The following is a 144179-nucleotide window of genomic DNA, read 5'->3' as shown; positions in this document are numbered from 1 at the left end:
ATATGGAAAAGAGAAGTATAGGCTCACATCTTCCTGTCATCTTTATGTCATCTTTATCATCAGCATCATAAAAGTCTATGCTTATAAAATCCTTATATGTTAGGTATTATTATTATTGTAACTGACCCAGTCACTGAGCTTGCTAGTACAGAGTTGGCATTTTTTTAAAGATTTTATTTATTTATTTGACAGACAGAGATCACAAGTAGGCAGAGAGGCAGGCAGAGAGAGAGGAAGGGAAGCAGGCTCCCTGCTGAGCAGAGAGCCCAACGAGGGACTTGATCCCAGGATCCTGGGATCATGACCTGAGCCGAAGGCAGAGGCTTTAACCCACTGAGCCACCCAGGCGCCCCTAGTTGGCATTTTTTTTTTAAGATTTTATTTATTTCTTTGAGAGAGAGAGAGTACAGAAAGAGAGACAACATAAGCAGGGGAATAAGGGCAGAGAGAGAGGGAGAAGCAGATTCCCCTCTAAGCAGAGAACTCTACTTGGGACTTGATCCTAGGACCCTGGGATCATGGCCTGAGCTGAAGGCAGATGCTTAACCAAGTGAGTCACCCAGCCATCCCCAGATATGGAATTTAATCAAGTCCATCATGTTCCAAATCCCATGTAAGTGCTGATAATTAAAAGATACAACATACTTTAAGATGCAAGAAAATGTATTATGCAAGAAAATATTAAGATGCAAAGGGAAAATATATTCTTTATATAAGATACTGAGAAAATAACAAAGCCAACCATTCTGTGGGAATGTAACTGGTTTTTCCAATTCGTGTGTACTAAAGGTGGATAATTGGAAGAAATTTCTGTCATTTATTTATAAATTAATAAAATCCATTCCTATTAAGAGTTAATAATATTCAAATGGCCTTTTCCAGTGGTCCTTGTATTCAAAATATTTACAATCACTATCTGGAGCTCCTAACTGTTGGTGGTAGACCCGTTGGGTTACCACTTCCCTCCCCTAGTCCAATCCCTGGATATGCTATATAGGTAAAAAAAAAAAAAAAAAAAAAAGCATGAAGATCTGAAAAACCAAAGACCCTGAGGTATCCCTGGAGAGACAGAAGGTTGATGTGACACAGTGTGGGAAGGAAGATGCAGTCTGGAGCAGACGGGGACTGGAAGCCTCAAGATGGGGATTGCACAATGATAGAAAACAAACTAAACAATCGAAACTATAACAAATAGAAAAATTATAAAATGAGAATAAACATACTATAAAAGATTTAAGGAAGAATAAGATTAGCCTGAAGTAGCAGGAAACAGTTATAAAAACAAAACATAACTGGAATTACAGGCAGGAAAATAGCTACCTGTAGGTAAAGGAAGAAATAGGGTGAAATGATCATAAATAGAAGGTGGACCTAAATATACTTTGTTGTACCTATTTGGTTTTGACACCATGTACACATTCATACCAAAAAAAAACACCCAAATAATAATAAATCAATCTGAATATTCTAAGTGAATATTACACAAATGTGTCTAAACATAGGTCCAGTTCATGACATAATCACAATGAGAAGAGCCCTTCCTAATGACACACAAGCAAATAAATTTCATTATTCATCCTAGGAGAAATATATATAAAGACAAAAGATACTCAAAACAAACAATTTTCGGTAGTCCTACTTTATGTGGTAATATTGATAATCTATAACTGTTGCAGTAATGTTGAAAATAAAGCAAATAAATTTTGTTAATATAAAGACCCTGGAATTAGAAGCACAGGAAAAGGAGGAAATCAATGTAAATGGATGAGCTTAAGTAGAAACCCTACAGTCTTTGAGCTGGCAATATAAATATGAATTCATAATGTATTTATTCTAAAAATATATGTATTTCCTAGGTATAATAAACCTGGTAACAACAAGCTCCTTCATTGCCCATCTTTAAATAAAAATGATCTTTAAATGCCATTTTTCACTTAAAGAAACTACAAGTAACATTCTACTGTATAGACACACCATATTATGTTTATCCATTCATTGGCTGATGGACACTGAATATTGTTTCCACATGTTGGCTATTATAAATAATACCTTTATTATTTAATTATTATATTTAATGATTTAATTATTACTTAAATTATATTTATAATATATTATTATTGATTAAAATTATTGTTATATATGATTATATAATAAGTATATTATAAGTACACATTATATATTATTATATATATATATAATGTTATATATTATTATTATAAATGCTGCTGAAGTTCAGGGTTTTGTGTGAATATGTTTCTATTTTGCTTGGATATATGTCATAGAGTTGAATTTCTGGGTCAATGGTAACTATGTTTAACTTTTTGAGGAACTCCCATGTTTCTCCAGAATGGCAGCACCATTTTACAGGGCCATCAGTGTATAGGGGTTTCAATTTCTCCACTTCCTGACAAATACTTGATATTCTTTCTTTTTTTATTATAACAATCCTAGTAGGTTTGAAGGGATATCTCACTATGGTTTTGATTTCTAATTCCCTGATGGTTAATGATACGCAGCATCTCGTCATGTATTTATTGGTTATTTGTATATCTTCTTCAGAAAAATTTCTAAACAAATGTTTTGCCTATTTTTTAATTGTGTCATTGGTCTTTTTTTAATTGAGTTCTAAGTGTTCTTTGTATGTTTTAGAGACAAGTCTTTTGTCAGGTAGAGTATTTGCAAACTTCCTCCTATTCTAGTTGCCTTTTCACTTTCTTGGGTGTCCTTTGATACACATAAAATTATAATTTTAGTAAAGTTCAACTTACCTATTTTTCTTTTATTGCCTGTATTTTTGGTGTCATATTTAGAAGCCATTGCCAAATCTAAAGTCCTAAAGATTTACACCTATATTTTTCTTCTAAGAATTTTACAACTTCAGTTCTCACATATCAGTCTGTAATCCAGTTTTAGTCAATTTTTCTATTTAGAATGAAGTAGGAGCCCAACTTCATTCTTTTGCTTGTAGATAGACGTTTGTCCCAGGACCATTTATTGAAAAGACTATTCTTTCTCTTTTGAATTGTTTAGGTACTGTTGTTGAAAATCAAATGACCTTAAACAAAAAGTTTATTTTTGGAGTCTAAATTCTACTCCACTGATCTGAAATGTCTACCACACTGTGTTAATTATTGTTGTTTTGTAGTACGTTTTGAAATCAGTAATGTTAATAAGCCCACAAATTTGTTCCTATCTTTCAAGATCATTTTGCCTCTTGGACCCTTGAGTTTCAAAATGAATTTTAAGATCAGTTTGTCAGTTTCTACAAAAAAATAAAGTTGAGATTCTGATTAAAATTGCATTGAATCTGTAGATCAGTTTAGGGAATGTTTTCATCATAAGTATTAATCTTCTAAACAAGAGATGCATTTCCATTTACTTTAGATGTTCTTTGATTTCTTTAGCAACATTTTATCACTTTCAGAGTATAACATTTTTTTCTTTTAAATTTATTCATAAATATTTCATCTTTTCTATATATTATGCTAGGATCACCACAAGTATAGTTATCATCTGTCACCATCCAATGCTATTACAATAGCATTTACTATATTCCCTATGCTATAAATACCTATTTTCCTCAAACTATTCCAAAAGAAAGGAAGAGGAAGGAGAGCTTCCAAATACATACTATAAGACCAGCATTACCCTGACAATAAAACCAAAGACATCACAAAAAAAGAAAGTTATAAGCCAAAATCCCTGAGGAGCACAGATGCAGAAATTCTCAAAAAAATATTAGCAAGCTACATTCAATGATACACTAACAGGATTATTCACCTAGATCAGGTGGGATTTATGCCAAGGTGCAAAGATGATACAATATTCACAAACCAATCAATGTGATACACCACATCAATAAAACAAAGGATAAAAATCATATGATCATCTCAACACATGCAGAAAAGGCATTTAACAAAATTCAATATCTGTTCATGATAAAAACTCTCAATCAAGTGTATTGAAAGGAGACACAATAAAGCCCATATATGAAAAACCCACAGCTCCATCATGCTCAACGGTGAAAAACTGAACGCATTTCCGTTAAGATCAAGAACAAGACAAAGATGGCTGCTCTCATAACTTCTATTCAACATAGTACTGGAAGCCCTAGCCACAGCAATCAGACAAGAAAAAGAAATAAGAGGTATCCATACTGATAATAAAGAAGCTAAACTATCACCATTTGCAGATGATACTATACATAAAAAACACTAAAGATTCCTCCAAAACACTATTAGAAGCAATAATTTAATTCAGTAAAGCTTCATGATCAAAATTAATACCTAGAAATTGATAGTGTTTCTATAAACCAATAATGAAGAGGCACAAAGAGAAATTAAGAAAACAATTCCATTTACAATTGCACCAAATAAGATAAAATACCTAGCAATAAACTTAGCCAAAGAAGTAAAAAACCTGTACTCTGAAAATTATATGCTATTTTAAGTAAAACTGTGTTCTTAATTTCATTTTTGGATCATATTTGCCAGGGTATAGAAATACAGGTGACTTTTGGGGAGGGCATGTGATTTGGTGAGTGCTGTGAAGTGTGTAAACCTGGTGATTCACAGACCTGTACCCCTGGGGATAAAAATATATGTTTATAAAAAATAAAAAATTAAAAAAAAAATTTTAAAAAAAAAAAAGAAATACAGGTGACTTTTGTATATTGATCTTGAATCTTATAACCTTGCTGGACTCATTATTACTGCTAAAAGTTTTAATGGATTCCTTATATGCAAGATCATGTCATCTTTGAATAGAAATAATTTTACTTCTTCCTTTCCAATTCAAGTGCCTGTCATTTCATTTTATTGTCTAAAATTTCTCTGCTAAAATCTCTAGTACAATATTACATAGAAGTGGCAAGGGCATACATTTTTGTCTTGTTTCTTATCGTAGGGGGAAAGTATTCAGGCTTTAACAATTCTGTATGATGTTAGCTGTGAGTTTTTCATAGATAGCCTTTATCAGGTTAAAGAAGTTCCCTTATATTCCTAGTTTGTTAAATATTCTTATGAAATTATATTGAGAAATGTTTTTTCTGTATCTTTTAAAATTATCATGTAGTTTTTTTAATTCTTTATCTACTGATATGATATATTATATTCAGATGCTAAACCAACTTTGCTTTCCTGGAGTAAATCTCACTTAGTCTTGGTATATAGTTTTTCTGTATTGCCAGTTTCTTTTGCTGGCATTTTGTTGAACATTTTTTTTATCTATCTTCAAAAGAGAGATTGATCTGTAGTTTTCTTTTCTTTTTTTTTTTTTTTGGCTGTTTTGATCATTTTCTTATCAGAATAACTTGTTTTCTTAATATTAAAATCTTAGAGGTCTTCCCAGTAAGGTAAGGGAAACACCATGTGTCTAAAAATACCATTACTATTTTAATATAATATTGGAGAGCCTAGCCAACTTTTTATTGTAACAAAAGGGTGAAAGAGTTTTATGAATTAAAAGAGAAAAAAATAAGCTTTCATGGTTGCAGATGTTATCATCATTTACATAGGTTCTGAATATAGAAGCTGTTAAAACTAATATTAATGCTTAATAATATTGCAGGGTACAAGTCCAACTAAAAACTGAATACAATTCCTTTATACCCGTAATGGCTAACTGGAAAATCTTGTGCAATCTGAAATAGCATCCAAAATAGCAACACAAAACTTAAATAATAATTACCCAATAATCTTTTAAATCAGTTGCAACTGTCCTGAATACATGAAATCAGACTACATTTTGTTTTAAAAAGTATAAAGAAGATTTGAAAAACTAGACATACATATACATGAGGACAATGATTTAACACTTAATAGGTCAATCATCACAGATTAATCCACATATTCAATGCAAACAATATTGCATATCAATATCATACTTGGATCTTTTAAAGAACTTGACAAATATATTCTCAAATTTCTGTGGAAGGATAAACACCACTGAATAACTAAGTCAACTTAGAAAAAGAGAAAAACTTAGTAAAAGAAAAATATAGAGATGAAACATTTTACCAAATATCAAGGCATGCAACACATCCTATAATAATAAAAAATATATATATGATGCTTACTCAAGAACAAACAAAACAATGGTACAAAATAAAGTTTAGAAACTGAATCTTAATTTTTACTTCTACGTTTAGATCTTTAACCAAACTGGAACACTATACTTAGGGTGCCAACTATTTTAGCTTTATTTTTCTGCATTTGTTGAGAAGGTTTTCCCTACACCATCCATCAAAAGATCTGCCCTTCTCCTACTGGCAACTGTATCATATATCAGACTTTTATATACACATGGGATATTAACATATAATCAACTTGTAAATTTAGGAAAAGATGGAAACATTTGTAAGGTAATGAGAGTTTTCTGGAACCTGATATTGTTTTCTTCAAGGACTCTATCTCTTTATTAAAACTTTATTAGGGGGGCCTGGATGGCTCAGTCATTAAGTGTCTGCCTTTGTCTCAGGGCATGATCTCAGGGTCCTGGGATGGAGCCCCTTGTGCTCCCTTCCCAGCAGGAGGTCGTCTTCTCCCTCTACCCCTACCCCCCCACACACACTCATGTACACTCTCTCCCTCAAATAAATAAATTTTAAAAAAAAAAAAAAACTTTATTGAAATGTTCAAGTATGTAAAACATGTGCAGTGAAACAGAATAGACATTTTTCCAAAAAGGACATACAGATGGCCAACAGGTATATAAAAGGTAGTCAACATCAGATACATGCAAATTAAAACCACAATGAGCTATCTCCTCACACTTTTTAGAATGGTTATCATCAAGAAGACAAGAGAAAACAAGTGTTGGTAGGAATGTAGAGAAGAGAGAATACTTGTTGGCCTTGGGGGGAAACACAAGTTAGGACAGCCACAATGGAAACCAGTATGGAGATTCCTCAAAAAAGTAAAATTATAACTACTATATCATCCAGCAATTCCACTTCTGTGTATATATTCAAAAATACAAAAACAAGATATCAAAGACATATCTACACCATCATATTCTTATAATAGACAAGATTTAGAAGCAACCTAAGTATCAGTAGATGAATGGATAGAAATATACAGATATATCACATCTTCTATACACACGCACACATACACACAATGAAATATCATTCAGGCATGAGAAAGAAGGAAATCTTGCCATTTAATACAACCTGGATAGACCGTGGAGGCATTATGCTAAATGAAATAAGTGAGGCAGGGAAAAACAAACACTGCATGGTATCACTTAACATGTGAAACCTTAAAAAAAAAAAAAAAAAAAAAAGGTCAAACTCTTAAAAACAGTGATTTCCAGGGACTGGGTATTGAAGTAAATAGAGGTTAGTAAAGGGTACAAACTTTCAGCTCTAAGATGAATAAGATCTGAGGATCTAATATAAGACATGGTGACTATAATTTAAAACACTGTATTATATAATTGACATTTTCTAGGAGAATAGAACTTAAATATTCTCATCAAAAATAATAAATAAATAAATAAATAATTGATAGATAGATGATAGATGATAGTGAGGTGAATGGATATGTTAACTAAATGCTAGGAATCCTTTCATAATGTATACACATATCAAGTCACCATATATACACTTCAAATATCTTACAGTTTTATTGGTCAGTGATACCTCAATAAGGCCCGAAAAGAAAATATATATGTTCAAGCATGGATACCATTAGTATGACACAAAAAAATGAGGGTAAATGAGGTAGAATAATACCAGGAACTCCAAAAATAATGCATTAGAAGGTGGAGGAGGGATAGTAAAGTATCCCCCAAACTAAGAAGGCACTTGGAAATCAGAAAATGAAATAGAAATAGGCCACTCCATACAGCTCACACTATATGTGTTCTATTCAGTGTACCTAACTGGGACAACGGATAGAGGGCAATCCATAGTAGCTGCATAGTGATTCTCCACAAAGTCCAGACCAGACCTTAGTCTACAGATTTTATAGAGAGAGAGGACATGTAGAAGGGCACTATAGTGAGATCAAGGGGTTCACATGCACCTCCAAGGTCTTGCATGTACCTAAGAGACAGTGAACCTTTAATTAGAGCTTGTGGCACCACCTATGCATCAGGAAGGGGAAAGACTACATTATCTCTAACAGATTCTTGGGAGGCCAAAACAAGCCCCTTTGTCCCAGCCTTGAAGGGCATTACTAAAGTATGTATATTAATCTCCAAGGGCCCTGAACATATAGTCCCAAGGAGGTTGTCGAGCAAACCTGAACAAGATGGAGGGCCAAAGATGGAGCCAGTATTGTCAGCACTCTTACAATCACCAAGAGTATTCCCAATCCGTTTATTTAAAGTTCTTATTAAGGAAAACAATTTAGGGTGTGATGTTTTTTAAAAGATCTTGAACTCGATAAAAATGAAAGAAACATCTCGTGCTGATATATATAACCTCTAACATCTACCACAAGAGAAGAAAATCTGTTCTTGCGCTCAGTAGCATTTATTGAGTATATTTGATGAAGAGATACAAAGTGGCCTTCCTGCTTGAGAGGCCACTGTAGAAACAATTATGACTCAGAAAGAAAGGTAAGTAGCAGCAGCACAGAGGTCTTTGAAAACACCAAAAGAAAGTACCCGATGTGGCCAGGCATTGAATGTTAAACTGCAGAGGAATAGTTAGTCCTAAAAAGTTGAAGAAGTATATTCCAGGCAGAGAAAACAGTAAATTCAAAGGTATGGAAATGAGAGACAAAATATAATATTTAGAAAAGAGAAAACTACTAGGTATGGCTTAGAGGGAATATGAATGTTCTACTCCTGTAGGACACAAGTAACCATTTTCCATTTACAAGTCAGCATGGCTGGAAACACTGTTTCACTGCATATAATGCAATTGTTCAGCTTGATATATTTGTCTGAGATCTTCAATTTCCAAGGAAATAAATACTAAAGTGGGACTTGGGGCTGATGGAAAACACACTCATTACACCTACCTTCAGGTCTATACTTTAATGCCTTGCTAAATCGTTCCTTGGAACAGTTTGAGAATCAGGGATTAAATAAAAATGCCCTAATTTGAGTTGATTCAGCTCTAAAATGTCAGAGTATCAGCAGCAAGATAGTTAAAAAAAAAAAAAAAAGTGGGGGGAAGAATATACAAATGACCGGGGTGAATATAAAATAAATAAATGATATGCATGAGGACTAGATTTCAGAAGGGATACAAAATAGTGTCCAAACCATGCAGTGAATCCAAGTTCAATATCTGCAGAGGTTTTATGATCCAGGATATCCAATATGGTAGGTGGGAAGCAGAGGAAATTTTCAAGAAATGACAATATTCAGAGTTAAGCAAGTGATAATAGGATACCAGGATAACCCAGAAATCATGGAAAAGAAAGAGACATTGACAAAGGATAACTATGCAGTGTCACAGCCCTAACTTAGAGTAGAGAGGACCCATCAGGAGAAGTAAAGGGAAAAATAACAAAATCAAAGTAGAAACCTAGCCACATAAATTTGGGGACTATAATAAGGATTACAAAAGTCTGCCTATCAGAGACCGAAGGGGCTCAGGATTAACTTTACGTACTCTCAACACCAGGCACATAACAGTATGATGCTTTCTATTGTACTGACGGCCATTAGTGCTGTAGGGAACACTAAGTCTGCAGGCCCAAAACAAAGGCTAAGAAAGGCAGAGGTATATAACAAGGTAAAACCATACCAACTGTACTTCAGTGAAATTTTTCACTATCCCAACATTTACTCCACCTGAACAAACACATAGAGTAAATTTGAGATATATGTTAGTTCAAGTCATATGTTTCTAAATATATGTGACATAAAGTTGACCAATAGCCAGATGATAGATTGAACCTTCACTGTTGGTCTAGATATTTTGGTGCTATGGTAAAAATAACCACTGAATATATGCTGCACAATTGTGACTCTCTTATACACACTGTGTTACATGCAAATAATTTGCTAAGTGCCTCCCTCAAAGATGAAAAGCAGGCCACTTAAAAAGAAATAAAATTCATTTACCATCTACTCATGGAAATTTATTTTAATTATTTTATAGTGTCTTTGTGCTATAACATTACTCTTTTTATATTAATTCTGAGTGAAATCAGAGTGAACAACAGGATTGTTTTAAAAAATAAATGTATAACCTATCAAAGGTCATTCTCATCTAATTGACCTTGACTTTCTAGGAAAGTGTCTTACTTGTTTAAAAATTCTGATTTGAGCCCCATTTCCAACTCTATGGCAAGATCATAAAATTTGGAAATTACAATACCACCCATCAAAAATCCTCCTTTTGAATACTGTTCTGCAGGCTTTTGCTTATTGAGTTAGAAAAAGGAGGCCTAGGATTACCTTCACTTGTACAGAAAGGGGTTCTAAGGCCTTCGAATGGTACTAAGTTAGTTGTTAGTTCACTGAATCATAAGCAAACCTGTATCTCCTTATCTTTGCAATAGACTCATTAATATTGTAGGAATAGGGATCAGGGAAAACATTTTGGGAATGAGATAGGAAGAAAGACTACTCTCTACCTGCTTTTAAAAGGGGGTTTGGATAAGAAGATAAATAAAGATTTAGAAAACTATTAATACTCCAGCTTCACAGGAAATGAAAAACATGAATTGTCTGTTTCCTGTCATCTCCTCATCCACCCATCTTATAACAGCTTTATTGCAACTAGACATGGGGTGATAAATGCAAAATGTCAGACAAAAAGGAACATGTAAAGATAAAAGACTAAACGTGGGGGCATGGAGGGGAACCACACAACAAAGAAGTGACTGCATGTTGCTCTTGTTTTCATTTTGTTTCCAAAAGCTGCCCGGGTGCTAGTTAAAAGCCAGAACTCCATAAAGACAGAACCAACCCACAAAAGAACCCTGATGTGTCTGGGGGAAAAAAAAATTATAATACAGGAAAAAATGGATAAAGCTACCACCAAAGGTTCTCTCTCTCTTTAAAGTAAAGCTCTAAACTCACACTGAAAGCTTTTATTTAAGGATCTCAAAGCACTTTATCAGCAAGTAATGATCCTACCATTTCCTCCTAACAGTTGAAAATTTGGAAACCTTGAGACTCAAGTTCAGCAGGAGCCTTCAAATCCTGTAATGCAGAAATACAGAATTTAAGTTACTTACTTGAGTGCCACAACCATCAATAAGAAACCCATTGTTGCTTTGCTTCCCTCTGCTTTAAACTATTCTTTTCTTCCCAAAAATTGCTCATTGCAATATGCCAGAGATTTGAAGCAGGGGTGGGGGGGTGGAGGGGTCTCACCTCCTAGAGTCTTTTCTCTGCCAAAGCATTAACAGTACACACCAAATACGTATCATCTACGTATACTAAAATGTATAGAATACATTTTAGCTAAACCAAATTGCCTGGAGGAGAATTTCTTACTGTCCAAAAAAAAAAAAAAAAAAAGCTAAAAACCATCAGCAATTTGTTTATAGAAATTCTGCTCCTTCCAAATTTTCAATTGATCCATGAAACAAATATTCAAATAGATTTTCTTATCCAATTTTACTCCTCCTAATTACACCAGAATTATCTTAACATTTAAAAAAAAACCCACTATTCCATTATTTTCCCAGGTGGTACCACATATTCTCTTATAAAGAATTTTTTTTTGGGAAAAATTCACCAATTTTTAATAGGAATAGAGAGTCTTCCACAAGAGACTGAGTATAATTAGTTGAAGTAAAAGTTCAACAGTAAGGGGATACATCGCTGCACAATAGAAAGAGAAGTCTCTAGAGCTTCTGGAGAATATCTAGGACTGAAAGAGTAAGAAAAGAAAGGGGAGAGGGAAGAAAGGGAAAGAAACCAGGCCAGTGACAACAGTCTGTGGATTAGGAATTGTGAGCCATTCCTAAAAATCTCACTTCTCAAAATAACCACCAGAGTTGATTTGATTGTCCACTTTAGGAAGACTATTAAGGTCATTGTCACTGATCCCTTCCTCTGCACCAAACCCACTACATAAAGAATCATAATAAAGATGGAGCATGGTTGGGGCAGTGGGGAGGGGAGAGTGGAATTAAAACTGAAAGTGAGTTGAGGTTTTTGTTTTTTATTGATGGAAAAAATAAATGCGGCTATGGGTCTTGATTATACTGGTATTAGTAGACAAATAAAAGAGAATGCACTCTTTTCAACCAAGGATCCAGGAAATAAATGAAATCTGAACAAAGAAAATTCTTTCTCCAGTCAAAAGTGGGAAAGAAATAAAGCATGGTAAGTATGAATGCAGAATAAAGTATTAGAAGTAAGTCCTTACTTAATTATGAAAATAGATTTAGGGCGCCTGGGTGGCTCAGTGGGTTAAGCCGCTGCCTTAGGCTCAGGTCATGATCTCGGGGTCCTGGGATCGAGTCCCGCATTGGGCTCTCTGCTCAGCAGGGAGCCTGCTTCCCTCTATCTCCCTCTCTGCCTGCCTCTCTGTCTGCTTGTGATCTCTCTCTGTCAAATGGATAAATAAAATCTTTAAAAAAAAAATTAAAAAAAATAAAATAGATTTAAATTCACCCTTTGTAAAACACAAGCTCTCAAAATAATTTTTTCCAAGTAAATCCAACAATATGTTGTCTTAGAATGCTAAACAACAAGGAAATGGGTACAAAATGATAGAAAACAAAAGGATTAAAATATACATTAAGTAATATATACCAGCCGAAATATAATTTAAAGTTAAAAATCCATATACACTATGGAGTATTATGCCTCCATCAGAAAGGATGAACTTTTGTAGCAACATGGACGGGACTGGAAGAGATTATGCTGAGTGAAATAAGTCAAGCAGAGAGAGTCAATGATCATATGGTTTCACTTATTCGTGGAGCATAACAAATATCATGGAGGACAAGGGGTGTTAGAGAGGAGAAGGGAGTTGGGATAAATTGGAAGGGGAGGTGAATCATGAGAGACTATGGACTCTGAAAACCAATCTGAGTGGATTGAAGTGTCGGGGGTGTGGGAGGTTGGGGAACCAGGTGGTGGGTATTATAGAGGGCACGGATTGCATGGAGCACTGGGTGTGGTGAAAAAATAATGAATACTGTTTTTCTGAAAATAAATAAATTGAAAAAATTTTTAAAAATCCATAAAAGATAAAGATGAGCACTTCACACTGGAAAAATAAACAACTTGCTAATAACATATAAAATCATTAATATAGACCCTTAAAAATAGATTCTCAAAACACAAAAAGCAAAAATTGAAATACCAGGAAATAAAAATAATCTTTATTCTTAGTAGAGATTCAAACACTGTCATCTAAAAACTAATAGATCAAGCAAAGAAAAAAAGCATAGAATTAAATTATATTTTTATGATTTTTTAATTGAACTATAGTTGACACATAGTTTACACTAGCTTCAGGTGTTAGAATTATATTTTTAACTTTGACCTACCTGAATATATCAAAAAGTGTAGATTCAGTAAACTTAGAATGTACATTTTTTTACATGCACAGAATATACTAAAATATCCATCATGAATCAGGTTAAAAAGACAATGTGATAAGGTAAGCATTACCTAATACCAAAACCAAAGACATTACCCAAAAACTACAGAGCAGTATCTCTCATGAACAGAGATGCAGAAATCCTTAACAAAATATTAGCAAAATGAATCCAACATGTATAAAAAGATTTACACATCATGATCAAATAGGACTTATCCCAGGTATACGTGGCTGGTTCAACATTCAAAATTTAATTATTATACTCCATCACATCAATATGCTAAAAAAGAAATTTGATCATATCAATAGATGCAAAAAGAGCATTTGACAAAATCCAATACCCACTCATGACAAAAATTCTCCATAAACTAGTAATACAGGGGACATCCTCAACTTGCTAAAGAATATCTACAAAATACTTTGGCTAACATCATACCTAGTGGTGAAAAAAATCAGAGCTCACTAGATCAGGAATAAGGCAAAAATGTCTACTCTCACTACCTCTCACTACTCTTTTTCAACACCATACTGGAAGTTCTAACTAATGTAATAAAACAATAAAAGGAAATTAAAGATATACAAATTGGCAAGGAAGAAATAAAACTGTCTTTGCAGAGGATGTGATCATATACATGTAAAAGATAAAGGAATCACAAGAAAACCATTGAAACTAATCAGTGATTTAGCAAGAATTAAGGAAACAAGTTATACACAAACACAAAAAAAAATCATTTCCCATTTACCAGCAATGTCAAATGAAATTTGAAATTGAAAACACAGTACCAAAGTAAGAGGCAAGATGGCAGAGGAGTTGCAGAATGAAATGAAACCAGATCCCAGGAGTTAAGCTAGATAGGTATCAAGCCATTCCAAACACCTACAAACTCAACAGGAGATAGAAGAGATGAAAAGCAGCAATTATAGGAACAAAAAACCTTTCTGAAAGGTAGGATGTGTGAGAATTATTGTAGACAATTTCCTTACTAAGGCAAAAGGAACAAGCATCAAAATCCAGGAGACACAGAGAAACCCCCTCAAAATCAGTAAGGTCCACACCCTGTCATTTAATAGTAAAATTATAAGTCTTAGCGACAAAGAGAAAATCCTGAAAGCAGCCCAGGACAAGTCTATAACATACAATGATAAAAATATTAGATTAGAAGCAGACTTATCCACAGAGACCTGGCAGGCCAGAAAGAACTAGCATGATATATTCAGAGCACTAACTGAGAAAAACAGGCAGCCAAGAATAATATTTCCAGCTAGGCCATCATTGAAAATAGAAGGAGAGATAAAAAGCTTCCAGAATAAACAAACACTAAAAGATTTATAAACACCAAACCAGCTCTACAGGAAATACTGAAAGGGGTCCTCTAAGCAAAGAGAGAGCCTAAAAGTAGTAGACCAGAAAGGAACAGAGACAATATACAGTAACAGTCACCTTACAGGCAATACAATGGCACTAAATTCATATCTCTCAATAGTTACCCTGAATGTAAATGGGCTAAATGTCCCAATCAAAAGATACAGGGTATCAGAATTGATTAAAAAAAAAAAAAACCATCATTATGCTGTCTACAAGAAACTCATTTTAGACCCAAAGACACCTCCAGATTTAAAGTGAGGGAATGGAAAACAACTCACCATACTAATGGACATCAAAAGAAAGCTGAGGTTGCAATCCTTATATCAGATGAATAAGATTTTAAGCCAAAGACTATAATAAGAGATGAGGAAGGACACTATATCATACTTAAACAGTCTGTCCAACAAGAAGATCTAATAATTTTAAATATCTATGCCCCTAACATGGGAGCAGCCAACTACATAAACCAATTAATAACAAAATCAAAGAAACACACAGACAGTAATACAATCATAGTAGGGGCCTTTAACACTCCCCTCACTGAAACGGACAGATCATCCAAGCAAAAGATCAACTAGGAAATAAAGCCCTTAAATGACACACGGGACAGATGGACATCACAGATATATTTATAATATTCCATCCCAAAGCAACAGAATACACATTCTTCTCTAGTGTACATGGAACATTCTCCAGAATAGATCATGTCCTGGGTCACAAATCAGGTCTCAACCAATAAAAACAGACTGGGATCATTCCCTGCATATTTTCAGACCACAATGCTCTGAAGCTAGAACTCAATCACAAGAGGACATTTGGAAAGAATCCAAATACATAGAGACTATAAGGCATCCTTCTAAAGAATGAATGGGTCAACCAGGAAATTAAAGAAGAATTGAAAAAATTCATGGAAAGAAATGAAAATAAAAACACAACTGTTCAAAATCTTTCTGACACAGCAAAGGCAGTTCTGAGAGGAAAATATATAGCAATACAAGCATTTCTCAAGAAACAAGAAAGGTCTCAAGAACACAACCTAACCCTACACTTAAAGGAGCTGGAGAAAGAACAGCAAAGAAAGCCTAAACCCAGCAGAAGAAGAGAAATCATAAAGATCAGAGCAGAAATCAATGAAATAGAAACAACAACAAAAAAAAAAAAAACAAAAAACACCAGTAGAACAGATCAATAAAACTAGGACTTGGTTCTTTAAGAGAATTAATAAGATGGATAAACTCCTGGTCAGACTTATCAAAAAGGAAAGAGAAAGGACCCAAATAAATAAAATCATGAATGAAAGAGGAGAGATCACAACCAACACCAAAGAAATAAAAAAATTATATGAACATATTATGAGCAATTAAATGCCAGCAAATTTGACAATCTGGAAGAAATGGATGCATTCGTAGAGACATATAAACTACCACAGCTGTACCAGGAAGAAATAGAAAACCTGAACAGAACCATAACCAGTAAGGAGATTGAAGCAGCCATCAAAAATCTCCCAACAAACAAGAGCCCAGGACCAGATGGCTTCCCAGGGGAATTCTATCAAACATTTAAAGAAGAATTAATACCTATTCTCCTGCAACTGTTCCAAAACATAGAAATGGAAGGAAAACGTGCAAACTCATTTTACAAGGCCAAACTCATTTTACAAATACCCTGATCTCAAAACTAAAGACCCCATCAAAGAAGAGAATTACAGACCAATATCCTTGATGAACACAGATGCAAAAATTCTCACCAAAACACTAGCCCGTAGGATCCAACAGTACATTAAAAGGATTATTCACCACAGCCAAGTGGAATTTATTCCTGGGCTGCAAGGTTGGCTCAGAACCTGCAAATCAATCAATGTGATACAATACATTAGTAAAAGAAAGAACAAGAACCATATGATACTCCTAATAGATGCTGAAAAAGCATTCGACAGAGTACAGCAACCCTTCCTGATCAATACTCTTCAAAGTGTCGGGATAGAGGGTACATACCTCAATATCATCAAAGCCATCTATAAAAAACCCACTAGAAATATCATTCCCAGTGGAGAAAAACTGAGATCTTTTCTGCTAAGGTCAGGAACATGGCAGGGCTGTCCATTATCACCACTGCTATTCAACATAGTACTAGAAATCCTAGCCTCAGCCATCAGACAACAAAAGGAAATTAAAGGCATCCAAATCGGCAAAGAAGAAGTCAAACTATCACTCTTTGCAGATGATATGATACTATATGTGGAAAACCCAAAGGACTCCACTCCAAATCTGCTAGAACTTGTACAGGAATTCGGTAAAGTGTCAGGATATGAAATCAATGCAGAGAAATTAGTTGCGTTTCTTTGCACCAAAACAAGACAGAGGAAAGAGAAATTAACGAGTCAATCCTGTTTATAATTGCACCCAAAACCATAAGATACCTAGAATAGATCTAACCGGAGAGGCAAAGAATCTGTACTCAGAAAATTATAAAGTACCTGATAAATTGAGGAAGACACAAAGAAATGGAAAAAAAATTTCCATGTTCATGGATTGGAAGAATAAATACTGTGAAAATGTCTATGCTACCTAAAGCAATCTACACACTTAATACAGTCCTTATCAAAATACCATCAATTTTCTTTAAAGAATTGGAACAAATAACTAGGAAAGAACCTAGATGTCCATCAACAAACAAATGGATAAAGAAGATGTGGAGGGTGTGTGTGTGTGTGTGTGTGCGCGCGTGCGCGCGCATGTGCGTGCATGTAAAGGAATACTATGCAGCCATCAAAAACACTGAAATCTTGCCATTTGCAATGGATGGAACTAGAGGGTATTGTACTAAGCAAAATAAGTCAGTCAGATAAAGACAATTATCATATGATCTCTCTGACATGAGGAATTTGAGAGGCAGGGCAGGGAATTATGGGGAATAAGGAGGGAAAAAATGAAACAAGATGGGATCAGGAGGGAGACAAACCATAAGGATTCTTAATCTCATGAAACAAACTGATGGTTGCTGGGGAGTGAGGGAGTAGGGATAGGTGGCTGGGTTATGGACACTGGGAAGGGTATGGGCTATGGTGAGTGCTGTGAAATGTGTCAGCCCGATGATTCACAGACCTGTACCCCTGGGGAAAATAATACCTTATATGTTAATAATAAATAAACAAACAAATGAAAGACACTGTAAAAAAAAAAAATGAAAAGAAAATCCAGGGACAAGCAGAAAATATTTACAAAAGACACATACAAAGAACTCATAAAACTCAAAAAGCAAACAAATAACCCAATTAAAAATGAGCCAAAGACCTTAATAGACATCTCACTAAAGAAGATAAACAGATGATGATGAGTATATGAAAAGACCCTCCATATCATATGTCATCATAGAAACCTAAATTAAAAACAAGATACCACTGGGGCACCTGGGTGGCTCAGTGGGTTAAAGCCTCTGCCTTCGGCTCAGGTCATGATCTCAGGGTTCTGGGATCAAGCCCCGCATCGGGCTCTCTGTGAGGCAGGGAGCCTGCTTCCTCCTCTCTCTCTGCCTGCCTCTCTGCCTACTTGTGATCTCTCTGTCTCTGTCAAGTAAATAAATAAAATTAAAAAACAAAGAAAAAAAAAAAAAAAAAAACAAGATACCACTACACACCCATTAGAATGGCCAAAATCTGGAATACTGACAACACCAAATGTTGGTGAGACTATGGGATGACAAAAATTCTCATTCATTGCTGGTGGATATACAAAATGATATGGTTTTTTGGAAGACAGGCTGTTTCTAACAAAACTGAATATCCTTTTACTGTGATATGGCAATTTTGCTTCTTATATTCATGCAAAAAAGTTGAAAATTTATGTCTACACAAAAACATGCTCATGCATGCCTGTAGCAACTTATTAATAATTGCTAACACTTAGAAGCAACCAAGATGTCCTTCAGTAGGTGAACAGATAAGTTAATTGTGGTACATCCAAAAAATGGAATATTACTTGGCACTAAAGGGAAAAGAGCTACCATTTGGGGGAACACATGGTGGAATCAATAAAACACTATGTGAACAGGATACATACTATATGATTCTAATTTCTAGAAAAGGCAAAACTATGGACAGAGTAAAAACATTATTATTTGCCAAGAGTGAAGTGTGGAAGGGAAGAACAGGCAAGCCATAGAGAATTTTCAGGGTAGTGAAAACATTCTTTATTATACCACAGTGATGGATACATGCTATTGCAAATTATCCACACCCACAGAAGGTACAACACTGAAAGTATACCCTAATATAAACTATGGACCTTAGGTGATAATGATGTATCAACGCAGGTACATTAACTCTAACAAACATTCCACAGTAGTGACTCCTGGAACCCCAATTCTACAAACGCCAAGGTCCAAGGCTGCTGAAACCTAGATGTGCAGTTCCATTCTCAAATCATTAAATAAGGTGTGCCCAGCCAGCAGAGAACCCAAATGAGAGCTTACCTGAAAATACCAAGGGCTATCAACTTCCCCCACCTTCCAAGATTAGTCACCAGCCATTTTCCTCTTTCTTCTCTTCCTGCAGACCTGAGTATGGTCTCCTCCAAGTTCCCCTTGTTCTATATCCACACAAACCACAGACAATGGAAGGAGGTTGGGCTGGAGCCCTGGTCCTGGTGAGTGGAGTATGAAGTTTCCCAGGAAAGCAAACAGAATGCAGTTGGGAGCCTACAAGGTGCGCTTTGTGGCTCTGGTTGTGTGAGGGAGAGTAAATCCGATTCCAGATAGAGGGACAGGAAGAGGATAAACTAGGATGAGCTGAACAACGGATCCAGCTGAGCCAACGGCAGAAGTAGACCCCAGTCACTGCTGCTGAGACAACTCTTCCCAGAGGAAGCCCAGTCTCCCGAGATCTCAGATCTATGGGAACTGGCAAGGGAGTCCTGGATAAGAAACACTTGAGTGCCACAAGTGGCCTCCCCTCAAAAACTTAGGGTTGAGGAGTCTGGCATATGCCACCAATCAAGCAATCCCCTATCCTCACAGACGCCTCCCTCAATGCCCTAGTGAGAGTCACAACGCAGTGCTGTCTCGCTCCAGGGTCCCAACCAAATATAGGAGACCAAATTCTAGCCCCAAAGGCAGTGCAGGGGCAGGACCTTATGAAGTCTCAGTGCTGGAGTGAGCTGTGTACACTTACAGCACAGTCTCTCACCTTCAGAGACCAAAGACACGGGAGAAATAACTCATGTCTCTGGCAAGGAAACTTGGGGCCCCAGTCCCATGTCTGTGAGGGTCCGAGGCCACAGAAACCTGAATGCACAGTTCAATATGAAATCAGGGATGTCAGGCCAGCAGATGACCTGAATGAGAGCTCACTTGCTAATACCCGAGCTGTCACAGCTTCAACCAACTTCTGCCCTCAGTCTCCAAAGATCCTCCTCTTTCTTCCTGAGAATTGTGCCCTCCAAATAGCATTTGTCCCTATGCCCAAACCATAGACTGTGTCACCCTCACTTGCTAATGCCTCCAAGAGCTGCCACAGTATAAAACAATTAGAAATCAAAGGGACAGCATGAGAGGAAGGAAGGATGGAGAGAGGAGGAAGGGAGAGGAAGAAAAGAGCCACATAACTGAAAACTCATTATCCCACGTCCCAGAATCAATGGGCCCAAGAGTAAATAGCTCACATGATAAAATACTTAACAGTTGAAACATCATGAAAGCACTGCACGCCACAATTTTGAAAGCAAAGTTATATATATAAATTCAAGTTTACAGATGTAAAAAAAAAATGTCTAAAGTTAGTTGAGCATTCAACTCAAAAATTAGAAACTGTGCGATGGCATATTTTTTGCAGGAACACGTTTTAAAGCTATGTGAGAAGCCAATAATGAAGAGCAAAAATCAATGAAACAGAAAAAGAAGAGGAAGGATTAACAAAACTAAAGTTATTTTTAAAAGACAATTCATATAGGCAATTCTTTAGTAAGATTCATGAAAACACTGATAAATAAGATTCAGAATGAAAGGGGGAAACCCACTACTTATAAAGCAGAGATTTTTTTTTTTTAATTATGAGTTGAAGATTGGCCAGAAAATATTTCCTAAGAAAAAGGACTGGACTATCTCAAAAACCATTAAAAGTGATCGGATGATGGATGAAAACATCTTTCTAAAAGTCACCACCCAGATAGTTTTTCCAGGCAGATTTTACTAACCATCCATATTAACGTGTAATAACCTACAGCTCCTACAATTTTTTCTAGAATACAGAAATAAGGCAAAGCGGCCTATAATTTTTATAAGACCAATATAACAGATATGACAAAATTAGATAGACATTAAAAAATTAACATTCTAGATCATCTGCATTTGTGAACATATTCACAAAAATTCTATGTAAGGATTACCAAAAAGAATCCAACAATATTTTGTAGAAACACACCATAAGATCTGTTGTTTTTACAAATTACACTGATTTTACAAATTGAAAGATGCTTCAAAATTAGATAATTTATTAAATTAACTACATTAAGTGATTAAAGGGGAATATGTAATTTCAAATCATGTAAAAATAAAAAAATTCAATAAAATATAACTTTTACTTATCTTTAAAAAACCTTAGCAAAGCAGACAGAGACATAATCTTATTTAACTGTGTAACAGGTGACAAGCAAAAACATACTGCAAACATCATGCCTACTTCATAGAGGTCCTGGCCAATACAATTAGACAAGATAAAAAGACAAATATTTTTAAAAAGAGTAAAAATATCATTTGAAAATGATATGATCATGAATATAGAGAAAAAGGAGAGTCAAAAGACAAACTTTTATAATTAATGACTATGTAACAATGAGATACATGAACATTTCAAAAAACAAAAGTAATTTTTCTATACCAATAATTATTTAAAGAGTAATATGCCAGTCATAATAACAATAAAACTTTAAGAGGAGGATTTAAGGACACCTGGTTGGCTCAGTCATTAAGCATCTGCCTTCAGCTCAGGTCATGGGATCAAGTCCTGAGAATGAGTCCTACATCAGGCTCCTGCTCAGAAGGGAGCCTGCCTCTCCTTCTCCCCTCTCCCCTGTTTGTGTGCATTCTCTCCCTCTTTCTCTCTCAAATAAATAAATAACATGTTTTTTAAAAGAGTAGGATTTAACCTGACAAAAGCTTTACAAAACCATTCTGAAAAACAGGTAAACAGCATTAAATGGCATTTAATAGACATCCAAATATACCACAATAGGTGGAGAAATATCTCAGACACATGAATGAATGAATGAATGAATGAACGAGTGAAGAGGTAGGTAGAAAACTTTATTCATTCAGCTATTATTTTTAGAGTTCTTGCTATATCAGACTCTCATCCAGGTTGGAGCAGTAAAAAAGAACACAAAGAAATTTGTATCCATTTAGAGTATCTATAAGTATATAACTACATGAAGCCTATAATGAAATAAATATATTTCTGCCAAATTAGCTTGCACATTCAGTGGCAAAAGCAGTCAGAATATTTAAAGGGTTGCTGGGGGCAGGGGTTTGGGAGAGGGGGTGGGGTTATGGACATCGGGGAGGGTATGTGCTTTGGTGAGTGCTGTGAAGTGTGTAAACCTGGCGACTCACAGACCTGTACCCCTGGGGCTAAAAATACGTTATATGTTTATAAAAATTAAAAAATAAATAAATAATTATTTTTAAAAAATATTTAAAGAGTTTAAAAGAATTTACCACAGGACAATATTGTTGCAGTTTGTATTCTCTATGAATGGTGACATCTGGAAGTTGTGCAATGTGGCAGTCATAATTCGCAAATTTTAAAATTAATAAAAAATAAAATTCTAAAATAACTGTAATTTCAAAAAACAAAACAAATAGCAGAGCTTAAATCAACAAGTTATTAAGATTTTCATAAGGCCATAGTAATCAAGGCAGTGTTATAATTGAAAAGAAAGCCAGATCTAGAAACATATCCATGGATGTGCAGAGCTCCATGTGTATATCCACTTCATACTAATGTGACTAACAAATATAATAATTCATACAGCATGAAATGCTAGAAAAGGCTGTGGATTATGAATTATTGGAATCCTTTTAGGGTACAATTTGGTAGACTAGTGAAACCAAGAATATACATACCTTGTGCCATACTCCACTCTTGGCTGTAAGCCACCAGAGAAATTTTATACATGAATACAGAAAGAGGTATAAACACACTCTTTATTGTTTATAATAGCAAAATATTAGAAGCATCTCTTTTTAAGTTTTTACTTAAATTCCAGTTCATAATATACAGTGTAAAATTAGTTTTAATTGTACAGGGCTGTGATTCACACTTCCCTCCAACACCCAGTGCTCACCACAGGAGCACTCCTTAGTCCATCACCTTTTCAACCCATCTCCCCTGACTTGCCTTTGGTAGCCATCAGTTTGTTCTCTGTCATTCAGAGTCTGTTTCTTAGTTTGCCTCTCCTTCCTTTTTTCCCTTTGCTTGTCTCTTTTGTTTCTTAAATGGAAGCATCTTTAAATATTGAAATTAAAAGATAAAGTGTTATATTAGGTATGACTGCTAAAATTATATCTATATCAACATAGATCTTAGAAACTAAAGTTTTGTGAAAGGCATCAGAAGTAAAATAAGAAATACAGCAAAACGCCACTGTATAAATGTTTTAAATACAAAATATATATATTAAATGTATTACGAACATAAAATATAATACATATTACTATACCTTTTTTGATATATATTTAAATAAAAATAAGGACATAAAAGATAGATATACATAGAAAGTAGATGTGAGTGGAGAATTTCATTGGAAAAGAGTGTTTTAATTTAAAGAAGAAATACAAATAAAGTCTATTAATTTCATGAATGCTTGCTTCAGTGATATTTTGGCACTGAAAATCAATTAAAAAGCTAGATTTCAGGGGCACCTGGGTGGTTCAGTGGGTTAAGCCACTGCCTTTGGCTCAGGTCATGATCTCAGGGTCCTGGGATCGAGTCCCGCATCGGACTCTCTGCTCAGCAGAGAGCCTGCTTCCCTTCCTCTCTCTCAGCCTGCCTCTCTGCCTACTTGTGATCTCTCTCTGTCAAATAAATAAATAAAATCTTTAAAGAAAAAAAAAAGCTAGATTTCACCTTGGAGTGATATACCACAGAACAAAAACAATATAAGGGGGGGAATTAAAGAATTCTGGCCTACCTAAATTTTCCATTACCCTCCTACACAAAGAATAAACAGAAATATTGACAGAGGCTCTGGAGTTCTACAGACCATCAAGTGAAGATTTTAAGTGGCCATTCTCATCTAGATAACACAAAGCTGGGACGCCTGGGTGGCTCAGTTGGTTAAGCAGCTGCCTTCAGCTCGGGTCATGATCCCAGCGTCCTGGGATCGAGTCCCGCATCGGGCTCCTTGCTCGGCAGGGAGCCTGCTTCTCCCTCTGCCTCTGCCTGCCATTCTGTCTGCCTGTGCTTGCTCTCGCCCTCTCTCTCTCTGATAAATAAATAAAATCTTAAAAAAAAAAAAATAGATAACACAAAGCTGACTCCCAAGTGTCATCTCACATTTATAACAATCAACCTTTTATTGAGGGCAGGGTCTGTGTGTTAATTTAGTTCATCTCATCATCATGTTTCTTATGCATAAGATACTGTGTTAGAAGTTGATAGAAAAGACAGAAAAGATGTCTTTTTAATTGAATCTGTAATTTGTAGAATGTTCAGAATCACCTCACATGCTAGGTATCCACCACACTCAGAGAAGTTAAATGATTTGCCCAATATCCTACAGCTAATAAAGGGAATGAAAATGAGAAGCTGAAATACCCAAAGCTCTGGGCAATTCAGATAAATATTAAGGATAGGATAGGAAGAATCAATTCACAGTCTACTAAAACAACAACAAGAACAAAATACATGGTAGTTATGGAAGTGGATATATCGAATGATGTGAAAACTGGAAAAATATGCTATAGACCACTCTAGAATTTACCAAAAAAGACTAAAAATATGGCGTAACATAGCTACCCTGGGGGACCTTTTTTTTTTTTTTTCCTATCTCTAATGTAAATGGTTTGACTTCACTGGGATGCCCAGCTCATACTCAGCCTGTCGTCAGGCTGAATATGATATATCACAGAACATTCTACAAATTACAGATTCAATTAAAAAGACATCTTTTCTATCTTTTCTGAGAACTTTTTCTGCACAAGGCCTGGATCAGTGGCATCTTTTCTAAGTCAGAGAATGCCACAATTCTTGTATCATGATCACAGCTGTGAGGTCACTGTGGTGACTTCACTGGGGCAATAATAATTACATTATCAGCGCCAGCAATAATTACTCAATTAATCATCTAATTGTTAAGTGAGCCAAACTTGGGATAGACAGTAAGATGTAACATTATCTCTCAACGTTCCACCAGGAGTGTGGAAACTATGGATTTATCGGTGAGGAAGTGAGCATCATTGGAGAATGAATAGTAGTTACAGCTTTCAGCATGGGCAGACTCTGGGGCAGTATTTTCATCCTTTGGACGGAAAAGAGAAAATTTTATTCTCATTTCCAGCTCTGCCTAGGGCCACAAGCAGAAATGTGAAGATTATTGTTCTCCAAAAAGAGACATGAATATAACCACAGGCCAACAACATCATTAGCCACCCATTCGATACTCCAGTAATGATTGATGGGGAAAGGGAAGCTTTAGTCTTCTGGGATGGTCCAGAGTGGCTCAGGACAGTAAGAGTGTTAGGGCAACCAGCCATAAATCACCAGTGTTACCACACTCTCCATAGCCATGGTCTCAAGGGATTGCACAGTGAGTCTGCCTTGCATATTTCACATTGGCATTTTTTATTCAAAATCTCTGCAAAATAGAATACATAGGAACTACTCTGCAAAGATTCAAAATCTCTGCAAAATAGAAATACATAGCAACTGAATTAGAGTACCAGGTACTTTTCTTAACTGAAGTAACTTTTTTTAAATGTCCAAAAAAAGAAACAAATAACAAATCTTATATACCATCAGAGGTGAAAAGTATAATCTGTGAACAGTAAACACATTTTTTTTTCTCACTAAGATGCTACAAAAAAGTGATACGAAAATTGATCGCCTCATGGATGGTAATTTTGGGGTTGTTCTGAAAAATAAGAAAAATATGATGGCTTGGTGGAGCCCCTTAAGTTGGCAATTAACTAAATGGGGGAGGGACCATGTAAGAAAGAAAGACATCTAGTTCAAGAAGGAGGAAAGAATAAATGTGCTCACTTCTTTTCCTTCCAAAAATCCCATTGAAATGACAGAAAACACAAAATTAATTCATATGGTCTTTCAAAAATAATTACCCAGGCAAGAAACTGTGAGTACTTTCTGGAAGAGAGAGAGCATCTGGCATCAACTAGATGGAGAAATAGAAGCCCAGAAAAACTGTAGGCCAAAGACAGAAAAGATCTAAAAAACCTAAGGACCATTCTTTCCAACAAAATTCTGGATTACCTTCTCACAGAGTCAGCAAGTACAGAAGCTGGTAACAAATTGCGGATAATTAATAATAGTACCAGTGGAAATTTTGATCTAGTAATCCCACTTCTAATGTGTGGGGGAGATGTGAACTGCAGTTTGGCCCTGAACAAATACAAAAGAAAAGGTCTATAAAGAAAGAAAGTTCATGGAGCAATTATATCTCAGTATGAATGGATGTTAACACACAAAAACATATATACTCACACACCTGTAAAAGAGAGTTTGTCGTTCTCTGTTTTATCAAATGGAACAATATTGTGCAAAATTTTCTCAAGCACTGAAATAAAAAGTAGTTTTATTTTAGGACATATAGGACCCATAAGATGTCTGTCCAGCACCAAACTCAGAAAATGTGGAAGAATTTCTAGTGAAAACAAGATTTGGCTGTGATTAGTTCACATGAAATGAAGAACTATTACTCTAACCATTAACTAACTGAGCCACCCAGGCGCCCCCATTACTTCTATTTAACAAGACTCACTGGTTGATTTTTAAGAGAACTATTTTAACTGTAGCATGCAATTCAATTAAGAAAAAATTAAAACTACAAGTTTAACCAAATAAAAAAACCTTGAGATTACTAAATGTGAACATTATACAATTTTAAGCAAGTTAGAAGGATCAAGATTATAATTTTGAGCTAAATAAAAAACTCTAGGTCCCCATGAGGGCATAACTGTGAATGGGTCAGTCTTTCATTGCAATGGTTGAATATACAGCTGAAATTATATGGCTAAATCCATGATGTATCATTTAGTCTTCAACTAGGTCCAAGTGTAGGCTAAGTGATAAAGACATTTAATTATGTCACACAAGGTGTCTTCAAGTAGGCACTTCAAGGGTAAATGCAGAAGCTCAATGACTTTAAATGACAACATTTTATACAACTTTAAGTGACAACTTTTTATGACACTATTACAAAAAAGTAGCAGAGGCGATAATCAAATCAATAACTACAACACACAGCCAAGGTCTACATCAACTTGGATGTATATCATAACTTACTCTTCTGACTCCTGTTTAGCCATTTATGAGGTTCTGTTAATGATTAAATTTTACATGCCAATTTCTGGAATTTTAAAATCTGAACAAATTTAATCTTATGTATTAAAAAAGAAAAAGCAGTGGATATAGTACCTCTATATCTTAGTTCAAAATACCATTTTCAGATATTCAAGGATCCAGAACGTTTACCATCCATATCCTCTTTCTAAAAAAGTTTATCACTGGACAAACTCCAGTAAAATAAAAACTCAATCCAAAAAACAAACATGGGATCCAAGATACAGTGAAATCACCTCATGTATCAGTCAGTTTCAGCTTCCATAACAAAATACTACAGACTGGGTGGTTTAAACAACAGAATTTTATTTTCTCACAGTTCTGGAGGCTGGAAACCTGAGATCAGAGTGCCAGTATGGTCAGTTTCTGGTGAGAACTCTTTTCCTAACTTGCAGATGGCCACATCTCCCTGTGTGTTCCCATAACTTCTCTGAATGTGAAGAGAATGAGCTTTCTATTGTTGCTTCTTGTAATGACACTAATACTATCTGATTAGAGCCCCACCCTTAAGACCTCATTTAGCCCTAATTACCTCCTAAGGTTCTATATCAAATACAGTCCTGTTGGGAATTAGTGTTTCTTTTTTTTTTTTTTTTACTTTTTTTTTTAAGATTTTTATTTATTTATTTGACAGAGATCACAAGTAGGCAGAGAGAGAGAGAGAGAGAGAGAGAGGAGGAAGCAGCCTCCCTGCTGAGCAGAGAGCCCAATGTGGGATTCGATCCCAGGACTCTGAGATCATGACCTGAGCTGAAGGCAGAGGCTTTAACCCACTGAGCCAACCAGGCGCCCTGGGAATTAGTGTTTCACATATGAATGTGGAGGGGGACAAAATTCATCCCTTAGCACCTAACATATGTGATTTTTTAAAAAAATCTCTGTATGAACACTGTGTCAATGCAAAAAATGGTTCAGATCAGAGCAGAAGTCTGGAACATTGAGAAACCACCTTCAAAATCAGACTTGATACTACGCACAAATTTTTTAGTAAAAAATGTATAAATTAAAACCTGCTCTTAATGAGAAAGTATTCTCCTTCTTCATCAAGAAAAGAAGTTTTTAATTATAAACAAATAAACATTATGATCCAAAGTAAGATGTGCTATGATTTTGAGCAGCTGAGAAGACTATTAGAAATAATACTTTCTGAAATAATGAAGCCAAAACACCTAGTCATGTACTCAGAAAGACTAACAGAACTAAACGAGTCCTCTGAATTTATAGTTCCTTGTGTTTCCTAAAAGCTATTTGTCATTTTACCATACATTCTGCTTACAGATCACTCTTTTCTCTTAAAGAGTGATCCTAAAAGCAGTGGCTTAATTTTAAAAACTTGTATTTAAATTAATGAAAGGTGAACTGATTTTTATTAATAACAGAGTACATTGAGTTTTATTATCTGGAAACTTCAGTCCATGCTAAGGAATGTGTAGTTTCAAGTTACAATAATCACCACCACCACAATAATAATTAATTATCTAAAATCTTTTAATTTTTTGTTCTTAATCTTTTATTTTAACTTTGGTGAAACTTCTGGCAACTGAAAATACATATTTTTTCAAGTACTTAAAGTTTAATAGTATCTTTTTTCTTCTGTCAAATTTAAGTAAAGTTAAACTTAATGTTTTTGTTTTAAAATGTCAGCTATCATTCTTTACATAGAATATGAATGATTTCAACTTTGTACTTTTTTCTTTTCTTTATTAATGAAGAAGAGTTGGAAGAAAGCCAGGCAGAGAAAAGGGGCCCCACCCTTAAAGGAAACTACACTTAAAGGGATTTTACACCACTCTGGAAGGAGCCCTCTACTCTCTCCCACTTGATAGGTGACAAAAACCTGGTTGGGTAATAGTTTCTAGGAGGGATAATCAGATTAAAACAGCCTGCCAACAAGCCCATAAAAATCCCTAGGCTTAGAAATTCCCTCGGTAACCCTCTTGGGTCTCCTCCTTCTTGGGGAACTTTGTATTATCACTCAATAACTTTACTATCCCTCCACAAACTTTGCTTTGCTGCCCACCACTCAACGTCTGGTCTACCTCTTCATTCTTCAAAGCAGAGTGACCAAGAACTGTAGACACAGATGGAAAAATCCTGTAACATTATTTTCCAAAATTCCCACTATAAACATATTACTCTTTAAATCAGAATGTCTGAGACATGCAGTTTTTACTTCATGTGTCAAAAAATACTTCTTAAAAATGAAGTATCTGAGGGGGGCTATGATGTGGTCATCGGTCTAAATTATCTCTGGAGTCAAGAAAAACAGAATTAAAAGAAACAAGAAAGGGAGCTTGCTAGACTAAATGTTTTTCACTAGTCTAGTAGACTAGAATGTAGACAAAATGTGTGAATGTTGGTCATTTTGGCAAATAAAACATATCTGCCTTAGATGCTTTCATACTTTGGAAGATATCTGGACCATTTCCTCATCAAGTTTATCTTTTTTGTTGTTGTTTTCTTTGATATTTCCTAAAAAACAATTTGGATTATTTATAGCAAAAGTATAAGTAAAGAGAATGACCAAAGTCAGTCCCTGAGGTTTATCCTAATAAAATAATAATAATAACAGTCGCAATTGACGTTTGCTGAGCACTAACTAGGTGATGGGGACTATTCTAAGCACTTAAAATTCTTTAGCTAATTTAATTCTCCCAGGTCGGTCCTAAGGTCAATAAGACTACCTTCACTTTACAGATGAGAGAACTGAGATGTAAAAATTTGTCACTTGCCCCAGGTCACTCAGATCAAGTGGGAGTTCAACACTTTTCCAGACAGTCTGACTCCTGAAGCCAGCTCTAAACGACTACATTAAACTGTCACTTTTAGGACAAAGAACACTGATCAATACTTGTTCCAAGATGAATGGAGAACCACCTGAGAGTAAAAAGGAGGCTCAGTTTTCAATTTCCAACTTGGTTTATAAAAAAGGCACAAAGTTTTTCTGTGTGAATAAACTTGCTACAAGGAAAATGAAATTGGTTAACATTGGAAAAGCATTTTACAGTTTACAAAGAAGTATTACATGTTTAGAACTCACTTAATGGGACTCAAAATTGGGAAGCATCAGGAGGATCGTTATTTTATAGCTGAGGAATAGGAGCATCCAAAAGCAGAGACGACTCTACTGATTATAACAGATTCAGAACAAAAGCATGCTTTGTAACCTGGATCTTGTGCTCCCTCCATCATTATTTCCAAGATGAATGCCAGTTTTTAAAAAATGAAACAAGTCAAAGTCCATTTTTGTTTGAGAAATGGCAGGAAGAAGCATGGAATTCTTCTTACTCATTATTGTGACATGTTTTCCCCTTCATCCTTGCTCTCCATTCCAGTCCCTACCACCCACAGCCCCACCCTTCAGACACCCGTTCTACTGTGTTCAATATTAGTCCTTAAACTAGCATGTTTCCTTACAAAATAATGTATGGAAAACACTCCCATATTTCTCTTCTACTACTCACAACACTTCTGACCACCAAATCTGTGGGGGTTCGCCCCACCCCATCTAACTCTGACACCAGATGAGTGCCCTACGATTCAGTTAAGTTCTGACGCTTTATCTACCTGGACTTGACATCAGATCCCACAAGGATCCTACAAGGCCACTTCCACTTCAGATGCCAGTCACAAGTCACAGGTTGTCACCTGTACTTCTGACCAACTGGCAATAAATTGGAGTTCGCAACACCTCCTCTTCCGATAATTTGCTAGGATGTCTCACAGAACTCATTTATGTTTGCTAGTTTGTTAAGTAATAAAGGATGTCATTAAGATACAGATGAACAACCAGATGAAGTGATACATCCTGCAAGAGCCAGTAGGTTTCTGAGCAGAAGAGCTTCTTCTGTTCCTGTGGAGTTGGGGTACACTGCCCTCCCAGCATGTAGGGTTCACCAATCCAGAAGCTCTCCAAACCCCATAGTTCAGGGATGTTTTCAAATTAATTTATTTATTTTGGAGAGAGAGAGCACTAGCAGGTGGGACAGAGGGAAAGGGAGAGTGAGACTCTCAAGCAGACTTCATACCGAGCAAGGAGCTAGATGCAGGGCTCAATCTCATAACCCTGAGATCATGACCTGAGCTGAAACCAAGAGTCAGATGCTTACCTGACTGAGACACCCATGCACTGCCTGCCTCCCACCATAGTTCAGGAGTTTTTATGGAGGCTTCATCACATAGGCCTAGGCATGACTAATTCTTAACTCAATATCCGGCCCTTCTTTTCCCTTTTCCCTTTCGAGGATGAGGGGTGGGGCTCCTCATAGAAGTTCCAAGCTTCTAATCATGACTTGGTCTTCCTGATGATCAGCCCCAACCCTGAAGCTATCCAGGAGTCCACCAAGTGTAGCTTCACAGAAAAAAAGACATCCCCAATATCTATGAAATTCCAAGAGATTTAGAAACTTTGCCTTAGGAACCAGGGCAAAAACCAAATATTAGAACAAAAGATGCTCCCAGCATTTTTATCACTTAGCAAACTACAAAGGTTTTACAAACTCTGGCCAGGAGTCAAAAACAAAGATCAAATATATATTTCTTATTATAAATCATGATATCATGAATGGGTTTGTATGTCATACATTGATTTTCTTAATTTTTATTTACATTCCAATTAGTTAATATACAGTGTAATATTAGTTTCAGGTGTACAGTTTAGTCATCGAACACACATAAAATACCCAGTGCTTATCACAAGTCATGTATTAATTTATAAAAATGTACTATGCTGTGACTCTTATTTGCTTCCTTATCTTTGCTTTGTCCGTATCGTATCTGAGATTTGTATTCACATCTAGTTCATTGTTTTCGACTATGTGATTTTTCCTTACTGTGCAGCCAACACAATTTGCTTATTTACTCTCCTAGTAATAGATACCTACTCTGCCTTTATCGCCTCACTACCACAAACAATAGCCAAATAAAAACCCCTAAAGATGTTTTTTTAAGTGACCTCTGAAAAAAAATTTCAGGGGGGTGCGGGCAGTGCCTGGGTGGCTCAGTGGGTTAAGCATCCAACTCATGACTTCAGCTCAAGTCATAATCTCAAAGTTGTGGGATCAAGCCCCACATCAGGCTCTATGCTGAGCAAGGAGCCTGCTTAAGATTCTCTCTCTTCCTCTTCCTCTGCTCCTTCCTCTGCCTTTCTGTGTTCACTCACACTCTCTCTCTCTCAAAAAAAAAAAAAAAAAAAAAAAAAAGAGGAAGAAGAAAAGAAAACCTTTCTGGCATTTATCCATTGAGGATAAAGGGATCATAAGGCATATATATTCTTTTTTTATTAGTATTAATAATTTATTAAGATTTATTTACTTTTTTTAAATGTTATTTAAATTCAATTTAGTTAATATAATGTGTTATTAGTTTAGAGGTAAAATTGAGGGATTCATCAGTTGCCTATAATATCCACCACTCATTTTATCATGCCCTCCAAATCTCATCACCCAATTATCCCATCCCCCCCATGTATCTCCCCTCCAGCAACCCTCAGTTTGTTTCCTAGCATTAAGAGTCTCTTCAGATTTGCCTCTCTCTCTGTTTTCGTCTTATTTTATTTTTCCTTCCCTTTGTCTATGCCCATCTATTTTGTTTCTTAAATTCCACATATCAATGAAATCAAATAGTATTTGTCTTTCTCTGACTGACCTATATTTTACATATCATAATACTTTCTAATTTCAGCCATTTTTATCCTTTGGATAAAAACCTAGTAGTGAAATTGCTGGGTTATAAGGTAACTCTATTTTTAACTTTCTGAGGAACCTCCATACTATTTTCCAGAGTGGTTGCACCAGCTTACATTCCCACCAACAGCTTGCATTCCCACCAAGAGAGAGTTCCCCTTTCTCTGCATCCTCACAAACATGTCATTTTCTGACTTGTTAATTTTAGCCATTCTGACTGGAATGAGGTGGTATTTCATTGTGGTTTTGATTTGTATTTCCCTAAGGTTGCATGGTATTGAGCATTTTTCAAGGGTCTATTGGCCATTGGATGTCTTCTTTGGAGAAATGTCTGTTCATGTATTCTATCCATTTCTTGACTAGATTTTTTTTTTTTTTTTGGATGTTGAGTTTGATAATTTTTTATAGATTTTTGGATACTAGCCCTTTATCTGATAAGACATTTGCAAATATCTTCTCCCATTCTGTCAGTTGTCTTTTGGTCTTATCAACTGTTTCCTTTCCTGTGCAAAAGATTTTTATCTTTATGAAGTCCCACTAGTTCATTTTTGTTTTGTTTCTCTTGCCTTTGGAGATGTGTCTGGCAAGAAGTCACTGCAGCTGAGGTTGAAGAGGTTGCTGCCTGTGTTCTCTACTAGGATTTTGATGGATCCCTCTCTAACACTGAGGTGTTTCATCCATTTTGAGTTTATTTTCATGCATGGCGTAAGAAAGTAGTCCAATTTCATTCCTCTGATGTGGTTGTCCAATTTTCCTCACACATTTTATTGAAGAGACTGTCTTTTTTTCCATTGAATATTCTTTCCTGCTTTGTCGAAGATTAGTTGACCATACAGTTAAGGGTCCATTTCTGGGTTCTCTGCTCTGTTCCATTGATCTATGTGACTGTTTTTGTGCCAGTACCATACTGTCTTGATGATGACAGCTTTGTAATATACTGTGAAGTCCAGAATTCTGATGTCACAGCTTTGGTTTTCTTTTTCAATATTCCTTTGGTTATTGCGGGTCTTTTTCTGGTTCCATATAAATTTTACAATTATTTTTTCCAGCTCTGTGGTATTTTGGTAGGGATTGCATTGAATGTGTAGATTGCTTTGGGTAGCATAGACATTTAACAATATTTTTTCTTCTAATCCATGAGCATGGAATGTTTTTCCATTTCTTTGTCTTCCTCAATTTTTTTCATAAGTGTTCTAGAGTTTTCAGAGTACAGTTCCTTTACCTTTTTGGTGAGGCTTATTCCTAGATATCTTATGGTTTGGGGTGCAGTTGTAAATGGGATCGATTCCTTGATCTTTCTTCTGCTTCATTGTTAGTATATAGAAATCCAACTGACTTCTGTGCATTGAATTTATATCCTGCAACTTAATGCATACATTTTCTTAATCTCACCAAGGACTGGAACTCTGCTTCCAGGAAAAAAGAAATGAACCACTTACATTCTCAAACACAGCATAAAAATAATAGACTTCCATGTCCTCTCCAACCTTGGTAGAATGCTTCTTTCTGATTGCAAATAAACTGATATATGTAAAATTGTGTCTCAGTGTGTTAATTTCCATTTGTTGGATTACTACTTTATATACTCATTAGCAAATCAGGCTTTCCCTTATCTATATTGCCATCTCCTACCTTTTGCCTATTTTTCCATTTAATTCCCTGCCTTTTTCTCATTGCTTTTTAAAGAATTCATTTCACATTCTAGAAACTGAGCCCTTCCTGATCTTACAAAATTCAGATGTTGTCTCCTGAGGAGTCATTCATCACTTTACTTAGTCAATGGCATCCTTTATTGAGCAAAAATCTTTCATTGCAATGTAACTAAAGCTGACCATTTCCTATCTTAGAATTTATGTTTTGAGAGTCTCATTTAAAGGTCTTTCTCCTTCCCTAAATTACGATATATTCACTATGTTTTCTCCTATGAGTGAAATTTATGCTTTCATAATAGTATTTAACCCATCTAATCTATTGTTGAATTAGTAAAATGGGGATCAGCTTTATTTTTTTTCCATATGGGAAGTCAGAGTTATCTAATACCACATACAAATTGTCCCTTCTCCTTGCTTTGTGATAATTTTTTATTTTTCATCATGTTCCCAAAATATAAACAGGTTTCACAGCAGAGGGGAGAGGTAGCAGCTCATGCTGGTAGAAGGTTTTTGCCAAGACACTAGCCATGGTTATTGAATCATAGGTAAAGGAAATTAATTATCCAATGTTCTGCTCTCATTGTTTGAGACCCAACCTTCATTTAAATCAAGAACTAAATTTTATCCTGTGGTGTTCATTTCATAGCTACCTGCTCCGCTTCTCAAATTCACTCATCTTTTCAAATCTCCTAATGTCTTCTTTGTAACTTTAGAAAACACTGGTCTGCCAGGCCTCTACTTCAGGCCCTCCTAAAATCCTATGGATTTCTTGGCCAGAGCTTACCACTAATGTGCAAAATATTGGTCTTCCACAGCTAAATTGTTGAGAGTCTTTTTTTTTAAGAAGAGCTGAATGAAGTGACAGTCAAAAACATTACACAGCATGCATAATAATAATAAGTGGGTAATCAAATCTCATGCTTCAAGAAATAAAGTAATTACTGCAGGATTTAGGAACCAGAGCCTACCTCTTCCATAAATAGCACTGTGCAAATCACTGGCAGCTTTGTGTATAAATGTGTGTGTGTCTGTGTTTAAATATGAGTGTTAATGTGTGTTTATGTGAAGAAGACAGACAAGTCATGAGTGAGACTTTCCCCCTTCTTCCTCCTAAACTTCTGGTATTAGCCAGTAGAAGAAATCAGAGTCTAGAACATGTAAGGTTATATTTCACATGACTGTAATAAATCTCAGATTTTCACTGTTCATCCCTGCTGCATTGCTCACTAGAGAATAATCTCTCCTGAGACAGTGCCCAGGTATGAAATACCAACCAGCATTCACAAAGGAGATTGCTTCTAGAATTCCTTTTGCAAAACAGTTATTTCTCCCTCTTGTGGTTTGGGTACCTTTGACAGGTTGGGAGCAAAGCTAACTTTTTCAACTGTATCACCCCTGCATAAAATATTGTAAAAAGCAAACAAAAGCCCCTTTGCCACTATTTTTCCCATAATGCAAACCTACTTCATTTAAGGCTAAATCAGCTATACACAAGAACCACTTCAATGACAAAAGCCCTTTCTGGTAGTCCCTATTCTGAATTATAATCCTAACACTGTCAACCTCTTTCGCCACCATAACTTGGCTAGGAATAACCCATCCAAAAACAGATAAGAAAAGCTTTGACCTCATTTTTAAAAATTTAATGAAAATCAAATTTATCTAATAAAAGGTTATAGAACAGCTTAAAACAAATTAGTTTGCTTTGGGATTATAAGAACTCAGTCTCCATTGATATAAATGTTTCCCACTAGTTTATAAACTCCTTGAAGGAAGGAATATGCTTTTTTCACCTCCACATATTCAGTGCCTGACATGTTACAGAAAAATAATAAACTTTTATTCAATCTGGCTATTAATATTGGTAAGAAGCTCTGATTGGCAGTTGGCTATTTTATTAATGATAAAAATATGGGACTACAAGTTAACCACTATTTTATAAAGACAGTCTATCTGAGAAATAGAGACCACATAAGGGGAGGTTTTTCTTTTTTTTTTTAATTGGAAATCATGCAATTATACTAATAACCGCACCACCCCAACTTTGGATTTCTCCAATGTGAGAGTGAATGTTGAATAGCACCAGAACATCAAATGGATTTAAGAATAAGACTATCATAAACATGGCTTAGAATATAGTCCAATATATAGGTGGGCTTATATTCTTGGTAATTCATCTCTAATATAGTTATAAGGATGTGGGTAGAAATTGTGAGGTTACAATACAATAAAAATATAATATGCAATCCTGTGCAGAACTAATTGCACCCAGAAATACTTCACCAAGAATTAATTCTCTTTTCTACCATCACCAATTATGCTGCTAGACTTTTTAATTGCTATCAAAAAGCCAGAAATACTCAGGGAAATGTGAATGCACATGGCAACCCAGGTGAGATAGAAATTACAGAGAATATGCTAGGATCGATTTCATAAATAATTCAGGAAGGAGGGGCACCTGGGTGGCTCAGTCGTTAAGCGTCTGCCTTCAGCTCAGGTCATGATCCCAGGGTCCTGGGATCGAGCCCCACATTGGGCTCTCTGCTTAGTGGGAAACCTGCTTCTCCTTCTCCTACTCCCCCTGCTTGTGTTTCCTCTCTCGCTGTGTCTCTCTGTGTCAAACAATAAATTAAAAAAAAAAAAAAAAACTTAAAAAAAGGAAGAAAGAATTCAGGAAGGAATGTGGCATAATATATAGAAAAATCACTCTATTTCATGGAAGACAATCTCATAGATACGAATCCAGGCTAATTTAATTAGCTAGCATTCTCAGATGATAACAGGTGATAGATAGATGATAGATAGATAGATAGATAGATAGACAGACAAATATAGACAGATAATCATGTTCTTAAAGATATTATATTCTTGAATATTTTTCCTCATTCCTGTTCTAAAGTTCCAGTTCAGTCAAGATTAGGAGAATAGTATCCATGTGGGAAAAAACAATATTAATTTACCAGTCTATTTCCAGGCACTAAAAAATGTCAAAAGCAGTAACCAAATGGCGAGAACATGATTATTTTGGAAGATTTCTTCACAAATTCTCCAAAAAAGGAACACAATAATTGACATATTATGAAGCAGGTCTACAAACATTTGTTAAAATATAAGATCAGGGCCTGGTTGGGTGACTCAGATGGTGGGGCGTCTCAGATGGCTTGGGTCGTGGTCCCAGGGTCCTGGGATCAAGCCCTACATGGGGCCCCTGCTCAGCAGAGTCTGCTTCTCCCTCTCCCTCTGCTGCTCCCCCTGATTGTGCTCGCTCACCCTCTCTGTCAAATAAATAAATAAATTTTTTTAAAAATAAGCTCAAAGTTGGTGAAAGCTCTTACGTGTTATCCGTGTGTCCTCCCTTTACCTGGGCTTCTAAAACTTACAGCTTGTTTGCCAAATAGAAAACAAAGTCAGGCGGGGGTATACGTAAGAGGATGGGGACCCCTGTCCCCAAACCATCACTACTTTCTACCTTTTCCTACCTTCTCTCAGCAAATTCCATCTTGAAAGAGTTTCCTCCAGGCTCAGACTTTCTGATACTTAGACTTCATCAGGTACATGATGGCATTTACTCTCCTTCAAGTTTTTCTTACCAGTATTTTTAGGGGAAAAGAGTCATCTTTGAGATGACTATTTTAAGACAAAGACCATTCAGTCCACATCTTGTTCTCTTTATTCTAGGAACTCAGAACTGAATCTGTGGCCAAGAAAGGAAAGAGAACCTGCCCTGAAGGCCTAACTGAAGACAGGGCTATACAAACAGATTCTTATGTTGGTGAATTAGTGAAGCATCCACAACCATTGAGTGGGCGGATCCACTTAAGTTTTCAAACTCGTGCCCTACAAGGGGACAGAGACTGTATTTTCCTCATAAGCGGAACCAGAACACTCCTGACTCAGGAATTTTGTACAGTTTCCTGATGGGATAGGCAGGATAGCCAACATTATTTGGACGCTCAAGACATTGCAGTGATTTGTGAAACTGCAGGGAGAAATTGGGACAGTTTTTGAAATTCTGGGATATATGATCTTTATAACTACGGAAAATTGCAAAGTTAGAGTCTATGGCAGGGAGAAGCAAAAGGAAAAAGGAAATTCAAGAGTCAGACAAACTGACTGGGAAAATGATATTATTTTAATTCAAAAGTTTTGGAATATCGGTATTTAGATACAGAAAGTCTTCTAAGGTACTGAAAACGTGTTACCTTGGGAAACCTGCAATTAACCAAATCAATTACTGAAATATCTCATGTGCCACGAATGGGCAGAGGGATTTTTATCGAGGCACACGAACATAATTTTATGAACGAAGCATTTGTCTAACTAATCCACTAAAGCAAGGCTGTGTCACCTAGAGAAGAAAAAAAAAATTGGCTAATGACAGAAAATGTAAACTAGCTAAGACAAGGCTTAAAACGGAGTTTGCTTGTTCTCAAACCAAATACACCTTTTCTCCCTGCCCTTTCACCCTTGCAAAAAAATGAACAAATAGAAAAAATAGATTCTTTAAGAAGGCACCCTAGCAGGCTTGCTTGTGTGTGTGCGGCCAGAGAGCTACTGGTCGTCAATGTCATTTCAGTCATGCCACCAATACGTGCTTCCTCTACCTCGCACTGATTGGAAGGGTTTTCTAATTTCAGTCACCACTTAGTCTGCTCATTCAGTCTTCCTCCTTCCATACGCGAATTCTTCCTTATTACAAGGTCACTTTCACCTTACATTTCTGCCTTCTCTTTGGATGTGAAATATCCAGGTGTTCTGGATTATTAAAACATACATACTGCTTACCCTGCTTGGGAAAGATTAGATTCATTTTTCATGGAGTTTTACATCTCATAATAAGCTACTTGTGTGATGATCCATTTTCGTTTTTAATTAGGATGTCCTCTGAATTCCCTTTTTGCTTCTGCAGACAAAAAAAAAAAAAAAAAATTAATCAAGAAATATCTGTGAGCTCAGAAACAATTCAAATGCAATTCTTGTAGGGAAGTTATCAAATCAAAAGCATCTGGAATTAGCTGTTTGGTGTTATCATAATCAAAGCCAAACTTTCACTCTAAATGTAAAACATGTCTAGATAAGCCTTATTACATAGTTAAAATAGTGTTTTTAAAAAAGAAAATGGATCTCTGAATCTGGTTATCGGTATCCAGTATCAACATAACAGTGTGTCTATTATCAATGAGTGATTATGATAAGTGCTGTCTTGGAAGGGAGCAAATCCTGAAAAGTAATTGGATTTGCTAAATCCAGACTTGCTTTGGCTTTGGTTCTTGCACCTGCAACAAAAGAGGACAGCTGTTCTGGACACCCACCAAGTAAATACTATTAAGCTCATTAACACAAACCTTTTGGCTATGATCAAGCGAAGTATCAGTTTAATCCATAATATGTCTTCTGTCAAGGGACTCACTCGGGCTTGCCCTGCTACTCTGAGAGGTTGCAGGGTGGGACCTGGCAAGCCAACAAAATCTTTTCAGTCTTCATCAGCTATGGGTTTTATTTATGAACGAAGGGAAATAACATGATAATGATAATGATAATAATACCTCGGATGGATAAACACCTCAATCCTAAGGAGCTCAGAAGGCTCTGCTGATATTCATCTAATTAATCCTCACCACATGCTTGTAAATCGGCATGCAGCATTATCCCTGGTTTGCAAATAAGGAAAACAGGGTAAAAATGACTAGCCTGGCCTCACTAAGTGAACTACATTAGAGAAAATAATATAACTGGGACTTCTTATCACTCAATGCAATCCTGTGATTAAAACAGTGATTGTTAAAATTTTTAGATTTCTGGTAATAACTATATTTGTAACTGTGAAATATTACTACTCGGTAATTGCATGAGATTGCTCAGGGAGCATTAATCAGTTAGAATCAACTAATAGACAAGATAATGGGGACTGTGGATGTATTATAGCCTCCGATGATCTATAAATCCCTCTTTAACCACATAGGTTGCCCATTGTTTCTCCATGAAATTCCAACTGAATTCAAAGGGGAAAAAAAATGCAGCAATAAGCTAAGAAGGCTTTTGAGGATTATTCTAAAAGATTTGAGAGACAACAAATAAACCAATACAAGTAACCCCCGTGCTTTTCAAAAGTTCACATTATGCCCTTCACTTTTATGGAAGACCTAATATTAGTACATTTTCTCTGACTGAAAGATATCCAAAGAGGATTTTCACTTTTAGGAAAAAAGGTAGAAAGCAAGATAGCATTATTTGTTTTGGAGAAACCCTTTACAGAGGCAGAGCACACTCCCCGAGCTCCTTCCCTGGGAACTACACTGAGGATCTCAACATCCAGCTACCACTACTTTGAACTGTGTCTCTAAGCATCTGGTCTTTCTCTTGTTTTATTCTGTGCATCCACTAGCAAGATGTGTCGTAAGGTATCAGAAAAGCCTAAAAGAAGTTTTTATTTTGGGGAGAGGGGTCTGAGAAGGCTCAAAAGAATTGCCATGTAAATTAATGTTAATTCTTTCCTCCCTTTATGCCACATTGACTTATAAAATTCTTCAAATAAATTCTATGTTCAGATAGCAGGGGAAACCTGTATATTCTATGATCTGTTTTATGTTTATTGTTTAAGCCTCAGAAATTTACCACTTTATGTAAAGTAAAATAATGATTTTGTCCTCATTACCAAAACATCATCATAAATAATCTGGCATGTGCTGAGTCTGAGATTTTTTCAAATCTCAACTTAAAAAAAAAGTGACCATATATACTGAGCTCTGAAAATCAGATACGAAGAGATTCAGATCCTCTATTCTAGGAACCAACCTTTCCTCTTCTTTATAGGGTTAACCAAGATTCAGTAACAGCCCCTGGAGCTCATCGTCTGGATGGTCAACATGATACTGACAGCCCATTAAACAACTGAAATTTGACCAACTGCAAACTATACGAAACCTATGCATAACTTTCTGAAGCTATTTTTCCTCTTTTTGTAGCAATGAGGAGATTTCAGTTTTTACCCTCTTGCAGCCAGCATCTCTAACAATACCATAAATAAGCAGAAAGAGCAGAATTGGGTTGAACTTCAGAAAGAGGATTTTCTTCACAGTCCAGAAGCCATATGGTCTACAACTTAACTTTATTAGAGGCCTCTGTTCCTGAAAGATATAGTGAATAAAATACAGTATGAACAGAAAGTAGACATATTTTTGTAACAGAAGATGTCATGTCTACCAAAGGTCTAGTGGCTGTTAGGGGAGTATTTTTTAGTTTTGGTACTCAGAACTCTGGGAGTCCAAACTATCTGCTCCAGGTGTCTTTTAATCACAGAATAAGACTCTAAAAAATACAATTATTAGTTAAATGTTGGTCCTTTTTCAATTCTAATACTATGAAAATTTGTATCACTTTTCATATGCAAGGCATTACATTCGGCACTTACACAATTATGCGATTGTCTCCCCAAACAGGCAACTCCTTTTTAAAAACTACCTTTACTTCAGGGAATCTGGGGATGCTACCTGAGTTTCATTTATGAGCCCTAACGACTATAAATGGGAGACAATTGATACGCAATCTCATAAAGTCATAACTAAGTTCCAGAAAAGGGGTTCAAATAATAGCTTAATTCCTGTCTCCTTTATTCCTTTTAAAATAGAACTTTTGTTCAATAAGTCTGGGGTTAGCTTGACTATAGGGAACAAATTGGGGGTTGCCAGAGGGGAGGGGGGGTAAATGGGTGATGGGCATTAAGGAGGGCACTTGATGGAGTGAGCACAGGGTGTTATATGCAACTGATGAATCACTAAAGTCTACCCCTGAGACTAATAATACACTATATGTTAACGAATTTGAATTTAAATAAAACCTAAAAAATAAGTAAGTGTGGCATTAGGAGAACAAAGATAATGACATTTATCCCCAGATCCAGCTCCATGGCCATTAGAATACCACTGAAGCTCCTTGCTGCCTCCTGTCCCTCGTAAGTATCCAGAAAATGTAACTGCTTCCTACATAGGACCTCCAGGGGAGGCTGGCAAATTGGAAAAACAAAAAACAAAAAAAAAGGTCACTACAATAAAAGAAAAGAGCTACAAATGAAGGAAGGAAAAAGAAGACCAGAGAAAGCAGTGAGCAATGTTGATGTTTTGCTTCATTTTAAACCACCATTAATGGACAACCCTTTCAGAAACTGTCTTTGAAAAACCCAAGGCAAAAATGTTTGAATGGCAGGAAATGGAAGTTCTATATTTAAATTCAACACACAATGTTCAAAGTTTTGTGTACATGCTTATATTATTAATACACAAGCAATACAAGCAAATTCAAATGTAAACTTTGAAACATTTTACATTCTACTAATGAAATACTTGAAAAACATATGGATTTCACAATCACATTGAACTTAAAAAGATAAACGTGGCATTTAATTAGAACTATGATGATCTGCTTTTATATAATTATGAAACTACTATATAGAACTACTATAAATATTGCCATTATAATTCACACAGAAATATTAACAACTGAACAAATTCTTCATTTAAAATCAAATTTATGCTCTAAAATCATTGTTATGTCTTGATCTATTTTGGGGAGATTCATAGCTGACATTATAGGATTTGATGTGGCATTTAAAATTTCTACAAACTAACTAATTGTGCAGCCCTAGAGCATAGTCAACCCTCCATAGCATGTCTAACGTAAAACCCTAAGGTAAAAAAGGCTTCAGTTTTAATAGATACCGAAGTGCTAATAATGGTCCCAACAGAAATATTAGAACTAATATAAGATTTTTTAATGTGACCTTGATAATAGATTATCAGTCTATGCATTTTTTAAACATCATCCAAACAATATGCCAACAAAATACCACAGACTACATAATTTAAACAACAGAAATTCATTTTCTCATAATTTGGAGGCGAGATACCCAATTAGAGTACAAACATGGTCATTTTCTGGTGAGAACCCTCTTCCTAACTTCTGGAAGTCCACCTTCTTACTGTGTCCTAATACAGTAAGGAGAGAGAGAGAGAGAGAGAGAGAGCAAGCTCTCTGGTATTTCTTCCTATAAGGGCACTAATCCTATCATATGGGTCTACCTTCATGACTTCGTCTAAACCTACTTACCTTCCAAAAGTCCCATCTCTATATACCACCACACTGAGGATTAGAGCTGTAGCATCTGAATTTGAAGGGGACACAATTCAGTCCATAGTTGAGACTTAAATGATAGCAATGAGTGAAACTCAGGTGGAGCAAAAATATTGCAGGTAGAAGGCACTGTAAGTGCTTATGCTATAAAGCAAGAACCAACTTAGAGTGTTTGAGGAATGAGAAGGCCAGTATGGCCAAAACAGAAAGAAGCAGTGAGAGAGGGGTAGAAATGCGATTGGAAAGACAGATAGGAGCCAGATCATATAAGACATTATTAGAGCAATAAGGAATTTAGAGAATATTCTGAATATAATGTTAAGACATAGAAGGGCTTTGAGAGACACTTACCTGATCTAATTTATGTTTAAAAGAAAAATTACTCTGTCTGCTCTGTGGAGACTGCACTGAAGGGACTAAAACAAAAACATCCTGGATTGGAGGCTCTTGGAGAAAGTCTAAATGGGAATTAATGGTTTTAGTGTAAAGAGTGGTGGAAATGTGAAAAGATGGCTGGCAGTCAGCATGAAGCTTGAAGGTAGAGCCAACAGGACTTGCTGATTACATATCTGAAGTAAAATGGAAAAAAAAAAAAAGGCAGGGAGATGAAAGTCTTCTAAGTTTTGACTTCAGCAACAATGTGGACGGTGGTAACATTTACCAAGATTCAAGCAAACATTAGATATAGAGAAAGCCAAAGGAAAAGCTGAAGATGGACATGTACTTTGGAACTCTTGAGCAGAGACACAGTATTTAAAGCTACAGAACTGAATGAGATGACCTAGGAGAGAGTCTAGGAAAAGCCCTATATCTGAATTCTGGTACCGCACGTTTAGGGACTGGTGACAGGGGAAGAAATCACCAAGGAAGCTGGAAAAAGACTGGCAGAACTGTAAAAAGAAAATTTGGAGAGTGTGGTTCCATGCCTTCCATAGAAGAACTGTCTTTGGCCATGTTATATTATGCAGAGGGCTTAAGTAGTAGAGGACAGAGAATAGGTCACTGGACTTGACAAGATGGAGGTCAATAGTTATGTCTGGTTTTAGTGGACTTTTAGTGAAGACAAAAGACTAACTGGGATGGGGTAGAGAGATGACTAGAAATTGGGAAGTGAAGGAAGCAAGTATAGACAATTCCATCAGGACTTTTGCTTGAAAAGAGATCAGAGACATGTAGCAGCCACTGAAGAACACTGGGTCAAGGAAGGATTTCCTTAATGGAGATAACAGCCAGTGTATGTACTGATGAGAATTACTCAGGAAAGGAGAAATTGATTAAGGCAGGAAAGGAAAAGGAAGGATAACTACCGAAGCAGAGGCCTTAAATAGACAAGGGTGATGAAATCCTGTAACTAAGGCCCATCCAATAAGAAAGAGAATTCATTGACTTTGATATGAGGAAACTCAAGGTGTGGGTTCATAACCAGGTATATTTTGGAAATTTGTTGGAGAAAATATCGGGTAGTTCTGAGTAAAGAAAGAGGGGATTGGAGGTTTGAAGAGAGAACAAGTATGAGGTAATTATCACAGTGAATAAGAAAGTAAATTTTTATTTTATGATACAATAAAAGTGAGTTTCTCTTGGAACCAATTCTCATCTGCAACATTGTTTGCATGGATAATTATTTCAAATAATGTCATTTATAATAAAGCCTAAAATTTCCAGGAAATATAACCCTAGTATTACTCAAGTAAGTGGAGTATTCCCTTATCACAAAACTAATAATACTATGCTAATGAAACTTTGCTAACAGAGGCCAAGTTGCTCATTACATCCTATTAAGAAAGACATTTTTATATCTAATACTCTCTCTTTTTGTTGAGGAACTAAAACTAAAACCCTTTTGGGCGCCTGGGTGGCTCAGTGGGTTAAGCCGCTGCCTTCGGCTCAGGTCATGATCTCAGGGTCCTGGGATCGAGTCCCGCATCGGGCTCTCTGCTCGGCAGGGAGCCTGCTTCCCTCCCTCTCTCTCTCTGCCTGCCTCTCCATCTACTTGTGATTTCTCTCTGTCAAATAAATAAATAAAATCTTTAAAAAAAAAAAATAAAATAAAAATAAAAATAAAAAATAAAACTAAAACCCTTTTAAGCCATGGTAACTTTTTATTTTGAATGATGATATTTCTGATTTTTCAAGCAAGAGGCAATTCCATAGAAAATAAGGTTCGTAATGAAAGATCTCAAAAAGTTGAAAACAACTTTTCACTGTATCCTAATATGATCACATGAAAGATCTTGTATGGAAAGTGACAGATGCCACCTTTATCTGAGGACAAGCATTTAAAGATCAGCACAGGGCATCAACTACAAGTTTGAGGATGACCAGGCCACCACCTCTGCTGTACCCAGTAAGAATCACTAACCTGGTGCTTTTCCTTTCCCTACAAACAGAAAACACTGGGGATTATCAGAGTAGCACTCCTCTGAGTATCTAGAGAATGTGACTCTAATAGTACTAGTGATGGTAACAGTAGCAGTAACAGTAATTGTAGTAGCAGGTAGCAAAACCATTTACCCAATAATAAATACTTTCTATGTGCCAAACATTGTATTAGGGACCTTGTCTGGATTATAGAAATACAATCACTTCCAAGCGTCCCACTAATAAAGAGCAAGATCTAGATTTGGATACCCATCAACCTCCAAAATATTCTTTGGACTACGTAAATAATGGTCTAGAGAAAATGTTACAATTTCACATATTTAAGAAAGTCACAGAAATAATAGTAAGTGTGACAGACTGCACTTAATTTGTAATTTATGTATTATATGAGTAATGGAAGCTCTGATAAATCAAAGGGGGTGGTTATTACTCAATTCCGCTCAGTTATCATTTGAAGATGTGAACCCAATGTGGTCAAACATACCAATTTTTCAAGAAAAAAAAATTCATAGTATTATGGAATTTGTCTAATATCTGTAGTGTTGGATTAATTTTTTAATGAATACATAATGCCTGTGAGTCAAACAAAACATGTCTGGAACAAGACTCTTCTGAATCAAAAGACTTTGTTCTTCTAACTGTGAGTCTATTCTTGATTAGCTTGATAGAATTATAAGCCTAAAGCAAGAACCTTGCAAATCTACTTGTATGCACACCAATGGAATAAAAGAGGGAGAGGGGACAGGCAGGAAGCATCTGTGTTAAACCTGAAGTAAAAGCAAAATCACCAATTAGACCTCAGCAGGTGGCCAACATTATAGTCAACCAGCATCAGCATCGACAAACTTAGCTGAAAAACAGACAGTATCAGTTCAGCCCTAATGCGACTGGGGCCTAGTGAACCCTGGAACAGTAATTTTGGGAGTTGAAAGACTTTTAATATCTATCATTAAAGGATATTGCTCATGAGAAGGGAAAAAGTTTCAAGAGTAGATCAGATCACATGAGGATTTGGCAACTTTGAATATGGCCCCAGAAATTAGTAGTAAGAACTGACAGCTGGGTTGTTGCCTTTTGAGTTAAAACAATCAGGCGGAGAAGAACCTGGAGCAGCTGCCATTTGGAAACTTCATTAAGCGACCCTAACATAGGCAGAAAGCCTGGGCTTTGAAAATATCAGCTGATTAGAGCTAACTTAGAGGGTTAGGAACAAATGTGTGTAAAACTTCTTGAGCGGAGCTTGAACAGGTTAGCACTCGGCCAGAATTCAGTAAGTGGTGTAAGACAGGGCACACACAAAAAAGAAAGGAGACCACCCTGAGAAAGAAGAGAGATAAAATTATTTCTTCTGACTCACAGCTCAAGACCTGAAATGATAAAGTCCTAATTATAATCATTAAAAAAGTCTAAGCATTATTATAAGGGAAAGCAACAAATTAGCTGATTAAAATATTAACAGAAGTTAATACAAATTGCCTGTTAACTACCCTCAACTACAAAATGTTGGGCATTTCCAGAAAAAAAAAAAAAAGAAGAAGAAGAAGACAAGAGAGGAGATGCATTTTAAGTGGGCAAGATGGTCAAGAGGCAAGTTTTTCCCTCCAAGAGTAGAAGATCTTAACCATTCTAGTTACACTGTGACAACATTAGAATTTGGGCTCAGTAAAGGGATAGAGAGAGGTTGTAAAAATGAAAGAAAACTCATGGCCAATTTTTCATGGCTAATATTGTGCAAGGATAGTCCAACTAATGGCTTTCAATAGCCATAGTTGGTAGATCAAAGAGTATAGGAATTACCCAGAAATATTTCATTGTTTTTAAGACTCTACGTCTAACAGACATACTGACACAAAATGGAGATAGCCCTAGACTAAATATTAGGATACCTGGTTCTTGTCCTTAGTGACCACTCTCTGGTCATGTCCTCAGGCAACAGGCTTTTCTTTTCTTTTTTTTTCTTAAAAACGGAGTATTCTCAGTATTTTTTCTTAAAAACGGAGATAATTATACCTGCTAACCTTTCTCATTCAGTTATTAATGAGGATTTTGTTAAATAATCAATTCAATAATTCAGAAGACATAAAATCCTATACCACCAGTACAAATTCTGTTATATTCCTTTACAATCAATTTTCCTTGATACGATCACTCACACTTCATACATTCAAGGATTGCTCACAGTCTAGAGAAAAAGTATCTTGAACAAACCTATTCACATTTTCAGCTCCAACTATTCACTTCTGAATTCTTCCTGCCAGCAAATAAAGTGTTTTGACTAGTGCTTTTGCTTACCCCGACTTCAGAGAAAAAAAAAAATCCTTTAAGAGTCAACTCAGGTTTGTCTGCCTTTTCAGATCAAGCCAGCCCATAATGATGTCCTTTCACGTGAACTCCAACATCCTTTACTTTTTGATATCAACTTAGTCATTAATGGTATTCAGGGTTTTTACCATTGTTTTAATGCTGTTGCGCACTTTCTTCTCATATGAAACTAAAATCTTGCCCTGCTTGTGTATGATCTCCCCAACTCTACCCATAAACGGAGGCTAGCAGGAACTATGGCTTTGGCATATTAGCATTTGCCTCATCACTGGGTGGTAAAAGACTCTGTTAAACAACTGAATCGATTTTCCGGCTGCTGCTGTGATCACTACACCGCTGTAAATCTGCCCCGCACTGCAAGGCTCCCAGCTTTACAGTCACAACCCACAGCAGCTCAGCTTGGCCTTCTGAGTGGAAAAAAAATCGGTCACAGTAATATTGTGACTTACTCCAGGACTCACTTCACTCTTCATGGCCCTACCTGTGTTATGGCCACAGTTCATAAGGTAGGGTTATCTGTGATCACTGAGCTTGCTTGCACTACTAACGCCCCTACTTCCACCCTCCAGGGAGGAGCTCTCAAGGCGGAAAGTCTGCCCTGAGCAACAAATACTGCCATGAAATTCAACTTTTCTTGCCATCTCTCCCAATATCTGGTTGACACAGATGGTTGTCAAGAAGGAATCATTTAGGGCTCCTGGGTGGCTCAGTTGTTGCGTGTCTGCCTTCTGCTTGGGTCATGACCCCAGAGTCCTGGGATCAAGCCCTGCATCGGGCTCCTTGCTCGGCAGGAGGCCTGCTTCTCCCTCTCCCACTCTCCCTGTTTGTGTTCCCTCTCTCATTGTGTGTGTCTCTGTCAAATAAATACATAAAATCTTTAAAAAAAAAAAAAAAAAGGAATCACTTATTGTCTTCTCTTTTCTGCTCCATGAGTAGGAAAAGTAGAGCAGAGACAAGTGTGAAGCTAAGATATTTAATGAGATTAGGCAGGTAAAGGCTACTAAAGTCCACAGACTCTGGGCACTTACTTCCTAGCCCTGAGATTTCCAATACCATTACCCACCAGCCACATGGAGCTATTAAGCACTGGAAACTTTAATGGCTAGTGCAACCAAAAACAACTTTCAATTTTAATTCACTTAAATGTATAAACTGAAGCAGAGTAAAACAGTTTTTCAGAAAGCATGACTATTATTTTGCCAGGACTGCTTTTCACTCTGTTGAAAATTTAGCATTCAAATTGAGATGTGCAACACATATGGGACCTTAAAGATGGTAATGGGGGGGGGGGGGGCAAAACATAAGATAGCACTTTAATAAGTCCCTTATCAATTCCATGTTAACATCATATTTGGACATAGTGGAATACATAAAATATATAACTAAAATTAATTTCATCTTTTTCTTTTTCACTTTTTCAATGTGGTTACTGGAAAATTTAAAATGTGTGCCTTGCATTCCATTTCTATTGGACACAGCTGTTCTAGCCCGTCACCTAGTATTTTATAAACATTATTTCATTTCATGTTCACCACAGATTCTTGAGGTATCATCCCTATTTTATAGATGAGGAAACTGAGGTATAGCAAGAGTGAATGGCTTGTCCAATACCTAGTAAGTGATAGAGCTGAGATCCATACTCAGATCAGACTCCCACCACAGCCCGCACTGAACTGATTGGGATACTTACCTTCCTTGAATTACAAAAATATTGATTAAATATGGTCATAAATTTATTTTTTGAATACAGTCTCAATCATCTAGCCAACTATAAGTATTGAAAAAACTCGAAGAAGAGAAGCAAAATCCAGTCTCATTTGTTTCCAAAACAGAATCCAAACTGGGCCAGCCACGTAGTATAATAGCAAAATGGTGAGAAATGGCTGTTAGGGTCACAGAGGAACCAAAACTCAAATGAGGCTTAGGTTTAAATATTCCCGGGGTGCCTGGGTGACTCAGTCGGTTAAAAATCTGCCTTTGGCTCAGGTCATGATCCCAGGGTTGTGGGATCGAGCCCTGTCAGGCTCCTTACTCCATGGGGAGCCTGCTTCTCCCTCTCCCTCTGCCTGCCGCTCCCCCTGCTTGTGTACTCTCTCTCTCTCTTTCCCCCTCTCTGGCAAACAAACAAACAAATAAATAACTATTTCCCAAAGTACTATGTCACGAACAAGTACCAAAACAATGACTACAAATTACTCATTTCTCACAGTCTCTTCATTTCATTCCTGAAGGAATTCTTCCAAGTAATTCAAAGTCTTGGCCAATTGGCCTTCATCAAAATAACAGGCAGAATACAGGGATACTTTTTGAAGGTGAAGAATTGCTCCACAGGAGGCTAATTATTTGAAGCTTGAATTTACACTCACTGCACATTAATTTCTGCACCTTATCAGATTCTCAAATTGCCTTTAGAAAATAATAGTGACAGTGACATCCAACCAGATTCCCTGATGCTGCTTTAGAGACCCATTAACATCACGAAGTGGAATATGATTCTGTCACCCATTTTGTGAATCTAAATATTTTCTACAACTATTAAAAGGTAAGAGTAAGACTAACAGATGAGATTGGCTGTATAAGTCATCATGTTATTAGAGGTGCTGATTCTCTAGGTTTATTTCCTGAGTAAATAATATGCTTTATTAGTATAATAGTATCTGACACTCTATACCTGGGCTCTATGAATTATTGGTCAGACTAATAAACTCAAAGAAACCCCATCTGAACTTTTTTCCCCAACTACACACACACACACACACACACACGTTCATTTTCTGTATATCTTTGCATGTATGTGTGTGTTTGCTTGTATAGGTTGCACTTTGCGTTAGGACAAAAATACCTTTAGGGAATGAATGAGATGGACTGTTTGAAATCAGGTTAGATGTCACTTTAGAGAGTGACAGCAGGTGAGACCAGAACTTTCTTGTCTGTGCAAGCTCTATCCAGATTGTAAAACAGAAGAAGCTGCTCTCTTTCGAGTAGATAGAAATGAGCTCTCCTCTTGAAATCGGAAGTATACCTACCCAGATGCCTGGTCTGTGTCCCTTCACCAAACCGGCCCTGCAGCTGATGAGCGGTCAGTTAAAGTGTAAGTCAAACATATAGGAAAGGTGCATTCTCTCACAAGAGTTATTTGCATTTTTATAAGAAACTCTTCAAGTATGAAAAGATTTATGCCACCCAGGAATAAATAGGTTACAGGGTAAGTTTCACAGGCAGGTATTGCGGAGAAAATAAAAAGCAGTCCACGTGCTCCGATGTTGCCATTTTGCCCGCACTAGACCAGTCTCGGTCTTACAAGTACTTCTTTGCTGGAAATTCACATCTAAGTTCGACCCTTCAACCAGCTTTCCCTCCTGTTTTCCTTCTTTCATTCCTTCAATAAATATTTATGGAGAATGCCAAATATTTAGTACCTACACCAGGCCCATGTAAATACGGATCTTTTAGATCTGTAAGATGGGCTTAGATGGGGTATGTAAGCATAAGGAATAGTCAGTCGGCAAACGTTAAGCCCTTCAGAAATAATGGCAGAGACAGAAAACCGGATGCCCGCACAAGTCCTGTCGGAGAAGGGACATAACAGTAGAATCTTTCAGCTCTCTTTGAAGCCGCTGCTGCTTGTTTTGCTCCTATAGCTTTCTCCAGCTGCTGTCACATCTGTCTGAGCTCACAGCAAGCTTGGCTGGTATCTGCTATGTCAACTCCTGCTGGAACCTGGCACCTCTACTCTTCTATCAGCCCAGATCATCATCATTACCACCCAGGCTGACCTCGGTCCCAGCCAGCGGCTCTCATGTAGACTCCCTGTGAGAGGCACACCTCGCGCGGCAGACAGTCACAAACTACTCCCCGCGGCTCTGGGAAGAGCTGCTAAGCGCAGTCATATTTTATCAAAGCCTTTGATCCCGGGTTTGATCTTTGCCGAGATCTGTGACACAAACAGATCTCTACTCACATAGCAACTGGTGCTTACTAACTCAGTTCCCCCTTTTTATTTTGAGCACCCTACCGCCTATATATGAATGTTGTCTAACAGGATCCAGGGTTAAAGGAAGTAAGGTAAAAATAGGCGCTCTGTAATAAAGAACATTTTTTTCATTCACAGTATTGGCTCATTTCAGAGCCCCACGCTTGTGCAAGGCTTTTTATTTGTTCTTGCCTGGAGGGCATCAGAAGGTCGTTTTCTGTCTGTTTCTTTTTTGGCTAGAAATAGGTGAGTTCTAGAAGAGCCATGAGGTTAAAATCTTTCTAACTGCTCTGCACATTAATTCTATTATGTAAATACGTAACATGTTAAACATGGATCATGAGTAACTGAATTACACTTCAGCAAGAAATGGCAAAAAATAGTCCTGTTTTTCTTGTAATTTCAACAGCTCTTTTAAAAAAAAAAAAAAGAAAGAAAAAGTCGTGATTTGGGGCTCAGTGGGTTAAAGCTTCTGCCTTGGGCTCAGGTCATGATCTCAGGGTCCTGGGATCGAGCCCCGCATTGGGCTCTCTGCTCAGCAGGGAGCCTGCTTCCTCCTCTCTCTCTCTGCCTGCCTCTCTGCCTACTTGTGATCTCTCTCTGTCAAATAAATAAATAAAATCTTTTAAAAAATAAATAAATGAGACATGATTAAAGGAAAATTTGAACTAATTGTAGACAAAAGAATTCTGAAAACCCAGGAAAAGTGAAAGAAGTCAGGCATATTGAACGGGATGACAAAAAGGAAATCATTTAGAGCTTCAACACCTGACAGGGCAAGGACTGTGAACTGGATTCTTTAGGGAACAGGAAGCCCCTGTGGGATTTAAGAGTAAGAATGGAAATGCCAGACCCTCAGAAAGAATCATTGGAACAGTGGCAGCGGTCAGAAACAGTACAGATGCACTGCTTACAAGTGAAGCGGTTCTGGGAAGAAAGTCATTCAGGTAAAGGCTAGGGCAGCAGTGGAGGGAGAGAGAAAAAAGCTACAAATAAAAAGTGAAGCGGCGAGATTTGGCAATCGATGCAACAAGGAAAGGGCAAAGACGTATAAAGCTATCGCTGAGGTTGGGGGTTTGGATGTCAGAAAGACTAAAACTCGAAGCTGCTGCCGCCTGTGAAATACTATTAAGGAGCTAATGACAGTGGGAAAGACAAGAACAAGGAAAAAAAAAAATAATAACATCTTATCCTCGCTCCTTCCCGACATCACCAGATTGACCATCCCCAGGACTTCAGAGGCACATCAAAAACAGACCAGAAAGCATTCTGAATTCAAGAAATGTAGTTTCAGATACATGAGAAAAATGCCACCCCACCATGATGAGAACAAAAACAAGCACATTGCCCAATGAGCCGGGGCAGGAGATCGTAAGTTAAAGATTTAGCCACCGATGGACTCAGCGTATCCATTTTTTTATTTTGCAGTAAAATATGAGCCATAAAGAAGAATTAGGAAGAGGAGGAACATGGCGTTAAAGACAGCTCTGGTCTAAAAATTCGGTAACTTGGGATTTAATGTCCACCTGTGAATCCCCTTGACAACACCTCCCCTGGTTTTTTTCCTGCCTCTGTGTCTGTTCCTACTCAGTCTTTATTCCTGGCTGTTCTCTCTGCCCCAAATCCGAATTTTGGAGGGGCCCAGAACCTAGCTTGCAGTTCTCTTTTCTATCTGTTCTCCTTCCCTGAGAGACTCTACCTTGTTCCAGGGCTTCCAATACCCTCAGTACATAGACGATTCCCAAATTTCTCTCTATAGTCCTGACCTCCTCATTCAGCTCCAGACATATAAGCTAACATCACGACAGCCCACTGAAAATCCCTATGGAGATATCCCACAGGCATCGTTTTCAATTTCTTTCCCAATCCATGTGTTCCTTCCCCAGTGTACCCATCTCAGCATACCAGCATCCCCAGCAGCCCAGATAACCAAGCAAAAAACTGAGAGACAACCTCATTCTTCTCTTTGCCTCACGTTGATATTCAAAATAAATCACAACCATGCTCTTCTTTCAAACCCACATCTTCCACTCTTATCACCACCATTCACTTGACCATAGACTTGAGCAACACAGGGGCGAGAGGCACCAGCCCCCACCCCCACAGCTGAAAATTCACGTATAACTCTCAACTCCACCCCAAAATGTAACTCCTAATAGCCTACTACTGACTGGAAGCCTTACTGAGAACATAAACAGTTGACCGACACATATTTAGTTTGTTATTGTACTCTTACAGTAAACTAAGCTAGAGTAAAGAACACGTTAAGAAAATCATAAGAAAAAATACATTTGCAGTATTGTAGTGTATTTATTTAAAAAAAAAATCTGTCCATCAGTAGACTCATGGGGTTCAAACCCCTGTTGTTCAAAGGTCAACTGTGATAACCTACTAGGTGATCCTCCCTCTGCCAGAATGGTATTTCAGAAATATATGTCAGCTCTTACTCTCATGCCTTGTGTATGGGTACACAGACTTGCTCTGTGTAACAGGCAATAAATATAAATAAATATAAATATATTCCCACAGCGAAAAACAAACCAGTCACCAAAACCTGAAAAGCCTCAGTGATCTGGCTCTTCCCACCACTCCTACTTCACCTGGTTACTCACTACCCTCCAGAGACACAGGCTTTATCTCTGTTTCTCCTGCTTGGCGAACCTCAGTCTTTACACTGGCGGTTCCTCTGTTTAAACAGTGTTCTCTCTTACATATCTTGGTAAGCCTGGCTTCTCCTTTTCATTCAGATCTCAATTTGTCACCACCTCAAGTAGAATTCCTTGAACACCAACTCTCAAGGGGCCCACAGTCACTCTGTCAAATTCTACTGTTTCCTCATCTTCTTGGCTCTCACGACTCTCTGAAATCTTGCTCTTTTTTTCCCTCTCTTAACTCTTAAACGTGCACCCGTGAGAAGACGGTTCTTTTTGTGTTTCATGTGTTCACCAGTCCATCCCCAGCTCCTAAAAAAGTGCTGAGAACATAGTAGATACCCAATAAATATTTGTTACTTAATCAGTCTGGGCCTGTTTCTTCATTGGTAATATAAAAGGGCTTTATTGGATGACCTTCGAATTTCTTTCCAGCTCCATCATTTATTTTAAATTCAAAGGAGGATGTAATAGGAAAAGTTTAATAGATAGACTCTGAGATTAATACAATGTAGATATTTAATAGGTGTTTGCTAAACAAATAAAATTATTCCCAAGCTGTTCCTTTATATGTATGCAAAGATAAAATTGCCAGAGACTCTGACATACTGCTTCTCTGTGTGCAAAGGGACGGTTTGATTTGCTTCCCATTAATCTAATCTCTTCTAATTCTCCTGAGTAAATGCCACCATGGGCAAAACCTCACAAACACCAGACGATGGGCGCTGACCCCCAGCTGGTACGCAACAGCGCTGCTACGTTCCTATTCTGATTGGTCCATATCCATGCCATATGGCTATGGAATATATTGACTCTTCTCCAGTCCAAGGCCTTATGTAAGCATGTAAATGCCCAGCACTTTCAAACAAGGGTCTTGGTTAAGGACTCCCAGTTAATATTGTAGGCAACAATGAACTCTAAGTCAATTTGCTATTCTAAACCAAGGACCAGAAAGAGTGCATGCAGAATGTTGGTCATATTTGTTTACAGCATACTCAACAGTAGAATCAATAAAGAGCCTTCCCAAAAGTTTTTGTGTGATTCCTCATAGATTGTTTTGGAGTTTGTGTGTTTTGTTTTATTTTGTTTTGCATTTTTCTGAATTGAATTTTGATGAGTCTTTTTTTTCTCCTAGAAATACTTTTCCCAGTTATTACACATTCAGTGCTGTAACGTGTATTTGTCAGAGCCGCAGTGGAGAAGCACTTGAGAAAGTGATTTAAAGATGTTATTGCTGCCATTTGTTTATGAGTTTCCTGAGGAAAGCCTGTGCGTCATATGTATTTCTGCCATATCAAGAATTACTTTGTCTTTAAAAAGTTCAAATGCTGTAGCTGTATAATGGACCACTTTTTGTGATCTGTTCTCAGTCTCCTTGAAAGATATTGGAAATAAATAAAATCTAATTAGAACAAAAAAAAAAACAGCAATACTTAGGCTCAGCTTTTTCAGTACAGCAATGAATCAGCTTTATAATTATTTTAAAGTGTCAGAACAATTTGTCTTCATTTTATTACAATAACTTCACAATTAGTGCTCATTGGCCACTCTTCACCTCTTTAAAATTTCATCATAAGTAAAAACTCTGTTTCATAATGAAATTTCTACTTAAATATCTGGATTTATTAAAGTTAAATAGAAAATGGATATTTAAAATAATAGAAGCTGTTCAATTTTTTTTTAAGGAAGCTTAACATTTTTAAGTTTTCAATATTCTCTTTCTTTTCAACCCTGAAAAATACTGAAAATATTTTCAAAATCACTTATAATTCATAAGGTTGTTTTTTTTTTAATGTTATTTCCTGATGAACACAAATGACACAATAAAGACTAAACCATAATACAATAACAGGTTGTGAGTTTTTTGGAAAAAGAACTTGTGGTCTGTATTCCCCAGAGTACAGGGTAACTTACAAAGGATAGGCACTCAATTTAAATGAAAGTATGAAATTCACAATACTCTTTATTTTTGCGTGGGCAAGCAAAAATCAATGAGACTGTTTTGATTAGCTTTTTCCAGCCATGACCATTCAAGAGACATTGGCCAGACAAATCTACTTCCCTAATGGGTATTCATATTCAAGTCGCTGGAAATGTTTCTGTTTCTAGGCAGCAACAACTTCAGAAACATCAGAAACAAATCATGGTGAGACCAAAAACTCAGAGGCAGATGAGATTCATTGATTCACAGTTCGATCTTAAAAAAAAAAAAAAAAAAAAAACCTTTCCTTAGTTTAGAAAAGTAACCTATCAGGGGCACCTGGGTAGCTCAGACAGTTAAGCAACCACCTTCGCACAGGTCATGATGTCCAGGTCCTGGGATCAAGCCCCGTATTCAACTTCAGCAGGAAGTCTGCTTCTCTCTCTCTCTCTCTTTCTCTCTCTCTTTCTCTCAAATAAATAAAAACCTAAAAAAAAAATTAAAAAGTAACTTATCAGGAACCCCCTGAATTGGCCAGTTTCCCCAGGATCTTCTATAGTTTAAGTTAGCATCAAACTAGACTTCTCAGACCTCTTCAGACAAATATTGACTCCCTGCCCAATAATGGCTCCTCTGTCATGAAACATCAGCAAAAGCTATACAAAGTACTTGTTTTCAGCTTCAAATTAAAAAACAAAAACAAAAACAAAAAAACACATGTCTCTGATGATAATGAAGTGTTGTTTGTTTTGGTTTGGTTTTTTACTAGTTTTGCTATTGCTTCCTCATATAAAGTCTGTTTCGAGCAAATGAAAAAGTACTTTGTCACCCTTGAACCATTTTTATTAAGCTCACCAATCAAATAGGCATCTCTAAAGCACATAAAAAGAAATCTTTGGTCTCATGTTTTATTATTTTTTGTCTCATATTTTAATGTTATTACGGTGATAACGATAGGAGATATTAATTGTTCCCAACAAGAACGCTCTGGAATACTCTTTGTTCAATTTCAAGCACCTCATTACTAGATATTTGCAGACTTCTATAAATAGAAGTCAGAAGGGCTGAAGGCTAACGTGATTTATGCACATGAAAAGGTCAAAAGAACATCAGGGAAAGCATACAATTAATCCTCATTAATCTGGCCACAGATTATTCAAAATCAGGGCTTTGTGGAAATCAGGTAAAACCTGGATTTTTACATAGTCCAGGCATGAATGATTATACATTAAATGATGATCAAGGGTTACTGAGTATGGTTAAGATGGATAATTTTTAAAAGGCGAGATAGTCTATTCTGGATAATTTGGGGACAGAATAATAAATTAGTTGTGTCTTGGAACATTTATTCCTCAATTTTGCACACACAAAAACAAAACAAACAAACAAACAAATAAACCCAAGAACCTATATTGTAATCACTTTACTCAGGGATGATCTGATGTCTGAAAAATCGATTAATGCTAAGCACATTCAAAATTGGCCAATGCAAAAAACATAACACTAAGGTTTACGCTTACAATTAAGAAGATTTTCAAAATAATTGAAATAGATCATACACACACACATAATAACAGGTTAATATCCAAAATACATAAAGAATTCACACAACTCAATAGCAAAACAAACAAACAAACAAACCACAAATAATATAAAAAAAGGCAAAGGACCTGAATAGACATTTCTCCAAAGACATGCAAATAGTCAATAGGACTATGAAAAGGTGCTCAAAGTCACTAATCATCAGAGAAATGCAAATCAAAACCACAATGAAATATCATCTCACATCTGTTAAGAAAACTTTAAAAAACAAAGGTTAGCAAATGTTACAAGGATATGGAGAAAAGGAACCCTTTGTATACTATTGGTGGGAATGTAAATCAATGGAGCTACTACAAAAAAACGGTATGGAAGTTCCTTAAAAACTTAAAAATTGAATTACCAGTATATATCCTGAATTGAAATCAAAATCTCAAATAAATATATGCACTTCCATGTTCACTGAAGCATTATTCACAATAGTGAAAATGTAGAAACAACCTAAATGTCCGTGAACAGACACATGAAGAAAGAAAGTGCTATATACATAAAATGAAACACCATTCGGTCTCAAAAAAAGAAGGAAATCCTACCACTGGCAACAACAGGCATGGACATTGTGCAACAGTGAAGTAAGCCAGACACAGAAGACAAATACTGCATGAATTTACTTACATGTAGAATCTAAAATAGTCAAACACATAGAAGTAGAAAGTAGAACGTTGGCTGCCAGTGTCTGAGAGGAAGGGGAAGTAGGGAGATGTTGATCCAAGTGGATAAATTTCCAGATAAGCAAAATAAATAAGTTTTGGAGTTCTACTGGACAACATAGAGCATATTACTAATAATATTGTATTACAAAATTTAAAATTTGCTAAGAGGGTAGATAGATCTTATGTTCAGTCCTCTTACCACCAATGAAAACAAAAAAACCAAGGGGTATGAGAGGAAACACTGGACTTGACAGATAAGTTTATGACCTTGATAGTGACGAGAGTTTCATAGGTGTAGACTTATCTCCAAACATATCAAGTTGTGTACACTCAATATCTACAAACTTTTGTATGTCAATCCTATTTTAATAGAGTACTTAAAAATAAAATAAGAAGAAGAAATTGGAGTCATAATCAGATGACTCCTTGGTGAAAATATGATTAGAATAAAGGCAAGGCTGTGTTTCCTTTAAGTAGGATAATTTGACCCAAATTGTAGAGAAAGGTTACAATTAGTTCCATCCATTAGGCATTGATTCTGGTTAACATTAGTAAGGGCATTTTCTTGCCTTGGCCCTAGATATTAAGATGCATAGTTTACTTACAGATCATATCATCACATATTCAAATCACACAACTAGCAATGGTATGTTTTTTGTGTGTGTTTTTTCTTTGTTTTTTTGTTTTGTTTTGTTTTGTTTTTTATTTATTTGACAGAGAGAAATCACAAGTAGATGGAGAGGCAGGCAGAGAGAGAGAGAGAGGGGGAAGCAGGCTCCCTGCCGAGCAGAGAGCCCTACGCGGGACTTGATCCCAGGACCCTGAAATCATAACCCGAGCCAAAGACAGCAGCTTAACCCACTGAGCCACCCAGGCGCCCCACCAGCAATGGTATGTTTTAAGCAATAAAGTTCTCCATCTTTAAGCATGATCAATGATTTCAGTGGCATAATATATGGTTTCCTACCACACAGCTATAAATAGGTTTAAATAAGACTTTAAAGTAGTGATTACTTAAGTTTTAAGAAGGAAGAATAAAAATGGATATATTTTGGTTTTCATGATGCAATATCTTTGTACCCTGATACTGAGTAATTAAATAATTTACTCTTTCGATTCTACTACATGCTAAGTACTGTGCTAGGCACTGGGGATTTTATGGTAAACCTGCAGGGACTTTGCCTTCATAGAGCATTCTGCACTTCATAGTGGAATAACATAGACTGCATTTTTAAAAACAGTATCTCTATGAGTTTTCTCCAATTAGTGAATTTCTCGGACTATCTGGTATAGCTCATGTGGTTAGTTACACATGCAAGTCTCATAAAGTCAGTGAGAACTCCCAAGGAAATGGAAATTGTATAATGTGATTCAGTATGTGGGTGCTTAAAGAACATGTAAATTAATTGTCTACTTGATTATTTTCCTGCTATATGGGAGAATAATTGCCCACTGATTACATATTGCCAATAGCAGAAAGTTATTTGAAATGGACATTTGTTGTTTTTCACCATGCCTTTGAGCCCAAATATTGATGAGACTACTGCTATGAAATTATAATAAAAGTCAATAGGAAAATAAAAATTTATATTTAATTTCTACTTCACAAATCTCTCAAATATATACCTAATACAAAAACACATTGCAAAAGTTGTCTTAATGGTTAAAAAAAGAAAAAAGAAAGAAAGGGTAGCAAAAAACTAATTTAAAAAGGAAAAAACCAAAATAATGGAAGAATCAAGAAAAGGCTAACTCGGTTATAAGTCACTAGGACAAGAAGACCTGATCTCAATTCACTTTCACCAACATTTGCTGGGCTCCCCCAGGTGCACGGCAGTGTGCTAGTTTGGAAGAAAATACCAAGATAAGTAAGAAATAGCTGTGCTCCCCACAGTTGCACAATTTTGTGGGGATTTATTTTCTTCTCGTTCTAATTTCTCTAACTCAGGATGCATAAAGGGTATGATTCTAAATGAATATCCGGCCCTCCCCGCATATTACTGGATTGTCTGAGAGTTAATGAGAGGTTTAAGAGGAGAAATTAAAACACTCACAAGAGCCCTCCATTGGTCAGACCCCCTTGCACAGTGATTGAGCTTTTCTGTTGCATTTTCATGGCAATATCTCTCTGGGTTGTTTGTGAGTTTGTCTCATCAGTAAGAAGAATCTCATTGTGCCACCCACCAAGCACGCACTTGCTAATCACTGTTAATTGCCTACAATTGAGATCAGCAGACTATTCACTGAGTACAGTGATGGGCACTTAACTTATCGGCACAGAGGTTTCCTGTGTGCCCATTTCCACTAATGGATCGTTTGTCCTCAGAATTGGAAGTCTCAGCATCAATCACATAAACCAGACTCAGTAGGCAGAAGTGCTCACCTTCCTCTTCACCTCCAGGAGGAGGGCAAGACAGAGAGGTGCTTACATCTGGCCAGAAGGTACACAGCTTTTGTGGAGAGCCAAATCCATTTGCTCCACTGGTAGAGCTCAAAATAAGGAACTCCTAGAGAGGCAAAATATTCTGAAACAGAGATGATGATGATGATAAGAGGCAGAAAATTTCGCTGTCATCTCTGTTTTCAGACTCCCTGCCAACACGCCACAGCACTACACGAAAAGTTAAAGAATGCCTCCAGAGATTACTGAAGTGGCGATCTTCTTCCTAACTTCCTCAAAAGCTGCTTCCTTCTAAGGGGCTACCATCACTGTCCATACGGAGACAAAGTCACAGTGATCGGAGACTAACCTCTGACAGCATATGGATCTGATGCACAAGGAATTAGGAAACAATGCTTTCCATCACCAATCATTGGGCCTATATGTCTTCCTCCACAGGTCAGAAGGGATACAATTAAACCTATGTTTGATGTGATTTACATTTCCTTATAATTGTAGCATATATGTCTCAATACTGAGGATTAATGCTCCTTAAAGAGGGGCATTTCCCTGGAGTTTGTTAGATCTCCAGCATACAGTAAGCAGGATAACCTTATCCCTTACATTCCCAAGCCATTCTTCCTTCACCTCCCAAGAGCACTATTTATTGTTAAAGCTTCTCGTTTTAGGTTATTAAGAAAAAATTGCTCTGACCCTTGTTAAAATGGAAAGGAAGATTTTATTCAACACTATTGTGATAGATCTCAAGATTCTTACAGTTGAGGAGAGACATCAGGCTTAATTCTGAATACACCAAAACAGCTGAAGATTTACGACCAATGGGGGTGTCAGTCGATAGAAAATGACTAAGGGGAGACATGGAGAGTAGGTAGACTCTTACTAAACTGACCTAATGGGATAATTGATGAAGGCAGGCCAGGGTAACCAGGGATCAAGGGAGGGCAGGTTCTCACTAAACTGACTTAATGGGATTCATCCTAAAAGTGGATTCAGCAGACCGAAGGGAGGGCCCAAGGATGAGGTCTAGTCTAAGGAAGGAAGGAAAGAAGGAATGCTCACAGGAACCTGCCAAATGTTGGGTCAAGGAGAAAACCTTCATCAAGTGGAGGCAGTGACCCTAATAATAGGCTACCCTCTGTTTAGAGGTTACAAGGGTTAAAAACAGATTTCTTAAAATAAGTATTTTATTGGAGCTTCCAAAATCAACCAGCCAGCTAGGAAAAAAAGAAGCCCCGCTCAAATCGACTTGAGTTTCGGTTTACAAAAGATAATTTAGATTTGTAGGTTATGTATTTTTAATAATGCTTCTCCCTTCCATCCCCAACTCAACCTGCTTTGACCTCCACAGGTATTTCCCTCGACTTTCAAGTCTTCCAACCATCCCCTGTGCCTCCTTGTCCCTTCCTTGATTTTCACCATCTTTGTTTCACCTCCTAAACTCTTCCATCTGCACCTACCTTACCTCAAGCATTTAGGTTTGATTTTCTATCAGCTTATAGAAATTCCTGGATTCAGTCTAGTTATTATATTGTGGGTCTAATTATCATTGTCCCTTCCGAATTTTATCCCTTGTCCTTAGGTAAGTGAATAAGGAGATTTTCTAAACCTTCCATCTATCTATTTTCATCGAGATAAAGTGCACCGGTATCATCGTTAGGATGTGAGTCTTCCGTTTCCTTGATTGGAAACAGCTGTGAGCTTTGAAACCATGGGTACTCTCGCATGGTCATGGAGACTGTGGAAAAGAACAAGAAATCCTTTATAAAATGAGGGTGTAGGATCTAGGATCTACAAAATTCTTGTAGAGAGCAGGCCTTATGAGAGTTTTTGCATTGTTCTCTCTGGCCTCGGATTCATAAAATACCAATTTGTGTCAGGTAATTTTAATAATCAATTAATGCCTTTTTTAATGTCTTCATTGCTTTCATCTCCACAGCCACAATATCCCATCTGATTCTTTTCCACACTCTAAGCACCTGAACTTGAGTATGAAACGTACCGAAATGGTATTGTAGTATACATCTATTATAATATTAACCACTGACATTCTCGTCCTGGAAATTATCCACTCAAACTCTTTGTGAACTTTTATCTTGTGTTGCCTGACACTTTCTTCTTGATTTGCAGGTTCTTTATACTTTAAGCTATTTAATCCTTTTTCATTCACATACTTTAAAATATATTCTTCAATTGTTTCTTAATGTTTATATTCAATACCTATTGTTAAACAGAAGAAATCTTTAATGTTACTGTAATCAAACCTATTACTCTTCCTCTATTTGTGATTAATCCATTTGTTTCTTATTTAAAAAAATAATCTCTCCCACCAAAAAATAAATAAAGAATAATAATTTAGAATTTAAAAATCTCTCCTAGACTCAAGGTCATAATGATATCCTGAATTTTGTTCTATTGGTTATATAACATTTCCTTTTACATATAGGTTTTTAGTCAACTTTGACATTAAGGATGCAAGGACGCAAGGATGAAGTCTATTTCCCAATAGCATTTGTTAAATAATCATTTTTCTATTAGTTATGAACCCACCTCTACTGTATATGTAAATATACATATATAAGCATTTGATATATACGTGTATACACATACACACACACACAAACACATACACGATCTATCTATCTGGTAAAATAATACCTTATTCTTTGGTCAGGTAAGTCCTCTCTTTACTTTTGTGGGTATGAAGGGTATTGCCTATTGACTGGTATTTAGCTCTCCATGAATTTTAGTATTACTTTGTTCAATTCTCAAAAATATCACATTGGAATTTCTAATAGAGTTTCAATATGCTTATAGATTAGGTAGGGAAGAATTAACATCTTTACAATGTTAAGCTTTCTCATTCACATTTCTCATTCTATTGTCTTCAAATAGCAGAAATAGGAGACAATACCCCATATGCACCCCCAAAAATCTTTAGATAATGACAAAATGATCTAGTTAGCTTTTATGTAAATGCTAGATACTTGAATAAAGGCTTATTTGGAGGAAATTAGGATTTATTCCAATTAGTTTTTCATTTATAAGGCAAAACGTACTGAGCTGCTCAGGCCTAGTCAAAGTGGTTTGTCGTGACTTGTTTCCAATACACTGGGCGACAAGGAAGCTGCACCATAAAGTTCTTACTTCATCAATCAATATAACTATTGGAGATGATTTCTGGATTGCCTTTTAACTCTAAATGTGACAATTTTGTAGTCTGTAAAGTTTTCTAATTTTGTAAAATTTCTAAATGTCAGAAGTTTTGCTATAATTTACACAGTCTTCCTTATTGCATAAAAGTTATTTCTATTATTTTTCTTTCAAATTTCTTAAAAGTGCTTTGATTCTTTATGGGTTATTTTATTTTTTTTAAGATTTTATTTGATTTGATTTGACAGAGAGAGAGAGATCACAAGTAGGCAGAGAGGCAGGCAGAGAGAGAGAGGGAAGCAGGTTCCCCACCAAGCAGAGAGCCTGATGGGGGGCTCAATCCCAGGATGCTGAGATCATGACCTGAGCCAAAGGCAGCGGCTTAACCCACTGAGCCACTCTGGCACCCCAACTTTATGGGTTATATTAACAATTTTGTTCCCTTTAAGCACATTATTTCTGTGCCTAATGGTACAGAGAAGTCAATTGAAAAGAACAGTAGTATTAGTTGATTAATTGTAGAACCCAGAAATCAGCAGTTTTATTTTACTTAAACATATTTTTCTAGTCATTGTTTTCTAGGGACATACTTTACAGGGAAAAGAAGTTAGTCTTTAAGATACCTTCTTCATCTATAGGCTTCTGAATTTTTTCCTTCCTCTTAGACAATCTGAGTAGTTGATATTTTTCTTCTTAATCTAAACCTCTTTGTTTAGATGCCTGTATCATTATTGTCTTCCACTGGGGAGAAGTTGAGTCAACATGTGACAGCACAATGTTTACCACAAAACTGATGGGGGGAAACGGATAAAACAGTTAATGGTGTGTGTATTTCAGAATTATGGCAAGAGAAGACAAAGTGTGACACACTTATTTAATGATGCTTTGTACTCCAACCAACGCTCCAGCCAACTCTGATTGCCCTACAAATTTACCTGTGGAACTTCTTCAAACTATAGAAATAATTTTGTAGAAATATATGGAGTAATTCCGATTTTACAATAGGGCTGGAGTAGAACACAGATGTGTAATCCCTTTAAAACTCCACAGATGATAGCGACATGAAACTGTAATCATGGTTTGTGAAGAGAACTTATGTGCCTAATTATATATCTAATTCTCAAACTACTAACACCCTATCAAGTTGTCCAAGATGTTACTGAATTCCCTCGGTGACAGTGAACACACTTTCCAAAGCAAACCTACCCAACTTTAGAGAGCAAGAAATTCCTCCAAAAAATAACAACTTTGAGAAATTGGTTTCATGTCTTTTTAATGAAGCTATTTAAAACAAATCTGATTCACTTCACCCAAGATGGCCTTTCAAAGGTTTCAAGTAGATTCATTTCTGAAACACCCTTTTCCAGGCTCAACACCTTCATCTTCTCAACTTTTTCCTATACGGTAACATTCCCAATCCATTTCACCAGCTCTGTTCTTGCTACCTGAACACATTATGGTTTGTTTGTATCTGCTTTTTTTTTTTTAATTAACATATAATGTATTATTTGTTTCAGGGGTACAGGCCTGTGATTCCTCAGTCTTACACAACACCCAAGCACCCTTAGAACAGATGAAATCCTTCCTAAGAAAGCTCAGAATCTGGAAGATCAAAACTAGTTTTCTCTAAATCTAGATGTTATGCTTCAATGAATGTATTTTAGTATTTATTTGTGCTGCTCTTTGTGGCATCCATATCACACAAACAGCTCATGTTTAACCTAAGTAACCTAAAATTCCTAAATGGACAAACCACTTTCCATATATTCATACTTGCTGCCAACTTTTGGCCCTAAGAAAAGGATATTCCATTTATTACTAAAAATAGCTACCATATTAGGGTAGATCTACTGTTACTACATCACCATTTTGGGGATTTTGTTTCTGTCATCATTTTTAGTCACTGTTCCTCTCTGCTTCTGGGCCAGCTCTGTATTCACTCACATCACTCATCAAAGTACTCAAGAGGAGCAAAACTCAGATGGAGCTCTGGGCACTGACCACACGGATTGTCCTCCAGACAGTGACATGGGTTAATTGGTTGAACAGCGCTGATTATTTCTTTTGAGTATATTTCTTCTAATAGCAGTTAATCTCTTGAGTTGTACAAGGTTCCAGTCCACATTTCTAAACTATTTCCAAATCAGCATAGTAAGAACTTTCCAAACATTCTGGGCCAAATATTCTAAGCTTACCATATTATCCTGATAACTTTTTCCATGAAAAAAATAAATGAGGGCCTAACTTGGGCCCACTAATCTTTTGACGGTTTTTAGTAAATGCCATTTTCCACTCACAGTGCACCAAATTATCCCTTTAATAATCTCTCTCAGAGTCTTACCCAAATTTGATGATAAAAACCTACCCCTGTCAACATCAGGCATGTATACATAGGCTCTCCCCCTGATTCTTAGTTTCTTCTCATCATATTTTATTGTAATTTTCCATGTATCTGTGACTGAAGGCAAGCGTTGTATCCAAGGGACAGTGCCTGATACACGAAGTACTTGTTGAATGAGAAAGTGAAAACAAAACAAAACAAAACAAAACCCCTCACTCATTTATAGCAATTAAAATTGAAGGCATTCACAAGATTTTAGATAACTAGTGTGGTGGAAAGACTAGTCTAACATAGTACCCATGATTTCTACCTTCTGGTATTTATACCTTAAGGTAAGTGGAATCTGTGATTATGTCTAACCAAGTGAATAAATCAAAGGCAATAGGGTATATTTGTTTACAAGCATACAACTATATTACATAATATTGTAATGCCCATCTTGTGAGGAGACTCCCCCCTTCCTTAACAGTTCTAAGGAACTAAGAAATCATGCAGGGTAGACCTACATGCCAAGAAACTGAGGGTAGCTCCTTATCAACAGTCAACAAGAAACTGAGGCCCCCAAGCCAATAACCACTAAATATTGAACATTGCCAATACCGTGTGAGCTTGGAAGCAAATCCTTCCCCAATCAAACCTCAAATGAAATCTCACCAGTTGACCCCTTGACTTAAGTTTTAGAAGGGACTCAGATAAGCTGTGTTTTGACTTTTAAGTCACAGAAACTATATATCCAAATCATCCAGGAAGCTTTGTAATTACATACATGTAGCAACCTCAACCCTCAGAGTACTTTGAAAAAAGCCCCCAGGGGATTCTGATGTTTACCACTTGGGGAAAACTCCTGACCTAAACTAACAGCCAGTTTTATTATAAAAATTAAAAATGAAACTATGTACGAGTAGTACATTTCTCACTATCGCAGTGCTAATGACTACCAGTCAGGACACTTTTCCCCTTTCACACTAATACCTTTATACATACCCTGTGTACTGACTACTCTGTTCACAAATACATGAAGGGTCTCACACCTTTAAATTAAAATAAATAAATAAATAAAGTGGGGGAATACTTTGTTACACCTTCTCTGTATTTCTATTCTGCTCACTCTTTTCAAAGTTCTAGCCCTGTAACTGCCTTTTTACCACTCACTCCCATGTTCTATGACTTTTGATCTTAGTAAATCCATTCACTATAATACCTATAACCTCTTAGGATCCACAAGATAGCATACTCACCTTGTTCTTTTTCTTCTATTATGGTGGCACAGCCCTAAGTGATAATAAAGAAAGGATGGATGCAAAGATAAAGAACAAAGATTACTGCCCTAATTGGGAGGGAGACAAACCATAAGTGACTCTTAATCTCACAAAACAAACTGAGGGTTGCTGAGGGGAGGGGGGTTGGGAGAGGGGAGTGGGGTTATGGACATTGGGGAGGGTATGTGCTATGGTGAGTGCTGCAAAGTGTATAAACCTGGCGATTCACAGACCTGTACCCCTGGGGATAAAAATATATGTTTATAAAAAATAAAAAATTTAAAAAATAAAAATAATAAAAAAATACATTATATGTTTATAAAAAAATTTTTACATTTAAAAAAAAAAAAAAAAGATTACTGCCTTAGACCTCCCTTGGTTTTGGATGGTTTATGCAACAGAATACCACTGAAGGGGGCAGGAACTACCATCAACCCCAGGGTCCCAACTTAATAGTTGACTTTACTACCCAGTCCCCTTTTCTCCTAGTAAATAGAGAAAACTCTGTTTTACATTCTCAGACTCACCAAAGAGGAAGTGGGCCAGAAGCTATTTCTTAAGAAACTATAAATACTATAGAAATAAAACTTTGGAAAGCTTGAGCTAAGGACAAAGATTTGGAAAGTCTCTTTCCCAACAAGCCAAGCTTCTTATTTTCCTATCTTGAAGCATCTCTGTGGTCTGAGGCCTGTAGCAAGGAGAGGGAAGAATAGTTCGGTCATACCTGGCAGCCTACAGAACCCACGTAAAGACAGTATTCCTGCTGATACAACATCTTTCTTTGGCTAAAAAGGTAGTCTCTTATTTAAGTGGTAAGAAGTTGTTGATTTTGGTTTGGTAATATTATATTAATTAGAAGGGAGGGAGTCAATCAAATCTAAGACGGTAACCAGACCCTCTTAGAGCCAGGCAGGAACCAAGAGCCTAATGAATAAGGTGATCTGAACGAATATAAAGGGCAGAAAAGATTCTCGTTCTAGTACTGTCAAAGCAGAGTATTCAAGGTATGCTTTATTCTTAACCAGCTGTGCATTCAGTCTTTGCTTTTCCCTGAAGACTGCAAGTGGTGTTGAAGTATGCCTATCAGTATTCCACTAACGGACACATGTCTCCATATTTTTGCTATTTTGTTCACATTTATCATAAGAATCTTGGTCTCCTAGCCCCATCTGCGACCTCTTGGTCTTGATTCCAGAACCACCGTTCTTATCAGAGATTATAGATTTTGAGTGCATCTAGGTCAGCCCTGCTTATCATATAATATCCTTGCCTCTGGCATGCACCTGCCTTTTTTGTAAAACAATCTTTTCTTTACCTTCCTTAGGTCTCTTTTACATGGCCCCATGTAACATGCTTTGCGTGTTAACTCCAACTTACCAACGCAACTCATACCCTTCAGTGAACACTCTATAAAGGCCTCTTTCTTATCCTGAAGCAAGAGGCTCAGAAGTTACACTGACAAAAGTTTCTGGTCCGTCGGTGTCTGTGGCTGCAGTGATGCATTCTTCACCGAACCTATCTGATATCTGTTCTTTCAGCTATTCTGAAAGAGAGAAGCTATTCTATCAACAAACAGGGCAGTCTGTGTCCTCCTGGCTATCCCCAGACTGAACTATATTTCCACTAATTAAATTGTGCACCTTCATTTGCAGAACCAGAGCTTGAACTTGAGAGGGTTCCTTCTAAACTTATAATCACTCTTTCCCTATAAATCCACTCAAAGCTGACCTCAAAACTATAATTTCCCTCTTGGGTCTCTGAATTCTTTCTTCCCTGAATTCATTTTGGTTTCTCTCTTTGTCCCAAGGTTTATATGTACTACAAAGTTTTGATGGGACCCAAGTTTGTCTCTAAAAGGATCCCTCCAGGAATGCCTGTGTGGCTTAGTGGGTTAAGCATCTGCCTATGGCTCAGGTCAGGATCCCAGGGTTCTGGAATCGAGTCCCACATAGGGGCTCCTTTCTTGGTTGGGAGCTTGCTTCTCTCTCTGTCTGCCACTCCCTCTGCTTGTACGTTCACACGTGCTCTCTCTCTCTCCCTGACAAATAAGTAAGATCTTAAAAATAAATTTAAAATTTTTAAAATTAAGTAAAAGGATCCCTCCAATATAACATCAACTTTCTCAAGATATTTCTGATTTTTCTTTCATATGATCGCTTGGAAAGATTTCCAACTCCCCTCTGTCTTTCCATTTTTGCTGGGAAAAGAGAACTGCTTTCTACCACTGGTAGCTTAAAAAATAATAATTTCTTTTTTAAACTGCCATGTATAACAATTTACAACATACTTTTAGAACAGCGTAACAGAGTAAATATATTTTCTTTCAGATTAAATAATTAAAATAATCTTCTTCCAATAAATGAAAAGTAAGTAATATACAATTTCCATTTCAAATTAGGTCATTTAACAAGTCAAAGCCTGCTGATCCAAGACCATGGGTACCGTAAAGAATAAACTACCTACTGATGAAGCCAGCACAATAGTGGTGAGCACTGCCCACTGACCCAGCATCTGCTGAAAAAAACACAGGAGAATGTGAGAGAACAGAAGAGTTTGCATCCCCTGATTCCCCTTCTCTGCCCTTCAGGGGATCCCAGGAGTCACATCATTGATAGCATTTCCATCAAGTTGAGATTCTCCTGTTCGTGAATGTGGCGTACAGGGGGAAAGTTAGAGAGCTGCACCTAATAGCAAAACAAATCCAATTACGTTCCAGTGATTTTAATGCCTTTCCAAGATTGAAGTGGCTCACTAAACCTCAGACTGTAAAGATCCAGGAAGCATGTTTATTTATTTATACCATGCCTCCCTCCAAATAGGATTTGAGGCAGCTCAGTGAGCATGTTAATAATGCTTATTCTCAAGGCCCCATTTACCGTGTTGTGCTGAAGTAGATACCATTACCTCTGTTTGCTCTTAGAAAATCTGACTTTTGGGAGGGGTTTTTTTGTAGAACTTTCTGAAATTCAGAAGAGACCTTGAGGACTGATTTCCTCTACTCTTGCCGGATGGTGAGCATGGGAATGAAAGCACCCAAACACTGGGGATAGCCCCTCAGGAGGCAGGGCAAAGATGAACATACGGGGTTTGAGGATCCCCAGCTAAGTACTGATACAAAGAGGTCAGTGCCCACAGGAGGCCCCCCCCTGAAAATGGAACGTTGAGAATTTCTGAATGTGTTCCTGACACCAGAGAATGATGCTTGCTATGGTTATTAAAAATATTTTTCTTGGGGTGCCTGGGTGGCTCAGTGGGTTAAAGCTCTGCCTTTAGCTCAGGTCATATGATCCCAGGGTCCTGGGATCGAGCCCCACGTTGGGCTCTCTGCTCCGCAGGGAGCCTCTTCCTTCCTTCTCTCTCTCTGCCTGCCTCTCTGCCTACTTGTGATCTCTCTCTCTCTGTGTCAAATAAATACAATCTTTAAAAAAAAAAATTCTTCTTAATCCAGTGATGAGGGCCCTGTATGGTTTGGAAGGCTCTACTGTTTAGAAATGAATTATTTCTCATGTTCCTGAATAGGAAAACCAGTCAAGAGAGAAAAGGCATTGACTGAGAGCTCAGTGGGTATCTGGTACTGTGCTTGGCATCTTTCACATGAAGTTCCAATTGATCCCCGTAAAATAATCTGCTGACTGGAGCCACTGCTACTCTTCTGTGGTGGAGTTGCAGAGAGGGGGAGCTACTTTGTCAGAGCGGCAGCCCATAAGTGATGATGCTAGACATCAGGCTTCCATCTATTTGCCACCTGTAGGTGTCTTACCTTTGTGTTAAACTGATCGATAGGCAATACAGCAGTAGGCGCAAGACTTATATTGGCTCGCAAGAATGACACAAAATGATCAAAACAACTCATTCCATCAATATCGACTGAGGGCCTACTACGTGCCAGGTACAATGAGTCAATGTAGAATAAATTCAACCCTGGAATTGCAATTGAAATGTAAATCAGCTTTAATCTATGAAAATGAAATTCGGCCAGCAAGGAGGCCATAAATGAGCCTATTATAATACATCGCAGAAGAGGAAGAGCGGCCAGGAAAAAGAAGGTGAAGGCATGATGAGACAATGTAATTTTTAAATTGGCTTCTGTTCTCCTGAAATACTTTTAAGGTTTTACTACAAAATTACACAGTCATCAGGAATATGCCATTTTTAAAAGACTTCCTCACTTGGGTCAGTGCATAAATAATAATACATGTTTAAAAATGCATGACTATTCATTAAACCATCGACCACTTCCAGCCTATTGAGTACATAAGTATTTTAAAAATTACTTTAATACATATTTACCCAATAGACCAGAAAAGTTCCTTTGGAACATCATGTGCATTTTAAAAGCTGCCTGCATAAGGAGTTATCAGATCTAAACCAGAGTCTGCTGCCAGCTACATAATATGCATTTTAAAGAACAACCTAATTATGTGCTTACCCAAGAGAACAAAGTTAATACTGAGGGTCAATAATTATTACCTTCCTTTACTACCTTTTATTCTTTTCTGTCAAATAAAATAGAGAAAAAGAAGTTTATATCTATCTCTTGTCCATTTAATCTTGACAACTGTCTCAATGTCTCTCTCACCTCCACCTTCAAAAAAAACAGAGAGAGAGAAGAGAACAGAAGGAAAGAAGGGAGAAGAAAAGGTTTTGTTTGGGGGGTTTTTTGGGTTTTTGTTGTTTTTTTGTTTTTTATTTTTGTTTTTTGGTTTTTTTTAAGAAAACGATGTGTAATTAAAAGTAAGTGCCTGGTTGATAGCAAATACAGAAAATCAAAAATCCATCTTTTTTTTTTAAAGATTTAATTTATTTATTTGACAGAAGAGATCTCAAGTAGGCAGAGAGGCAGACAGAGAGAGAGGAGGAAGCAGGCTCCCCGCTGAGCAGAGAGCCCGATGAGGGGCTCGATCCCAGGACCCTGGGATCATGACCTGAGCCGAAGACAGAGGCTTAACCCACTGAGCCACCCAGGTGCCCCAAAAATCCATCTTTTAATGTGTATTATTTTCCCCATTTCTGTAATAATAGGTTAAACTATTAACCAAAATTTTCTAGACTCCCCTGCTGTCTTTTACAGAAACACAATTGCTTTTCCTCTGCCTCTTTGGTAAGACACAGTGATATAGATTTCTCTCTCACCTTGCACAAAAATATAAAGGTCTTCTGTTATTCAGTTATGGAATCTAAAATTTCTCAGTAGAAAATCTATTCCTGTTCACAAAAAATATAGAATTAAAAGGCATATTTTTGACAAATCTACTAATTCCCTAGTTTCTCTGCTCACTATTCCTTATTGTACTACACTGTTATTAGTGACATCACCCCACCAGTGAGAGGTGCTGATGGACGAGATAGCAACCTTCACACCCTCTTTCGAGAAATGACTTTCCCCCTGAATTTCTAGGAATGCATAATCGTCCACTTAGCTTTAAAGAACACACCCAGTAGGGAAACACTACTTAGTACTTAGGTATTGGATGTCAACTGATTGTAGAACAGTGGGTCATATGTCTGTAAGTACAGATGGTTTCTATATATTACTAGTCCTAAGAGTTATTCTCTACCACTGTGGTATTTTATTTTTAAAAATCTGTTTTGAACAGAGGTTTACTTCCCCTCTACTTTACTTCCCCTACTACTCCTTCATTGCTAAATCAATTACATTCTATCTACTAAAATTAATTTGTAGAAATTTTTCACAAATTCTCTTTGAGTCTTAAGAATTGTCTACCTTCTAGATGTACTTATTTCAATCTAGAGAGATGAATTCAGGTTTACTAAAGAAGGATAAAAAGACTAAAGTCAAAGTTATTTTTTAAAATTTGTCCCAATAATTCATTATTTATTTTTCCTTCTTTTCATTTTTTAATCATTAATTCATACCTGAAGAATACCTCAGAGATTTAAAAGCTGGTGAGAGTTACCTAAATATGCTTGGTAATTTTATAGAGGAGGGGAGAACTCATAGAAGCAGCTAAATGGACTATAAACTCAAGTAAATATATTTACTACTTAAAGAAACAATTCTAATACCAAAAATATATATCTAAACTCCCAGACAACTGTATTAATGAACTGAGTGATTCAACTTCATAGAACTATGTTTCTTACTCTTCCATTGACAAGAATAACAAATATAATTGGAAACATTTTGTAAATATAAAGTCCTTACTGAATTGTGGGTATGGATATAGACGTATAGCAAAAAAACTAAATAAAATTCGGAATCATAAAGCTACACCATCAATGTTCTGATATAACCACCTCTTGTTACTTAGATTGGTTTTTTCAGACACATCACTCTCTATGAGCAGTAAACTCTACTCAAGGGTCAGGTACATTTTCTCATTTTATAACAGCTGTAAAATACAGACTGAAAATTAGAAAAAAATAGAAGGAGACTTTAAAGCCTCTAGGCTGTTTGATGTGTGTATTATTTGTATAAGCCTCTGAGAAATACAGCAATACTTGTTTGTTTGAGAGCATGCTCTCCTTTTATTCTAATAATTTTTTAGGTAAATTTTGCATTTTTACCAAATTAATTTTGGCCATAATTGGATTCACTTTGACAAAACAAAACAAACCTGAGTCCAATGGAGTGAATTTTCTCTGTCACCTTCTGGGTTGAATCGTGGTATTGGGGAAATCAGTTTTAACTCACTTTACACAATCTTTTTCCATGTTCTTTCTCCTGCAGTTTTCTTCCCAAAGTTGCGCTTTCTGCAGCACTTTCTCCCTCAGGCAGGAGAGTTGAAGGAGATATGGTTTCACTCTTTGCAGAGCTAGAAAAGCATGACTGAAAAAAGCAACTAGACTTATTTTAAAAGGTGAGGCTCCACCAAACTAGTGAGCTAGTGAGTGAGTAGATAAGTGAGAAGGACAGGAAAGAGAAAGAACATGGATGCTCAAGAGAGTCTTTAAGAGTTTCCCTTTTTATTTCAACTTGGATTGCCAGATTTAGAAAATAAAAATATAAGACTACCAATTAAGTTTGAATTTCAGATAAATAATGGAGATTTTTGTGTATGTCCCATGCAGTATTCAGATATACTTTATACACACACACATGAAAATTGTTTTTTGTTTACCTAAAATTCAAATTTAAGTGGGTTATCTGTATTTTATCTGGCAATCCTATCTCCAAGGCTCTCCTAAGCATAATATTCAACTGATTTTCATTTTCATTTACAAAAATCTGTATTTCATTTAGATTTCATTTACAAAAAGTGTATCTTGGGGGTGAGCTCAAGCTAAATACTCCCTTTAATTTGGCTCAAATTTAGCAACTTTTTTTCCTTCAACTGGAAAATAATTTTAAACAATAAAGACAATCTAAAGATGCAAAATTAATATCAGATGCAGAAACATAATCACAATGAATGCCATCGGTGGGGGGGTAATATTCAAAACATTCTTTTAGGTATCCAAGTTTTATCTCCTTTTCTAGTATATTGGCCCAAAAGAAAGGTCTTTGGGCCTTTCTTTTTCCTTCTTTTCTTGTGGGTGACTTTTACCTTTTCCAGAATCCTGTTCTGATTTACTTACAGTGTTTTTTAGTATATCCCTCTGTATAGATTTTTTAGTGGTTGCTCTGTGCATTTTATTATATAAGCATAACATCATTACTTACAGGGGCCAACATTTTACCAGTGCCAGCTTACCTCCCATTAAGCCCCTTTACTCTCCCCCATTTCCAATAAAATTGGCTTAAATAGTGCTTCTACATATTTGCAGAATCATATGAGAGGCATGACTTTTGCTTCAATTGTCAAACAAAATTTAGAACACTCGAGAAAGAAAGCTGAGTACATTTACCCATATTTTTTCTCTTTTCATTATTCTTTCTTCCTTCCTAATGTTCCAAGATTGCATTTTCTTATAATTTCCTTTCCTTCCAACTTTCCTTAGCCATTCTTTCAGGGTAGGTAAGGGTAGAACAAAAGATTCTTTTTGTTTCCCTTTATCTGAGAATCTTTTCATTCCCCCTACATTCCTGAGGATACTGTCAATGAACATAGAATCCTGGGTTAACAGTACTTTGCTTGCAGCATTTGAAATACGTGTGTACTACTTCCTTCTGGCCTCCATGATTTCTTAAGAGAAATCTACTGTCATTTAAATTCTTTTTCCCTTATAGGTTTGATAACATCATTTCTCTCTCACCATCTTCAAGATATTTTCTATGTCTTTAGCTTTCAGGACTTTATGATGTATCTTGCCTATATTTCTTTGGATTTATCCTGTCTGAGATTTGCTCACCTTCTTAAATCTGTAAGTTTATTGCCAAATATGAAAAATTTTTAGCCATTATTTCTTCAAATAACTTTTAAGCCCCATACTCATTATCTTCTCCCTTTAGGACTCCAAGGACACAAACGTTAAATCTTTAGAGTTATAGCTCTCCACATCCCTGAGGTTCTGTGCATTTTTTTTCTGAACTTTCTGATGCTCAGAATGGATCATTCTATTGTTCTGTCTTCAAATTTACTGATTCTCATTACCAGCTCACAGGAGTGAAAGACCCAGCCCCCTTCAGCCTCATCTAAGACCACTCTGGAGGAAACCAAGGGTACCCATTACAATCCAGCAAGAACAGAAGTCTAGGCTCTCCACTTGTCTTTTGCTCAGTAGCCAAGTGGGACCACATATTTTTTAAGTGGTGTTTGCTAAAGTAGAGAAATTATTATCTAAAAGTCTTCTATCTTGCTAGGATGACTTTTTTTTGTACTTTGGCAAGAAATCACGGGCTTTGTGGGGAATTTTTTTGTCTGCTTTCATTGACATTTCTGGGTTGTGGGCTTCCCCAACTCCAAGTTTAGAGTCTATGAGGTGAAAAGAAAACCTAGAAGAGTCACCATTCTATTGTTCCTTAGATCATGAGATCCTAGCCAGTCAGCCCTCTCTACACCATTCATAGTTTCCTTATTAGAGAGTGAGACAGAGAGAGACAAAGAGAGAGAAATTATTATATCCAGGATTCTTAACTGCATTTAGTAGGAACAATAGAGAAAAGTGCACCCAGTTCCATCTAGTACCCAAACCAAGAGCTGGCAAAACATTATTAAAGGGTGTTTACTTCTTAGTTCTTCCCTTTCTGTAGTCTAGATGGCAACTTTTCCAAACTTCAGCATTCTCATTAAGCCCTTAAGGATACCCAAGAGCTCATTATTTTCTCAGAGTAAATTTTGTCTATTTCAGTAAGAAAATTAAGAGAATGAGACATGAACCCATTCAGTTTCTCATCCTCCACCTACAAATTATCTATATTTACACCTATTCTTATGCACTTCTTTCGGTTTCAGAAGCATCTCTCTTTCTATGTGTCATTTGGGTCTTATCTTAATCCACCACTTTTTTTTTTTTAAAGGTTTTATTTATTTGACAGATAGAGATCACAAGTATGCAGAGAGAGAGGGGGAGGGGGAAGGAGGCTCCCTGCTGAGCAGAGCGCCCCAATGTGGGGCTCGATCCCAGGACCCTGGGATCATGACCTGAGCCGAAGGCAGAGGCTTTAACCCACTGAACCACCCAGGCACCCCAATCCACCACTTTTGATGTTATATCAGATGTTCCTCCCTTCCCTAAACTCTCAAACTTTGACTTTCATCAACTTCTAGCCTCCTTCTACTCCTTCTCATCTCACATTCAGACCTGCATCTCCACTAGCTGCATCTTCATTAATCACCATCTTTTCACAGCCAAGAGTAGGCAACAGTGTTGACTTCCTTTCTTCTTCCTATCACTCCTCATTAAGCACTGAACCAGGGAAATGGAAGAGAGCCTACACACCCTTCATATGCTGAAACAACACTCCTAAATTTCACCATGATGTTCCAACATAAGCACCAAATTACTATATTTTAATTTTCAGAAACAAGACAAAACTTCAAAAAGGCATGAAATTTACTATATGAAATTATGATATTTATGTATATTCTATATAACATCATATATCATGTATTCTATATAACACCTCTTCATCACCATCTAATGGAAAAATCTACAATTATTACATCCAACTTTTCTGAGCTTCATCTTACAAATTCCTTTTTCATACATGTCTATCCTTCAACTCATTTCCACCTCACCACCCCATTGAAGATACTCTCAGTTAAGACCATCAATCTCTTCTTGTTCTTATATGAAAGGAAGCTTCCAGCCCTTATTTTATTGTCTCTGATATGATTGAACACTGTATTTCCCAATTCATGAAATCCCCTTCTCCAGTGGTATATTATAACGACACCTCTTCCTCTTCATCCTCCTATCTATTCAACACTTCTTTATAGTCCTGAATGCCCACTCCTTAAATATGTGTGCTCCTTCATACTCTATATATTTTCCTGGACAAGCCCTAAATACTGTGGTTTCAGTTACCACTTACATGCTGATGACTTCCAAATGTTTATCTCAAATCCAAAGCTCGCTCTTAAGTTCCTTCTTGATATGTCCACCCAGGTATCTCCCAAAATCAAACAAATTCAAAAGTGAATTCATCCTCTTTAAACCTAAATCTACTTTTCCTCCTTTACTTAATCTTTCAGAAATGACATTTATTTAGTCACAAAACTCAGGAACACCTAACAGAGTGCCATAACAGATGAAGGACCTCTTGCTTGTAATGATGTTTGTGTTATTATGCTTTGTAGGCTAATTTTTATTCCTCATGTGATATAGTAAGTTTATCATTGATTTCCTAAACATAGCATCCAATAAAGGTTTGGTGAATTAATAGTGAAAAATTCAATTTATCTAGAAAAACACTGATGACCAGGTGTTATCAGTTGGGATTACATAGATCATGCCTCTGCAGGGATTTACATCTGTGTCCACTGGTACATCTCACCATTCAAAACTGCATTACACATAATAGGTGCTCAATAAATATTTGTTGAATGAAAGAACAAAAGTGTGTTTTGATAGAGATTGTACTTTCCACATTTTTCATAAGTCTATGACTATAGGAATGTCCTAATCACCGTGTGCTTTAGTTATCTATTTCTAGATAATACATTAACCCAAAAATGTAGTGGCTCAAAACAACATTTATTACCTCACAGATCCTATGATTCAAGAATCTGGGTGACAGCTGAGTTGTCTGGCTCTGAGTTTTTCCATGAGGCTGTAGTCATCTCAGGCTCAACTGAGAAGAGCCTTCCTCCTCACTCTCTCACATGGTTGTTAGCAAGATTTGTTTCTTTCATCTTGTTTGACTGAGACCTTTTTTTTTTTTTAAAGACTTTATTTATTTGACAGAGAGAGAAGCAGCAGAGGAAGAGGGAGAAGCAGGCTCTCTACTGAGTACGGAGCCCAACGCAGGGCTCAATCCCAGGACCCTGGGATCATGACCTGAGCTGAAGGCAAACGCTTAACCAATTGAGCCACTCAGGTGTCCCAAGACCTAACTTTTAAGTGAGCTCCTGGCCAAAGACCTTCATCATTGTTATTTTGCCCATGGTCAACATGGCAATTTGCTTCATCGAACCAAGTAAGAGCACAAGAAAGTGCCAGCAGGATTAAAGTCACAACCTGTTGTAATCTAATCACATGTATGGCAGGCATCACTTTTGCAACATTCTTTTCATTAGAAGCAAGTCATGAGGGACCAAGCGCATACTCAAAGGGAGGGGTTTCATAAAGGTATGACCCCTAGGGAGATAGAGTGGGAGAGTGTTCATTGAGAGCGATGTCACAAACTGCCTACCACATCATACAGAAATACTTTTCTAGGAAATAGGAAATCACTGTGAACAGAAACACCAGGGCTTATGGCCACAACTCGAACTACACTTATATAACTATCTCAGCCACATGAAGAAACAAACACCCCTTTCTACCATTAGTAAATAAACATAATTTTTCCCTAGAGACAAAGAAGAAAACTTCCTACTCTCTTCTCAACACTTAAGAATGTCTTCAATAATAAGATTAGTTTAAGTTACAAGTATATTTTTAAACCTTGCAGTCCACATCCACACTTTACCCTTCCTTCTCTGCACAGATCAACCACCTATTCAAAATGGCAATGTGGGACGCCTGGGTGGCTCAGTTGGTTAAGTAGCTGCCTTCGGCTCAGGTCATGAACCGGCGTCCTAGGATCGAGTCCCACATCACATCGGGCTCCTTTCTCCGCAGGGAGCCTGCTTCTCCCTCTGACTCCGCCTTCCACTCTGTCTGCCTGTGCTTGCTCTCACTCGCTCGCTCTCTGACAAATAAATAAATAAATAAATCTTTTTTTTAAATAAATAAATAAATAATAAAAATGGCAACGAGATGCTAGACTCTCTTATCAATTGGTCAATCTGACTTGAGCTGGACTCAAAGTTGAGGACCAAAGGAAGAAACAAAGCAGTATCTGTCTGGCAGATACTGACTAACTGATAGGTAAATTCCCATCAATAGGTTCAAATTCCACATAACCTCAAATCTATTCATTTCTGTGTTGGTTCATATCCACAGGAGACGAAGAAGGATTTAGAAATGATTAGATGAATGGTGGTTCCTTGTAGGAGTCAGTTCTATTATTTGTCTGGTGGAAGTTGAACAACACATTAAGTTTCAAAGTTAACAGAATTATCTGTGGGAATTTAGAGTGTTTGGGGGAATTCTTTTGGACATGGGTGATTAAAACTGCCTGGTTAAAAATTTCAAAGGCTTCCTTGAATAGCTTCTAAAGCAAAAGCAGTTTTTCTATATATTTAGATAGTAGCACCTACTGCTGTCTATTCATTTTCCATTTATACTCTAAAATCAAAACCTTGTGAGAAATTGAGAACAAAGATGTTGAGTTTTTATTGGAAGACAATGAATTTGAGATGACTGATAGTGAGTTAATTGCCTCTGAGCATTTCTGGAATTGCTGCTTGTGCATTTTCTTACTGCTGACAGGATCCTTAATACTGACAGTGGGAACTGTTTCAAGTAAGATCAGGCAATTTAGTTTTGCATCCTTTTTTCTAGACCTGTATGTGTGGCAGTAATTGTCTTTTGCACAGTTGTTGGGGTAACATTTATATATTAATGGCCCTGGATTTGGGGACACACAGAGGTGGGAGAAATTCAGAACTAAAGAGCAGCTCACTGCTTTTTATGTCCAAAACACCTTGAAGTAAATGAGGAAAGAGAAGTACATGGCTCAGACTCCAACAGAGGGAAGGAGGGTGAGCACATTAAGATTCAAAGGCTATAACTTGACAACAACCTAGTATGGCAGCCTTCTAATGTGAAGAACTCTGATGTGTGATTGTAATCCTACCTCTACCTCCATTCCTGCTGTGTGATCTTGGGGCTAGGCTTTGTAATCTACAAAATAAAAGTACTGAAGTGCTTGATCTGTAAGAACCATTCAAGCTGTAAATTTCTCTACTGTGACCTGATGGAGGAAACTCAATCAATTTCTGGCCTACAACCTCCCTATCAGTTTATATTTCTTTCCTCTTGGCACATTTCCTCCAGCATTCTCTCCAGCCTCCAGATCTTACCCTGGGTGAATATTTTTACTCTTCAGCAGTCAAACTCTCTGGTAATTAATGCTGCATAGTTGACTAGTAATAAAGATGTTCGTTGATAATGGCTGAATGAATGACCCACAAGTAATAGCATTTTAAACATAAATGGACTCTCAAAGACTAACACATCATGAACCAAAAGACTGAAATTATAATGATGAACTAAGAGGAAGTAGAGTTAATGTTTTGAGCTTAAGCAATCATCTACCTTGATTACTCATAAAGCCGTCCTGGCTGATTCATCTAGAGTGAGTAGTTCAAGGTAGAAGAGTTGAAAGAATACCATATCAGCACAGACTTTGAAAGCAAATAGACTTGGAGTTAAGTCCCTGCTCTATAATTTCTATTTTTTTTACTTTGAGCAATTTATTCCTCTGTCTGATCTTAAGTTTTCTCCTGTAAAATAGTATTAGGAGTGTCCATGTCCCTGAATTATTTTAAAGAATAAAAATGATAATATATCTGGGACACAGTACCCATGTAACAACTCCTAACTATCATTATTACTACTGCTTCTCTGGGAACCTAATGATAACCCTTATTTTAAAAATCAAATGATGTTATTTTTACTCTCAAGTGGAGATTACAAAAAGCTTTCCTGTTTTATAAAATGAATATACAATATAATATCTCTGTCTATAAAACTATGACGCTGGCTCAGCATAAGAAAGCAGTTTGATCATTTTATAGTCACTTGTAAATAATTAATTGAATACTGCTTTACCTCATGAAATCAAGCCTTTTTTTTTTCAATGGATAACCTGAAGTCCCTCATCAATGATGGATATTTTCCCAAAATTTTCAAAATCCTTTGTCGTGCTTAGATAATGTTTAAATGATGGAAATCAACCGAACTGAAATGGAAAAGGACTGACCCCATGCTATGGATCAAATAGGTACAAATGAGAAACTAATCCAAAACAGAAGCTCCCTGGATCTGCATACTTCATTAGCCCTTGGGCTGACTACTCAATAATATTATCGTAGCATTACTTCACTGCTTAAATCCCTTTATGTTTTATTCAGGTCTAAAGCTTTTGCCTTTAAAACCAACTATTGAAGAATTACGGCACAAGAGGCTGAGAGACAGATTCCTCCACCAACAGGGCCTAAGAGGAAGACTCACACAGACAGGCCTGCGCGTTCAAAGGAAGATCATACTCTGGCCTACCACAGCTTTTTACCTGAAGGGTCCAGAAGGATTCCCCCAAGTGCTAACAGTAAGCCTAACACCCTTGGTCCTTCACACCCTCACTGCCTAGCATCAGGTGAAAACACCAAAACTTCACATCTACAGGTAAGACTGTCAGATTTTTGTCCTGCCTCAACACTGATGCTCCAATCTAGCCTTGGGTCCATTGGGATTAATTTCAAAATGCCTTTTTATTAATATTGATGTCTTCATCACAGGAAACCAAGTTCTCTGCTCACTTGTTTTCCCTGTACTTTCTTCTTATTTTCCCTGAGGAAAAGGAAATAATCAGATGAGTTTCACTCAAGCTTTACTACTCTACCTACCTCTCTCTCTCTTCCTTGTCTCTCATCACTATGAGCTAACTGCCCATGTCCCTAGCTAAGCTTAATTCTTCTATTTTGCAAATAACATCATCAGATCTTGCCTGCTTGAGAATATTGGTCTGTCTGGTTTCTTCTCTCTCTTGCATTACGGAGGTTTCTGGTGCTTCTCTTCTATCACCACACGGGCATGGCATTATTTCTTCCATGAAAACAAAAACTGCTAGATTTCACCTCCCCTGCCAACTACAGACCACGTTTTCTCCTTTCCATTACAGTAAACACAAATACAGAAGTCCCTGTGCCTACTTGTGTTCTGTCTCTCCCTATTTTTATTCTAATAAAGTTTTTGACTCCACAACTCCATGGAAATTCCTCTTACTCTTATTCATGTTGTCTGCATGATTTTATCATTACTAAATCCAAGAGTCAATTTTCAATCCTCATCATATTTGAGCAATCAGCAGCATTTAACATATTTGATCATTTGTCATGGCTTCCAAAACTCCACAGTTCCCTGACTTCCCCTCACTCACCAGGTACTTCTTTCAGTCTCTGTGCGAGTTTCTCCTCATCTCACCAACTTCTTAATAATGGAGTAACCCAGCACTTGATCCCTGAACCTTGCCTATTTTTTTCTCTACACCCACTCCTTGGTAATTCCATCCAAGCTCTTGAATACTGCTTTGACGCTGATGACTCCAAATTTAATCTCCGGCCAACAGCCCCTCACCTCTCCACTTCAAACGGCTACTCAGTGCTTCTGCATGCATGTCTAATAAGCATTTCCAGCATAAAGTACCACAACTGAATTCCCTAACTGGTCCATCTCCCCAGAACTCCTATGACAAGCTTTCTTTTTTTTTTTTTAAGATTTTATTTATTTATTTGACAGAGGGAGATCACAAGTAGACAGACAGGCAGGCAGAGAGAGAGAGAGAGGGAAGCAGGCCCTCTGCCGAGCAGAGAGCCCGATGCAGGACTCGATTCCAGGACCCCGAGATCATGACCTGAGCCAAAGGCAGCGGCTTAACCTACTGAGCCACCCAGGCGCCCAATGACAAGCTTTCTTAATGAAAAGCAGTTCCTTTCTTCCAGTTGCTCAGGCCAAAAACCTTGGAGTCACTCTTGACTCTTCTTTCTCATACACACACCACTTACATTTTATCTCATCCAACACCAAATCCTACCAACTCTGATTCAAAATATATCCAGAGTACTACCTCTTTTCACTACTTCTGCTGCTATTAATCTGGCCCAAACCACCATTCCATTTTGCCTACATTCCAGTAAGGGCATTCTAACCGGACTCCCTGCTTCTTTCTATAAATTCTCAAGACTGTGGCCACAGAGATTCCAGGAAAACGTGTATACATTGAACAGATAATTTCACTTTTCTGTTCAAAAGTCTCTGATATTGCACTCAAATTAAGAACCCATGTTTCTACAATGGTATCCATGGCTTTACTGGATCTTCTCCCTGCTCATTCTCATCTCCTGCAGTCTCTCACTCCTGGGAACCTTGCTCTCCCTCCGATTGGCCCGTGTGCTTTCTCACCAGACTGTTTGCACTTGCCAATGTCATATCCTGGAATGCTCTTCCCCCAGATGGCCATATGACTCCGTCCCTCACCTCCTTACGTGTAGTCTTTGTTCAGGTCTTCTCTTCTCAGAGAGATTTCCCCTGAGCACCATATTTTAAAATTTAAAAAATTTTTTTTAAAAACTTCCCCTGTTTGGTTTTACTCTTTTGCACCTTCCCCATACAACATACTACGATTTTACTTATATTCCTTATTAACTGTCCATCTCGATTAGGATGGAAGCTTCTTAAGAACAAGAATTTGTAGTTTCATTTTATTCTCTGTTATCTGAGGTGCAAAGCAATGGTTAAAAATGAAAACTTTTTACATGTTCAGGAAGTAGATAACACAGTCTACTATAGTGTTGTGTACAATGCTTGTTATGTCTCAAGCACTGTATTAAGGGCTTTATGTATGTCTGCCTATTCATATAATTAATTCATTTCATCTCTATAATGAATCTACAAGTAGATAATACTTTTTTCTATATTTTAGAGATGAAGAAATTATGGCCCAAAGAGGTTAAGAAACCCTCTCAAGTTTTTACCATAAGTTTGTGGAAAATCAGAATTTGAACCTGAAATTTATACTTAACTTCTCTAGGTTCTGTTTCCTTTATTAAAATCAGGAAAATAAAATATTCCTTGTGAGAATTATAGATAATATATACAGAATATAAAGACAATAGCACAGTGTCTAACTCTGGCAAGTCAGTACATGGAAGCAATAATTATGCTGCCACTGTTCATACAGAGTAAATTTTAGTACAAGGAATCTGAAAATATCTTTCTAAATGAAAAAGTGCTATGTTATTCAATCTCCCAATTTGTGTTTTGATTGGCAGCACCATACTTAAGATAATCCTTCCAAATCACACAAATGAAAATTGGTCTTTTCTATCTATGGAAAAAATAAATTGGGGTTTCATTTTTGTTTTTGTTTTCTTAGCTTACCAGCTGTAATAGGTAAGCCTCTATCAACGTACACACAGTCTAACAATGCAAGCATATTTGTTTTTCAAGTCAAAGGGGGAAGACTTTATAAGCCACTCACTAGTCATTTTATTTGTCGAAGACTCTAATCTGCTCTTTATTTAAGCTTACAGAGCTCCAGTATGAAGAAATCTTTAAACCCCAGGCCAACTGATTAGCACGAGCTCTGTTCTAGTACCACAGAGGAGCCACAAATAAGGCTTCATACAGGGGCTCTGAAAGGAAGTGGGTAGATTGATGTCCCCACTTGTGTTTCAGTGCCCCCAAAATACCTTCACAGAATGTGCAACAGTATGGGGGCTCTACTGAATTTGTATTCTGGAAAACAAACTAAAAGGTCAACATGAATGTATATTTATAATGGAATTGGTGTCCATTAATCAATGAGGGGAAACGTTTCTTCTTTTGTAGCAACTTCTCAAACTTTTTCTGGGGAAAGCCTGCAGTTAGCCTTAGAAAGCTCTTACAAATTACACGTCAATATTTTCTAAGATACTTGGGACAAAGGGTTGTTAAACTAATAGACTATTGACTTTAAAATTTCAATACCAAGACTAAGATGTAATATTAAAGCAGTATGTGTTTTATGTTCTTTAAAGGGAGAAAATATACTAAGGTAGAATTGGAGTAAAAAAATTCAAAAAGCAGAATACTTATTTTGAAACTATAATATAGCATAAATTCCTTAGATTAGCAAATATTCTTTAGTTGGAAACTATGGGCAAAGTATGTCAATTTCACAGGCAACAATAACTGTCAACCATCCCTTATCAAGATAGAGATCATACCTTCATACAAATCTTGTGGTAAGAATGGGTAAAGCAGGGGTGCTTGGGTGGCTCAGTCAGTCACCTCCCTTTGGCTCAGGTCATGGTCCCAAGGTCCTGGGATGGAGCCCCACATTGGGCTCCCAGCTTAGCAGGGGGCCTTCTTCTCCCTCTCCCTTGGTCACTCCCCCCTGTACTCTCTTGCTCTCTCTGTCAAATCAAATAAAGACTTAAAAACAAAAATGGGTAAAGTGGTATTCTACTCCTAACTCCCAATTTTATAGACTTACATTGACTAGTCATTGTATCCCAGGTTAATTAGTTCTGAAAGTGTTTGTTTGCATGACTCAGAGAGATATCTAGAAAAAATAATTAATAATGAATGTATCACTTTGGTAATATAAAATGAGAGTTTCTCACTATACCTCCCTTTGGTTTATCAGATCAAGTTGTCTGATAAGACCATTTTTCCCAAATCCATATTGTTCATATCGGGTGACTCCTGTTGCAGAACATAGCACCAGCACCAGACAGCATGCTGGGAATGCCGGACCACCGGTTTTCCACCTCTGTTCCCTCTGTCAACGTTTGCTGCGATCATTACATCATCTCTGTTTTTCAGCCAATGCACTCTCACCATCCTTTACAATATCACCTTTGGACATTACCCTGCCTACTTGTAGTTTTAATTTTCTGAGTCTTATCAACATAGGAGAGAATCCCTTGTGATCATTAGTCACATAATCCAAGCCACACTCCCACTTCTAGAAACATCTGGTCACCTTCGTGATTTATGGCTTCTTGTAAAGCTTAATCAGGAAGTCAGCACTTCCTCACCGAACCTCAGCCCCCTGCTCAATTATTTATTCCTTCTTAGGCTGTTCTTAGCACCCACTACTTTACACATGATGCTCAATAAATATCAATCAGATTAAATTAAGATTTATCCTTTTCTTTATTATTGTTCCAGTAACTTTGTATTGTAAGAGAACTGAGTTGTAAAGGCGTTTAGTTTCAGACATGAGCAGCTTGGAAACTAGTTGACAGAGTAATGGAGCAGCAAATTTGGGTTAGTGGAGAAAAACTAGAGTAGGGGAATAGGAAGTAAGCATTAAAAGGTGATAGGAAAAATACCCAGAGAAGACAAAGCTGATTCTGAGGTAAGTCTGAGAGAAGCTTTATGACTCATGCGAGTGTAATAATAATAAATTTTAAAATTTAGCTTGCAAATATTATGTGTAAATGTGAACTATGGTGATGAAGGTTGAGGAGCAGGGTGACATGATACTGTGAAGAGACTATGGGTAACAGAGAACTTGGAAAGGGGACTGTTATGAGGTTATAGTTGCAGTGAACATGTGTTATCCAGGCACAGTAATCTTCTGTTATGAGGGAGACATATGTTTAAAAGTTTCTTCCCAATAAGAGGTTTTTGTTTATTAATAAAGTATGATTGTTTTGTTATTCCAAATAAGGAGTTAACTTTCATAGCATGGGAGCTAATATAATTATTTGATAACATATCAATAGATGTTGACTGCCTTTACCCTATAAGGTCTATCAACTTACTTTTAGGGGAAATGGAAGAACTAGTCTTCCCATCTCTTAGATTGATAAATAATACCAAAAAAAAATGTGCAAACAAAATTTAAATGAAAGATAGTTGATTTGTTTAAATTATTATAATAATTTATTAGCTGCGTACTTTGGGAAGATTCAAGGCACCTCTCTGGGGCTCCAATTTTGTCATCTGTAAAATGAGGATAAATCCCTATGCCACAGGGTTCCTTTGGAAATTAAATGGTTTGACTCATGTAAGGTAACAGCTACATAAGTTGAACTTTTTACGACAATAACAACGATGGTGACAATATCATATTTTGAGTATCAGAGGGGAGACATCAGCATCAAGGCAACAGGAATCATTCCTGTTTGAGGCACAACTTATCCAACATTTATAACTGAAAAAAGAAAAGTGCCTCTACACAGCATACCAGGATACTGCCAAGATCCATTCAACTGTGTACCAAAAGTGGACGGACTGGACTGCAGAGAAACATGAGAGCGAGGAAGGTGGTGCCAGAAGTGGCGATGGCAAAGGAGGCTGCAGCCCAGCTGGCAGCAAGTAAGCATGACCTTTCTGGCAAGGAAGGCAGTGAGTGGGGAATCTGCTCTGCAGCTGGAGAGACCAGTTGTAATCTCTAAGAAGATGCTAACGAGATGCGGGGAGGGGGGAAAAAGGAAAATAGGCAAAGAAAACTGAAAGGAAAAAAAAAGTCTCCCCCTTCTGGAGGCAAGGGCTGCCCCTAGATCTCTGGGACCTCCCCCACTTCAGGATACCCATAGCAATGAGCCACCTAGACCGTAAATACTAAGTACATGGCTCCTTTCGCACCTTCCTTTCAACTGTGCCACCACCATTTGCCCCTTTGTGGTGTGTGTGTATGTGTGTGCACTCACGTGTGAGTGTGCTTGTGTGTGTGTTAATGCTGCCTTCCAACCTTAGCAGTCACACCTGCAAAGAAACCAAAGACTTGTGCTATATCGCCACCTTCTGGAGAAAAAAAGTAAGGCTTTTAATTACCAACCCAGTAAACAGATTCTGAATCGAAGTAAAGAAAAATCTTGCCTAAATGATAAAGGTGTTTGTTACTTCAAATTCAGCAGCAGAAGCACTTTTCATCAACCTCATTCAAAATGACAGAATATGGTATCACAAAAATAAAATGATAATTTTCCCGTAACTGAATCCAAAGACGTGGAATACGACAATCTAACTGATAAAGAATTGAAAATAGCTGTTATGAAGAGATTTTGGGAGCACAGGGAAACTCAGAAAAGCAATACAATGCTCACAGGCATAAAATTAATGAACAGGAAGAGTATTTTACCAAACAGATTTAAATTCTGAAAAAGAACCAAACAAATATTGGAGTGGAGAACTCACTAAATGAGATGAAGAATGCACTAGATGCATTGGAAATAGAGAAGATAACATGGAAGAGAGGATTAGTGAGCTTGAAGGTAGAAATATAGAAATAATCCAGGTGGGAGAGGAGAATCAAAATTTTTAGGAAGTGAAGAAATCCTACAAGATCTGACTTCATTTAGAAAGCCAACACAAGAATAATGGGTATTCCAGAAGAAGCAACAAGGGAGAAGGGAAGAGTTACTTTAAAAAGAATAGGTAAGAACTTTTCAAACCTGGGCAAAGAACTAGATGACAAGTCCACAAAACTAATAGAATATCTTATTACCCCAACACATTAAGACATATTATATTAAAAGTGTCAGATGTCAACAATAAAGAAAAAAATTTAAAGGCAGCCAGGGGATTTAAAAAAACAAACAAACAAAGAAAAGAAAGTAACCTACAAAGGAACCACTATTAAACGTCTTAATAGCAATTTCTCACTAGAAACTCGACAGGAGAGAGTAGAATGACATACTCAAAAGATTTAAAGATTAAAAACTGCCAGTCAAGAATACTTTTTTGAGGGGCACCTGGGTGGCTCAGTCTTTAAGCGTCTGCTTTCAGCTCAGGTCAGGATCCCAGGGTCCTGGGGTCAAGCCCTGTGTCTAGCTCCCTGCTCAGCAGGAAGCCTGCTTCTCCCCCTCCCACTCCCCTTGCTCGTGTTCCCTCTCTCACTGTCTCTCTCTCTGTGTCAAATAAATAAATAAAATCTTTTAAAAAGAGAACACTCTATTGAGCATAATTAATATTCAAATATGAAGGGTGAATAAAGGCTTTCTCAGACAGAAGCCGAGGGACTTCACCACCAACAGAACTGCCTTATAAGAAATGTTGAAAGGAGGGGTGCCTGGGTGGCTCAGTGGGTTAAAGCCTCTGCCTTCGGCTCAGGTCATGATCTCAGGGTCCTTGGATCGAGCCCCGCATCGGGCTCTCTGCTCGGCGGGGATCCTGCTTCCTCCTCTCTCTCTCTGTCTACTTGAGATCTCTGCCTATCAAATAAATAAATAAAATCTTAAAAAAAAAAAAAAAAGAATCTGTTCCTTGATTTGTCTCTGTCTGTCTCTATCTCTTAAAAAAAAAAAAAAAAGAAAGAAAGAAATGTTGAAAGGAGTTCTTCATGCTGAAAGAAATAAAAATAAAAGTACACAAAATGCTGATTAATGTGATAAATAGTCAAAATTAGAATACTGTAAATGTTTTAGAATAGTATATTAAACTCTTACCTACAGCATAAAGTCTAAAGGAAAAGAGCATTAAAAATAACTATACTACAATTCGCTAACACAATCACAGCATAAAGAGAATTTGTAAAATCAAAAATATAAAAGTGGAACATATATATATATATATGTATGTATACACAAAAAGGTGGAAGTAAAAGGATGAAAACTTAATAGGCAAATGAAGACAACTTACTATTAGCAGAAAAATAACCGCTTTATCTAGGAGATGTTTTATGTAAACCCCATGGTAACCACAAATCAAAAATCTAGAGCAGACACACAAAACATAAAAAGATAGGGGAGGCTGAACAAATCGCCACTGACAACCATCAACTTAAAAAGGTAGACAGAAACAGAAGAAAAAGGAAACAAGGGAGAGATGAAATAACCAGAAAGCAAAGATAAAATGGCCATATTAAAACATTACATATCTATACCCACCCTGAATGTAAATGGATTTTATTCACCAACCAAAAGGCAGAGTGGCTAGATGGATTAAAAAAAAAACAACAAATAAAAAAATATCTAACTAGATGCTGCTGCCAAAAGGATGCTCATTTCAGCTCCAAAGACACACAAAGTTCAAGATGAAAGGATGGAAACTGGTATTCCCAGTATTCCAAGCAAACAAAAATGAAAAGTAGGTGGACTTAGCCACACTTATACCAGAGAAAACAGACTTCAAGGCAGAAAGGGTAATAAGACACAAAGAAGGGCATTATATAAGGATAAGGGGTCACTACATCAAAAAGATAACGGCAATCCTAAATATATGCACTCCCAACGCTCAAGCATCAAAATATATTAAGCAATTAATAAAAGATCTTGGCAGAGAAGTAGACAATAATACAATAATTGTAAGGAACTTCAATACCCCACTAATAGCAATGGATAGATTGTCCAGACAGAAAATCAAAAAGAAAACAAGGGAACTGAACCACACTTTGGAACAAATGGACTTAATAGACATATGGAGGACATTCGATCAGCAGAATATATCAGAATACATATTCTCCTCAATTGCACATGGAACATTCTCCAGAATATATCATATGATCGGGGGGAAAAAAAACTTAGCAAATTTAAGAAGACTGAAACCATATCAACTATCTTCTCTGACCACAATGTCATGAAACTAGAAATTAACAAGAGGAAAGTGAGAAGATCTATAAAAACTAAAACTAAAACACCCTTCTAAGCAACTACTGGGTCAAAGGTAAATAGAAAGGAAAGTAGAAAATTTTCTCAAAACAAAAATGGAAACACAACATATCAGGTATTGTGGCATACAGCAAAAGCAATCCGTGGAGGAAAGTTTTTAAAAATAAATACATAGGGGTGTTAGAGAGGAGAAGGGAGTTGGGGTAAATTAGAAGGGGAGGTGAATCATGAGAGACTATGGACTCTGAAAAACAATCTGAGGGGTTTGAAGTGGCAGGGGTGTGGGAGGTTGGGGTACCAGGTAGTGGGTATTATAGACGGCACGGATTGCATGGAGCACTGGGTATGGTGAAAAAAATAATGAATACTGTTATGCTGAAAATAAATAAATTGAATTTTTTTTTTAAATCAAAAAAAAAAAAAAAAAATGCAAGGGGCGCCTGGGTGGCTCAATGGGTTAAAGCCTCTGCCTTCAGCTCAGATCATGATCCCAGGGTCCTGGGATCGAGCCCCGCATCAGGCTCTCTGCTCAGCAAGGACCGTGCTTCCTTCTCTATCTGCCTGCCTCTCTGCCTACTTGTGATCTCTGTCTCTGTCAAAACAAATAAATAAATAATATCTTTTTAAAAAATTAAATAGAGGAGGAGGAGTCAAGATGGCGGAGAAGTAGCAGGCTGAGACTACTTCAGCTGGCCGGAGATCAGCTAGATAGCTTATCTAAAGATTGCACACACCTGAAAATCCATCGGCAGATAGAAGAGAAGAAGAACAGCAATTCTGGAAACAGAAAAACAACCACTTTCTGAAAGGTAGGACCGGCGGAGAAGTGAATCCAAAGCGACGGGAAGATAGACCCCGGGGGGAGGGGCCGGCTCCCGGCAAGCGGCGGAGCAACCGCGCACAAAATCAGGACTTTTAAAAGTCTGTTCCGCTGAGGGACATCGCTCCAGAGGCTAAACTGGGGCGAAGCCCACGCGGGGTCAGCGTGGCCTCAGGTCCCGCAGGGTCACAGAAGGATCGGGGGTGTCTGAGTGTCGCAGAGCTTGCGGGTATTGGAACGGGAAAGCCGGCTACAGAGACAGAGCCGACAGTGAGCTCGCAGCTCGGGGTGACCTTGAACCGGTCGCAGGCTCGGTGAGCTCGGAGCGCGGCCAGAGGTCAGGCAGACGGGAGTAACTGGCGCTGTTCTCTGAGGGCGCACTGAGGAGTGGGGCCCCAGGCTCTCGGCTCCTCCGGGCCGGAGACCAGGAGGCCGCCATTTGTATTCCCGTCCTCCGGAACTCTACGGAAAGCGCTCAGGGAACAAAAGCTCCTGAAAGCGAACCCGAGCGGATTACTCACCCCGGCCCCGGGTAAGGGCGGTGTAATTCCGCCTGGGGCAAAGACACTTGAGAATCACTACAACAGGCCCCTCCCCCAGAAGATCAACAAGAAATCCAACCGAGACCAAGTTCACCTACCAAGGAGTGCGGTTTCAATACCAAGGAGAGCAGCAGAATTCCAGAGGAGGAGAAAGCAAAGCACGGAACTCATGGCTTTTTCCCTGTGATTTTTTTTAGTCTTGCAGTTAATTTAATTTTTTTCTTTTTCATTTTTTGGTTTTTTTTCTCGCCTTCTGGTTAAATTTTTTTTTAACTTTTACCTTTTTCTTTTTTAACGTTTTTTAACTAGTTTATCTAATATATATATTTTTTCTTTCTTGTATTTTTCTTATTTGTTTTCATTCTTTTTAATTCTTTTTTTTTCTTTTTTCTTTTTTTTTTCTTTCTTCCTTTTTGAACCTCTTTTTATCCCCTTTCTCCCCCCTCACGATTTGGGATCTCTTCTAATGTGGTTAAAGCATATTTTCCTGGGGTTGTTGCCACCCTTTTAGTATTTTACTTGCTCCTTCATATACTCTTATCTGGACAAAATGACAAGACGGAAAAATTCAACGCAAAAAAAAGAACAAGAGGCAGTACCGAAGGCTAGGGACCTAATCAATACAGACATTGGTAATATGTCAGATCTAGAGTTCAGAATGACAATTCTCAAGGTTCTAGCCGGGCTCGAAAAAGACATGGAAGATATAGAGAAACCCTCTCGAGAGATATAAAAGCCCTTTCTGGAGAAATAAAAGAACTAAAATCTAACCAAGTTGAAATCAAAAAAGCTATTAATGAGGTGCAATCAAAAATGGAGGCTCTCACTGCTAGGATAAATGAGGCAGAAGAAAGAATTAGTGATATAGAAGACCAAATGACAGAGAATAAAGAAGCTGAGCAAAAGAGGGACAAACAGTTACTGGACCACGAGGGGGAGAATTCGAGAGATAAGTGACACCATAAGACGACACAACATTAGAATAATTGGGATTCCAGAAGAAGAAGAAAGAGAGGGAGCAGAAGGTATACTGGAGAGAATTACTGGAGAGAATTTTCCCAATATGGCAAAGGGAACGAGCATCAAAATCCAGGAGGTGCAGAGAACGCCCCTCAAAATCAATAAGAATAGGTCCACACCCCATCACCTAATAGTAAAATTTACAAGTCTTAGTGACAAAGAGAAAATCCTGAAAGCAGCCCGGGAAAAGAAGTCTGTAACATACAATGGTAAAAATATTAGATTGGCAGCTGACTTATCCACAGAGACCTGGCAGGCCAGAAAGAGCTGGCATGATATATTAAGAGCACTAAATGAGAAAAACATGCATCCAAGAATACTATATTCAGCTAGGCTATCATTGAAAATAGAAGGAGAGATTAAAAGCTTCCAGGACAAACAAAAACTGAAAGAATTTGCAAACATCAAACCAGCTCTACAGGAAATACTGAAAGGGGTCCTCTAAGCAAAGAGAGAGCCTACAAGTGGTAGATCAGAAAGGAACAGAGGCAATATACAGTAACAGTCACCTTACAGGCAATACAATGGCACTAAATTCATATCTCTCAATAGTTACCCTGAATGTGAATGGGCTAAATGCCCCTGTCAAAAGACACAGGGTATCAGAATGGATAAAAAAACAAAACCCATCTATATGTTGCCTCCAAGAAACTCATTTTAAGCCCGAAGACACCTCCAGATTTAAAGTGAGGGGGTGGAAAAGAATTTACCATGCTAATGGACATCAGAAGAAAGCAGGAGTGGCAATCCTTATATCAGATCAATTAGATTTTAAGCCAAAGACTATAATAAGAGATGAGGAAGGACACTATATCATACTCAAAGGGTCTGTCCAACAAGAAGATTTAACAATTTTGAATATCTATGCCCCCAACGTGGGAGCAGCCAACTATATAAACCAATTAATAACAAAATCAAAGAAACACATCAACAATAATACAATAATAGTAGGGGACTTTAACACTCCCCTCCCAGAAATGGACAGATCATTCGAGCAAAAGATCAGCAAGGAAATAAAGGCCTTAAACGACACACTGGACCAGATGGACATCACAGATATATTCAGAACATTTCATCCCAAAGCAACAGAATACACATTCTTCTCTAGTGCACATGGAACATTCTCCAGAATAGATCACATCCTCGGTCCTAAATCAGGACTCAACCGGTATCAAAAGATTGGGATCATTCCCTGCATATTTTCAGACCACAATGCTCTAAAGCTAGAACTCAACCACAAAAGGAAGTTTGGAAAGAACCCAAATACATGGAGACTAAACAGCATCCTTCTAAAGAATGAATGGGTCAACCGGGAAATTAAAGAAGAATTGAAAAAAATCATGGAAACAAATGATAATGAAAATACAACGGTTCAAAATCTGTGGGACACAACAAAGGCAGTCCTGAGAGGAAAATATATAGCGGTACAAGCCTTCCTCAAGAAACAAGAAAGGTCTCAGGTACACAACCTAACCCTACACCTAAAGGAGCTGGAGAAAGAACAAGAAAGAAACCCTAAGCCCAGCAGGAAAAGAGAAATCATAAAGATCAGAGCAGAAATCAATGAAATAGAAACCAAAAAAACAATACAACAAATCAACGAAACTAGGAGCTGGTTCTTTGAAAGAATTAATAAAATTGATAAACCCCTGGCCAGACTTATCAAAAAGAAAAGAGAAAGGACCCAAATAAATAAAATCATGAATGAAAGAGGAGAGATCACAACTAACACCAAAGAAATACAAACTATTATAAGAACATACTATAAGCAACTCTACGGCAATAAATTTGACAATCTGGAAGAAATGGATGCACTCCTAGAAACATATAAACTAACACAACTGAACCAGGAAGAAATAGAAAGCCTGAACAGACCCATAACCAGTAAGGAGATTGAAACAGTCATTAAAAATCTCCAAACAAACAAAAGCCCAGGGCCAGACGGCTTCCCGGGGGAATTCTACCAATCATTTAAAGAAGAACTAATTCCTATTCTCCTGAAACTGTTCCAAAAAATAGAAATGGAAGGAAAACTTCCAAACTCATTTTATGAGGCCAGCATCACCTTGATCCCAAAACCAGACAAGGATCCCATCAAAAAAGAGAGCTATAGACCAATATCCTTGATGAACACAGATGCAAAAATACTCAACAAAATACTAGCCAATAGGATTCAACAGAACATTAAAAGGATTATTCACCACGACCAAGTGGGATTTATTTCAGGGCTGCAAGGTTGGTTCAACATCCGCAAATCAGTCAATGTAATACAACACATCAATAAAAGAAAGAACAAGAACCATATGATACTCTCAATAGATGCTGAAAAAGCATTTGACAAAGTACAGCATCCCTTCCTGATCAAAACTCTTCAAAGTGTAGGGATAGAGGGCACATACCTCAATATCATCAAAGCCATCTATGAAAAACCCACTGCAAATATCATTCTCAATGGAGAAAAACTGAAAGCTTTTCCACTAAGGTCAGGAACATGGCAGGGATGTCCATTATCACCACTGCTATTCAACATAGTACTAGAGGTCCTAGCCTCGGCAATCAGACAAAAAAAGAAAATTAAAGGCTTCCAAATCAGCAAAGAAGAAGTCAAATTATCACTCTTCGCAGATGATATGATACTATATGTGGAAAACCCAAAAGACTCCACTCCAAAACTGCTAGAACTTATACAGGAATTCAGTAAAGTGTCAGGATATAAAATCAATGCACAGAAATCAGTTGCATTTCTCTACACCAACAGCAAGACAGAAGAAAGAGAAATTAAGGAGTCCATCCTTAATTTACAATTGCATTTACAATTGCACCCCAAACCATAAGATACCTAGGAATAAACCTAACCAAAGAGGCACAGAATCTATACTCAGAAAACTATAAAGTATTCATGAAAGAAATTGAGCAAGACACAAGAAATGGAAAAATGTTCCATGCTCCTGGATTGGAAGAATAAATATTGTGAAAATGTCTATGCTACCTAAAGCAATCTACACATTTAATGCAATTCCTATCAAAGTACCATCCATCTTTTTCAAAGAAATGGAACAAATAATTCTAAAATTTATATGGAACCAGAAAAGACCTCGAATAGCCAAAGGGATATTGAAAAAGAAAGCCAACGTTGGTGGCATCACAATTCCGGACTTCAAGCTCTATTACAAAGCTGTCATCATCAAGACAGCATGGTACTGGCACAAAAACAGACACATAGATCAATGGAACAGAATAGAGAGCCCAGAAATAGACCCTCAACTCTACAGTCAACTAATCTTCGACAAAGCAGGAAAGAATGTCCAATGGAAAAAAGATAGCCTCTTCAATAAATGGTGCTGGGAAAATTGGACAGCCACATGCAGAAAAATGAAATTGGGCCATTTCCTTACACCACACACAAAAATAGACTCAAAATGGATGAAGGACCTCAATGTGTGAAAGGAATCCATCAAAATCCTTGAGGAGAACACAGGCAGCAACCTCTTCGACCTCAGCCGCAGCAACATCTTCCTAGGAACAACGCCAAAGGCAAGGGAAGCAAGGGCAAAAATGAACTATTGGGATTTCATCAAGATCAAAAGCTTTTGCACAGCAAAGAAAACAGTTAACAAAATCAAAAGACAACTGACAGAATGGGAGAAGATATTTGCAAACGACATATCAGATAAAGGACTAGTGTCCAGAATCTATAAAGAACAACTTAGCAAACTCAACACCCAAAGAACAAATAATCCAATCAAGAAATGGGCAGAGGACATGAACAGACATTTCTGCAAAGAAGACATCCAGATGGCCAACAGACACATGAAAAAGTGCTCCATATCACTCAGCATCAGGGAAATACAAATCAAAACCACAATGAGATATCACCTCACACAAGCCAGAATGGCTAAAATCAACAAGTCAGGAAATGACAGATGCTGGCAAGGATGCGGAGAAAGGGGAACCCTCCTACACTGTTGGTGGGAATGCAAGCTGGTGCAGCCACTCTGGAAAACAGCATGGAGGTTCCTCAAAATGTTGAAAATAGAACTGCACTATGACCCAGCAATTGCACTACTGGGAATTTACCCTAAAGATACAAACGTAGTGATCCAAAGGGGCACGTGCACCCGAATGTTTATAGCAGCAATGTCCACAATAGCCAAACTATGGAAAGAACCTAGATGTCCATCCACAGATGAATGGATCAAGAAGATGTGGTATATATACACAATGGAATACTATGCGGCCATCAAAAGAAATGAAATCTTGCCATTTGCGACAACATGGATGGAACTAGAGCGTATCATGCTTAGCGAAATAAGTCAAGCAGAGAAAGACAACTATCATATGATCTCCCTGATATGAGGAAGTGGAGATGCAACATGGGGGGTTAAGGGAGTAGGAGAGGAATAAATGAAACAAGATGGGATTGGGAGGGAGACAAACCATAAGTGACTCTTAATCTCACAAAACAAACTGAGGGTTGCTGGGGGGAGGGGAGTTGGGAGAAGGGGAGTGGGGTTATGGACATTGGGGAGGGTATGTGCTATGGTGAGTGCTGTGAAGTGTGTAAACCTGGTGATTCACAGACCTGTACCCCTGGGGATAAAAATATATTATATGTTTATAAAAAATAAAAAATTTTAAAAATTTAAAAATTATACACCTTCACCTAGTGGGATTTATCCCTGGGATGCAAGTCTAATTCAACATATGCAAATCAATGTATATAATACATCACATCAATAAAATGAAAAATAAAAATCATACAATCGGGCACCTGGGTGGCTCAGTTGGTTAAGCAACTGCCTTCAGCTCAGCCTGTGATCCCAGAGTCCTGGGATTGAGTCCCGCCATTAGGCTCCCTGCTCCATGGAGAGTCTGCTTCTCCCTCTGTCCTTCTCCTCTCTCATGCTCTCTCTGACTGTCTCTCTCTCAAATAAATAAATAAAATCTTTTTAAAAAATCATACAATCATCTGAATATATGCAGAAAAAGCATTTGACAAAATAAAACAGTCTTTCATGATAAAAAACCTTTAATGGATTGGGTATAGAAGAAGATATCTCAACTTCATAAGGCCATAGGTGATAAACACACTGTTAACATTATACTCAAGGGAGAAAAATTTAAAAGGGTTTCCTCTAAGATTAGGAACAAGACAAGGATGTCCATCCACCCTCGCTACTCCTGTTCAATACAGTACTGGGAGTCCATGCTGGAAATTAGGCAAGATGAAGAAATGAGAGGCATCCTAAACAGAAAGGAAGAAGTAAAATTGTCGTCATTTGGTTATGATACAATCCTATATATTGTGGGAACTCACAGTGCCTGGACAGATAAAATCTGACTTGTACATTCCTCCCTAGATGAGACTAACTGAAGAGCAAAGAAGGAGTGCCTGGAACGCTGGGCCTCCGTTGAAGTTTCTTGGCTGAAAGTGGCCAGATTCTTACTGAGGCTCAAGACTCTCATCTAAGGAGTAAATGCCTAAATTTGAAGAAAAACAGACATCTATAGTGGTCAGGTACTTCACAAACTCCTTGCCTCCTTGCCTTGCATACACATCTCAAGGACTACTTGCCCTTATCACAGACTACACCATATATTATTGTTCTGATCTTTCAGGTTGCATTTTCCTTCTTGTTCTGTGCTTGTGCTTGGTCTATTAATAAGACCCCAATAAAAGTGGAGACAAAGCTTGGCTTGAAGCCTTTCTCCATTGAAGCATCTGGTCCCCAGGCCTCTCCTTTCTCCTACTAAGGTGTTTGGACTAATCTTTCATTTGCCACATCAGGGTTTCCTGGCCAAACCTGACAATATATAGAAAATCCTGTGTATTTATAATTTACAAATAAAATATAAAGAAAGAATCACCAAAGAAACTGTTGACTCAATCAACGATTTCAGTAAAATGGCAGAATATAAAATCAACATATAGAAATGAATTGCATTCTTTTATGCTAATGATATAGGATCTGGAGTGGGGGGGATTCCATTACAATAGTATCAAAAACAATAGAATATTTAGGAATAAATTTAACCAAGAAAATGAAAGATCTGTACAATGAAAACTACAAAACTTTGCAAAAAAAAAAAAAAAAATTGAAGAAGACACGAATGGAAAAACATCCTGTGCTCATGGGTCAGAAAAATAGATATTGTTAAAATGTCCAGACTACCTAAAGCCACCCACAGCTTCAATGCAATCCCATCAAACAATACTACAAAGCCACAGTGATAAAAAAAAAAAAAAAAAAAAAAACCAGTATGGTAGAAACACAAAAATAAACACATCACTCAATGAAACAAAATAGAGAGGCTAGAATTAAACCCCAGCTTAAATGGTCTGTTAATATTGGATACCCAATGGAGAAAATATAGTCTCTTCAACAAATGGTACTGGGAAAAGTGGAGAAACACACAGAGAAAATGATACTGGATCCCTATCTCATACCAATCACAAAAATTAATTCAAAATGGATCAAAGACTTAAACATAACCCCTAATACCAAAAGGCTCCTAAAAGAAAGCCCAGGGGGAAAGCTCTTCAATATTGGTCTTGTTAATAATTTTTTGGGCATGACACCAAACCATAAACCACAAAAGAAAAAATCAACAATTGTGACTACATCAAATTCAAAGCTTCTCCACAGCAAAAGAAAAAAGTAACTAAATGAAAAGAGAACTTAAAGAAAAGCAGAAAAATTTTGTGAACTATATATCAGATAAGGGATTAACATCCAAAATATATTGAGAACTCAGACAACTTAGTAACAAAAAAAGATCTAATTTTAAAATGGACAGAAGAACTAAATAAACGTTCTCCAAAGAGGAATCAAAATGGGCAACTGACACATGAAAAGATACTCAGCATCACTAGTCATCATGGAAACGCAAATTAAAACCACACCTATTAGAATAGCTATCATCAAGAGATAACAGGTGCTAGTGAGGCTACAGTGAAAAGGGACCCCTTGTACACTGTTGGTGAAAATGTAAATTTGTCCAACCATTACAGAAAACAATATAGAGAAAATTTTCTCAAAAAATGAAAAACAGATCTACCATACAATCCAACAATTCTACTTCTGAGATACTCAAAGAAAATGAAAACAAGAATTCAATGAGATCTATGCATTCCCATATCTATCTCATTACTATTTATAAAAATCAAGGTACATTGACTTTGTATCCTGCCATGTTGCTGAATTGCTGTATGAGTTCTAGTAGTTTGGGGGTGGAGTCTTTTGGGTTTCCCATATAAAGAATCATGTCATCTGCGAAGAGAGAGTTTGACTTCTTCATTGCCAATTTGGATACCTTTTTTTTCTCTTTGTTGTCTGATTGCTGTTGCCAGGACTTCTAATACTATGTTGAACAAGAGTGATGAAAATGGGCATCCTTGTCGTGTTCCTGATCTCAATGGGAAGGACGTAAGCTTTTTCCCATTGAGGATGATATTTGCTGTGGGTCTTCCACAGATAGATTTTATGAAGTTCAGGAATGTTCCCTCTATCCCTATACTTTGAAGTGTTTTAATCAGGAACAAATGCTGGATTTTGTCAAATGCTTTTTCTGCATCAATTGAGAGGACCATGTGGTTCTTCTCTCTTCTCTTATTAATTTGTTCTATCACATGATTGATTTGCAAATGTTGAACCATCCTTGTAGCCCAGGGATGAATCTCACTGATCATGGAGGATAATCTTTTTGATGTGCTGTTGGATCCTGTTTGCTAGGATCTTGTTGAGAATCTTAGCATCCATATTCCTCAGTGATATTGGTCTGAAATTCTCCTTTCTGGTAGGGTCTTTGCCTGGTTTGGGGATCAGGGTAATGCTGGCTTCACAGAAAGAGTCTGGAGGTTTTCCTTCTGCTTCAATTTTTTGAAGCAGCTTCAGGAGAATAGGTGTTATTTCTTCTTTGAAAGTTTGGTAGATTTCCCCAGGAAATCCATCAGGTCCTGGCTCTTGTTTTTTGGGAAGTCAATGTACAGAAATCAGTGGCTTTCTTATACCCTAACAATGAAAATACAGAAAGGGAAATTAGAGAATCAATTCCATTTACTATAGCAGCAAGAACCATAGATACCTTGGAATAAACCTAACCAAAGAGGTAAAGGAACTGTACTCGAGGAACTATAGAACACTCATGAAAGAAATTGAAGAAGACTTAAAAAGATGGAAGACCATTCCATGCTCTTGGATTGGAAGAACAAACATTGTTAAAATGTCTATACTGCCTAGAGCGATCTATACTTTTAATGCCATTCCAATCAAAATTCTACCAGTACTTTTCAAAGAGCTATAGCAAATAATCCTAAAATTTGTATGGAATCAGAAGAGACCCTGAATTGCTAAGGAAATGTTGAAAAACAAAAATAAAATTGGGGGCATCATGTTACCTGATTTCAAGCTTTACTACAAAGCTGTGATCACCAAGACAGCATGATACTGGCATAAAAACAGATACATAGACCATTGGAACAGAGTAGAGAGCCCAGATATGGACTCTCAACTCTATAGGCAAATAATCTTCAACAAAACAGGAAAAAATATACAGTGGAAAAAAAACAGTCTCTTCAATAAATGGTGCTGGGAAAACTGGACAGCTATATGTAGAAGAATGAAACTCGACCATTCTCTTACACCGTACACAAAGATAAACTCAAAATGGATAAAAGACCTCAACATGAGACAGGAATCCATCAGAATCCTAGAGGAGAACATAGGCAGTAACCTCTTCGATATCAGCCACAGCAACTTCTTTCAAGATATGTCTCCAAAGGCAAAGGAAACAAAAATGAAAATGAACTTTTGGGACTCATCAAGATCAAAAGCTTCTGCACAGCAAAGGAAAGAGTTAACAAAACAAAGAGGCAACCCACAGAATGGGAGAAGATATTTGCAAATGACAGTACAGACAAAAGGTTGATATCCAGGATCTATAAAGAACTCCTCAAACCCAACACACACAAAACAGACAATCATATAAAAAAAAATGGGCAGAAGATATGAACAGACACTTCTCCACTGAAGACATACAAATGGCTATCAGACACATGAAAAAATGTTCATCATCACTAGCCATCAGGGAGATTCAAATTAAAACCACATTGAGATACCACCTTACACCAGTTAGAATGGCCAAAATTAGCAAAACGGGACACAACATGTGTTGGAGAGGATGTGGAGAAAGGGGGAACCCTCTTACACTGTTAGTGGGAATGCATGTTGGTGCAGCTACTTTGGAAAACAGTGTGGAGATTCCTCAAGAAATTAAAAGTAGAATTTCCCTATGACCCTGCAATTGCACTACTGGGTAAATACCCAGTAGTAAATACTCCCAAAATACAGATGTAGTGAAAAGAAGGGCCATCTGTACCCCAGTGTTTATAGCAGCAATAGCCACGGTCGCCAAACTGTGGAAAGAACCAAGATGTCCTTCAGCGGAAGAATGGATAAGGAAGATGTGGTCTATATACACTATGGAGTATTATGCCACCATCAGAAAGGATGAATACCCAACTTTTGTAGCAACATGGACGGGAATGGAAGAGATTATGCTGAGTGAAATAAGTCAAGCAGAGAGAGTCAATTATCATATGGTTTCACTTATTTGTGGAGCATAACAAATAGCATGGAGGAGAAGGGGAGATGGAAAGGAGAAGGGAGTTGAGGGAAATTGGAAGGGGAGGTGAACCATGAGAGACTATGGATGCTGAAAAACAATCTGAGGGTTTTGAAGGGGAGGTGGGTGGGAGGTTGGGGGAACCAGGTGGTGGGTATTAGAGAGGGCACAGATTGCATGGAGCACTGGGTGTGGTGCAAAAACAATGAATACTGTTACACTGAAAAGAAATAAAAAATTTAAAAAAAAAATCAAGATATGGAAACACCCCAAAACCCCATAACAGATTTTTTTCCTAAGATTTTATTTATTTATTTGACAGAGAGAGACCAAGCAAGCAGAGAGGCAGGCAAAGAGAGAGAGAGAAGGAAGCAGGCTCCCTGCCAAGCAGAGAGCCCGATGTGGGACTCGATCCCAGGACCCTGAGATCATGACCTGAGCCGAAGGAAGAGGCTTAACCCACTGAGCCACCCAGGCACCACAACAGATTATTTTTTTAAAAGATGTGGTACATACACCCTATGAAATACTATTCAGCCATGAAAAAGGAGAATATCTCCCCATATGTGACCACATGGATGGTCCTTGAGCACATTTTGCTAAGTGATATAAGTCAAAGACAAGAACTGCATGATATCACTCATATTTAGGATCTTCAAAAGCTAAGCCCTGTAAAAAAAACTAAGAGGAAAATGGTGGTTACCAGGGATTAAGGGGATGTGAGGGAGAATAAAATTGATGATGTTTAAGGGTGTAAATTCTAAGTGAGTAGTAAATAAAACATAGAGATCTAATGCATAATATTATGAATATAGACAATAACATTGGACTATAATTATGTAATGTGATAAATATTGCTACATCAGCAATCATATTTCAATGTATAAGTTTATCAAAGTAACACATTGTGCGCCTTCATTGTTTTTTAAGATTTTATTTATTTATTTGACAGAGAGGTTGAGAGAGAGAATAAGCAAGGGGAGCTGCAGAGAGAGGGAGAAGCCAGGTCCTCACTAAGCAGGAAGACTGATGCAAGATTCAAACCCTGGGATCATGACCTGAGCCAACCAAAGGCAGATACTTAACCAACTGAGTCATCCAAGCACCCCTACAATGTACACCTTAAACTGACACAATATTACATGTCAAATTTACTCAGTAAATAAATTCAGATTATAATAATCAAATAAAAAAATTTTAAAGATTTAACACATATTTTAAAAATGAAAATATCTAAAATACACAGACCCAAAAAAGAATGTTTATGTATTTATTTATAAATTATACACTTGTAATACGGATGTCATGAATATTATATAATGATATAAAAATAGAAAACTTTAAAGGATAAAATTAAAAAATAAGTTACAAAATAAAAGGAGTATCTGAAATTTAAGCATATTTAACCCCCAGCCCACAGAGTTTGTCCTCTAGACTACACATAGGGAAAGTTCATAAGGGGATGCAGTGCAGGGCTTGGCATGTTGGCATTCAGGTAGTACACAAATCTAAGGTATTACTTCCCTACATTTTAGACTTTTGCTAACTTACATGAGTGTGGAAGAACAAGAATAGAGATCCTGAAGCTTCCAAATGAGACTTGGAAAGAGAAAAAGAAATCCTCCTACAGAAGCACTGGCCCTAAAGTTTGCAATACGATCTCACACACATGGTCAAACACACACACACATGCACACATGACATGGCTAAGCCCTGGCCAGTCCTCATGACCTCAGGTCTTAGAACCCAACTCTTGACCTCCAAAGGAGGCTGGAAAGTGGTTAGCAGAGCAGGTGTTAAGAATGGGCACAGCTTCTCTATATATAAAATAAATAAATCTTTTTTTACAAGAAAATGGGGGATGGGGGTGCACTAGGGTGGCTCAGTTGGTTGAGCAACAAACTCTTGGTTTTGACTCAGGTCATGATCTCAGGGTCAGAAGATCGAGCCCAGCATGGGGCTCTGCATTCAGTGGGAGTCTGCTTGAGATCTCTTGCTCTCACTCTCCTTCTGCCTCTCCCCACTCGTGTTTGCCCTCTCTCTAAGAAAAATCAATAAATCTTAAAAAAAAAAAAAAAAAAAAAAAAAAGAATGTGTGCAATGCTAGTGGCATGTACACAAGGAAATTACAAAGATAGGAGTGGCCAAGAGAGTGAGTGTGTGTACACAGTCAGCACTACTGCCACATAGGGCTCTGCAGAGTCTATAATGACATAAACAAATTTGACTGAAAGAAAGGAATCTCTTTTCATTCAAACAAAGGTGTTAAATGAGTGAGTAGGGGTCCCAACCCTGAGGACAGACCCAGAAATGGAGCACAACACAAGAAGGAAGGAGCAGGAAACATGACAAAAGAGGCAGGCAAATCAGACACCAGCTCACAACAAACCAGCAGGACAATGGAAGGCAGGAGATAAAAAGTGGTATCAACATCAGGATCATGTTTATTATTTACAAAGGGTTTGTTGGCCAGTTCTCAAAGGTATCAATTGCCTTATACCCAATCCAGTCCTTCTGCCTGGCTCATGTCCATGCCATGAGAAATCAGTAAGCCTCAGAAGGGTATATCATCCAAACTTGCATGTCCTAAGTAATCTTCAGGCAAGACCAGAGAACAATGGAGACAGACATGCCCTGACAAGACACTGGAGCCCAAAAGAAAGCTCTCTTCTGTTTTTCATCTCCATTTTCCAAGTCAGCAGGCAATGAACAATTTCCAAAACCATGAACTCACTCACCTAGGAGCTTGGCCAGGTACCCAAAAGTGAGCTCATGACATGCAATTAATCATGCACGGTTTTACAGAGTTGAATATGGTACTATGAACTGCCAATTAAGTATTTAATACCATAACATATTAAAGGAATGGTCCCAAAGACGCCAACATTTTTGTTAAGATACTGCAAAACACGGTCTCCAAATTCTGCTTCTGGAGCAAAACACTTTCCAGGGGTATCATGGTAAGAAAAACTTAAAAGCCTTTGTTACTGAGCAAATCGGGTAACATCAATACATCTCATGCCAAGTGAAAAATAATGTTTCCTGTTTAGGAGATCTGGATCAACCATAAATAACACAAGAAGCTTCTAGAACGCCTCCAAGTCATAATGAACCTAAAGGAGAAACACAAGATTATGAGTAATAAATAAGCTTACCAGGGCAGATGTGATACACATCAGAGCATCACCCTCCACACACACATCAAAATAATGATGAAGTACCACCTACATGGGCAGGGTACTTCGGCAGCTGTCAGAGCAGCATGGTGTATAGATATGAGGCCCAGAGTAATTGTGTTTCAGTCTAGTCACCGGGCACGCTATGCACCTAGGAATTGTGGCAGGCACCTCAGATCGCTTCTTTAATGACTATTCAAATGAAGACAAGATGATTAATGATGTACTTTCTTGGTTTTTTTCAGTACCAAATATGAAGCCAACCTAACATAAATTCCCCTGCCCTGCAGACTGAGCAACAATCTCTCATCATAACACACTCCCATAAATCACACAGGATCGCATGGTAGGAAGAGCATAGCTCTGCCTTTAATTCTGTTTCTCGTGTGTTCGTGTGAGTGTGCACTCACACACGCCAACAGGGAAAAGAGAGAAAGAGAAATGAGGCCATTTACCTTGCAAAGTCCCTTCAACTAAAAGTGACTAGTGTTCAGTGTTTGTTTTCCTTCAGAAATAAACACAGCATTTCTAGGCTGGCATGATGCCTACCACAGGTTATTCTTTCCACAAATATTTGCCTAAGAAAAAGACAGAGAATAAAAGGATAAGGAAGGGGAAATAAGGAAGAAAGAAAGGGTGGAGAAAAGGAAGGAAATAATGACCAGAAAGGTTTTCCAATCATCCTGACCAGCAGAAAGGCCAGCTCTGTGTGTATTTCACATGGAGTGGAGCTCAGAGTGTTGGGGAAAAAACTGTAGCTATTATCCTACAGTTCCCTCATGAATTACATGAACTATGTGAAGATCCACAAGGTCGCCTAGCTGGTCAGTTGCCGAGCTAGAACTAAATTCCAATATCCTAGCTCCTAAATGCTTTGAGAGACTTAGGGCACAGTTTATGTATTACACTCTATCTATCCCTTTCCAAGAGCCTCCCACCAATCCGATCTGTCATCAGAGGACAAGACATCAAACATCAGTTCTAATTGTTTCCATTAGGCAGTCACATTGAGGTGGTTTCAAAGGTTAAAAAAAAAAAAAACTGAACTATTTCTGTCTCTTCGATTGATTTCCACTGTTTTTTCTGCTGTAATTTAGGAAACTTTCTGAACTCACAGACTTCAGTTCTCCTGGGTGGGAAACAGTTCTGTACCTCCGTTAGGTACTTCACGACTCAGCCTTGCCACACACTTTCAGCTTCATTGTTTAAGGCTAACCATAGTGTTCTCCCCCAGCAGCAAGTTTTTGTAATGTGTCAAACCATTAGGGTGACTGCTATGGGTTACAGAGTGGTGAACTAAAGTGGATATAGAAAAAAAATGAGTGTCACAAGTCATTTGCATCCATTATTTTAATGGATTTTAAAACAATGACATTATTTTTTACCAAAGCATACTGAACATGTGTACAGTTTAGAAGCCATTTGATTTTTACATACTCTATATTTTAACATTTAACAATGTGACAGTCTAAAAATGGCACATTGTCACAGTTGAAAATTACTACAGAAATCCTGAGGTACCGAATTAAGTATGGGGTAGGGCACATACAATTATCTTTGGAATTGTAGAGCATTGTTGGTCCTCAAGGACTTCGATGACAATATCATGAACATATGACCCAGCTAAATGTTCTTTTCTCATGTTACTTTCCTTCAAGTGTAAATTTCTCAATCCAAAAGCCTATAATTGAGGCCAGATTGATTAATGAGACTGAAATCCTAGATTCTAATTCTCTAGTGTTTAGCCAACCTACAGTTTTCAAGTTTTTTATTTCATATGTCTGTTTATCCCCTCAGAGTGAGACTTGCAAGAAATACTACGCTCTATATGAATCAAGAAATTTCTCCAGGGTCACTGAGAAGGGGAGGAAATAAGTTCTTCTAGAAAGCAGGATCCAAATGATGAAAGGAAACTCAATAAAGAAAAGATTAAAACAGAGAATGATAGAAATTAAAGAAAAAAATGATGAAAGTGAAAGACTTAATTTGAAAATAGTAAATTAAAATAAGTAAACATTAGTATGTTCTGTATAGATATAAAGAAATGAATTAGAAAATACAGAATAGAAAAAAAATATGGAGGGGATCATGAGAACAAACCACTGCTGAGCTACCGGTTGTATCACTCCTGTGAATCACACTGAAAACTTCCCTTCTCACCCCTATGCATTACATTTTTGATGGATCTGTCCATCTCTTGAAGCCCCTGATACCAGGCTCAGTGCACAAAGTTGAGGAACCAGAACATCTGCTCCTTGACAAACTAATGACCAGCTGATCCTTCCTTGCTTACAAATGACTGTATTTCTAAGACAAAACCCAAATATAAGCCCCCCAGGCATTTATATTTACCATACACTCATCCTAATTCTGAGAGTCATTTATCTTCTATAACAGCCTTTCACTACTTTCCTCCAATCCCATCTACTGTGCACACCAGAACTTGCATTCTGTGATTAACAAACTTTCCAAAATCTCTCACCTCTTTAATAAATTTTCCCTTTATTAGATGGTTGTAACTGAAATATCTGCCTACCATTTAAGGTAGACATTACTAACGTTCATCAACATGTCTTATTTTCTTCTCCTCCCTGAAGGTTTATGTATGGGTATCCCCTTGAAGTTAGCTATAACCATGTAACTTTCACATCCCAACAAAATGTGAGAGGAAGGGACACTGTATTACTTTGGAGAATATAAAAGCCAGTTAACTCTCTATATTTTCTCCCTTTAGTGTGGGATTCCTGGAAGTTTATTTTGCTGTGCAGGTGATATAATATGAAAAAATGCAGGAATACTGAGCCACCCCATGGAAGACAGAGGTCCTAAAGGGTCACTCAACCTGATAGCGAATTTTCTGTGCTAAACTTCTATTATCTAAACCCTAAGACATAGATGCTGTGTGTTTCAGCAGGATAACTTAGCTTATCCTAACTAATACACTTCTGAATAACAACATATCCTATTAAGCTCTCTCATGAGCAGTGTGTTCATTTATGCATTCATTTATACCTCAGAATCTTGATCCCAAATCTATCATCTCCTCTTTCCTCCTTATAGACCATTATTCATTTGAGAATCATGCCATTTGATGATACAACCCCTGGAAGTTCATGTCTTACATGGCCTGTATTCAACTGGATGCTTTCAGAGTTCATATGTCTCAGAAATTCACCAGCCTATCCAACTGGTTATTTCACAGTCCCACCTCAGTGATCTCAACACCATTTTGGCCCCACATTCTATAAGTGTACATGGATATTTTTAATACCTGGATAGTGTCTCCTCTAAAATAATGGATTCACTCATCTCACTTTCTAAACATATCCTCTTATCCTCCAAGTTCATTCATTTAAGCATTTCGTATATCAATTCTTCAACCTCATAAGGAGCCCTAGGATACTGACCCTTCTACTTTATCTCTTTTTATCATACTGACTATTGACCCTATGGAGCTTTTTTTCTTAAGTAATTCTAATCTTTATGATTTTGCACATATTCTCAGAGTCCTTTCTTCATTTTCCTTTCTTTCTCAACACCCCCCCAAATAAAACACCTTACTTTGAATTAACAAAAATGTCTGATTCTTCTGTACCTTCATCTTACAAAATATCTATAACTAGACAGACTGCTTCAACTATAAATTTGTGCTCATGAACATCAGATGGATTCTTCTATACTCCCTGGAAATACTATTAGTTCTTTTGAACTCATTCTCTCATTCTTCACAAGAGTTCACCATTCTCCTGAAATCTCAATTTGACTCATTCTTGCTTTTTATCACAGAAATGATAAGAAGGGAACCTCATTATATTCCCAACCAAAAGCCTACAAAGATATAGCATTAATAACCTGTCATCCTTTTCTTTGTCATTCACTCCATTGCTTTTCTCCACTCCTCTCTATATCTCCAAATTCTTCCTTTTCTAACTCCTCATTAGCATTTAACTATGATCACAATTTCTTTCTATTTTATAATTATCTAACCACTAAAATTATCTCTTATAATTCTACCTAAAATACTTTCATCCATGTCTTGAGTGCTGCTAAATGCAACAAACTTCATCATTTAACAGTACTTTTATACAGGTGGCTACTTTCCGTCTTGGCTTCAGTTACTCCAAACACTTTCTTGCTTTCCTCTTAGTATTTCTGCCTGTGTAATCTCAGGCCAATTCACAGAATCTTATTCTACTTCCAGTTCTTTAATTGTCAGTATACATTTACCTTTCATTCTAAATGCACAATCTCTTAATCTATACACTCTTTCTGGGTAATCATATTATGTAATCATAATCTCTACTATCTACATAAATTATATTAATGGTTAACAAGTACTTACCTAGAGAACAGACCTCACTTCTAAGGTCCCTCTAACTTCTTACTACACATCTCCATGTAGGTGTCTCATAGGAACGTCATATACAATCTAAATAGACTAAACTTTTACAACAAACCAAAATGATCCAAGAAACAAGAAATAGAGCACATAAGGCACAAGGAATTTCCAGATTGATGGTTAAGGAAGTGCATAGGATGCATCTGTGTAAGAAGCATAGAAGTCAGTCTTTCCAACTAAAATGGGAAGACAGAAGCAGAAGGAGATACCTCCAAGATGAAAATGAAACTGGTAAAATATTAACTGAGTTTAAAGAACTTTAGAAGAGTTCTCTATAAATAAAGTGGAGATTAATTATCAAAGGCTACATAGGAAATACGACAAATTCCAACATTAGTCAGTCAATAACTCCAGGAAAAGCAAAAAATTAACAAGAAACATAACCATAGAACACTTTTTGAGTCATCTGTGAAAAACAGTTCTATTATAAAAATGTACATATTGAATATATATATAATCAAATACTGTAACATAACTATATTGAAAAAATATAAATAGGAGGCTAATAAATAACAAGAAATATCAATAAAAGGGCTCCAGGATGGCTCAGTCAATTACATGTCTGACTCTTGGTTTAGGCTCAGGTCATGATCTCAGGGTCATGATCTCATGGGTCATAAGATCAGGCCCCACATTGGGTACTGTGCTCAGCAGGGAGTCAGCTTGAAGATGTTCTCCGCCCCGCCCCTCCCTTCTCTCATGAATAAATACATCTTTTAAAGAATAGAAATATCAATACAAATAGAGGGCATTTATTGGAATAATCAATCAACAAAAAATGTGAACAGTTACGTAAGGTAGTAGAAACCAGGACTGAAGAGAATATGATAGGTGACTATTATTAAATATTAGCCTACTGGTTTTACTTGTTAAATAATGTACGTGTACTATTTTGATAAAAGTTTTTAAATAGTAATAAAATTTTTAAAATACGTTTCTTACTTGTGTCTAGACGCAGTTGGTGTGAGGTACAAATCATTGCTTAGGTAGGAAAAAATAAGAGTAAAGAGTTGATAAATAGCTATAACACATTAGTGAATGTAAAGCGAGAGAATATTTGGTTGGTTAGTTGGATAGTTCGGAAAGCGAGGAAACAAGCTTTATTTACAGTAGGTAATCTGAAACCATTATAGAAAGACTTCAGTAAAATATATGAAAAGTAGCTAAAAGGACATGTCAATAGAGCAAATGTCAATAATGTGATGAAACCCCTATGATGGTAGCCGAGACTTATTTTCTGACTGTTTGGAAGTGTTGGGATGGAGGATGAATTATCATTGCAATATAAAATGCAGAATGCCCCATTACATTTTAATTTCAGATAAGAAATGGACTTTTATATCTGGGTGCCTCAAACACTGCATGAACTTTTCTAGCCAATCAGACAAGAAAAAGATATAAGAAGCATCTATATTGACAGTATAAATTATACTGTCACTATTTTCAGATGACATGATACTATGCATAGGAAGCCCTAAAGATTCTACAAAAAAACTACTGGAAGTGATAAACAAATTCAGGAAAATGGCAGGATATTTTGTGGCAGGATAAAACTAATACCCAGAAACCATTAGTATTTCTATATATTAACAAAGCTGTCACAGAAAGAGAAATTAGAAAACAACACCATTTACAGTTACACCAAAAAGAACAAAACATCTAGGAATAAACTTAACCAAAGAGGCTAAAGACCTAAACTCTGAACTAGAAAACACTGATGAAAGAAACTGAAGATGACACAGACAAATGGAAAGATATTCCATGCTTAGAGATTGCAAGAATTAATATTGCCAAAATACCCACATTACCAAATGCAATCTATAGATTCAATGCAGTCACTATCAAAATACCATTTTCACAAAACTAGAACAAATAATACTAAAATTTGTATGGAACCACAAAAGACCCCAAAGCAATTCTGAGAAAAAGAGAGAAGAGGTATCGCAATTCCAGATTTCTGGATATACTACCAGTCTGTAGTACTCAAAACAGTATGGTACTGGCACTAAAATCTGGCACACAGATCAATGGATTAGGGTAGGGACCCCAGAAATAAACCCACAAATGTATAGTGAGTTATCTCTGACAAAGGAGGCAATAATATACAATGGGGGAAAGATTGTTTTTTACTAAATGGTCCTGTGAAAACTGGACGACTACCTGTAAAAGAATAAAATTGAAATACTTTTGACATCATACAAAAAAGAAATTTAAAGTGCAGCACCGGGGCATCTGGATGGCTCAGTGAGTTAAAGCCTCTGTTTTCAGCTCGAGGCATGATTCCAGCGTTCTGGGATGGAGCCGGGCAACAGGATCTCTGCTCGGCAGGGAGCCTGCTTCCTCCTCTCTCTCTGCCTGCCTCTCTGCCTACTTGTGATCCCTGTCTGTCAAATAAATAAAATAAATAAATAAATAAAATAAAATGCGGGCACCTGTGTGGCTTAGTAAGTTAAGCATCTGTCTTCTGCTCAGGTCATGATCCAAGGGTCCTGGGATCAAGCCCCACATAGCAGGGAGGTGCTCAGCGGGGACCCGGCTTCTCCCTCTCCCTGTGCTGCTCTCCCTGCTTATGCCCTCCCTCTAAACAAATAAAATATTTTAAATAAATAAATTTAAAATGGATTAAAGACCTGAACATGAGATATGACTCCACAACAATCTAGAAGAGAACACAGACAGAAATCTCTGACATCAGCCATAGCAACCTTTTTTTAGATATATCTCCTAAGGTAAGGAAACAAAAGCAAAAATAAACTATTGGGACTACAGTAAAATAAAAATCTTTTGCATAGCAAAGGAAAACACTGACAAAACAAAAAGACAACCTACTGACTGGGAGAAGATATTTGCAAATGATATATCCACTAAGGAGTTAATTACCAAAACACATAATACATACAACTCAAAAACAAAAACAAAAAAAATCTGATTAAAAAGTGGGCAGAGGACCTGAATAGACATTTTTCCAAAGAAGATATACAGATGAACAACAGACACATAAATAGATGCTCAACATCACTCATCATCAGGGAAATATGAATCAAAACTACAATAAGATATCATCTCACACTTGTTACAATGGCTAAAATCGAGAAGACAAGAAATAACAAGTACTGGCTAGGATGTAGAGAAAAAAGAAACATCACACACCGTCGGTGGCCACTGTGGAAAACAGTATGGAGATTTCTAAAAAATTAAAAATAAAAATAAAAGAAATACCATATGATCCACTATTGGGTATTTATCCAGGGTAAACAAAAACACTAACTCGAAAAGATATATGTGTTTACTAAAACATTATTTATAATAGCCAAGCTATGGAAGCAACCTAAGTGTCCATCAAAAAATGAATGGATAAGGAAAATGTGGCATATATACACAAAGGAATATTATACAGTCATAAGAAAGGATGATATCTTGCCATTTCAGACAACATGAATTAGACCTAAAGGCTCTTATGCTAAGTACAATAAGTCAGACTGAGAGAGCCAAATACCACATGATTCTACTCATAAATGAAATCTAAAAAAAGAAATCTAAACATGGGGTACCTGGCTGGCTTTAATTAATAGAGCACATGACTCTTGATCTCAGGGTTGTAAGTTCAAGCCCTACCTTGGATGTTGAGATTACTTAAAAAAATAAAATTAAAATTAAAATGTTTAAAAATGAATAAACAAATGAGAAGTAGAATGAAAGGTATAAATACATAGAATGGATGGTTGCCAGAGAGAAGAGCAGAGGGGGATGGGCAAAACAGGTGGAACAGGGAGATACAGGCTTCCGGTTACGGAATAAGTAAGTCATCGGAATAAAAAACACAGCGTAACGAATACAGTCAAAGATATTGTAATAATAATGTAATGGGACAGATGGCAGGATACTTGAGAACATAGCATAATATATAAACTTGTCAAATCATTAAGTGTCACACCGGATAGTAATGTAACCCTGTGCCTTAACTATACTCAAAAATGAATAATCTTAAAATGCTCCCCAAAAGTATTTGTTATCTAAAATTAAAATTTAACTGAGAATCCTATATTTTTATTTGCTAAATGTAGCAACCCAGGTATAAACCAATTGTTGAAGACCTGAAAAATAAATACAAATCAAATATTCTGGTCAAAAGTAAGAAATTATAATGAAGCTTTTTTAATTCATTTAAGAACCTAAAAACGAAGAGCAGGGAAACATTTTAAAGGAATACCCCTGACAGAAAAGTCCCCCTTACTCTTGGTGAACACCAAAAGAGTGTTTGTTTTTATACAGTGAAGTTATTTTCCCAACGAACATCATCATGAGACCATGCTCCTGCCCCCTAGTCAAAGGAAACAACCCTCCCACTAATAAACACATCTGAGTTTCTAGCAAAGAGCATTTTAAAACAGGGAGTAATTCACAACTTCCAAGCAAATTAAAGTCTAAAGCAGGCTGGCAATCTATGGTCCACTGGCCTGTTTTTGTAAATAAACTTTAATTAGAACACAGCCATTGCCCCTTCATTATACACTGCCTATGGCTGTTTCTACACTACAGACTTGAGTAGTTGTCACAAAACTAAAAAACTTTTCTACTTGATCCTTTATAATAAGATAAAAAGTTTCCCAACTGTTACTCTAAAGGCTACCTTAACCAGCAGAACACAGCAGAACCAGGAAATAAGAAGCTCTGAACAAGCCTAAAACGAACGTCCTTTCAATATCCAAAATTTCGGTGTGAGTTCTCATCATATTAAGAAGACATCAGAGTCAGAATGAGTTAAGTGGTGGTTATTAAAAACAGTTGCAGATTGAAGACAGTTTATCTCTGGTCATCCTTCTTCAAGAGATATTTTCTCTTATTTTTAATATCTTCTAATGTAATTACTTGATTTTATTAAAATGTAATCCACTAGGTCATATACATTTTTTTTCAATTCTCCTCTTGGCAAAGAACCTGCTCTTCAGTTCATAGTTAAGACACTTTTACTTGGCAGCAAATGCTGACACAAAAATGTAGGTAGTTTGGTCTTGGAATGAAAATGACAGATAAGATTTTCAGAAATTAACTTTATATATAAAGTCAACATATTTCAATAATAGCAAGAGTTAGTCAGAATTATGGGCGCCTGGGTGGCTCAGTGGGTTAAGAGTTAGTCAGAATTATTTTATATTTTCATCTTTAACTGCTGTCAAATTGAGTTTTTATGAAAGCATAACCATGGTACTAAAAATTATAATGCTGTGGGGCATCTGGGTGGCTCAATCTTTAAGTGCCTACCTTCAGCTCAGGTCATGATCCCAGAGTCCTGGGATCCAGCCTCCAGTCTGGAGCTCTGCTCAGCAGGAAGTCTGCTTCTCCCTCTCCTTCTGCCCCTCCCCCCAATCACACTCACATTCTATCACTCCCAAATAAATAAAATCTTTTAAAAAATTATAAAGATGTTTATAGGATGAAATTTTCTCATTTGCTCAAAAAAAAAAGTCTTTAAAAAGAATTTAAAGTAGTCTGTCCACTGAAATGTCACAGGGAAAAAATATGTTTTCTATTAAGTTGCACAGATGTAGACAGATGCATCTTTCAAAAATTCCTATACAATAAAAGATAGGTTTTGTTTCTTCTGCATATTTACTATGAACTTACTCCCTCATTAAAATATGAAATACAACAAAGGAGAGAGCCTGTAAGGTTTTGATGAACTTCTTTAAATTAAATAGTGTAATCACTTAGAATAATTTTATGGAAGCAAAAGATTGTTTTTGAAAGAAAAACGGTTTTGCCTTTTCTCCTTATAAGATAAACATAATTATCAAAAAGTACATCAATATTAAAAGCTGAAGTGTTTTTACATAAGTGTTTTTTTAAATGCCACCCTTTTTACTTATTTGAAAAGCTTTCTTGAGATATAATTAACAAGCATATAATTTGCCCATTTAAAGTGTACAATTCAATCATTTTTTTTACCATAGTATTCACAGGGTTATGCAACCATCATCACAATCTAATTTTAGATCATTTTGTCTTCTCAAAAAACCAAAAAACAAAACAAACAAAAAAGCCCCACCTTGATTTGCCTCCGCTCCACTCCTCCCCCAGCCTTAGCAACCACTTACCTATTTCCAACCTGTACAGATTTGCCTATTGTGGACATTTTATATAAATAGGATCATATAACATGAGGTCTTTTGTGACTGACTTTTTTCACTTAGCATGTTTTCAAGTTTTATTTATTTTGCAGCATGTATCAGTACCTCATTTCTTTTTATCACTGAATAATATTCCATTGGATGGTTATACACATTTTATTTCTCCATTCATCAGTGAACACACAGCTTATTTCTACTTTTTGGCTACTATGAGTAATTTTGTTCTGAACTTTTGTATGCAAGATTTTTGTGTAGATACATACTTTTGTTTATCTTTGGTAGATACTTAAAAGTAGATCTGCTGGGTCATATGGAAACTCTGTCCTTAATTTGAGAAAATGCCAAAATGTTCTCCAAAAAGTTATACCATTTTCACATTCCTACCAGCAACATAAAAGAGTTCTAGTTTTTCCACATTCTCATTAATATTTGCAACTCTTTGACTTTTTTTTATTATATCCATCTGTTGAACATGATGATATATTATCTCACTGGAGTTTTGATTTGAAGTTCTCTAATGACTAATGCATCGAGCATCATTTCCATGAATCCTCTTTGAAGAAATGACTACTCAGATCCTTTATTCTTTTTCTAAATTTATTTATTAGGTATTTTATTATTGAATTATAATATAGATAGATAATACATTAAATACAAGTGCCTTATCAGATATATGACTTGCAAAAATTTCTCATTCTTTGGATTGTCTTTTCACTTTCTTGATGATATTGTTTTCAGCACAAAAGTTTTAAATTTTGATAGAGCCAATTTATCTGTTTTTTTTTTTCTTTTGGAGCTTACACTCTTGGTATTCTACTTAAGAAAACATTATCCAAATCAAGATCATGAAGAATTTTTCTTCTAAGAGGTTTATAGCTTTACTTCTTACATTTAGGTTTATAATCCATTTTGTGTTATTTTCGTATATAGGATGAGGTAGGGATCTAACTTTATTATTCTGCTTGCGGATATTCAGTTTCCCAGCACTATCACTGAAATATTATTCTTTCCTTGACTGAGTTGTCTTTGTCAGAAATCGAGTGATTTTAAGTGTGAGTTTCTTTCCGGACTCTGAATTCTTTCCCATTGATCTATATGTCTATCCATCTACCAGGACCGCACTATCTTGATTACTATAGGTTTGTGGTAGGTTTTGAAATCAACAACTGTGAATACTCCCATACTCCTTTTCAAAACTGTTTGACTGTTGAGCTTCTCGCATATTTTCATAAGGACATTAGGAGCAGGTGAAAGTAGAGCTGTTTCCCTCCGAGCAATGGTAGAAGAGGAGAGATCCAGTTCTCTCCATACCCCAACACGGTGCTGTGAGGGATGAGAAATGGCAACCTGTGTCTCCAGAAATGAAACGTTAACCCTAGATCGGGAGCTGGAGGGAGAAGGAACCAGTCTTCTTGGGTATATATACCCGGAATACAGCTTCCCTAGCACAGAACAGGGATGCTGATAGAGGCAGTATAAGGAAGCAAATCATGACTCTCATGTCACTACTCTTTCTGTTATTTAGTAGATTCTCTTGAATTCATTTTCTCCCATTCTCTGTATTCTTTAGAACAGTTTTAAAATCTTAATTTTTTTCTGTATCTATTATGATGTCTACTTCTATTCTTTTAAAAATTTTTTTTTACTTTTAATTTTTTATTTTTTATTTTTTATAAACATATATTTTTATCCCCAGGGGTACAGGTCTGTGAATCACCAGGTTTACACACTTCACAGCACTCACGAAAGCACATACCCTCCCCAATGTCCATAATCCCACCCCCTTCTCCCAAACCCCCTCCCCCCAGCAACCCTCAGTTTGTTTTGTGAGATTAAGAGTCACTTATGGTTAGCGAAATAAGTCAAGCAGAGAAAGACAACTATCATATGATCTCCCGGATATGAGGAAGTGGTGATGCAACATGGGGGCTTAAGTGGGTACGAGAAGAATCAATGAAACAAGATGGGATTGGGAGGGAGACAAACCATAAGTGACTCTTAATTTTTTTTTAACATTTTATTTATTTATTTGACAGAGAGAGATCACAAGTAGGCAGAGAGGCAGGCAGAGAGAGAAGAGGAAGCAGGCTCTCCACGGAGCAGAGAGCCCGATGTGGGGCTCGATCCCAGGACCCTGGGATCATGACCCGAGCTGAAGGCAGAGGCTTTAACCCACTGAGCCACCCAGGTGCCCCTTAATTTTTTTTTTATCATTTTCATCAGTAAATTGTTTGTTAAGGAGAGAGCCTACCAAGCTCCAAACTCTGCTACTCTAACTTTTTTTCGTGTTTTTTTAAATTCAATTAGCCAACATCTTCAACATCATTAGTTTTGATATAATGTGAAATGACTCATCAGTTGCATCTAACACCTAGTGCTCATCGCATCACATGCCCTGCTTAATGCCCACCACCCAGATACCCTTCTCCTACCCACCTCCTTTCCTGCAACCTGCTTGTTTCCAGAAGTCAAGAGTCTCTCGTGGTTTGTCTCCCTCTCTGATTTCTTCCCATTCAGTCTTCCATCCCTTCCTCTATGGTCCTCTGCACTATTACTTCTATTCCACATACGAGTGAAACCATATGTTGGTGGGAATGCAAGCTGGTGCAGCCACTATGGAAAACAGTGTGGAGGTTCCTTAAGAACTTAAAAATAGAGCTATCCTACAACCCAGCAATACACTATTGAGTATTTACCCCAAAGATACAGAAGTAGTGAAAAGAAGGGACAGGTGTACCCCAATGTTCATACCAGCAATGCCTACAATGGACAAACTGTGGAAGGAGCCAAGATGTTCTTCAAGAGATGAATGAATTTTTTAAAAATGTGTTTCATACACATAATGGAATATTTCTCAGCCATAAGAAGGAATGAATATGTACCATTGACATCAACATGAATAGAACTGGAGAGTTTCGTGCTAAGTGAAATAAGCAATCAGACAAATTCTGCCATTCTAAAAGTCCCTGCCCCCTTTGCATAAACTTTTAAAAATCTACTTGATTATAGCACTGCTTTGAGCTGGGGAATAGCAGATATTATTTCCATTTTTCAAATAAGGTTAAGACAGGCTAAATGTAGGAATGGAAATTATACACCAAGAAATAGAACACATGTCTTACAACCTATTGGTTTCATCAGTTCAAGCTGATGTGGTAGAGAAAGTCTAGAGAAAAGCTCAATGAATTTAATTTACTTGGCAAAATACATGTGATTCTGTGATCCTGTGTTTTTATTTTGCCATGAAAATGTTGAAGAACTTTGTAAAGATAGCCAGAACTAGCCAGGTAGCAATTTTGTCAAATATTAACAAGGTGTAACATTTACATGTTTAGAAAGACTCCTGCTTAATAGAAAACATGTCAGAAACAGATAAATCAGTGGTAATCGTATAAATTGAAAATGTAGGCAAGTTTTCTAATCTTTTTTTCTGTTGGTTACATGTTACACAATTTGAAGAAAGCCATGACAGAAAATTACAGATGCATATAGACAGACAGCTAAACTTAAAGGGCATCCTACTACTTGGAGAAAAATTATGGGGTCAATCCAAGACAAAATTGTGATGTAGGCACCTTTTTCTTCCTTAGTGCCTCTTTTCCTCTGCTCTGAGAACAATTCCATTTTCTCTAGCTGCAAGTATTTTATGACTTTGTATTCTTCTCCAATTATCTCAAAACTTGCGTCATGGTGATTTGATCTTAACATGTCACCCATTTAAGTCATCTGCATCCTTACTTAGGCTTGAATTAAAGATTATAGTTTCTTCTGGGTAATTCTGGACATCCTCAAGGGAGTACGAGAGAGATTTTGAAAAGCACTAAAGCTGTCTTCCTTTACAGCTGAAACCACTCACATGTGGGTGGTTTCCACTCTACTTACGCATAAGGATTGCTCTACAAGAAAGACACCATTTCTGCTTGTATAAAAGAATCATTCCCCTGAATTTACAGCTTCAATCCCCCTATCAGTCATTGTGACAGCACTTCACAGCAATACAAGAAGAGAGATTGAAGAAAAAGACAACTGGTCTGCCTACCAGTCAGATGTGATTACAGCTCTGTACATCAATGTTTAGAGTACAAGACAGTGTGTATCATCTTTATCACAATGTAAGATCAGATAAACTATTTGCTGTTCTTCATTATCTGGGGAAAGCCAGGAAGAGAACACATAGTGCCAGTCGTATGATGTGTCACCTTTCTTCCACTGAAAAGTAAAGTTGGAAGACAGAAATAAAAATGGACCAATTCAGTACTGGTATTTTGCACTTCATTCTGCAATTAAACATCAGAGGCCTACGAGGTTCTATTTTAGTTCTTTGGATACAAAATTATCTAAGAATATGGGGGAAAGGACACTTACGTTGCCTCTAAATTTGTTTCCATCGCTGGTCAAGTTCAGTATCAGATAGGAAATATCAAAATGCATTAGGAAGTTGTCTTCACTTAGCATTTTATTGTTCTCTTTCTGAAAGATTCAACCCAAACAGGATCCTGTTTAAAACCTACCTGGCCTAATTATGTAAGAATCCCACAAAGAAGAATATAAAACTAATGGAGGATAGAAATGGAGTCCATAATGTCCTTTGAGTGGATCCTATTACCCATCTACCCAGGAGTCTACCATAACCAGGTTACAAACAGAAGTGTTATAAGAAAGCCTGGAGGTGTTTTACCATTTAATCATTTTATCTTCAAATTCAAAGTCTATGCAGGATAATTAGTTGACCATACATTACACACCTCTCTGGCTTTTAAAAGTAATAATATTGAATGAAGAATGTGATTTTTAAATGTTTTAAGAATTTTAAATGAATTAAATTTTTAGTCTAGATTTATAACTGATAATTAATATCACATTCCATGTATTTGCTCAAGCTCAAAACCTAGGAGTCATCTTGTTTGTCCTCATACCTATGCACCCTACCTCTAATCCATCAGTAAGTCCTGACAGTTCTACCTTTAAAGATATCCTCAATCCAGCACGTCTCCCCACACGGCCACATGCACAACCAGGCTATTCCAGGAGCCTCCTATTGCTTCTCCTTCCTTCTGCTTTTGTTCTACTTTAGGCAATTTTCTACACAGTAGCCAAAGTAAACATTTTAAAATAGAAATCAGATAATTTGGTGCCTGGGTGGCTCAGTGGGTTAAGCCTCTGCCTTCACCTCAGGTCATGATCCCAGGGTCTTGGGATGGAGCCCATGTCAGGCTGTCTGCTCAGCAGGGAGCCTGCTTCCCCCTCCCCCGCAACCTCCCCCTCCCCAGCTTGCCTCTCTGCCTACTTGTGATCTCTCTCTGTGTCAAATAAGTAAATAAAATACACTAGAATATTATTCAGCCACAGAAAAGAATGGAATCTTGCCATTTGTGACCACACGGATACACGTTGAGGGCATTATGCTAAGTGAGATAAGTCAGAGAAAGCACATACCATATGATCTTACTTATATGTGGAATCTAAAACAAACAAGCGGGGGGAAAAAAAAAAAACACCAAGCTGATAGATTCAGAGAATTTGGAAGTTGCTAAGAGAATAGATCTTAAAAGTTCTCATCACAAGAAAAAAATTCTGTAACCATATATAGTGATAAATATTAACTAGACTTATTTGTGGTAATCATTTTTCATTATATACAAATATTGAATCATTATGGCTTTTGTTTGTTTGTTTTTAGATTTTTATTTATTTGACAGAGAGAGATCACAAGTAGGCAGAGAGGCAGGCAGAGAGGGAGAGAAAGGAGGAAGCAGGCTCCCCGCCGAGCAGAGAGCCCAATGTGGGACTTGATCCCAGAACCCTGAGATCACGACCCCAGCCGAAGGCAGAGGCTTAACCCACTGAGCCACCCAGGTGCCCCTGACTAATGTTTTAAGAGTAAAATGGTTACAACTCAAAAGTTAAACTTAAAAAAAAAACAAAAACCTAAATACATAATATTTCTTAGAAGAACAATAATCCTCGAGCTGATAGGAATTGGGGAGATTTAGTGATACTCAGTCCAGCTTAAAATAAAGTTGCTGTCCTGTCCTTTCCTACGGCTTATGTCTCTGACAGCAAACATAATTAAAGCTATAGAGAGAGAAATCACCAGTTGTTCTGAATCAGTAAAATGTGACAACCAAGAAAATAATGCTGAAACTTTTTTTTTTAAATCCCAAGTACTGATTCCACCCACAGTCCCCTCTTCTTCTGTGTCATTCTTAACAGCAGATATAAATACAGAACAAACATGAATCAATAGAAAAGACTGGCGAGAGAGAGAACAATTTAGGGAATTTTTTGATGTATTATGGCTCACACACATGCAATCATCCAGTAAACGTGGATTTCTTCTCAGCTCTGATCTGCTGGCACCTGCTCCCTCTTTTAGCCGGCCCCACGATTTCTCTATCTCACTTGCCTCCCATAAACCGAATGTCAGCGCAGGTGACAGAAAAAGTAGGGTTAATACTTCAACATCAGTTTCCTACTAAAGTCACAGAAGTCTTTTGTCCGTTGCTGACTCCTTGGCCTTGCTAGTAAAAAGCAGACACAAGGAGGAAGACCGGCACAATGAAAAGAGGCTATTTTAAATTTCTGTCATCATGATTAAATATGATTTTCTCCAAAATGCCCTACAGGCTCATTTTGAACGAAATCTACTCCCGTGGGCATGTTTCTGATTGACTGGCATTACCCTCCTGTGCGCCAGGGATATGCCATCTTTAAAGGAATTAAAGAGAGTTATCACCATGAATTCAGACCGTGCTCTATTCAACTTATATATAAATGTATATTTGAAACCACTATGAAGAGTGTGGTTTTCCTGAAACTGGTTTTAGCAATGCATGGCGTTTTGGCGGAGTCTTAGAAGCTACACGGAAGCCATCAGCATGATTCCGCCACTGGCTCTTAAACTCAGAAGTGGGCAGTTGGATAGCACTTATTTTGGAAATCCTGGGGGGTGCACTGAGTTCGCTTGCAACTGTACACCTCTTACAAGTTTCACGCCAGTGAGTTCAACTATTATTAAAAGCCCTAAATATAGTTAATCCACAACATCATGCCACCTCATCACCTTTTGCACTAATCATTCCTCCCAGACTACAGAAAGCCTAAATACTCCACGATATTGCTATTACACTTAAGAACTGAAATTATGTCAATTATTTTTATGTTCATATCTTAATAATATGCAAGGTTACAGACATTTTTCCCTATTAGCAGATGATATAAATCCAAAATTCCAAGAATGATTTATTTCATTCCCTTTGATTTGTTTTGTTATATATGTGTCTGTGGTGAATAAAAGTGATTAGATTTCTGGACTCGGGTCTCTCACTTCCTTACCGTGTAACCCCAAATAAGTCACCTTAGTGTCATTTCTTCTTCTCTAAGATGGAAATAACCATACATATCCTGCCTATCACACAGCATATAAAATCATGCTAGATAAATGTAAGGGTTTTGCACTGCATTAGAATGTGAATAAACTTATGTTTATAAAATATCCATTTTTACTGAAAACATATATATTAGTAAAAGGAGTGTTTAGTCAAGAAAGCTGGCTGGCAACCAACGACTTGGGCTGCAAATTGCCAATTCCAAGTGGTTTGGCAGAGAATCCAGACAGAAATCACATACCTCCCTATGATGATTAATTTTATGTGTCAGTCTGTCTGGGCCCTGATGCCTAGATACTTGGTCAAACATTTTTTCTGGATGTTTCTGGGGAGGTGTTTTTTGGATGAGGTTAATATCTGTGTCAGTGGACTTGGAGTAAATCAGATTGCCCTGCACAGTGTGGGTGGGCCTCATCCAAACAAATGAAGTACCGAATAGAACAAAGACTGATCTCAGAACTCGAAGGAACGCTGCCCGCAGAGGTCCTGCAGACTTCAACTGCGATGTCCTCCCTGGGCGACCTGCCTGTTAGACCCGATCCTGCAGATTTTGGACCTGCCAGCCTCTATTATCATGTGAGCCAATTCCTTAAAATAAAGTCCTCCCTCTCTCTCTCAATCTCTCTCTACACACAGACACCCTCAGTTCTGTTTTGCTTCTCTAGAGAATCCTGACTAGCAGACCCTCTAAAATCTATGTGGAATGATTGGCTACTCTTGGACAAAGGAACATAAGAAAAGTGAAGTGTGTCACTTCTACAGTGAGGTATTTAATGACCTGGTGTGCTTTCTCCACTTTCTTCTCCCCTCCTGCGGCATAGTTGGAAGCCACATGTGGGGATGGCTCCATGTGGTACGCGAGATGGATGAGGCCTGAAGACTGGCCCAGGAAGGGAGGTCTGTAGAGGATTTTGTGTGCATGAGAAAAGCATTGTGTTAGGCAACTGAGATTTAGGGATTATCTGCTACAGCAGCTGGAATTAGTTAGCCTGACTGATTCAGGTATATTTTATTGTGTATAAACCTAACAAAAAAGAAAAAAAAATCTGATTTTTTCTTTTCTTTTCTTTTTTTTGTTTTGTTTTGGTTTGGTTTGGTTTTTGGTTTTTTGTTTTGTTGTTGTTGTTGTTGTTGTTGTTGTTTTAGTGCAAAAGGGAAAAGCAGCTCCTGACACCTGGAAACTACCCTGAACACTTTCTCACAGAACACCAACATCAGAGAAAGCACCGACTATGTTATCAAGACAGAAACAAAACTGGAGCGAATACAGCACAGGAATCAAAGGCACAGCATAGAGAACATAGTTAATGGTACTAGAACAGTGCTATTCAGTGACAGATGGTGGCTACACTTGCAGTGAGCAGAGCATAACCTGCAGAGACGCTGAATCACTATGTTGTAGACCTGAAACTAAAGTAACATTGTGTCAGCTATACTCAAATGAAAAAAAGAAAAAAAGACGAAAACAAGACCACTCTAGAGTAAGACCACTTGAGTAATATGAATGAATGCTACCTCGTTTTGCTTCCTCTAGTCTCCCCTCCCTCTAAGTAAGATACACTAAATACCCAATCAGAATCAGCCTGCTTCCTGACAGCATCCAATCCAGAACAAGGCCTCAGAACAAAAATTTAAGATTCCTAATATTTTCCCCCAAAATCACCTAAGCATCATTGAAATCCTATTTTAAAAATCCTGTCCACCACTCCTACTGAGATGCCCTGCGATTTCCCATGACCGGTTGCGTGGTCTCCCTCAATGGTTCATTACAGTAAGTCTGAATCCAAATTGTCTAACCACAGGTGTGTTCTTCATGGTCTTTAGCTGGAGAGCACCGATGTGGGCAATAATTGTACCCTCAAGAAATACAGAAATTGAACAAAATTATTTCTAAGACTATTTATTTGATTGTAACTGCCTGTGCTCATGCTGATTTTCAGAGTGGGTAGATGAAAACAACTTGAGACTATAATCAGCAACAATGTTACATTTGGGTTAAATTGTTTTTTGGGTTTTTTTTAAACTTGTCTTTTTCTGAATTTTTAGCTTGGATCATGTCCAGATACTTATTAAATGCTTGTTACTTTATATTTGATCTTCATTTATTGAAAAGTCTTCAATGGAAGACTTAATATTTGAGAATTAATATTTATATTTTGACAAACCAATTTTTAACTTTATTTTTCTTTAATAAGACTTAGAGAATATTACTCTCCAAAAACTCTAAATTGTCAAACTTGGAATTAAAACTATGGGATGAAGTTAAAAAGACAAACCAATTTTTAACTTTATTTTTCTTTAATAAGACGTAGAGAATATTACTCTCCAAAAACTCTAAATTGTCAAACTTGGAATTAAAACTATGGGATGAAGTTAAAAAGACAAACCATTTTTTAACTTTATTTTTCTTTAATAAGACGTAGAGAATATTACTCTCCAAAAACTCTAAATTGTCAAACTTGGAATTAAAACTATGGGATGAAGTTAAAAAGACTTGAAAGATAATTAATTTGGGATCCAGCTTAAGTATGTGTTAACATTTATTTCAAAACCATCATTCCTGAGTTTTTTTTTATTTTTGTAGGCAAATTTATTTTCCACATCAGGAAACTTTATGTGTGTGTGTGTGTGTGTGTGTGTGTAACAAAGTGTTTTACTTCTCTTCTAAAAAAAATGAAACTTAAAATCTATATTCTCAAACTCTGCTGGGAATGGAAACTACCAGACAAACGTTTTAATAACTGGCTTCAGAACAACTGGAAAGCCTTTTGGTAAAGGCAAAATTAGATCTGTATCTCACACCATGCACTAAGATGAACTCCAAAAAGATCATATATTTAAAGTAAAATAATAATAATAATAATTAAAATTTTATGGGGCACCTGGTTGGCTCAGTTGGTAGAGTATGCAACTCTTGATCTCGGGATCATGAGTTTGAACCTCAAGTTGGGTTTACAAATTACTGAAAAATAATAATTAAAATTTTGTATTAATTAGAAGAAGATATAAATGAATACCTTTTCAACCTGAGATCAGGGAAATCTTCCTAACTATCTCAATACCCAATAACAATTCAAGAAAGAAGAATGAATAATTAACTAATAATTTAAAAGTATCCTGCAGGGGTGGCTCAGTCGGGTAAGTGTCTGCTTTTGGATCAGATCATATTCCCAGGGTCCTGGGATCAAGCTCCACATTAGGCTCCCTGCTCAGCGGGGAGTCTGCTTCTCCCTCTGCCTTTTATCCCAGCTAACGGCGCTCTCTCGCTCTCTCTCCCCACTCTTAAATAAATAAATAAATCTTTAAAAAAATAAAAGTAAGGGGCACTTGGGTGGTTCAGTCATTACGCCTCTGCCATCAGCTTGGGTCATGATTCTTGGGTCTTGGGATCAAGCCCTGCATTGGGCTCCCTGCTCAGCAGGAAGCCTGCTTCTCCCTCTCCCACTCCCCTTGCTTGTATTCCCTCTCTCGCTGTTTCTCTCTCTCTCTGTGTGTCAAGTAAACAAACAAAATCTTTTAAATAAATTGATAAGTAATTAAATGAATAAAAATAAAAAATAAAAGTGTCTGTAGATCAGAGTACAGTGTTTCTTAAAATGTACATAAAAACTTGGAGAAATTGTCTGTAACTGATGAGGGGGTGGGACGAGAGTCAGCATAAATGATGTAACAAGAGCTCCCCAACTCCTCAGATAAAAAGAGCAACAATCCAGTGGAAGAATGATGAAAGGGTTGGATGGGTAGTTCACTGAACCAGAACACAGAAACGACCCTTAAAGAAAAAAAAATGGCCAACCTCACTTAATACGAGAAATTCTGAATACCTCTATAGTGAGGAAACATTGCTCACCTATCAGACTGGCAAAATCTAAAAGTTTGACAATAAATCTGTTAGGGAAAATGTTAGGAATAGGAATGTTTATCAATTTCAAATGGAAATGCAAACTGCAACAGCCACTAAGATAACAGCTCGGCGATACTGTAGAAAAAATATAAAATTAATAAGTGATTATAGCAAGGTTTCAGGATAGAAAGTTAAAAAGTCAATCAATCAACTATGAACAAGTTGAATTTGATATTACAAACACATTACCATTTACATTACATTAGCACCTCCAAAAACCAAAATACTTGGGTATAAATCTAACAAAATACATGCAAGATCTATATTAGAAAAACTGCAAAGCTCTGATGAGGGAAATCAAAGAAAAACTAAATAAATGGAAACTATATTCCATGTTCATGAATAGAAAGACTCAAATATTGTCAAAATGTCAGTTCTTCCCAACTTGATCTACACATTTAGTACAATCCTAATCAATATCCCAGTTATTTTGTGGATATCAACAAACTGATTCTAAAGTTTAAGTGCAGAGGCAAAAGATTCAAAACAGCCAACACAATATTTAAGGCAAAGAACAAGGTCTAAGGATTGACACTATGCGACTTCATGATACTATAAAACTATGTGGTATTAGTGAATGTGTGAGCTAGTGAAGATCAATGGAACAGAATAGAGAGCTGAGAAACAGACCCACATAAATATAGTCAACTGATCTTTGACAAAAGAGCAAAGGCAATACAATGAAGAAAAGAACGTCTTTTAAATAAACGGTACTGAAATAAATGAACATTTGAACCAAAAAAAAAAAAAAAATTAAATTAAAAAAAAACAAATAGGGTGGGGTTGTGGACATTGGGGAGGGTGTGAGCTTTGGTGAGTGCCATGAAGTGTGTAAACCTGGCGATTCACAGACCTGCACCCCTGGGGATAAAATATATTATATGTTTATAAAAAATAAAAAATTTTTTAAAAAATAAATGAAGCTACATGCAGACTTTGCACCCTTACAGTAAGAAATTAACTCAAAAAGGATGACGGAGGTAAATGAAAACTGCAAACCTATAAAATTCCTAAAAGACCACACAGGAGAAAATCTAGATGAACTTGGGTTTGGAAATCACTTTTTTTTTTCTCTTTTTATTTTTTTTTTTAAAGATTTTATTTATTTATTTGACAGAGAGAAAGAGAGAACACAAGTAGGCAAGAGGCTGACAGAGAGAGAGGGGGAAACAGGCTCACTGCTGAGCAGAGAGCCCGATGTGGGGCTCAATGTGGGGATTCATCCCAGGACTCCAGGATCATGACCTGAGCCAAAGGCAGAAGCTGAACCCACTGAGCCACTCAGGCGCCCCTCTCTTTTTATTTTTATTTGCATTTATTCTACGCAGAATATACACCTGAGCCGTAAGTTTTTGTTTCTTCAGTTTCTTCTTTGATGTCTTTTTCTTCTGGGCAAACTCCTCTTCTGGTTTAGGAACAATCTGCTCTTTTTCAGGAAGGATCATCTCAGTGTGGCAGGGAGAACTCATGTATGGGTTAATCCAACCATAAGCCCTAAATTCTATTCCACATCCTGGGGGTTTTGTTCCCCTGGATGTACTCAATGACTAGAAAATCAATATCCAAACCCTCATGTTCAGCATTACTCTCTGCATTTTTTTCTCTCTCTGCATTTTTAAGCATGTGCAGTAAAAATTCTGCACTCTTCTTGGGCCACTGACCCCATGTCCAGCCCACTATTTGGCTGGGCACACCTACCAACTCCACCATTATAGTGACAGAAGGGCACATACTGCTCTTGCAAAGTGACATCTTTCAGATACTGGGTGGCTTTTCAGATATACATACCCTTGATGGCCTGGGCAGTTTCAAGTGTTTTCTTAAAGTAAACACAAACATTTGAACCTCTTGAGTTGCATGATTTTGTAGAGTTTTCTGGGTCAAGCAAATAGTGAACCATTTTCAATGGTGACCTCAGGCCACTGAGGGGTGGAAATTACTTTTTAAATACAACAGCAAAGGCATGATCCATGAAAGAAATAAATGATAAGCAGGACTTCACTAAAATTAAAGCTTTCTGCCTGCAAAATATACTATCAAGAGAATGAAAAAACAAGCTACAGATGGAGAAAAATATTTGCAAAAAGTATATAATAAAGACAGTTACCCAAAATATACAAAGAACATTTAAAACTCAATATGAAACAAACAACCCAATTAAAGAGTGGGCCAAAACTTTAACTGGCGCCTCACCAAGTAAGATACACAGATGGCAAATGAGCACATGAAAACCAGCTTCATATCATGTATCATCAGGGAAATGCAAACCAAAACGATTAGAAACCACTATACACTCATTAGAAGGATCAAAATCCAAAACTGACAACACCAAATGTTGACAAGGATGAGGAGCAACAGAAACTCTCATTCTTTGCTGGTGGGAATGCAAAGTGGTACTACCACTTTGGAAGACACTTGGGCAGTTTTTTACAAAAGTTAATACTCTTACCATACTATTCAGCAATCTCACTCTTTAGTATTTACTCAAAGGAGTTGAAAAAAAAGTATGTTTACACAAAAAATCCACATTAAAAAAAAGTTTGTAAAAGCTTTATTAATAATTGCCAAAACTCTGAAGCGATCAAGACATTCTTCAGTAGGTAAATAGATAAACTGGGATACATCCAGACAGTGAATTACTGTTCAGCACTAAAAAAAAAAAAAAAAAAAAAAAAAAAAATCTGTTTAAGCCAGGAAAAAACATGAAAGAAATTTAAATGTATATTACTGGGTAAAAGAAGCCAATCTAAAAAGGTTACATACTATATGATTCCAATCATATATGACATATCACATATGACATTCTGGAAAAAGGCAAAACTATGGAGACAGTGAAAAGACCAATGCTTGCCAGGGATTTGGGGGGCATGGGATGAACAGACAGAGCACAGAAGATTATTAGGGCAGAGAAAACGTTCTGCATACTATAATGATGGATATAGGTCATTATACATTTGGCCAAACGCACAGAATGCACAATGCCATTTAGACTGTACCCTAATATAAACTAAGGACTTTGCATCACACAATGATGTGTCAATGTAGGTTCATCACTGGCAACAAATGACCACTGTGGTGGGGGATTCTGATAATAGGGGAGGTTGTAGATGTGTGGGGCAGGGAGTATATGGGAAATCTCTGTACCTTCTCTTTTCTTTGCAAGATATTTAGTTAGTTAGTTAGTTAGTTAGTTAGCTATTTTAGAGAAAGAGGGTGTGTGGGAGTGGGGGGTGTGGGCAGAGGGAGAGAGAGATTCTCAGTCTCAAGCAGATTCCCTACACGGGACTCAATCTCACGACCCTCAGTCTCAAAACCCTGAGATCATGACCTCAGCTGAAATCAAGAATCCTATGCTTACCCAACTGAGCCAGGCATGTGCCCTTGGACCTTCTGCTCAATACTGCTGTGAACATAAAACTATTCTAAATATTAAAGTCTGTTAAAATAGTTACCAAAAAACGTGATTTTGCCCTTTGATGTTTCCACCTCTAAGAATTTATCCCAAATACACACTGGAAAAGTATGAAATTACTTATAAACATTATTTATTGTGTACTTATTTGTAAAATCAATTACTAGAAACAACCAAAATATCATCAACAATTTTGCTAAAGTAGCGGGATACAAAATCAACATACAGAAATCAATTATTCTTTTACACTAATGATAAAGAATTTGAAAATAAATAAAACCATCCCATTCACAATAATATCAAAAAATAAATTAACTACTTAGGAATAAACTGAACACAAGGAAGTAAAGATCTCTACAATAAAAACTATAGAATTTAGCCAGAACGATGGAAACATACCCTGCGTGCTTGGATCAGAATAATATATTGTTAAAATGGCCAGACTGCCCAACGCCTTCTACACATTCAACACAATCCCAATTCAAAATACCAATAACATTCTTCATAGAATTAGAAGAAAGAACACCAAAATTTGTGTGGAACCACAAAGGGGCCAGAAGAGGCAAAATAATCTTGAAAAAAAAAAAAAAAAGAAGAAGAAGAACAAAGCCAGAGGTACCATGCTTCTGAATTTCAAACTATACTACGAAGCCATGCTAATAAAAATAGCACTGGCCCAAAAACAGACATGCCGACCAGTGGAAAAGAGTAGGAAGCCCTGAGTCAAATTCCAGTATATACAATCAACTAATACTTGCCGAGGAAGCCAAAACGGCCAATAAGAAAAAGACTGGCTGTCCAATAATTAGTGCTGGGCGAACTAGAGAAACACGCACAGACCCAAGAAATTGGATCCCTATCTCGCATCACTCACAAACATTAACTGAAAATGGAGTTCCAGCGGTAGCAGAGAGCGGCCCCCAAACAGCCTGGGCAGCCCCGCCGCCTGCGCACGCTGGGTTACCAGCAACCCCCACCCACGGGAGGAGCCCAGCCGCCGCAGGCACCAGGCACCATCGCCGCGGCCCTAAGCACAAAGGCTTGAGACCCAGCAGCCACCCACCACCTGCCCTCAGTGCGGCCTCCACCAGGCCCCACACCATGGGCAGCGGCCCTGCAGCCTCTCATGGGGGACACCTGCCAGCAGGGACAGAAAGATCATCACAAGGGAAGGCTTTGGGAGCAGTGAACGGTTCACTCTAAGAAGCGTAAATGGTTTCATCGACAGGAACCGCACGGAAGGAGATGTATTTGTACCCCAGACTGCCGTAAAGACCCACCCCAGGAAGTACCTTCCCAGTACAGGAGATGGAGAGACTGAAGTTGGCTCTTGTTGAAGGAGAAAAGGGTGCAGAGGCAGCAAATGGGACAAGCCCCGTGGAGTTCCAGGGCAAGGCAGTAAGCAGGCAGCGGACTCTAACCATTACAGGCACTGTGCACGCGCCAGGGGTCCTCCGCGGAATTACCCAGAGAATTACCAGAATACTGAGAATGGGAAAAGCAGAAGGGATTGGAGAGTGCCCCCCTACCCCCAAGGCTGGGCCCAACAGCGCAGGCCTTACTTACAGGCGGGGGTTCCAACCTTAGGACTTGCAGAAACCCTGTGGGCGTGGACCACAGTCTTCCAACCCTCCCGTGCAGGGAGAAGTGATGGAAGCTGCTGACGACCAGCGTGCAGGAGAACCAGACAGACCAGTGAGACACAGTATGTTCGGGCGTTACAGACCGTGATTGCGCAGGGTGCCTCCTCGCCAAGAACATTCTGGAGAGATGGCACTGAAGATAAGGAAAATCCAAGAGATGAGACCCAAAGGCAATACCCACGTCACCGTGGTTACCGCTGCAACTTCAGTTACTGAAGCAGATACCCAGAAAACCCTCAACCAAAAGATGGCAAAGAGAAGCCGTGCATCCACCTGCTGAGAAATCCGCGGCTCCCAAGGCAGAACAGCGTGGGGCGGAGTACGTGCCGGCTTACATCTCTCCCACCTGCCTGGTTTAGTCACCCAACAAGAAGCGAATACAAAATTCCAGCAATAAGAGATGAACAAAAGATTGGAGCTGAAGACCTTAAGTGCTTGCTTTTTTTCCATTGACCAGAGGGTAGAACTATCTGCATTATCTATGCAGCATGGAGTTTTTATTATTTTTACCTAAAGACGTTTCTTTCTGGTAATGACAAACGTGTTTTTTAAAAATCCTCATTTTTCTCAATACATTTGTAAAGATTTTTAAATTGTTTTATATCTGGTCAAGTTGAGATTTTTGAGAACCTCATTTTTAATTTGTATAACAGAACGCAGCTTGATATTAAAAAAAAAAAGTCAATGAATGGCAAGCACCTGCTAATAAAGGTCTTAAATAATTGTCAAAAAAGGTAACTCAAAATAGATGAAAATAGATCAAAGACTCAAACATGGACCTGATACCGTAAAACTTGAAGGAGAAAATGTAGTGAAAAAGCTCTTTGATACTGGTCTTGACAGTGATTTTTTAGACATCAAACTAGAAGGACAGACAACAGAAGCAAACAAATGGAACTAAATGAAACTCAAAAACTTTTGTACAATTAACAATTAACAAAATTAAAAGAGAACCTATAGAATGGGAGTAAGTTTTTGCAAACCATATATTGGATAAAGGGTTAATATCCAAAATATATAAAGAATAGATAAAGACTATATAAAATCCAAAATATATAAAGAACTTAATAACAAAAAATATTCTGATTAAAAAATGGCCAGAATAACTAAATAGAGATTTTTCCAAAGAGGACATCCAAATGGCCAGACACACAAAAAGAGCTCCCAACTATTCACCAGGGAAATACAAATCAGAACCATAACGAGATGTGGTTAGAATGTTAGCCTCACACCTGTTCGGATGACTACCATCAAGAAGATATAACAGGTGCTGGTGAGGATATAGTGAAAAGGGACCCCTAATACACAGTTGGTGGGAATGTAAATTGGTCTATAACTATGGGAAACAATATAGAGACCCCTCAAAAAATTTAAAATAGATCTCTCATACAGTTGAGCAATTTCACTTGTGTGTGTGTGTGTGTGTGTGTGTGTGTGTGTGTGTGTATTTCGCCTCTGGGTATATATATGCACGTTTCATATGCATATATATTTGTATTTGCATAAACTCAAAACTGATCTTTAGTGTTTGGAGTGAGGGTTGATAGGAGAACTGAAGACACATAAGAAATAAATGCAATGTTTGGTCTCTGGATCTTAATTTTACCAAACCAGCAAAAAAGACATTTTTTAGACAAAGAAAAACTTATATATGAGCTATTAAATGAATTATTAGTTTTGTGAGACGTAATGTCATGGGTGATGGAAGAAGTTGACCTTTTTTAGGAATTCATATTGTTGCACGTTATGATAAAGTGATGTAACACTGAGCATTTATTTTAAAATGCTTTTGCTTTTGAAAACATGTTTGAAATTTTTTCAGCAAAATAAAAGGAGATATAGATAAAGCTGGGTTGACAAAATATTGGTCATTCTAACTCTTAATGGCATATATGAAAGTTTATTATAATATTCTACTTTAGTGTATGTTTGAAATGTTTCCTAATTTAAAAAATTCTAAAAAATTAATTGAACATAATATGGGATACTCACAAATAAACCTAATCGAAAGAACAAGAGAGAAGGGGGAAGAAGAAGAGATGGAGGGAGAGGAAAGGAATCTCCTACGGGGAGTTTGAGGTTCTGGTGCAACAGGTCAGAAGTCAGGCAGAGGTGTTTGCATTTTTAGTGAACATTTACGGGTGCTTCTGATGCAGGAGGTCCCTGCATCATATTTTTGAGAAACACTAGCCAAGGCTTAAGTATAGTGTGGATTGACTGAATTATCCATGGTATGATGGAAAGAGAGCAGGCTATCTATAGAAATAAGAGGCTTCAGTTCAAATCTATGCTCAGTCACTTACTGGCTTTAAACATTGGTCAAGGTGCTTCATCTTTACCCTTAAAATGGAGAGAACAATACATATGCCAGATTACTATGAGATAAATGAGATAAATATATAGAGCGTCTAGAACCTAACAGTCATCCAAAAATGAGAGTTAATTAAATCCTTTAGAATCTCTCCATTAATGGGTAGAAGCGCACACTAATACATTCCCCAGGACCCAGGTGCAAAATTAAATCAGTTTGTAAACTGAGGGATAACAGTTGCCCATAACAGGGAAATTCTTTATTCAGAGAGATACAGAAACAAAATAAATCAGGGAAACAAAATATTTCCTTATTATCATCAAATTCCAAATTAAAACTTTTGATACTGCTGTTGTTTTATTTTGGTTACATTCTCTTAAGCTTAAAATTCCATATGATCAAATAAATTACAACTCAAGACACTTTCCTTTGTAAATCTAGTATGTATAATACAGCTAATGTTCAGTAGGTTTGCATAAAACTAAGTCATGCCTGATAATATGAGGGGTGTGTGTGTGTATCATCTACTCAGCATACTTGAAGTGGCCACCAGTTTAATTCACCAGTTCAAATACTGGTCTGATCTCCCTTCCCAGACAAACACTGTACTCACAGTGGAATCTTGAGAGACATAGTAAGGCCAGAATGGTCTCAATTCTGCAGAGTATGGAGACAAGGATGATCCAAAGACAATGGCCAGGGGATAAAGCAAAGCCAATGTAGTCCATGAAACTGGGTCATCCATCTCTAGAAGTTGGGCAAAGTAGAATTCTTGTACAAGGCCAGGAACATAAGACAGAACAAATGGCTTAAACTGAAAGAGTCCCAGAGTCTGGAGTTGAACACGTGCATAAAACCTGTGATTCTGGTTATGATTAGGGAAGAATCCTTCAAAGGTGTGCCCAAACTGGCTCAAAAAGACCAAGAAACAGAAAAATGCATTTTTTCTGTTCAACAGGATATTCAGTATTCAAATTAACTAGTTCTTTATCCAAGATCAGAATTAAGTCTGTATCTGAATATTCAGTTTGTTGTTGTTATTGTTGTTGTTTAATGAATTCCTGCTACTTCCATTGTACAGTTTTAGTGACTGAGGCTACCCAAACGAGTCCAAGGATAACCTCCACTTGAGAGAAACGGCAATTTCATCCAGGAGATGACCAATGAATAAAATCAATATGAGGCAAGTATGAGATTATCACTCCACAAAAGTCAGGTGTAAGGAACGTCATAGTTCTTCACTTTTTCTAAATCACATAAATCTATTCTAAGTCCACATCTGCCTATATGACAAGAAATGATAATATTAATCATGTAAGAAGAAACCACCCCTTCAGATAGTCACAAAAAACTGAGAGTCTTAGGCAAGCAGAAATATTCAAGAGAGGGTACTCAGGTCTTCAGGTTATGCTGGTCACCGTTGGTAGACCTGAAGAGTCCTGAAGAGGCCTTAACGCATGTGGCTCCACTGGTTCTGGGCAAAATGTGGCCAAGGAGACTATCCCTAGGTGTGCAACATTAACATTCTCTCCCGAGGTCCAGCCTGTGTCCCAGGGAGCCCCAGAGGAGGAAAACACTGTCCTCACTATTAATGGAACGTGGAAGATTCCTTGTAACTAGCTAACTTTACCCATCTCTGTCTCTGGTATTTGGACGTGGTTTCCTCTGACACAGTCCTGCTGCAGAGCTTCTGTGCCTTCTGAAAACCTACATGAAGGGGTGCCTGGGTGGCTTAGTCATCAGGCATCTGCCTTCAGCTCAGGTCATGATCCCAGGGTCCTGGGATCAGGCTCCCCGCTTTAGGAGGAGGCCTGCTTTTCCCTCTCCCACTCCCCCTGCTTATGTTCCCTCTCTTGCTGTGTCTCTCTCTGTCAAATAAATAAATAAAATCTTTAAAAAAAAAAAATTCTATCTTCTGGGGATCTGACATACTTTCCTTCCAAAGCTGAAACACCGTTACTATTAAAATTTTTTCTTCCAAACCTAAAATACCAATGCTAGTAGGAGAACCCTAAGAAAAAAAGAACTTAAAAGACTACATCCTTGGGATAGAAAAGGGAAAATATCTACAGCAACAAGCAAGAAGCCCAAATCAATACTCTGATAGACTTAATTTATCTAAGTGACGTAGCACTAAGTGCTTTGGAGAAAGCAGCACTGTGTAAGTGGCAAGAACACTCAGTATGGAATCATCATATACATATTTGAACCCCAGCTCTAGTACATGCCAATTTTGCGACCTGAAGCAAGCCACTCATTCTGTCCTGCCCTCAGGCTTCTCTACTGTAAAGCAGGAATGATGACATTTATTTTCACCAAATTATGGAGCGGTTTTGAGGATCTGCTCAGAGAAGATATGTGAAGACAGTTTGTTCATTGGAAAGCAACTAAACAAAGGTAGGTGTTTGGATACTATAGAAATACAATGAGGTAAGAAATCAGTGTGTGCTAGACCTGCCACCGAAAATTTCACGGTGGAAACAGAGCTAGTTCAATGTTTTTGGAGAGATGGAATTTAGACAGAAAGAAGAGAGTATTTGGGGAAGAAACAGGCGAGAGTAAAAGGCAGGCCAGCTGCCAACCTATTAAGGGTCTTTGTACTTACCACCACTAACTGGCCAGAGGACAAGGGCTTCGTATAGGGACAGGCCAAGAATTAGGCGAGAAAGGATTCTTTTCTTAGGCAGGAAAATCTGCAGTTGTGAGCCATGAGCCTCCAGGAACTAGGGGATCTCAGCAGCCCAGTGTTGCACCAACTCAGGCTTATTTTTCTAGCGAGAGGCATCATTGGCCTTAGAACTCTGGTACCCTGAATGCTAGAAGATGTTCTGTTTTCAGTTCTGTGTGAGTGTGTGCGTGTTCACATGCACGTGTTTTAAGGCACTGACTCAATATCCACAATCAGTAACAATAAATACTTTTTTCTCCATTAAAAAAAGAAAAAGATTAAAAAAAGAAATTCTGTATTATCAAGAAACAAAATAAGCACTCCTTTAAATTTTGTTACTGACGTATACTTAAGCCATATTAAAAAGTAATAGAAGTGGGGGCGCCTGGGTGGCTCAGTGGGTTGAGCCGCTGCCTTCAGCTCAGGTCATGATCTCAAGGTCCTGGGATCGAGCCCCATGTCAGGCTCTCTGCTTGGCAGGGAGCCTGCTTCTCTCTCTCTCTCTCTCTCTCTCTCTCTCTCTCTCTCTGCCTACTTGTGACCTGTCTGTCAAATAAATAAATAAAATCTTTTTTAAAAAAGTAATAGGAATGATATCGATAATATAAAAACAGAAGAAAGCATTTTGAAGGGTACAGTTCAAGATAACAGCATAGGGGAATCCTGAACCTCTTTCCATGGACGCAAGAAATCTACAACTACATATGCAACAATTCCATCTGAAAAAAAACTTTTTTAACTAGCTGAACATGTCTTCACAACAAAAAATTAAAGGGCCATATCCAGACAGGTGGAAGACACAGAGACTTTCTCACCAAAAACCTGACCCCCAGCACAGCAACTTAGAATTTGAAGAAATCAGGAAGAATCTGACAAATGTGGAGCTTCTCCCTGGGGTGAAGGGGGTTTGTGCCCCACTTAAGGCCCCTCAACCCTGCACCAAAGAAATGAGCCACCACAATATCTGGTTTTGACAACCAATGGAGCTTATGTCCAGAAAAAACATAGGGCTATAGGAAATAGAAATTTTGCTAGTAGAGGGCTCAAGCACAGACTCATTCACTCAAGGACAGGCCACCAAAGCAACATACTGAAAAATGCCTAGACCATATGTAAAGGTCCCACTAAAATTTCAGAGAAGAAACTATTGTCAAAGTCACCGTTTCGACGTTTGTGAAGATATCCATAGTCGATAGAATCTGAACAACAGATTTGTTCCAAGCCATATCTGTATTATTCTCTGTAAGGTTGCCTTATCTGAGATGGTTTAATAAGTGAGAAAGTAAGCCAACAGTCTAAGTTAAGGAGAAAGCTCTGAATTGTAGGCTTAGAACATTGGAACATCATCAGGGATGAGCTAAAATATCCCACAGACATTTACCTACCATTGTATTTCACTATATAAAGTACTTAAGGTCTTATTTTAGTCTCTGACATACATCAAAATTACTACACATTAAACGTTACACTACTGTATTGTATGAGCCTCGATGTATGTATGTTACCACAGGCATTATCTATTAGTCCCTTCTAAAAATGATCCTTCCTGAATCTGGGGAGAAAAAAAAAATGAGTTTAATAAGCAAAGGGAGAAAACCATGTTGACATTTTTAAGACATTTTTCATTTCCTTCTGAAGATTATTTTTTTGAACTTAGCAATTTGACAGCCTGCCCCTATGCACATATACATGTGAAGAACATACTTAGATGTACACGCATCTTGAATCTGCTCCCTTTGGATTAACAGCTAAGCAAACTTGCTCCACGGGGTAAGCAAATCAGCAAATGACTTAAGGTCTATTGAGATTCTTAACAGGAAAGCCAAAAAAAGGCAGGCATTAATAAATGATTTAGGGGGCACCTGGGTGACTCAGTTGGTTAAGTGTCCAACTCTTGATCTCAGCTCAGGTCTTGATCTCGGGGTCATGAATTCAAGGGAGCCCATGCTGGATGTGAAGCAGGCAGGAAGAAAGAAAAAGGAAAAAAAGAAAGACAGACAGACAGACGGCGGTGGGGGGGAGGGATGGAGAAAGGAAGGAAGGAAGAAGGAAAGAGAAAAGAGAGAAAAAGAGAGAAAGAAAAGAAATGAGGAACATTAGACTTAAGATACAGAAAGTGCACTGGCAAGTTTATCACAGATTATCTCTTAGAGGTAATCATTATGCAGGTAAGGAAATGAGACCAAATGAAATTAAGTTATTTGTTTTGGGCCATTTGCCTATGTAATTGCTACATCAGCACAAGAACACAGCTCTTCGGAATCCCTATCACACTAAAACCATCTACCTATGAATCAGGCAAGCCGTGGTCATAAGGCTGTGGCTTTACTCCAGGATAGAAACAGTTCATCCTCCCCCTGCTCCACCCGATGGGAAAGACCTAACTGAGTCCCTAAAGTTAAGCAGGTAAAATATTTTAGATGGTTGGTTATACAGCACCAGTTCTAGAAAATGATATAATGGGACGCCTGAGTGGCTCAGTCGGTTAAGCGGCTGCCTTTGGCTCGGGTCGTGATCCCGGGGTCCTGGGATCGAGTCCCGCATCGGGGTCCTGGCTCGGCTGGGAGCCTGCTTCTCCCTCTCCCTCTGCCTGCCTCTCTCCCTGCTTCTGCTCTCTCTCAGTCAAGTAAATAAATAAAATCTTTTTTAAAAAATGATATATTTTACCAGGGTACAGAAAACAACAATTATAAATAAGATGCTTCCTCCTGCCAATAACAATAATGCTGCCACAATATATATCAAAATATATTAAGATTTTTAAGGTCCCTGATTTTTTTTATATATTTTTTAAATACTTTATTTATTGACAGAGGGAGATCACAAGTAGGCAGAGAGGCAGGCAGAGAGAGAGAAGAGGGGAAAGCAGGCTCCCTGGGGCTTGATCCCAGGACCCTGAGATCATGAGCTGGACTGAAGGCAGAGGCTTAACCCACTGAGCCACCCAGGTGCCCCAGGTCCCTGACATTTTAAAAATTACCTGATTACAAGACAAGTAATAAAGCATAATCTCTACACAGTGCTTCACAATTTGTAAGTTATTTCATATACATTGTCTTATGAAGCCATCCAATGCGGGATTTAATTCCTACTCATCCTTCAGTTATTAGTTGAGAAACTGCTTCAACTGGGAAGCTGTCCCCAACCTCTACAGACCGAATCAGTAGCCCTGCCATGTGCTTCTCTAGCAATCCACTTCCTGGTCTCCTATGTCATCTCCATTCGAGTTCTCTGGACACGGAAACTGTTTCTGTCGCATTCACCACTGTTCACTGAACACCTAGCAGCATCCCTGGCCCACACTAAATATTAAATGACTGTTTGCTGATAAAGAAATAAATGAGCAAAACAAATATCTAACAACTTGGGAGTAAAGAGAAAAAAAGAAGTTCAAAATGTCAAGAGTTCACTATAGAAGACAGCTGTGGACGCTGAGAGTCAGGTCCTCTAAGTAGGTATCTCCCCCATCCATGCACGAACAAATTTTCTAAAACCTCCAGACATTATCATAATGGCTTCAGCAGCTGCAGCTCGAATAGAGCAACGAGGATGAAGCAGGAATACTGATGTCTTTAGTGCATGTGTGTGTGTGTGTGTGTGTGTGTGTGTGTGTGTGTGTGTATTTTTTTTCCCATCTTCAAAATGTTTTTAAGTCACCAACTGCCTGAAAGCTTCCTTTCTAGCAAATCGTACTACTGCTATTCAGTAGGAACAATTTGCTTTGGGTACATTTTGTACCATAGTTGTATACATTAGCTCCCTTTTATCAAACATACAGAACACACCAGAAGAAAGATGGTAGGGATTATCTCCTCCCTATGACTTTGTAAACCTCACAGAAGGGCTCGCAGGTCTGGGAAGTGACAGATAGGGGATTTTATCTTCAACAAAATAATCACAAATGTAGTTAAACCAACTACACGCTAGGGGCCCATCCTGATTTGTAATGGGAAGTAAAAGTCACACGGCCCCGGTCAGAATGTGGCTTTTTCAATCCCAGGATAGCTGATCAATAAAATAATTTTGGCACCACTTAGGCTAGAATAAAATGGCTAACAGAAATGTAGACTATAACTAACAACCAAATTTCTGCATCAAATAAATGATACTCTTTTCCTCGCTTTCTCCCCTCCTCTACTCCGTCCCTCTCCCTTTTAAGCCCTCCCAGGAATCATCTGTCACCCCTGCAAACCCAAATGGCTGACTTTAAAAATACATGTTTATAAAATACTCATACTACGTTCTGCCTCTTAGACTCCCTTGAAATAAAGCAACCGTAATCTCTGTGACAGTTGCCACCATTAATGCCGATCATAAAAGCTGGTAAAGAGGCAGAAATGCTGATTTACCATTCATCGCTATGCTCATATATCCTCTTTCTAATAAAAATCAGTGAAATTATTACTTTCTGAGAGCTTAGCGCTGCAACATTTGTATTTCGAACCTCCTCTACTGTAAGATTTCCACGTTCCCCGTGCTATTTTTTTCTTCCCGAGGAGCTGCCAGTGTAAATGTGCCACACTTGGGCTCTACAGCATACTGAGCTGAAAGAGCATATGTCCCACATCCACAGTGGAAAATTTGGTGTTTAGGGAGCAATGAAGACAGCTAGAACGCAGACTTAAAGATAAATGCTGTTTGAGACTCCAGTTCTGTTTATAGATATAATTTGAAAAGCTTGGATTTCTTTTAAAAAAAAAAAAAAAAAAGATTTTATGTATTTATTTGACACAGAGAGATCACAAGTAGGCAGAGAGGCAGGCAGAGAGAGAAGAAGGGAAGCAGGCTCCCTGCCGAGCAGAGAGCCCGATGTGGGACTCGATCCCAGGACCCTGAGATCATGACCTGAGCCGAAGGCAGCGGCTTAACCCACTGAGCCACCCAGGCACCCTTAGATATCTTTCT

At 37.4% G+C, this 144179-nt stretch overlaps 2 pseudogenes; one reads left to right on the top strand and one right to left on the bottom strand.

The window, feature by feature from the left end:
* Positions 1–63385: 63385 nt before the first annotated feature.
* LOC131827281 (large ribosomal subunit protein uL22-like) lies at positions 63386–131140 on the bottom strand (annotated as a pseudogene).
* Positions 131141–133340: 2200 nt separating this feature from the next.
* Positions 133341–134654, top strand: LOC131826769 (Y-box-binding protein 1-like; annotated as a pseudogene).
* Positions 134655–144179: the final 9525 nt, after the last annotated feature.

Source organism: Mustela lutreola, chromosome 1 (genome assembly GCF_030435805.1).
Source record: "Mustela lutreola isolate mMusLut2 chromosome 1, mMusLut2.pri, whole genome shotgun sequence".
Classification (NCBI taxonomy): domain Eukaryota; kingdom Metazoa; phylum Chordata; class Mammalia; order Carnivora; family Mustelidae; genus Mustela; species Mustela lutreola.
Note: the sequence above shows the minus strand (reverse complement) of the source record. Positions and strands in the feature narration are given on the sequence as shown.